Source organism: Pezoporus flaviventris, unplaced genomic scaffold, assembly GCF_033815535.1.
Source record: "Pezoporus flaviventris isolate CSIRO_AGI_PZ_B2104156 unplaced genomic scaffold, CSIRO_AGI_Pfla_v1 ptg000083l, whole genome shotgun sequence".
NCBI lineage: Eukaryota > Metazoa > Chordata > Aves > Psittaciformes > Psittacidae > Pezoporus > Pezoporus flaviventris.
The window spans coordinates 12,548,903-12,679,672 of record NW_026892631.1 but is presented as its reverse complement, the minus strand read 5'-3'; the positions used below and the strand labels follow the sequence as shown (position 1 = coordinate 12,679,672).

General features: G+C 40.3%; 1 protein-coding gene across 3 annotated transcripts; it reads left to right on the top strand.

Moving 5' to 3' along the window:
- Positions 1–23,696: 23,696 nt before the first annotated feature.
- KCNK2 (potassium two pore domain channel subfamily K member 2) lies at positions 23,697–128,057 on the top strand. 3 transcript variants are annotated; one of them, XM_061475441.1, is made up of 8 exons: positions 48,895–49,210; positions 49,857–49,914; positions 51,529–51,839; positions 65,081–65,198; positions 100,714–100,874; positions 104,152–104,338; positions 112,558–112,697; positions 126,838–128,057. In XM_061475441.1, coding segments are annotated over exons 2-8 (1,236 nt in total). In that variant the 5' UTR covers positions 48,895–49,210; positions 49,857–49,913; the 3' UTR covers positions 127,156–128,057. The 3 variants fall into 3 exon arrangements, with proteins under 3 accessions (XP_061331423.1, XP_061331425.1, XP_061331424.1); XM_061475439.1 differs by lacking the exons at positions 48,895–49,210; positions 49,857–49,914 and adding an exon at positions 23,697–24,197; XM_061475440.1 differs by lacking the exon at positions 48,895–49,210 and having other exon boundaries at positions 49,591–49,914.
- The last annotated feature ends 2,713 nt before the right edge of the window (positions 128,058–130,770 follow it).

Below are 130,770 nucleotides of genomic sequence, written 5' to 3'. Positions count from 1 at the left end.
TAGTTATTGTATACTCTTGTTCATTGTCTTAGCCATGCCAAAGGAACAACTTTGGTTTAGCTGGTGAGTTTCACCTGCTGTAGAGCAAGAGATGAGGAAGGGCATTCTGAGTAAAACACACTGATCATTGGTGCTCCTTGTGTGTAGTTAAAACAGATGTAAACATCAATGCCATGCGCTAGAAAATAATGTAAGTTGCAGAACACAATTTGTAGCACTGTCTTGCAGTGAGTTTTAAGTAGAGTGACATGGTTGTTCCAGAGTCATCCTAGTGACATCTCAAGTCCACCTTGAACCTATGTGGGCATATAGGGCAAGAATATACCTAGAATCAAGCAACACTTAGGAGGGAGATTAAACTTCCAGCTTTAGAAAATTGTGTTTAACATTTCCAACCACTTCAAAATAAAATGTCCCCAGGTGGCAAGTGGAAGACAAACTTTCTTCCCTTAAAACTCTTTAAGCTTAAAGCAGGCAACTAAGCATTTTAATCTTTTAGCTTCATGTCTTCTCGCAGATCACTACGGGTGACAAATGTTCTGAAGGGCAATCTGTGCTTTAAATTTCCTTTTAAAAAACCTAGGCAGTTCATTTGCATACAGATAACTGACTAGTCCTTTAATTTTCTCATAGTTCTGTTGATGATAGACAAGAGTTATAGCTCGTACTCCCTCAGTTATGTTGGTGTAGCAAGAATAACAAGTAACTTAAAAAAAAAAGGTGTTTTTGTTACTGAAGTCAGCACACCCATGTCTGAGTTCACACAGGGAACAGCTGTACCAAGTAAGAAGATACGTTTATACACAGTCACTATTTGGGGATGAACTGTGCTTCAGAGAAAGTTGCGTAGATCATAAGCCTGCAAGCAAGAAAAGTTGCTCTTAATGTGCTGATTCTTTTTAGAACCAAGGCAAGGCTTTTATCATCCTTTTAACAACCACTTTTCTCCTATCAGTCATTATTTTCGTTGAAGAGAAGGAACAACTAAACAAGCACCTTATTCAGAAGATGTAGAGCTGTTCTGAAGAGCTTCCTTTACAAATGCTCCTCTTGGAACCCAGTCTCTCATGTAGAAGTGGATCTCTTGTCTGAACCATCCTTCTCTGTGAACAGGTAAGTTCTGATGCTTTTATTGCCTTTTAATGTAGTGGGCAGGTTTCTAGCTTGTATTTAATCAACACATTTTATGCTGGCACTCTTGAAAGAAAAAAAAAGGTTTGTTGAAAGCAAACTGATAAATCCAGAATGATGAAGAATAAGCAAGAGATAAAGGAGATCAAGCAGAAAATAGCTGTTTTTTTTCATAACAACAGAAAACATTGTCTGCTGTTCTTTCTCCCCTTGCTTTCCTTACCCTTATCAGTTTCTTTTCATACTGGCCGTGATAGAGTTTTGCTTAGTCTTGTTTAACTCAATAGCAAAATGTTTTTTAAGACCTTATTCTGCAGGAATAAGGCAACATCAATCTTAATGCATATGCAGCTTCTGATTTGATACGTATTTGAGCAGTATTAGTCTCATACCTGAAGAGAGAAATAGAACTCTTTCAAAGTGATTTGATCCAAGTTGTTTGCAGTGTTTGGGTTTGCAAATGTTGTCCAAGATTAAGCAACTTTTTCATTTCAACTCGCAAGTGGGAATAAAGAGCTTTGAACTTTAAACTTGATTATTGTGTCATTCCAGTTATGTTGTTATTTTCACTTTTGCTTATACAACTTGGTCAGAAGACAACATGTGAAGAAGCAACAATAAATATCTGTTTCTGTAGCCTTTACTTTAGTGACTAATAGCACTGAGTTTATGGGGCTGCTACTTCTACAGGGACCACAGTGATGAGAAGTTATTTGGCTCTTAAAGATTTAGTTTGTTAGTAAAATACAGGGAAGATGTATAAAAATTCAGTGTTGTTGGACTTTTCAAGAGGCACAGCAACTAAACAAACAGCTGAATGATCTAGCAGCAGCAGGAGACCTGCTAATGCAAATACTTAGTGGAGTGACTCATGAAAAACAAGCTGAAAGAAAAACATTAACCAGCTTGCCCTTTCTTCCTCTCCTAACCCTTCTCCCTCCTTTCTCCTTCTCTTCTCCCTTACCTCTTTTCCTCCCTTTCTCCCTTCCTTCCCCTACTTCCCTTTCCACCCCTCCTTTATCCAGATCAACAGCAGGGAATTTTTCTCTACTTGCATATGGTACATCCAGAAGAATTGGTACAGGAGGCAAAAGTGAGATGCCATTCCATTTTAAAACCCAAACCAATCTATGACATTCTCCCTCTTGCTGGATCACTGAAAGGAAAGAGGTCTAAAGAGCTTCTCTAGCTGTCTTACTATATTTTTAGTCACCATCTTTCACAAGTATAAATATCAGAAATAAGTGAATACTCCCAGCCTTCAGCCATCTGCGTGTATGTGTGGGATTTTTGTACAGATACATATTACCCTTTGGCCCTCTGCTTTCTCTCTCTGGGTGTCTTTCCATGGATATTGTTATTGAATAGTGTACCATCATGTGTTTGGAGTTATCTCTGCAGTTTTAAGTGGCTTTGTTATTCTAAGTTTTCTTTCCAGGAAGCTTCAGTCTCATGAGTTTAACCAACATATCTCTTTCACTGTAACGTGGTTGCATTAGCAAAGGATCCCATTTGAATCAATGTGAGATTCAAAGTATTAGGTGAAGGCTACCATAATATAGGAATTGAAAAGTATTATTACGTGTGGTTCCCACATACAACTATCACTTAGGGAGGAAAACTGTCTCTTAAAGGGCTCTCTAAAGCACAGGTTTTACTTCTTTAGAGAACATACCAACTGCCAATGCTTATACTACCCTGCAAACATGAATGGAGATGGTGCACCTTGTGAGTTCCAGTACACCATAAAGACCGGAGAATTAAGCTGCTGCTGAGATTATTTCCATCATCTTCTTTTTCATATGCAATGTAAAAATCTGCATTCTCACTCATAACCAAGCTAAACTGATGTGTACTTCTAAATGTACTTGCATATGCTCATTTATCTCCAGAGTACATCTTAATGGCACAGTTATGAGTTACTCTTATTGTTGCTGAAATTTTGCAAGTAAAATCTATCCTTTCTCATCTAATATATAAATAGCCTAATTTGATTCTTGGAAACCTTTAATTTCTGGCTGTAATAAACTGGTAGAGGAACATGTTTCTAAAATACATGTTTCCAGCCACTGGAAGGAAGTGTATCTTACTAATATCTTTATCATTAATTTGCAGTAATGATCCAGAAACTCAAACCAGCAGGAAGGATAAAAATATAGAGGCAAGCCTTAAATAGCTTGTTGACAGAGAAGCATTAGAAATAAATTTAACCTCAAGCTCAGCTACAATGACCACTTGCCACTCAGTTTTTATACTGTTTTATCGTGCATCTTGTAGAACATTGCTCCTTGATCCTTTTTGAGAAACTGCATGACTGAATGCAACCCCTAGGGGAAGGCAAGCTTTGTGAGCTGGTGCAAGAAGTCTGTTCTGTAGCCATGTTTGAGGGTATACCACCAGTGCCTTTAGTCTTGACACAGACTTTGTCAGCAGTACTGGTTGATTCTGCAAGTCCTGACATCATGAAGCTAATTAGCCATTACAGTTACACAGCGCCTCAGCCTGGATGAACCCATTCACCAGTCATATGGAGCACTGATTTAGTCTCTGCAGTGGCACTCCAGACACATTTCAGTTTGATAAATGAGATTATCCTTAGGCCCTTTGTCAAGTTGGGTTTGAAGTGGAGGATTTGACACCACCTTTAACACCTGAGACCCTGCTGAGCGTCACTTTTCTTTCTGTGTTCATTGCAGATGACACATCTGCATGGCTAAAGGAAGAGTTAATATAGATTCAGTCTTTTTTAGAGAAAGGCAAGATGAAATGAGGGTTTGCAGATTGATCTTTGCCTTTCCAAAATTAAACCCATGACCTAGGGAATCCAAGCCCTTCACAGAGGTAGAGTGACTAGTGTAGATAGTGATGGACATCTGTGGGTTTTGATTCATAGTATTGAGAGCAATTCAGATTATTACTGTCATTGTCAGTAATGAAATTATTTCACTAACATGTTTAGAAAATAGTTAGCAGAATCTTTTTTATAATATTTTCAACAAATCTCAACCCAGATGCGGGTGGATGATTCCTCTTGAGGTATAGTACAGGGATATCTGTTGTAGTATTTGTGTTACAAGGGCACATTGCCTGGCATTGCCGATGTCATGTGTTACCTTGGCTGTAAAATTATGTTGCCTAAATCACTATGAAAGCCCTGTTCACTGTGTTGTGCAAGAGACCTGGTGATTGCTTCCCAGCAGTGATGAGAATGAGTTATGAGCCTCTCTGCCTCTTCCTAAAATAACGGAATGAATTTCATGTGGGCAAACACTTGACTCATTCTTCTTGGAACTGATAGCTTACCACAGAGGACTTGGAGGCTGCTCAGTGAACCAGCCCATGGTTCACAGGAAGAAGAAGCCTCCAGAGGAGCTCAGACACTCAAAGAACAACATTCTTGGCCAAAAATAACCCTGTACACTGAAAAAAAAAGAAGTTGGTTTACTTGTAAATCTGTTGCAGCAACATGTACCTCCAGACATATCCAAGAGATGAATCCATCCATCTTTGTCTCTTCACTCGTCTGATTCCAAGCAAAGCTTCTTCCCAACCAAACTACATATGATATACATGGTTTATGATTATGGGCCACATGAGCTATGTCAGCTGCTGGTGGTGAAGACCCTGGTGCAGGATGTGAAGGTAAGAATGGCTGCTCTAGGGCAACTGCAGTGATGTAGTGATATCTGCTGAGGGACTGAGAAAAGCAGGAGAGCTGTGACAATGGCAGTGTGAGAGAGGGATAGTATCACAGGTGATGCTGCACAAGGAGGATGGGTAGGTGTCATTCTTGTCATGTCCCATATGAATGTGTACAGGATGTAGTGCAGCATGTTGTGTTCTGGTTTTCAGCACTGGTTTGTATGTATGTGTGTGAGCACTGGTGTGGGGTGAGGTGCAGTGGTAGAAGTGATACATCTCTCCTACCTGTTCACACACATTGGTGAACTGGAGATCACCTTTTCTCCCATATCCTCTACAGATGCTCTGTGATTCTCCCTCAGTTCTGTAGCTGACTGTGGGGAATGCCATGGCCAAGTGTACACCACGGTTTTGAATCTGTGTGTTTTGTCTTGACTGACAGATCTTCTGCAGACTCTTTGGCACAGACTTTCTTTGAGTAGAAAATGGCTCACTGACAGCGGAAGGAATATGTCCTTCTTGGAGATATGAATTCTTCCTTGGATGAGAGAGCTGCTATGTACTGCCAGCTAAAATTCTGATTGTTAGGTTTCCAGATTAAAAAACTGTTTTACTCTACATATGTGAGGCAATATCTGCTGTGAGATGCTGCTGTGGCATGAATCTTTATGGACTCTTGCATAAATAGGAAACTGAAAACAAACCTACCCACACACCTTTTTCTTTCCTTTATGTTTCCTTCCCTACTGCCTGTGCAGCCACTCTTCCCCAGCAGCGATAAAACATTCTTTGCTTGCTCCACAATAGGAGGATAAAGAGAGGGATCAGCATGGCACGAGCGAGGGAAAGCGTCTGGAACTGCTTGGTGGCAGTGGGAAGTAAAGGAGAAGTATTGATCACTCCCCAAAGTCATTCCCTTGCTTCCGGAAATACGTAATTCCAGTACTGATACATCAGAAAAAATAGTCTTTCTCATCCCCTAGAAAATTTCAGGAATGCCTGCTCCAAGTAGTACACTTAGCATCCTTGTTTGTATGCTGACAAATCAGCCCTCATTCCAGAGATGACATGGGTCTCCAAGGAAAGAATAACATTTCTGTCCCAGAGTATTAGTGGCCTGAGGCTGATCTCCGTAAAACGCCTACAACTGAGGCTTCTCTGCTCTGGGAAATGACATTCATGTTGGAACAGGAATACAGGAATTAATGTGGTGATAAACACAGTGCTAAACACAACCGTCTGTATTTGGAGTTGGGCTCTCATTTGGGCTTACCTACACAGGAAGCTATCAAGGGATCTTGAAGTGGATAAAATTATTAGTCAGAGGATTTGAGCAAGACATGGAATACTCCAACCTGAAAGACACATCTTAATGAAATTCCCTGCTGTAAACAGAGTGGGAAACAAGTAATTTAAAGAAGCTGTTGTCATTCTCTTAATTGATCATGGTAGCTTCACACTGAAGTTGAGTTTGTATTTGATAACAGAAGCAAAATGAAAAACCCTCTGAGAATCTTATATAAAAATATGATCCTCATGTTAGTCTGTTAAAAGAAATACTCTTCACATGGATCTGTTTACCTGAAGACATTTGTATCAAAAACCTTGGAAACATCTAACACCATCTGCCCATTCCTGCAGAGGGGCAGGAGGGGCAGGTCCAACCTGACATGAAAATCCCATTGCTAAATGTCTTTCAGGAGCACACTGCCTCCGTTCTAACCAGCTTCTGGTTACACTAGGACCTGTACATCACCAGGAGTTCTTCCTCTTACAGTATGTTATCTCTGAATACAAATGGGTTTCCTTCTTTGAGAACTGGGATATGTAAGTGCCTGTAGTAGGTTTGAACAAATCATAAAAATGCTGGAAATATTAGAGAGTAATTGCTTAATCATGCAGTTATTTTACTAATTTTTCTTTGTTATTAAGGCAGTAAAAGTAATTGAAATGTTAATCTAGGGTATTTCCTACGGCATAATGTGTGCTCTATATTAAATTCATGTGCTGGTGCTGTGGGTTAAAGATGATTAGAAAAATATGAAATTCTTGGATCTCAGCAGGTTTGACTTAAGGGACTGAGTCGTGTTACTTGTCACCTGCTCACAGGGTGTAAAGAGACGATCCAAAGGTTGGAAAGCCTTATAGGACTTGGATATTGTTGCATGCTAACAGCAATAGATGTGCAGAAGCAGGCATTGCTCCAGAAGTGAGCTGATAGGGGAACTGTTTTAGCAGGCAGCGTAGTGCAGTTTTAATAAAGCTAGTGAGCTTGGGGAGTACTACACATGGTACTTTCTGATTCAGATCATAGGTGCTTTTTGTTGAGCTTGGGTAGAGTTACATGAAATATTTAAAATGAAGGGATATGCATAGTACAGGGTGGAAGATCCTGGTGTTATTTAAATTCTGTTTTCATGCAACATAGGAAGTGAGGTAGTGTTTTGGATGTTATCCTGAGAAGAGGAGCCAAGCAATTCTGGTTTTAAATCCTGATACTGACATTTACTCAGAGTCAGGAAGAACAAGGCAACCCATGAGCACAGCTACCCCACTTGTGCTAGACAGTGGCTAACTCACCCCTAGAAACAATGCTTATCTTATGAAGATAAACCAGGTAGTGCATGACAAAGCAAAGCGAAGAAACTGCGTACTTTTAAACAGGGCTCTCTGTTTGATAACTGACTGGGTAGCTGGCTCCTGCTCCCTCTGCCTTGCAACGGTCTTGCAGTTTGCTTTAATGACAGTAGGATGACCTCCAGAGTCTGTATAATTTTCTTCTACATTTGAAGACTGCAGTGACTGGTCTAAATGACTTTTTGTGTTATCACCAACCCCAGATCTAGGTAACATTAAAAGAAGACCTATGATAAGTCAGAAGACAAAAGAAGATTCTTAGACCTCATGATCCCTTAGCATTTTAGATATTTTATCCTGTATCTCAGTTCCAGCATTGTGTCAGAGGCACATTTCTCTACTGTCACAGCTCTTCATACACTGTTTAAAAAGAAAGGCAATTGTTCTGTCAGCTGAATACTTCAGCACATGGATTTGATCAAAGTGAAATCCCTACAAATAAATGGCATAGGAATAGCTTAATTGTACAATTGCACACAGTTTAGGAGAATAAAACATGTGCCCACTTACTGTATTTGGGCAGGAGAGAACCACTGTTTTGTAAGAATAATTTCCAAGCTATAGGAAAATGCATTTAAAATTGCTGGCATATTTCTTCATCTGAAAATTCAGAGGAATTCAGAGATGCATGAGAAATTTGTGGCTTACACCTGTCTCTGGGCAAAGTAGAACAGTAGATGGTGTAAGTCAGGGTGAAACAGTGACAAAGGTAATCGTATTGTGGTAGATCTGTGAGAGTCTGCTAAGAGAGATGACTTCTGCTTAGTCTGTTCTTGTGCTCTGTTCCATGAACATGCTTGTGTCTGTTCCCAAGGATAGGACTGAGCTGGCTAGACCTTTAGTCTGGGCAGATGTGGAAGTTTTCGAGAGCTGAACCCTTTCTCCTCTCAATATGGGAATAGGCTATACTATATGCCACTCTTTCACATTGCTGACCTGATACATTCACTGCAGGAGTGGCAGGACATTATGCCACCATATTCTTGCTGATGGGCACAGCACTGTGTATGACACTTCTCTCTTCCCTGGTGCTGAGGTACAGATTCATTCCAGTGGGAATTCCTCACTGTTGCTGCAGAAACTTCTAGGGCTACAGTCGTACTTAAAGTTCCAGGGTTACCCCTGGAACAGAATTTGGTCTGTGTGAAGTAAAGGGTATTGGATTTAGAATCTGTTGCTGTCTTTCACTTAAATCAACAAACATGAAGGAGGAACAATTAAACATATTGCTTGCTGACTACACACAAGGTGTATGTGTTCCATTACATCTCATTCTGTTATTTTTGTCCTTTGGTTAATAAATATAATAAACATGCCCAACTTAAATACATTACTGCAGGATGCTAATATACTGAGGATATTGAATATAATTGTTGTCCTGGAGAAATGGTCCAACAGAACAAATAAAAAACCCCATAAATAAGTTGCTATGCTGTGATGTGATTATTCTGTCTTAAATTTCTAGGGACAATAATTATCACTCTAATTTATTTCTCAGAAGTCCTACATGGCAACACAGAAGAACATCAGATGATGCTCACCAGAGTCATAGACCACTAACTGACTTAGACTGTATATCTATAGTTAATTTTGCTTTAGTTTGTTCTAAGAAGTTGATTGTTTAGCATATGGCAACTTAAGGGACCATTTCCTAAGAGAAGTAATAATATTAACAAGTAGTATGTGCTTTATAGAGTTATATATTCATGAACATAATTTATCTGACTTTGGTCAAGCTTTGGTCATCTGTAATTTGTCAATAGATTTATTTGATGAAAAATGTATTTTATAAGAAATAGAGTATTTAATTCAAAGCAAGCCTGCTACACTTTTCAGTAAACCAACCAAAAAACCCCACTGCAAATTCAGTGTGCTTTCCAGCATGCAAAAATGTTAAAGTAATCCCTCCGCGTTGTTTTGTGTTCTTTGACAAAGGTTTCCACGCTGCAATTTAGATCAGCAGGGTATCTGTTCAACACAATTTTCAGGGAGATTCCAGCTGAGCCCTCACCTGTGAAAGTATAGACTTTGAATAACTTCTTATTTTTGTAGTGTAAGTGCTCAATGAAAAAGTGAAATCCAGGTGTGCGTGCAGGTCTATTTTTAGGTTTGCATTTTGCATGGCCAAGTTGATTACAAATATGGTACATGAACTCTAAAGTAACAGTGGAAATGCAGACCACAACCAAGTATTTCTTTAATAGTTTAATAGTTACTGCTGCTTTCATTTCTGTGTGAGCAATGCTCTGTGGATTTCTTCAGTAAATAAAAAATCAGGATATCAATGATGCTCTGATCCTTTGGAGTCTTCATGCATCCTTGTAAGACCACTGTAAGAAATCCTCTTACTGTTTCTGTCATTTTTCTGTTATCAATTGTATAATTCATACCAAAGAAATTCACTTAGAGCCTCTTATGCGTATATACATACAGCAGATAGCTCTGAAATTAGCTGCCTTGAAATATAAAGATGTTCTTTGTAGGGAACGGCTCTAATCCTGTTTGTATTGATGATATACCCATATGAATAGTATTTCCTCAGTTTTCTAGTGGCTTTCCTTAAACTTGTTGGATTTGGGGTTTTAGGCTGTCATCAAGTTCTATCTCCAAAATATGACTGAAAGAGGCTTGTGCTTGAATCTCCATGTGACTGCTGGATTTGTATATTCCACGCATCCACCATCCTAACTGCAGTTCATCTAAAATATGATCTGTAGCTCTCCGGAAATTTACCCAGAAGTTCACAAATGTTAGTAATTTTGAGGGATGATGCTCATTTTAATCCCACTTCTGTGCCAGATAACTTTGTGTCTTCATACCTGTACACTTGCATTGATAAATACTACTTGTATCACGCATCATTACAAAGCAGCATAGATGAGTCCTTGTATACAGCCTCATGTCACTTTAAGCTTACTGCTTGAACGCTGTGCATCAAAGCATTTTGTGCATCATTAGCTTGTTCCTTGCCAGACAATGTGGTACCCACACAAATATTACCATCTGGTAACTTCTGTTTAAAGCAGCTGTTGTCAGAGTATTCCAGAATCTTAATGGGTATCTAGATTTCTAAATGCCAAAGGCAACATACCTTTGATCTCACTGCAAACAGAAGAGCTCCTTAGATTACAGAGCTGCACTACAGCATGCTTATCTTCTTCCTTCAACTGTATCCATGCACAAAAAGGCAACGTTCCAGATATAAGTTCCAAGATGATAATTGACTTGGTTTAGGATAACTTTCTCTGGGAACATCTGCAAGGTCATATGGAGGGAAACAAGGAGTGGAGAGAGCAAGAGAATGACAGTTGTCCACTAAGTAGTGGTGGTCTAGAAGGTGCTTGGGTTCTTGAGTCTTAAGGCAGGATGCAACCAAAGCATGCCAGCCATTTATTTTGGTGCCATGCTTCTTAGTGAGTACGTGTTGATAAAAGCAGCTACTTGCAGGTTTTGGGATATCTGGGTCAGATCACAATTAAACACTGGAAAAACTTGGGCTGAAAAGAAATTATTCAGATACACAGCTCTGCAGATTGTAAAATCTGAAAGAACCAGTAGACAATGTGGGTTGTTTCGCAGGGATTTATTCATCGTTTCAGAAGGACACAGTAGTGGAAAGATATCGATCAAAAAACTGGCATGAATGGATCTTCCATTGCGGATATGTACAGGTTTGAATGTTTTAACCTACAGGAATGATTTAGTGGGAATTCCTATGTGATATAGTAGCAAGTAGTAGTATTGCCTTAGCTACAGCCACTGGACTTAACAACACAAATGTGGATTTCTTTTCCAGGGAACTCGGTAGCAGTACCTTCCTTCCTAGTCAGAGGAATTCTGCCATTGATGCAACACATAATTATTCATGCCCCATAAGTTGTAACTGGAAAACAACCATGTGTTGCTGAAAATTAGCATTCATTCTAGGAGTTATTGGAGGAGAGAGCACTGAGGGACTTGTTGCTATAGCAGTGGGTAAAATGTAGCCCACTACAGATGAATAATACTGGCATGGGATTTCTATGAGACACAGCAGAGTGTGGGTAAGAAATCAGTAGGTACATGGACAGAAAGTTTAACACGAAAGAGTTCAAATATCAATTCTCCATCATCTGATTTTACTCTTTCCCAAAACAAACAAACAAACAAAAGCCCATTCCCCCCCCCCCCCCCCAATCCTATGTAATTCCCTAAATCTTAAAAACTTGCTGTTCTGTGCTATTGGTTTGCACATATCCTTCTTATACTGGGCAAAGTTTGATTTCATATTTGCAATGTAGCCCTTAAGAACACCAGTTGCACAGACTGGCATACTCTACTAGAAAGTGCAGATACTAATGCTGTTATTAGGGGATGCTCTTTGGGAGTTACTTGCTGTTATTTGGGATGCTCTTTGTTGTACTGTGAGTCCTGGCATGTACAGATACTAGAGAGACAGAAGTATTTTACTGTGAATCTTGTGTTCTGCAGATGCTCACAGCTTTCCTTTCCTGCTGAATTCTTATCATTAAGGTTTTTTTACCTTTGTGGCAGCTGAAAACCCACCTTTGTGCGGGTTTGATACCTGGTTGTCCCACAGAGACTAGGAAAAAGGTGGAGTACTTGCCTCTGCAGCTGAAGAAGGACTGTATGTCATTGTCGGTGTCTTCTACCACTGGGACTATGTGTTTTCTGCTACTGGTAGTGATCTCCCTGCTCATTTCTGCAAGGTTTCTGGATACTATTTCACCTGAAACTGTGCACTTCTCCACAAGTGACTAAGGGACTGGATCTCAGCCCTGCGTTTTCAGGCAGCTGCTGTCGCTGGTTTGGTTTAGATCAGAATACAAGTCAATAATGAGCCATGTTTGTCCTGTGCTAAATAGCTGCTTAGAAATAGAACAGGAGATTAGTTTGGATGAATTTGCTGAAACATAATATATATGAGGGCATATATTCTCTGCCTTCCCTGTACTTATGTTTAATGCATAGTATCTATTTTGTATGCTTATCAGTCCAAGCAAAAGAGCAGGTTTCTGTAAATCACTTTGTTTTCCCTTTTCTCTGACTTCACTGAAGGCAGAGACATACCGAAGGCACCCACACTCTTTTCTGCAAAGCTACTGCTGTTCATCAATCAGAGAGCCACAGTCAAGGCACTTTGCAGCCTTTATAATGTGCAGCTGCTGGTGATCTTTTTCCCTTTCCAGCATATAATTCCGAAGTCCCTACTTTATCGTGGATTTGATATTTTTCTCAAGCATTCAAGTGCTCTTTCTAAAGTGCAACTATAGCCATTATATTAAGGAAGGTTCTGAGCTGAAAAAAATAGACAAAGTCTTATTTGGAAATGAGGTAATATTAGCAATACAAATTACATGAAGGTTGGAATTTGACCAAGGTAAAACAAATTATTCTATTTTGGAAGACCAGGATGTTTTTTGAAAATCATCAAAGTGTTGAAAGAATTGGAAATACCACAACCATGTTGATTTGGAACAGACAGAGGAATCAGATTGTTTTATTTTCACACTTGGGTAAATCAAGAGTGATTCCATTCAAGCAAATATCATTCTGCTAATAGAAAAATGAATGTAAATAGGAGGAGAACCAAACTAGACAATCTTATCCTTTGGAACGTTTTATGCACAGGTCAAGCCTGTCATTTTCTATTTTCTGCATTGGAAAAAGGAAAACAAGTACACTTCCATTGGTTTAGTTTTGTGCCCCCAACAACACAGGAAAGCATGTGGCACTCTAAATGTCGTTTCAGCATGAATTGCATATATGCATACACTTCACTGGTACAGAAATCACAGCATTTTGCAGGGCATTCTGCTGCCTCTTACCTCCTCTGGTTTGACAGAATAGGCTTCAGGACAGTAATCAGAATAAAGGGAGCCTGCAAAGCCATGACATTTCCTCAGTACCTGGATTCTCTTAACAAAACTCTCAGCTGCCAGACCATAAACAACAAGCTGAATCTTTCAAGAACCTTTTGGTATGATTGAGTTTATGCTTGGTGCACCAGTAGCAGTCTGCCTTGTGCGTTAGAAAGAGACCAGGAGAGTAGCCTGATTTTATCAGGTCTACTTGTGTAACATTTATATTTCCGTGGGTTTTAGAGGAGATAGGGACATATGACATTCTGAATCACGTTAGACTATTGACTGATCAATCTTGCTTCTTACAATGGCCAGGACCTAATACGTCACAGTTGCAAATAGCAACTATAACATAGAATCATAGAATCATAGAATAGTTGGGGTTGGAAAGGACCTTAAGATCATCAAGTTCCACCCCCCTGCCATGGGCAGGGACACCTCACACTAAACCATATCACTCAAGGCCTCGTCCAACCTGGTCTTGAACACTGCCAGGGATGGATCATTCACAACCTCCCTGGGCAACCTATTCCAGTGCCTCAACACCCTAACAGGAAAGAATTTCCTCCTTATATCCAATCTAAACTCCCCCTGTTTAAGTTTTAACCCGTTACCCTTGTCCTATCACTACAGTCCCTAATGAAGAATCCCTTCCCAGCATCCCTATAGGCCCCCTACATACCTGCTCCTACCACAACATCATTGATTGTTAGTTAACCTTGTCTTAAAAACATAGCTCCAAATATTTCTTGAGTTCATAGACCTCTGTTACTACAATAAAATAAAATAAAATACAATTTTAGAAAAAATTCTCATTTTGTAAAAGCAGAAAGGCATCTCTTTGAACTGCAGGTCTGAAAAAAGTAAGTCCTCTTCTCCCCTTCCCTTCCATAAGCAAGATCATGACATATTAACTGTGTGTATCTCAAAAATGAGAGAAGGGGAAACTGCAGCCTGCTCTGCAAACACTACTGATGGAACTATTTCTGGTACTAAATTTTATTCAGTTGTAAATCTGTGTTGGCTTGAGCCCTCAGCCATAAGCTATGGATTTAATCAGTGTTTGAAGCTGGATGAATAATTCAATTTGATCTGTTCTCTTTTAGCTTGTGAAATCCATCTTCAGGTTTCAGCTGCCTCATGTACTTATCCAGATACTACCTGATTCCTTTCGAAGCTGTGCTTGTCTCCCTTCTGGATGTTGATTCCAATAACATGAGCAGACTCTCAGTTCTGAAAAGGGTTCTGCTTAAACAGAAACAAATCCAAAAGGCTTGCAAAGGCAAACCTGCAAAATTCAGCCCCAATATTTCAGTCTCTGGATTAAAAGGCTACATGGGTGACATTCTAACAAGGGTGAAGTGAATGACACAGTTCTCATGGACTTGGAAAAGAGTGTCGTTTCAGATTAGGTCCCAGTTCCTGCCTGTGAGAATGTAAAAGGCTTGCAAAAACAGTTTTGAAATGTGTTTTCCATGTTCAGCTCTATGAAATGTCTCTTGTCAGTTTAAAGAAAGAGAATGGAAGAATGGTGTGGTACTGATGCTGTGGCATTGTGAATACATGTATAGATGCTTTTTCAAACTTTTATATTGGTTTTATGCTATGTCTTTAGGTTTGTCTGGTCAAAATACAACTTCTTTACATTAAAAAGCTCAGATTAAGTCTTCTGTTTTGAATGACCTGGAATAAAATAATAACAGATGATTCATTCCTGCTTTGTAAAAACCTGAGATGCCTGCTTAGATGCAATAGGAACTTGGTGGAAAATGCTGTGATTTAGTGCTGGGGATGGTCATTTGTTTGCAAGTTTAGAACATCTTTGTTGGAGCAGCCCTTGATAGCAGCTCTGTCTCTGGACTAAATGACCATTCTGCATTTGATGGTCTTTGTATTTTGGGCTTACTTTTTCTGGTTCTTTTAGACCTTATGGGTCCAAGTTAATGTGCCTCATGCCTCTCATTCCCCACTAGGCATCAGTAAAAGCCAAGGGATCAATCCAATACAACCTATTTCTACAAGTTGAATAATGTTTCTTTTTTTATATGTTTTCTGTTGCTGTTTCTATGTACCTTCCATCCATATTCCACTCTTTCCAGTGAACACATTTAGCTACTGACATCAGGAAAGTAAAATCATACATTTTAAAAACAAGGTGTGACAGTAAGTGACGTTCTGATCAAAGAGGCATAATGTGGCTATATTGTGGGCAGCAGATTGATGTTCTTAATTATTCATTTTCCTGCTTTTAGGTGCTTGGATCTTTAATGTAATAGATACCACATTGTTACATTTGGTGCCTTCAAGTGGATTTAGGAACATGTTTGGTGATTTGGGGTTTTGGTCTGGCAACATTTGGGTGAAATGCAGAAACAACATAAAATGACAGGCTGGTGAGAACGAAGGTCAGGCACATCAGGGGAAAGTATAGGGTAAAAGAAGTTGGAGATTTGTTTTCTCTTGCTACTTGTGTTGTGACAGAGCTGCTGCAAAACTTTCCAGCAACATGGGAAATGATATTTATTTCTGTTGCAAGAGTTAGTGGTTGAGGCTATGGCTGAAATGGGGTTAACTGCTCCTGTCCTGATAATAGGTGGTGTCAAGATGATTTGGGTTGAGCTTGGGTACTTACGCTGCTCTCTCAACATATTCCCCCCCGCCCTTCCTGGGACAATTGCAGCCATCTTAGCTTACAAAGATGGCTTAGAAAGGCTCTGGTTTAGGCAAGAGGCATGAAAGCTCCTGCACTTCTCCTGCCCTGCCTTGAGCTTGCTTTTCCAAGTTACTGCAGTTCACGTAGTAGACATGGAGTCATCTCCTGCATTCACCCTTGACTATATTTCTCACTTCCTACCCAATCTGACTGTCCTTGAAACATGTTTCTATGGCACAGGAGTAGGAGGACACCTCTATATCCTCATAAGGTCTTTTATGGAATGTGGAACGAACATGACAGGAGGGAGCAGGAATAGGATTTAATTTTTGTACAACTCTAATTTGTGTACGGCTTTTCCCTCACCTGGTGAATTGGAGAAGAATACATTCTCTTCCCCAAGCACACCGATCAGCAGCATCTCACTGTCTCATTGTAGGAAGAAATCCATGCTACAGTTTACAGCAGCTTTGAAGCACCTCATCCTTCCTCTTTCAGTGGTGATTTTCCATACTTTGTACAAACTGGAAATATTTCTGCTTACGCCTTTTGCCTTCTGGGCAAAGATTATATCATGGTTTGGATTAAGATCTGAAAATATTTAATGTCCTCTGTTTAAGTGCAATGGAGAACATTCTGATTTCCATGAATGCTGAATGCTAGTATGGATTTAGTAGCTCAGTTCTTATTTATCTTTCAGAGCATCAAATCTGACATATGTACTCCATGGGAAACAAATCATTTTGTTCCTCATCGTTATGAAATCACTAGAAAGGCTGAGGTACATCTGTAATGGCAGTCCATTAATGTAATTGTTATATTTAATAATAGACAACTTGCAGACTTGCATTTTCTTAACCCTGTTACTGAGAGAGCTGCTAGTCTTGGCCTTTCCAAAGGACTATGGAGCTTTTGCCCTCTTTTAGATGAAGGCAGTCAGGGATGTTCACTGCACCCATAGCGTCTAGAATACTCTGCCCAGCAGTGCTGAAAGTGAAGTCTAACTATTCAAATAACTCTTGGTTTAATCCATTTATGTGTTGATGTTTCTTGGGTAAGATTTCTCATCTCTCCATAACACCAGTATCGATTCTGCCTTATGGCAGAAACGCTGAGTGGGTGGTGGGGCTGTGAGCTACTCTGGAGCAGCCTTGCTCCAGAGATGCAACCCGCATGGCAGTCAGACTCCTCAGAAAGGTTCATTATCATTTCCTAATGTCACGTTCCCATCCTCAAAACATCTTAACCAAGTGCGAGCGACATGTGCAAGATGTTTGAGTGTCTGCTGTCACCTACTTGATATATAAATGTTTGAATATTTATTGGTTTTCTAACATGCAGCTCTGTTTTTCTGAGGCACAGCAGCTATCCATCTGCTGCAAGTATACCAAAGCACCCATGTTTTCTAAAACTTAAGTGTGCTTTCACATAACTGAAGAAAAGTTCTAGTTGTTTTCTGAAAAGTGACATAAATATCTCCATTTTCACGCTAGGGATATTGAGTTATGCTGTCTCTTCCTAGAGATACAGTCTCTATCTTCAAATTAATCCTGTCTCTAAGACCTGTTGGGCACAGCAGGTGACTGCAGATATAGCTGCCAACAGTGTTCATCTGATTCTGCTCATCCAGGAGGAGCAGAATCCAGCTCTTTATATCTGTCCTTGCCTGGTCTGGAGTTGGCAGTTTGCAAGCATGTATGAAGAGATCAGCTGCTTAAGGAAAGGCTGTTTCTGTGTTCTTTGGAGGAGGATGATATTAGAAGAAGAAATGAATGCAATAAATAGCTGAAAGTTGCTGCACCAGATTAAACAGGGCGGAATGGGATTATTAGTGTCCCAGATTCCCCCCTTTTCATGCTCCATTCTCTCCTCCAAATTAGCAGCTGATTTCATGAATACTCATTCCTTCCTTTAACTGTTGGATTAGAGACCGTTTCGAAGACTGATTCAATATAACTGAAGATGAGAGTGCTTTTCTTTGAAACATGACTTGTTGTCATATTCCTATCCTTTCCCCTAAAAGCGAAATACATCCGTGTGCCACACCGTTCCCTGGAAAAAGGCCATTATGGTTCATCTCTCCTTCCCAGATCTTCTTGCTTGCACAGCATAAATGTGATTTTAACACCAACTTTGTGACTGCCAATATACTTCCTCACAGTTATGTAGATTTTCCAAGGAGACATGGAAAGCCTTATTCTTGGAGAGAGCTCCAGTTTAGCAAGGCAAGACTTAGTTAAAACTTAAACTGTTCGCTACATAGTCTGCCTTAGTACATTAGGCTTCAAACTTCTCTGAGTCATCTGCTTGCTTTTTCCTCTGTAAGTAAAGACTCTGCACTTTCCTTTGGTTTCCATTCAAGTATTAGTAGGATGATCAGGGGCTGGAGCACCTCCTGTATGAAGACAGTTTGGGAAAGTTGGGGCTGTTCAGCCTGGAGAAGAGAAGGGTGCGTGGAGACCTCAGAGCAGCTTCCAGTATCTGAAGGGGGCCTACAGGGATGCTGGGGAGGGACTCTTCATTAGGGACTGTAGTGATAGGACAAGGGGTACCTGGGTTAAAACTGAAACAGAGGAAGTTCAGGTTGGATATAAAGAAGTTCTTTGCTGTGAGGGTGATGAGGCAGTGGAACAGGTTGCCCAGAGAAGTGATGAATGCTCCATCCCTGGCATTGTTCAAGGCCAGGTTGGACAGAGCCTCGTGAGAAGAGTCCCTGCCATAACATGGGGTTAGAACTAAATAGTCTCAAGGTCCTTTCCAGCCCAATCCATTCTATGATTCTGTGATCTACTCTTGGTTCCTTCATTTTGCTTCTTATCCTTTCTGACTTTGTTATTGCCTTCTCACACTTGTAATGAGAGTTCTGATCTTAAATATTAGCAAAGAGAACTTTTATTAATTTCTATGAATTATTTTATTTGTTTAATATTTTTATAAGAAGTACATAATTCTGTATATGTCTATGTAAAAAATAGTTATGTAAGTGCCTAAGTTAATTTTGATCTTGCAAATGCTTGTCAAAAAAAAGGATTTTTCTCTCAGTTTTGAGTTCATCACGTTTTACTTTCACTGTGGTCGTGTGTCAGTGTGGTGTGATTTTCCTATTGTGTAACAATACTTTTTGTGTCAACATAGATATCTGTGCCTTCAAAAATATAATTTTGCATCTAAAATCCTTAGTTCAATTCCCATGTTTCCTGTTTCTTAGATGAAAACGAAATCATCTGAAATAGTTTAATTACACCTGAAATCAGTGGTGCTACTGTGTGGTGATGTTGAATGGTCTTATGTTCAAACTTTCACCTTCCAGCAGTGTTAGCATTTTGTAGGCATTGCATGCTTTTTCTGTAATTGCTGTAATTCAGGGACTGAGATATAGAGCAGGAGCAGTTTTATCCCTGGTTCTGGCACAGTACCTTATTTTGCCCAAGTGTTTGTAGAATAGACTAGAGTCAATATTACCTCAGTAAAATGACATGAGCTTGAATAGAGGGGTTTTATGGAACCTGTAAAGAATACAGAGAATGGGCTAGGTGGGATTCATATGTCTTCGAAAGGAGACAGATATTTATTTAGAAAAATAGTTTATATTTCTGATTCTGAAGAGTTGTCTGTGAGCATTTTCCAAAGTGCTGTTTCGCCATTGATTTCAAAAGGAATTGACCTGATGAGATTTTCATGGAATCATGAATCATGGAATGGTTTGGGTTGGAAAAGACCTTACGATCATCTAGCTCCAACTCCATGCTATGGGCAGGAACACCTCACACTAGGCCATGTAGCCCCAGGCCCTGAATACTTACTTTGCATATTTTGTAATGGCATAACAACCTTTCAGTTGTGCACTTCTCTCTTTTTCTCTATAAATGCCATATCTGGTATGGATGTATAAAACGTTACACTTTTAGGAAAGTTACATCTTCACAAGTTCATGTCTTTATCTAAATAAGGAAAACACTCAGTGTTTAAATAAAGACAGCCACAGATTCAGTGAAAGAGTGCATTGCTTTATTTACCCAAGCTTATTTGGGGCTTGCTTGCTGAAATGATGCATTTGCCTCTACATTTCATGGATTAACAGGTTTACAACCTAGTCATAGGACTATTGTCAGGCATTGCGCCTGATGGGAGAAATGATAGCTAGAAGATGTAAGGCTGCTGTAAGGCAGCGTGTGAGCAGTCCTCATTGTTTCAGGACAATGTCAGACAGTTCAGTTAAAATCAACTCCAACTATTCCTGCGACTCATCTGTCTGATTCTGTGTGGAAGGACATCATCTCTCTTCAGGTGTGAGTAGGAGAGGCTTTAGGAAGATGCTGACCACTGATTTTCTTGGTTTGTGTTGGGTTTTTTTTTGTTATGTTTTGTTTTGTCCCCTCTGGATGAACTAAGCATGTTAATGGGATGAAACTTTGAGTGAGAACTTCACCATGTGCCTGTGTGCTGAGCCCGCAGGAGCTTGTCAGCCTGCATGGGCAACCATCCCCTGCTCCTGGGGCACCTTCAGCCCTGGGCAGTGGCTTTGAACCTGGGCCACGTTTGAAGTTGGCCCATTTTCTCAGATACTGGGAATTGAAGCCAGTTACTCCACATAAGGAAGTGGATGTCTTTAGCCTATCATTTATAGTAACTGGCTGTTATTAATTGTCTTGCGACAAGCAAGCATTTCCTGCTTGTCTCTTTGGTATCTTTCCATGCCTTAGGTGTGAGACGAGCATCTGAACTCTGTTGAACCTTGTAAACAGGAAAGTCTTTTATTACCTCCTTCAGAGAACAGCAATTTGAGTAATTTATTTGTTACAAAATGTCAACAGGTTTCTATCTGATGGTAGAACACCAAAAAGGCATTTGAAACTTTGCATGTGTTCCTGTGCTGTCTTCTATCAGTGAGTATATCTAGCCAAGTAAAACTTTCTCTGGTACATTAGGGAAAGTGCTTCTGGGGTTTATTCCAAGGTTAGGCATATAATGCTACTGTGCTCAAAAGCATAGATTGCTATGCATATTCATTTCATGTGAGTGAGAGATGCATTTGTGGTGCATCAGTCAAAACTGACTATTTTCATGTCCTAAAATTCCATTAAGAAGAGAAACTTAAAATTGATTCCTGAAATTTTTGATGGAAATGGGGAAATAGGTAAAGTAATTTTGAGGGTTTAAGAATATTCCTGAACTCTGTTGAAATGAATAATTCATGCTTTTTTGAGAATATAGTCAGAACTGCAAACTGCAGTCAACACAGGAAGAAAACTACAGATAAATGGACAAAATATGGAATTAGAGCAACAAATATGCCCAAACAATTTCATAAAGCAGGTACACTTATCTTTTTTTTTTTAATCTAAAATTGCCCTGAGATGAAGATCTTCTGGGCCATCTGATGTAACAGTATTCTACAGCAGAGACTAATGGGATCCTAACAAAACATTTTTGAGTACAGGGTTGAAGAGAAAAGATTAAGAAGGTGACAAATGTCTCCAGGATATGCTGCACAAGATATCTCATAGAATCATAGAATAGTTAGGGTTGGAAAGGACCTTAAGATCATCCAGTTCCAACCTCCTGCCATGGACAGGAATACCTCACACTAGACCATGTCACCCAAGGCTCTGTCCAGTCTGGCCCTGAACACTGCCAAGGATGGAGCATTTAATTCTCAGGGGACAACTCAGCAGAGTTCCCATTCGCCTAAGAATTCCAAGAAAACCTGTGAAATAGAGTCTGATTCATAGAGTCAGACTCTTTCCCCACTCTGGATTTACACTCAAAGATTTTCATTAACGGGCTCCTATTAAGTGAACTGATTTCACACATTCCCAAATGTTGCCAGAACTCAAGCGCAGGCACACTAGATTTACGGAGAGTTGTGGCAATCGCTCACAGAAACGAGTTACACAACTTACAGAAATGAGAACAGGCAATTTGTGTGCTTCTGTAATGATCAAAAATGATCAAAAATGGCCTAAATAAAGAGAATTGATAATCTGAAAGCATTTCTGTAGAAATGCACACCAGGAAAATGTTTCGCCTGTAGAAAAAAAAAACAAGCAAGCAAAGCAGTGTGGAAAATCTCTCTTGATAACGTATGTTTTCAGCACACAGTGCCAGGCTGCTTTGACCATCTTTGATGCTTCTTTTAGTTCCTAGAACTTCTTACTTGGTTTTGACCTGAAACTCCTGGGGTTTGGTTTTCTTTGGGATTGATTTTTCTTGGTTCTTAGGCGGCAGCATTTACGTGTTTGTTTTCCCAGAGAGACAGAAAACTGGATCAAAGAGCTGGGTCACTTCAAGTTAAATGGGAACAGAGGAGCATTGTCCATCAGAACTGTTACTGTAAGCAGTTGCTTACTGAGTAGCTGGGGTCCTGTGCTTAAAATGCACAAAAAGATAAAACATTCTCTAATTTAAAGAACACCTTGCACTAGTGACTTACTAACAAATAATACATAACTAAGTCTTGCTGCAAGGCAGATTTTCCTCTAATTTACATCTGCATCTTCATCATAGCTGTTAGGCTATTGGTAAGTATAAAGTGAACAGAAAATACTACTATGATCTTATTTTATGTGCTGTTTGTCAACTACAACTCATATTTCCAGCTCTTCAATGCAAACAGCAACTCAAGAACTCAAAACCATGTGGTGCTCCAAAATATTTGCCCAAAATCAGAATCAGGGCTTTAAGAAAATATTGTCTTAGAGCTCTTGGTGGCAAGCTGTGAAAGTTAGGTGTGTGAATACTTAATATAACTGAATAGGAGTGGGAAGGAGTTTTCTGTAGCACAACCTTCAGAAACAGGTGTTTCAGATCATTTCCTCTTTGTGTAGAGGAGTTCATCTGTTGGCCATAAAAGAATTGGGGTTGTAAACAGTGGATTGGGAAGCAAGCACGCACAAGTGTTTGGCTACAAGTTAAAGTTTCAAGGGTAAAGCCAGACTTTCTTTTACTGGCAATAGTCATAGAATCACAGAACGGTTTGGCTTGGAGAGGATCTTAAGATCATCCCGTTCCAACCCCCTGCCACAGGCAGGGACACCTCACACTAGACCGCGTCACCCAAGACTCTGTCCAACCTAATATTCTTTTCTGGGGGGGATGCATATATTTACAAGTGGGTTACAGGATATTTAAGACAGAAAGAGAGAGTTGCATTCATTCTCTTAACCCCTTGCCATATCTTCAAATGTTTAAAATGATATCTCAGATATTTAGGGTTATATGATTGCCATACAAATAGTATTCTTTTTCTACTTTGTTAGGTACTGTTGCAACAATTACAACTAACAGGCCAGTTTTTCTGTGTAAAATTCCTACATGATTTTGTGGAATATGGAATAGCTATGGCATCTTATTTTTTAAGGAGTCAATAAAAATGCAGTTAATATGCCTCAAATTACTGACAGCTGAACTTGGCAAATCTGAGTGCAGCTGAAGGTAGGGAACTGAATAAATCAGGATCCTTTGTCAACATTTGGAACTGGGATAATCATAATGCTGCAGACCATGGGGAGGAAGAGTGGAAGTTACAGAAAATAAGATCAAACTCTAAAGAGTATTTTATTCCCTTCTTTTTTGTGCTGATCAGTAACTCTTGATACAGTTGAGAGAAGATGCTTAAAAGCCTGGATTGTGACTGCTGCTTGGGAAACTCACCAATTAAAAAAGGAATAGTTGCAATGTAAATCTTCCTCCTTTAAACGGTGGAGCAAATTTTATACTTTGAGGCACACCTGACTCTAAAGCGTATTGAGGATCTTTCAGCAGCAGTTAAACTACATGCTGCATGTGCATGTTTTACATGAATGATGTTTAAGAAAAGAAGAATTAGTGGAAACACTGATTTTTGTCTATTACTTTATAGTAAAGAGGCTCTGGTCTTTTAAAACCTTCTGGGACATTTGACATGCAATTATTCCATCTTTTAAGGGACTCGAGGCAATTTTGGTTCAAGTTTCTAAGTGCTTCTTAACCTGTTCAGTCAACTGCCCTTTGTAAAGTACTATGAAAATGTAAAACATTACATGAATGCCATGTATCATAAATAACTTACCAGTTTATTTTTATGTGTACATTGAGTATTTTGGGCAGGAAACACAGAGAGAAAACACACGTGTACTGCAGAAGAGAATATGTCATGCTGAAATGACTTGCTCGGAAGACTTCTTAAAAACAGCAGTAAAGGAAATGCTTGATCTTAGAACAAAAGCATGGTGACTTCTGACTATTGCATCACCAAATGAGGAACCCACAAGCAAGACATAATTTTTACTGTAAGTACCACTACTACAGACAAATACTTATTAACATCAAACTTTACATTTCTTATAAGTTTCGTAACTTGAGGTGGTAGATAAGAATGTAGAACTAGATTATTCGATTCATAATTAAATCAGAAAAAATGCCACAATGATGTACATATCCATTCTAGAGAAAGGTGTTTTATTTCAGTTAATGGTCTTTCCTTTGAAATCTTGATTTTGTAGTAAGGTCTGTTTAGACATGAAATGTGTGTATGCACGGAAGATTTGCTACATCCAAATGACATAATTACATCAGTTATCAAGTATGCTGTTTACTGAGAACGCTTATTTGGGAAGATGGAGCTATCCTTAATTTTGCTGTGATCACAAATATCACTTAAATACTGCACATAATTTATTTACATATAACAGTGTGATGACTGATTTGGAGTTTGGAGATTGAGAAACTATTGAATAGAGTGATTTTTACCCCCAAAAAGCCCACTTTAAATGTGTTTTCTCTGAAACATCTTAATGTGAGTAATCTACTGCAGTCAGATATTGGAGATCCTTGCGATTTTCTTTAGGAATTGTCAGCAGGTATGTAAGTTTTGGCAGGAAAGTTTTCTCAGGACCTGAGGAAAATCTTAGCCAAAATCTCAAGAAGAAAAGTTTAATGCTGTAGTGACTGCATGAAAGAGAAAATCTGCAGAGCTCTATCAGATTAGAGACTTGCACTGTAGGTTTCTGAATTAGAGATGAGTCTTTCAAGCCAGGAGTCTCTCAAGCCACCACAAAAGGAGGTTTTCTTTCAAAGTAGTATTTCCTTTGCTTTTGTCTATCTTTTTTTTCCTTGGTTGTTGGTTTTTTTTTTGTCTTCTTTACCCCCAGAATAACTTTAGAAAATGTCTGCTTCCTTCCAATGTGATGCATGTATGGTTTTTGTTTGTGAGCAGGAATTTTTCCCTTCTGCTTGGTTGTCTGCAGTCTTCATTGAACATAAGGGTAAACACAACCATAAGTACTTTGTCGGGCTGGGGATGAATAACTTATCACCTTCATAATGAACCTCTAGTGCCATGTAATAGAACTTAAGTCTTTGGTGCAGTTCTGTTGTTTGCAAAGTTTTGTGTCTTCTTTGGATCACTGTTTCAACATTTCCGAAAGTGAACTAAAATTTCTCATTCCTTTAAATGCTTGATTATGCTGAAATGATGCTTTCAAAAATGCATAGAACTTTTTATTTATTTTATTTTTCACTTTTCAGCTTTTTGGTGTCTATTGGGTGAAATTGCAGAAACACAATATTTATATGTGAAAAATACTTTTCAGAAGAACAGGGAAGGAAGTAGTAAGTCTGTTCTCTCTGAAACAAAAGAAAAACCAGAACAGAAACAAGCCAACAAGATCAGATGTGATTTGCTCTGAAGGTTGTGTCTAATAGCCATTTAATCTTTAGAGTTATTGATCTGAATATCTTTATGGTTATCGGTGCTATTTTGGTATTTGCAAGACATGTGTTGCAACAAAAGCCATGATCTAAAGTGAGAAAGGTGAATAAAGAGAGGTAAGGAAAAATCATGAACAGCCTATTATCACAACCAGCACATCAACTGCTTTCTCTGAGAGAACTGGAGAAGCTGAGGTGAAAGGTTGTGAAGAGAATGGAGGAGAAAATATTTCCCATTTTTCTAAATGCTTTAGAAACAGGTATTACATTTGAAAGCAGAGGAGAAAAGTAGAAGGCTGTCCCAGAACTGAAATTCACTGATTGACCAACCGCTTACCTTGCAAATATATTTGGTGCATCCTAGATCATGCTTCAGGCAAATAGATGATGTTTTATTCTTGTAGCCTCTGTTCTGTTATTCCATTAGTCTTCAAACTTCCTAGTTTTCTAGATTAGTTAAGGAGCTGCATCAATAAATATAGGCAGGCACTTTTCAGCCCACTACAGCTGTAAGGACTTAGTTTACAGACATATTCTAAATTTATGTATGCTTAGTATGTATGCTTTGTGTTTCTCCGGGCCCTTGATGAGAGATCTACTGTGATCTAGATTTTAAATTTCATGTGTACCAAGGGCAGGAATGGAGGAAAGCTGAAAAATGTCTTGGAGAAGATAATGGGACAGGGTTTGAAAACCCGATATAAGCAAAAATCTAGATGGTGATTAATTCCTAATACCTGTAAGCTTTATGAAGTCAAAAAGATAAGCAGTGCTGACAAAGCATATTTGAGAAGTTGAGAGGCATCATGTTGAGATTAACCTTTCATACTTCCTTTTAATGTGATGGGTTGATACAGATAAAATATATGGTGGTTTAATTTTCTTATACACATAACCACTTCCCATCTTAATCTGTAATTAAAAGAGAGCATTTACTTTCTTCATCCACTTCTGGAAAAGAAAGGAACCACTCTATGTTGGCAGGCAGATTCATATAACATTCAATGCTGTATAATGCAGAGATCTTCAGTATGATGCGGTAAGCCACAAAATAACACGAAGACAAATACCTTTTTGGCCTCCTTCCACTGTTTTATTTATTACATCCTTCTTTATTTTTGACTGGTGGAGAGGAAAAAAAATACTTGACTTGAAGTAGATGCAATTGCATCTTTTAAGACAACACTTACTGCATGAAACATTGCAGCAAATGCATAGAGTTGTCCATGCATGATATTTGAGTTACTCAAAGAGAGCACATCTTTCTAAAGGGAGATCAGAGTGGGCTGGGAGAGGGATGGTTTGATTACAGTGTTCCCTGTAAAGATAAAATGCAGGTTCACAGTGAAATGCAGTATACCATAGTATGGGATTCCACAGCAGTCTAGTACAACTTTCCTGGGTTTGGTTTGGTTGGTTGGTTGCTTTTTCCTACCTCAGTTTCACATCCTCAGGATTTTAGGCCAGCTCTAAGAATTTTTTTCTCACCTGTTCTGTCTGCATACTTTGACTGTTCAAGCTGCTCAGGTTCGGGTTCCTGTTGATACAAACAATCCAAAATGTTTGAGCAAAAGAGTCCAGTGGGATTTTTCTGAATAAGCACTGAGTTACAATAGCCATGACTTTGAGTTTTGGCCTCCTTGTTGGAATAGCATTTTGCAACAGTTGAAGCATTGTTGCAGTAGCACTTTACTAAGTCAATATCAGTGATGACTGTTGCAGAACATCAGTCTATCTTCAGTGCTCAGCTTCTGTTCCTAGTGCTTTGGAAGAAACTGGAGATCAGCTTGCTTTCATCACTGTTTAGTCCTTGAAATAGTAGGAACAGCACTTGATGGAGTAAATAGGTGCCATTGTAAATTGCTGTAGCTGTGATAGGTGTAATGCTGTTTTGCAGCTGTGCAAGGTTACAGCGTCAAAGCAAAGGGTTCTAGTGGTGGGACCAAGGGAAGGTGAGTGGCCAAGAGCCAGCAGTGACAAGGATGTGACTTTTAGTGCTCGCTGTATATGGACTTGGGAAGAAGAGAGAAGAACTGAGTAGTTAGTAATACAGGCATAAGAGATCCCATCGTCAGAAAAAGGATGCCTGGTGATAGAGCTTTCTACAGAGAGCTTTTTAACTCTCCCCTTTGTCAGGCTAGATCAAACTGACCTGAGTACAGCTCTGCAACTTTCCATCCCTGTGTGCTTCAAAGAATTAAAGTCCTTTCTCTGCTTAGACTAAACAATCCCACTTCCCTAAAATAAGAAACAATTGTGACAGGACTTTTACTTTAATCCTTTTGCTGAAACGCTGATGGTTAACAGAGCAGCACTAACACCAAGGTTTTATCTTTCTCAAACTTCAGCAAAATCAGCCCTTCAAGAGGAATACTATGACTATGTCTTTTAATTCTTGAAATAAATCCATTGCTTTGCAGGGACACTTAAATAATTAATCAGCATGCTTTATTTTATGTGTTTAAAAAGACTGTGTTCTGTTGTGACACCCTGAGAAAGATTTTAGGATTGCTCTTTAAAATATGCTTTGCACACATTCTGCAAGAGTCTGCACTCTCAGATCTATAAAGACAAGTCATTCTTAGGTGTAAAAGCAAAATTCCTTTGTTGGTTCGTAATGTTTTAAACACAAATCCATTTTAATTGGTGCATTTATTTCAGAAAAATACGAAACAAGAAACAAGACTCGAGATACACGAACCCACACGAAGCAGCAAAAACGTTCAATTGCTACCCAGTGAGCTTGGAGCAACGCATTTTGCAAAGTTCTGCTTAAAAAAAAAGTAGAGATCATTATGGGTTTCTTTTTAAATGAACAGTTTCTTTGATTTGCAATATCTAAAATGCTTCAACTAATGCCTAAGCTAACAGAAAGACATTTGCCCCCTGTTTAGGGCACATACTAAATATCAAGCTAGATGGAGTGTCTTTTTTCTTAAACTGAAACTAAAATTCCTTCTTTTCCTGGATGAATCGTCCTCTTGTAGCAGATAACTTTGCATGTTGCCAGGGGCCACAAAGTAGCACTTTTAGGCAGCTTTCTAGTTTTAACTTTGAGGCAGATCTTTGATTCTGGCTTATGAAGTGCATTTACAAACAAGCAATGACAACAAAAGTCTACCTTGAAGTTCTGATTCCAGCTGGCAAGAAACTGCATTCTAGAAATGCATTGTCTGTGTAGGGATCTGTACAAGTGTGAGGCCACAAGGCTGGTAGCACTGAGTGAACAAGGAAGGTTCAGCTGGTTCATGTCTCTGCCTGTTTTGGCTGAAAATGGAGATATTTTAAAGGCATGGGTTGGATTTTAAACAAAGATTTAATGCATTTGTGGATCCACAAACATCACTTTTTCAGAGAGAAAAAATCTATCTGAAAAATGTTAAAAAAACTATAATGAAGAATGAAAAACTGTTTTCACTGTGACGGATACGTTACTGGGATTAATAGGCAGAAGAATTGTGATTCCTGGAAACTAAACATTAATAAAGTGATAGTCATCAAAAGCTCCAGATCTGATCTTTGGGTCAAATTAAAGTCTACTACCATCATCTGGAGTGTCTTACTTCAGGGGATCTTCAGGGATATCCACATATCCCATATTAGTTTATATGACCTCTGTTAGATGAGGAATGCCTGTTGTGGTTTACGTGTAACACAAAAAAACCTGCCTCTTCTTGTGAATTCTGAGTCTGCATATGAAATAATTCAAATGTTCCAAATATATCCTACCATCTCTTTGGATCTCAGTTAATTTTTGTCTTAGTCTTGGACTCTTTACAACTTAAACCAGCCACTCATTTAAAAGCTTGATGGTGAAATCAAGTGATTCAAAATACATAAACTGAATTAGGAAACTATTTTATTTACTTTGGGATCAGGATTAAGATTATAATATAATGCTTTTTCCTGGTGATATGTGGTGGGAAGAGAAGCCCAGAGAAGAATAACTTTTTTTTTTCCACAAGTTTATTTAGCAATGTTAGGAGTTGTTGTACTGGAACAATACATTGGACACAGATAGATCAGCTGGAAGGCAACTTGATGGAGCTCATAGCCTCACTTTTTCCTACTCCTGATAAGTATGTAATTCTCAGTATATAAAATCAGTTGGATTCTGTACAGGCATAGCAATCCTTTCGGAATTGACTGACAAGTGAAAGAAACCCTGCCAATCCCGTGTTCTGAGCCAAAATATGTTGCTTATTTCTGTGTTTAACTGGGACCAAGCCTTGCATCAAAGCTGAAAAAAAATATTTTTATTTCATATCTTTGCACTAGAAATGTCAGGCATAGGTTATACAGGAGAAAAATGATTTTGGCTCGTTCTAAGATTTAGAATAATGTATTCTCCTATTATAAACTGAGTATCTGTTAATACCTGAAAAAAAATCTTTCTCAACAATCACTTGCATGATGGACTGGTGGTTGCTAAACTGCTCATTTGAAAACGCATTGAGTTGCACAGTAATCTCAGAGCCTCCAGTTTTATTATCCTTTAGGCCACTGAGAAATGCCTGCTGTTATGTTGCTCTGTTTTCATTTTCATCATGTTCCAAACCAGAAAGGTATCACTGTCTCAAAATGTGTTGGTAGGTAATAGAGAAAGGCTGGAGAAAGGTCGTATCTCTCGCAAGCTGATAAGACCATGTAACTTAAATTTAAATAGAAACCACATTATATGACCAGAGATAAACAACTTCTGGGTTGTAGTATAATTTATGAAATAAAAAACATTATCATTAAGGGCACCTGGGACTGTAGCACTGATGAATAAGGCAAAATTCCCATTAAGTTGCCTGTAGATATACGCTGGGTCCTTGCTTGGTTGAGGTGAGGTCATTTGTTTGGATTCTCTCTGCTGCATCTAAGCCTCTTACTTTTTCCCACTCTTCACAAAAACACGTGTACAAAACAAAAGCTCCTCAGTGGGAGACATGCCTACATAACAATTTTATCTTGCTAATACTGCCTTTATTCTCTCAAACAGATCTTCCAATTTTCCCTCCTACCATTTGCTTTATATTTGCTCACAAAACAACTTAGCGTATTGTGTGCACTTAAGTACACAGAGGACAGTTAGTAGAATGCTAAAGAAAGTGCTGACACCACGCTCTGTTTTCTCAGACTTGTAACTTTACCTCCAAAAGACTCTGGCAGAGCTGCTGCAGGATGCCTTCAAAGTCTCATTCTGCCCCATTCCTTGGTTGATGAGGATAGCTTCAGAGATGTTACCATACGGTGGGAGGGATGCAGAGGCCACACCAGAACTTGTGCAGGTGGTCTTTGTCATGTGAAGGACAGGACCTCAGCTCATATTCCCATCTATAAACACATGGCTTGAAGTTGTGCTGCCTCAGTAGCTCTGAGAGTTGAATCTTCACCCCCTTTTTGGAGTATTCTAACAGTTTAAGTCAATGATGCCATGCTGACTGTACATGCTAACTCACACATACACCAAAAGAGTTCTGGTAACTGACACATATACCAGAAGAGATCTGCCTTCAGCCCCACTGTTCCTATAACATGGAGAAATCAGAGCCTTGAACACCTGATTACACACCTGAAAAAGAGACTGTATTTGCCTGTTACAGTACCAGTGCTGCCCAGACTGCTTCTGTCCAACAGTGCTGTAGAAAAAGAGATAGATCACCAGGGTCCATCTGTAGTGTGCATGTTGCTGGCTGAGCCTCGTGTACATAGTCTGATCTTTCACATGAATAAGATTTGCTTCCAAAGAAATCTAGGCAGGCAGAAATCAAACATTGGAGCTGAGTGCAACATCTTGAAAATCACAATGAACTTGTATTTTATACCTTTTGTGAAGCTGTGCTACCTCCAGTGTAACCTTGGCTATTGCAAAGGACCAAATCAGATACTGAGATCATATCCACTACCAGTTCATCTAGGAGAAGGTTTCTAGTTTTCTTGAGGCCTTTTATAGAGTGTTGTAGTGCTTCAGATGAGATATTGACCACTTTTAAATGTTACTGTAATTATTTTAAGGAACTTTGAAAACCATTGGTCAAGAAGAGTATAAAAAACACAGTTGCAGAAATAATCTGGTCTGGGACTGAAGTGGAAAGACATATAGCCCTTGTTGCTGATGTATATGCAGATATAACACAATGGAAAGTGATAGGCATCATCGTACTTTTGCTTTGATTTGGAAAACCCATGTAAAGGATAAACTGCAGGAGACTGAGAGTAAAGTCCTATTAATGTGTGAGTCACTGCTGCCTTGATTTGATGACCACTAGAATACAGTGAACTATGAACTGGCCAATAAACTGAACAGTTGCAAGGAAGTGGCAAGGAAGGCCTCACCGAAGAGCTCTGGTGATGAAGCTCTGCCCTGCTGTCATCTCTGTTTCGGAATATGAGCTATACTCCACCATCTGTCTTCTGGGCTATGATCCTCTCTCTTCATACCATCAGCAAACACAGAGAGGCAAGACATTGAGGAGATGCTGCATGCTACTGCTCCCCTTGTTCTTTGTATCTACTGCTTGGGGTTAAGTCCTTTCTGAGGCTGAGGCAAGTACCACCTAATGTGAGTGCAGTGGCTTTATAGTCGTTCTGTGACTCATTGACCAGCTCTTAGCCTGTGCAATAAAAGCCACTGAAAGTAACAGTACTTGTTCTCTTCAAGATGGAACAGAATTCTTACTTTTAACAAAGTATGTGATACAAAAGGAAAATTAAGTGTAAAACTCCATTGAAACCAATACTGAAACTCAGTGAAATCAATATTTCATTACAGGTATTTAACTGGCCAGTTTTGATTCATCATTGCCTGTGTAGCAAGCATTCAGGGAAACTTTAGCTACTTAAAGCTACTGCAAGAATCTTGGTTTTCTTGCTACATAAATGCAGCCTTATAGTATAATGTCCAAAAGAAGCTGATATATAATCTATACCTTTAACCAAGGCAAAGAAAAGGTTAATTTAGCGAACAAGGAATTGATAGCAATGGTATACTTTTGGTATTCTTAAAAGATACACAATACATAAAAGTGCATCTGAAAAGCCTATCTTTTATGAATACAAGGAGAAGAAACTGTTTCAGCAAAAGTAAAATCCTCAGAGAGAAGAAACCATGTGTTACTGACCTTGCAAAATATACATTTCATTTATACACTTAATTCCATTGATCCTGTTTTCATACAGGCTGTAAGGAGGCTGGGATACTCATATTCAAGAATCTACTTTAAGTTTCTATTCAATAGAGAGAATTACCAGCAGAAGCTGATGCCACCACTGAGAAGAGCTCACCCAAACTGCTATTGTGTGGTAAAAACAAGGCACATAGGTGAGGAATGAAGTTCTCTGTAGAAGTTTTCTCTAAGTTACAGATCCTACTGCTTCCATAGAGAACTGAGCGCTTGTGCAAGCAACAGAATATCTTCACAATGCCAACATGCTTAACACAAGCGCAGAGCCATGGAGTAGGGTGACTAAAAAGATCAAATGGAAAACTGGTGGACATAAAATGTCTCTCAGCAGAAATGCAATGACAGGAAAGAAAAATGCAGTGATATCCAGGAAAAATGGGTTTTGGCTTTGCAGAAGTAGCTGGTATTTCTAGTAACAAACACTGCAGAAATTCTGAGTTTAGCTGTGGGCAGAGAACATCTTCTTCACATAAAATCAAGTATATTTAAAGCTGTGGGGGGACAGGACTGTAACAGGAGAGTGATAGCAGAACTGTGGATGTCTCCAGCTATCTGACTTGAGAAAGTGCTTTATGGCAGTCTCTGTGACAGATCTCTAGACAGAAAATCATCAAGTCTTAAGCAGAGGGTTGTTTCTGGCACAGGTTGGCAGTTCCCAGAGTTAAGAGTGGGGTGGATCTACTGTCATCTCTACTGAACTCCCCATTGCCCATTCGAAAAGGCTTTTCAAAACGTACTCACCGATCCATTGGATATTGTACACTTCTTATTTGCAACTAGCATTAAAGTGTGCATCAGAGCTCTGTTTCCCTTAATCGATGGGAAAAATTATGGGGTTGGAAGTGTGCTTTTACTGAGTTTATTCAACACTGCATAGTGCCTTAGCCATGCACAGCTTTTGTGCATGGTTGCGATTACACACTGTACTCTAGCTACAGGTGTCTATTTGCATCACTGTAGATAGCATATATAGCAATAGGGACGTAGAATGCTCATGAAAGACTAATGGCTTCATCCAGGTTGATGGCAGACAGAATAGGCAGCAGGAATGCACATAGGGCACAACAAGGACAAGGCTACCATGAAGTAGGGATGGTGAGAAATTTTTTTGAGGTCTAATAAAACGTCTTTCATGACAGAAGCCAGTTCTTCAGGAAAAACCCCTTTGCGCACAGGAAAGCGCCAGTCTATGAAACTGAAACTTCCCATGGGAACCTGCATTTCAGCTCCACCATGGACACAATAGTGCAACTGCTTGATACTGCCAGGCTAATTGAGGTGCTGGATTAGGCAGATTACTACTGTCTCTTGGTTCTTCCATATTCCAGGTGAGGGTCCTGACGTACAGTTTAGTTGCTTTTGCAGGAAGTGTGAGGGTCTTTCTCTTAGTTCTTAATCAAAACCCCCCAAAGCAAGCAAGCAACCAGAGCATTCATTCTCACAGTATATGGAAGATGGCATGTGAAGAGAAGCATGCGTGGGAAGATCCAGCTTCTGACTACCTGTGCAGTCAGTGCACATGCTGCCTTCTTAGTTTAGCTTCAGCAATTACTTGGCTTCTTAGATCCTCCTCAGCAGCAAATAATATCAGGCTATGACACACTTTAGACGAAACAAGGAAAGGCTTTTATTTACCCAAACTAAGAAGAAGAACTCTTAACAGCACAGAAAATGGAGGTGGAAATATCCTGAAAGGAAAACATTTAGATAACCAAACAACCCACAGTCAGCCCATGCCCACTGCTCTGATTTGCTTTCCTAGCTCTATCCATAAACACGTATTTTGCTCCCTGTGACTGCTGCAGAAAGGGGTGTCCTCCTATTCACCAGCATATTTTTTTCTATTTCACATGGAAACAAGCAAAGACTCTTCTGCGATTTCCACACATGTGTTATAAGCAGCAGTATATTGTAGGGGAGAGTAACCTTGCTAACCTATGCAAGTAGCAGAGAAGAACATGAGGATTATTTTAGAAAGGGTAAAAAAGGGTCAGTAATATGAAGAAGCAGAAAAAGCAGACAAGGGGCGTTCCCACTGCTTTTTAAATCTCTCTTTAAGTTATTTACTTGGCACTTTGCTCACAAATTAGTTTTTTTCATTCATCTTACTATTTAATCACAATTTTTAATTATCCTAGTAACTTGAGGCTACTTCTTAACTCAGCAATAGCTTCATCTTCTGTTAATAAGTGGCATATATCCTTGGCTTTGACGCTTACTTGCTGTGTTTTGGCTTTGGAAGAGCATGCAGTGCAGGGCACCGCTATTGCCTCTGAAATCTCCAACCTTCTCAAGTTATCAGTACAATGTTTCACCCTGATGATGCTAATGTAGCATAAAAATGTTCAGCTTTCACTGTGGTTCTTAGTGCTACTGTTGCTAAAAATAGAGATCAGAGAACAAGTTCTTAAAAAAACAGGGTCTATTCTTAAAGACATTCTTCCAGCTGAATTTTTTCTCCTTAGTGTGGAAAAGGGACAGCCTTGTAGGTTGGAAGACAGAGCTGTAGGTTGGAAGAGAGTTACATCTCAGTCAGTGTGTGTGATTGAGACATTTTGGGATTAAAGTCTTGGGCTTTTTTGAGCCGCATGCCAAATGAACTCCCATGCTGGGGTTACAGAGCTCATGTGGGAGTGGCTGCACTGGTTTGGAGGCTGCTGGGGGACATGAGCCAGTGGGCATGACTTCGTCTGGGATGCAGAGGCCATCCAGCCCAAATCCACAAGGGAACAGTAAAAGATCTGGGCCTTGCTGAGCTATCCACTCTCCCCACAGCTCTCTGAAGTCTGTGTGGCTCTGTGAAGTCTGGAGAATGTGGCTTATGGGTTCAGGAAGGTTGACCATCTCTCCACTGCACCGAGCCCCTGAGACAAACCTCCTTGTTTTTGCAGGCAGCTTGTCAGAAAACTCTTCTTCATAAATTGACCAAGCCTCTGTTTTACAATGTTAGGTTTTTGTTCTCATCCTCTCTGGTGAAAGAAGCTGGCTCCTCTCGTGCTTTTTGTGATTTCCAGCCAAAATTTATTCACAGTATGGTTTTGGGTTTGTGCCAGCATGGTCCATTAGCAAAAAAAGTTCTTTTTCACTGAGCTACACATTGCAATCAGATGTCTTCCTAGCCTCCATTTTGCCAGAATAAGTGATCGGAGCTCTCCCGGTTTCCTCTAACACAATCCATCTAGAAGTCTTTTCTGCCTCTTTGGGTTAATTTTTCTGGAGCATCAATGACTACAGCTAAGTGCCCTTTTCCCCCTGATGTTTGACTGGGGCCAGTGAGTTATCATGCAGCACTCTGATAGTACTAGCTGGCCAAACGCCACCTCCTATGTGTTGTTAATACTAGCAAAACTAATCAGTAGAAAGAAGATGGTGGGCTTAACCACCGAATTTAAGGACTTCTAATAGATTTGGTTAAAACAGGCTGTAAGGGCCCAGCTTATTGTGTGGCACTTCTTTGTATTCATTCAGTGATAACACCAGGATCAGGAACCAGAACACACTGGACCCCATGGGTAGTTATTAGGTGCCCATATGCAGTTTGTAGATGGGTCTGAAAGAATCGATACCCCTAAATGTGTGATGTTTGGTGGCTTTCTGCAGGGGCTGGCCACACTGGGTTCCTTTCAGAAAGTGCAAACTCTCACCATTCACTTATAGGAGATCTACTGTTCAGAAGAGACTCCTTCCTATGGCCACAAAGCTTATTTTTGACTCAGGTTGAAGCAGGGGTTTAAGCATCATTAGACCCTGCATAACCTTAGGCAGAAGTGTAATATTCCGTATGCAATGTGTTCCTTTGAACCAGAACAGATCAACTGCAAAAGGAAGAGGAACAGCATCAGCTTCCCTCCTTCACAGGCTCCAGAATTACATAGATGTGATGTTTGTCAGTTTGCCCATTGCAATTAGAAAGATTTATCACAGTTACAAGATCCAGCCTGGCCACTTGCATTAATTACCACCAAGAGCACCCTATGGTATCTGGAGAAGATACAGAAAAAAGATGCATGCATTCTGTGTCAGGAAAGTAGAATAAAATGGGAGGTTTGAAGGACCTGGAATAGCAGCTGAGGACTACAGCTATTGCTTCTCAAGAAATGCACCAGGCAGAGGGATTAAAGGAGAAGTTTGCCTCTTCAAAAGGGAAAGTTTCTAAAGGGAAAGATGGGCACAAGCTAGCTACTCTTTTTTTTTCCAGTTACCTCAGGCCAGAGGCAGTGGATATTATTTAACAAACTGCAATTAAAGTAGAGCAGTCTAATTACCAGGTTGCACTAAAAAAGTCAAGTCACGCTCTTTGAAAGAATGAAAATCTGAGAGGATTAATTGCCTGTGAAGTGCCTACAAGAGAAAAACATGTAATATTTGTAAAAAACCCCAAACCCCAGAGCATTTGTTTTTCCCTGTTTGTGGGATCCTAATTTTGAGATCGTATTGCAGGAGATAGCCCAAAACTGAGAGAAAAACATGAGAATCTGCCTTATGTTTGGAAGGAGCTGTATTAGTTTGCCAGGCTGCAGAGCACTTCTGGATAAGAATGCAAGTTGCAGAAAGAAAAGAGGTGATAGCACTGTAGACTGGGCTGACAACCAAGTCTTACTTAAAGACAAAATGGATTCACAAAGTAAAACAGTAGCTTCAACAGCTCAGTTCTCATGTGGAGTGAATTTGCAAGAAGCAAGGTGGAAGTTTTCACTTGAAGGAAAAGATGGGGAACTAAACAAAGCCTGGTCTTTGATAGAGCTACTACTCTGGCAAGAAACAAAACTGTCTGTGGGAAGCTGTACCTACAAGGAAATTAAAGGTAAGTATTCTGCACAACAAAGCAGATTGTTCCGTGGAAATTGCTCACACAGAGTGCTATTTCAGATGACTGAAATGCCCCCTTGAACAAGAATGGAATTGTTGTTGCTTGTAAATTGACTATTGATACCCAGTTCAATATGAAATCTTAAGTCAATTTGAATACAAACGAAAAAGCCAGGTTGTGCAGTGACAAACTCAGTTCAGTAATAGCTGTGAACTAACTAAATAAAATTGCGAAGCAGTCTCTTGAAAACATAGAGTTTAATTTATTGTTGAGGGAGACAGGAGCTGGAAATGCATGTGGTACTTCATCTCACGGGGAGAATGTATAAACTAGAAGGCCAGAAGCACTTGGAGGTAGAAAGCAAAACAGCTTTTAAGAAACCCAAACTATAGCCAAGATATAGGCAGCAAAGAAAAAAATAGAAGGCGAATTTCACAAAGAAAATGAGATTAAAACAGTCACTAAGTTGTAAGAGAACAGTAAGGAAAAGGTAGCAGAAAGATCAGAAGTTGTTAAGTGTACATTCATGAGGAAAGAACCCTTCTATCCATGATCATGATATCCATTATATATTTTGGAAATCTGAGAAACACGTGTCCATTGCAAAGGAGGAAAATGTCCCAGTTCCCTCAGTGCGCATTTCCAGTTGAGCACGCAGAGAGCTGAACCACAGCCTGTTAAAAACTCCTTGTCCACAGAGATCGCGCTATGCAGTGTTGTCAAGTCACTGTTTTCTAGGCCCCTTTGATAAAAATGGACAGGACAGCACTTTTCCACTTCAAAGAATTAATGAACTAAAGAACACTTCATAATGTTTAGCATATATATATATACTATTGTAATGAGGCCAATACACATGGCTTACCTAGCTACACATAGAAGTCTAGTACTGGAGAGAAAATTCATAGTAAGGACTAAAGAAATAAGTCCCTTTAAACAATTGGCATGCCCTCCATCCTAAATTAACGGTGGACTGTGTTTTGGCTTGGGTCATATGTTGATTTTGATTATGATGGGTAAGTGGGTTCCTGCTGTAGTTCCACTTTACCCAAACCCAAGCTGTGTACACTTTTTTTTTCAGGTACACTTCTTTTAGTGTTTGTCTTTTGAGCTTTCCTGCACTTGGTGTTTTCTGAGAGCTGTGCTCTGCTGAACACCCACAGAGACTTCTTAAGCAGGTCGACTACTTCTGGTCATGCTATGTCTGAGTCCTTCCCACTCCGAAGCAGATGCAGGCTGAATGCCACTGCTGTACTGGGGCAAGACCCAGGCATGTGCTGATCCCTTGTCCCCTCACCTCTCAGACCCAGTTCCCATGCCAAGGAAAGCTGAAGCCCCGCACCTGAGCATGAGCCAGGGCATGTTGTAGCCGGGCGTTGGTCTGAACGCTCTGTGGAGCAGGACCCTGGGGCATGCTAAGCCATGCATGGGAACATAAATACAGACATAGCCATAGATAATGTGGGAACTGAGTGCCTGTAAGTTTTCAGGCTTCCTTTGAAGTCGATGGGAATTTTCCTGAGTAACGTATGCATAAAACCGGAATAAAAGTGTTCAGTTTTTGGCCTGTTAGGACACGGGTGCCAATAGTAAATGCTTTATTGCTGAAATCATAAGAAGCTAAATACTTGGGGAATTAAGAATACACTACCCAATGGCTTGCTGGTTAAAGCATTCTTAGGGAGGTAGAAAATGTGGGACCAGATCTCCTCTCCTGTCTCCTGAGCGGATGCTTCAGCTACTGAATTCAACTGAGTACTGCCTTTTGCCTCTTTCCTCTCTCCCTTTCCTCCATCCCTTCTCCCTTTTTATTCCATCCTTGTCAAGTACTTGAAGAAGCTCACCAAACAACATCTGGAATCTGAGGTGCAGTTGGATCCTTCCTCAAGAGACTTAAATCCCAGTGCTTGACAGGGTTTAGTACTCTTCCTGTAGTGTTGCCCTGAGGCTGGTTGATAGCAACTCCTGGAAGACCGCTGTGAGTTCCTCTCATGGGTGGCTGACTTTCCCCATATGTTATACAAGGAGCTCAGGCTCTAACCATATGTTATAACTCAGGCTCTAACTTTGGTGTACATCTGTTGTGGTTAACCAAAGCTAGATGCGTCACAGCAGAGCATAGTGACTCTTAAAACTCTGTGTTGCCTAAGCCCAAAGCCCATAACAGCCAAGGCAAAATCACAAGAGATAATGACCAAAGCTGGGCTGACTTTATTTACAGTGGTGTAATCTAAGTCAGCAAGATCACATCAATACATAGTAACTGACAAGATGTCAATCTGGAGTGGAAGAAACACCAAGTCACCTGCCCTTGTCCTCTCTTACTGCAGGCAGCTAGACCATGTAATTCCTTCCATAAACTGGTGACCCTCCAGCCTCCAGCTTGACATTTTACATTCAGTAGCATTAAATTGATAGGAGTCTAAGGAAAGTACAGTTCCAGACTTTACTACTGCAACATCTTGTAGGACAGTATGTCTGTAGTAAGGGGTCCAGAGTATGATTGCAGTAAGATAGGGAGTCCATGCTGCAGGTCAGAAAGTCACGCATCTCAGTGCCAGTAGTCTGTTCAGTGAGTGATAGCTCTAGCTTTGTTGCATTATACGAGTGTATAAACAAGTTAATTAAGCTACTAATATTTATTTTAGTATTATAAACTCCTTATGATATATCGATATGTTTTTAGTATTATAGTAATAATTAGAACTTACAGCTAGTGTACAAATGCGGTATGCGTGGACAATACAGATGTGTGCCTATGTAAAATGGGGTATGTTGAAGGATGCATTGCTGTTGGTTTATCAGTAATACATATCCCTTTAATGTTATTTACTTTAAGAGAAAGATGGGTTTGATACTTTAAATATAAGTTGTGTTTTTCCATATATAGCTTTCTGTTGAATATTCTAGACAGCATCTACTGTGCATATACTCTTCCCTAAGTGGTCATTTTGAGTGGCTAATAGGTCAGCAGTTATTGACAGGTTGCTTTCTTGTCTAAATATAGAGGAATGTGTGTATCCTTGTACACAGCGGGTGTTCGAGTAATAATGAAAGTGATTGATGATAAAAAGCTTTCTTTCTACTCTTCTGTCATCAACAACCAATTGGGATCAAGAGAACACTAGGACAGAAATTAATCTTCCTTCAGTTATTCTAAACAGTCAACTGATGGGAGATTTCTTTGATCTCATTCAGTTCAAATTGATTAATTCTGTTAATTGCTCTGTTTGAAGTGAGTTAGCAGGAATTTGCTGCGTGTTGCAGCATCCTTGATGGTTTGTCTTCTTGCGTGCCAAACAATTGAACTTGGGAAAGAATTTGAAGGGAGGTGTTGTCAGTGTACTGTTTTCTGACTAAGACTGATGATGACTATTAATGATAAATATCTGTAGAGTGATCAGATGTAATTTGTTTCTATACTTGGAATTTCCATTGAAGCTGTCATTGGTTAAAATGCATAAACAGTCCTTGGAGCAGGAACTTGTGTCTTCCTCCTCCAAGGGAATACATAAGCACAAAAATAGGAATGTTTTCTCTCTCTGTCTCCCTCAGTCCTTTACCCACCTCATGAATCCTGAATTCTACAGGAAAAACTGGATTACATTAGAGCTCTTTAATACCTCCTGGATTATGGGATTGTCATAAATTTAGGGAGGTATGTCAGCTGAGTAGGTTCTGATTAACATTGATAGTGGAGGACTAATCTCCTACCTGGAGTCTGTTTTTTCAGTAAGCAGGCTAAATTTTACAAGATGGATGAGACACTTGGGCTGCTTGGGGCTGTAAGAATCCACTGACATACACTGAAGGATTTGCCGCACACTGAGGAGATGGCTGCTTGAGGTTCATCAGTCATACCAAAGTCCATCTTTGCTCTAACTAGCTTTCAGTCAGAAGTGAAATTATTATACTAAGAAGTTAAGATTCAACCATAATAATAAAAGAAATATATCTTGAGAGAGGTATGAGAAATGAAACAACAAAACATGTTGTAGATATGTCTCATTCTAGTTAGGCTTCAGGATGATTTGTCTTTCTCATGGAGCTAGTAGGCACTTAAACCAAAGTAACTTCCAAAGTAATTGCCACTGCCCTCTGAGGCTGGGATCCAGTTTTCTGCTGCATCCTGCCTGCCACAGGTTGGTCTTTGCAATATAAAGATGCCTTTGGAGTACCCTTCTGTGATAGTGTGGGCTCAGCTGGAAGTCAGCAGCTAACTGACTCTGAAGAAACCTTTTATATAATAGGGAGGAAAAACAAGCTCAGTACTTGCTCTGGGCATAAACAGATCATTTACCTGTTCCTGGTAAAGCTCTTTCTGCTGGTGGCAAGGGAGGTTAAACTTTCTAAGCACCCCTCTAAGTATATTACTATTTATAACACTGAAGAGTAAACCTTATTTTACACAATATGTGAGAGCAAAAAATACAGCTCAGTAGTATTTGCTAGGGACCAGGCTCAGACACAGGACAGAGCACTTGAGCTCAGTAATGTGTTAGGATCAGGGATTTCTATGCGTGGCTTGCTGGAACTGGGGAAGTCTGAGTGACAGGCTTTCTCCAGGAAGCTGAAATGTGGAGTTAAATTCCTTTATGCAGAAGAAACAGAGTCCTTTTTCTCTTCGTCCTGAGAGAGTATTCTAATCATTGCACTATTGCATAAAATCTAGTGGAGACTTCTATTTGTTTTAAAAGCAAGTGGTAATCATCTCTACATTTTGCATGAAGTTTATTGTGCTGGACTTCCAGAAAAGCCAAATAAACTCCCCTGAGGAGATAAGTAAGAAAGGCTTATTTTCTGGATCAACTGGGTATAAGAAAGCCATTAGTGCTGAGCAGCATGGTAGGAAGTGTATTTGTGTCCGGAAGCAGAAAACTTGCTGAAACCCACCAGTGGTGAAAACTGAGCCAAGCAGAAATGTAAAGAAATAGTGGTCTGGGAATCCCAATTTTGCATATAGGTGCCTGTGTCCAAGTCTAATACCACCTCTGTCCCCTGCATTATAATATAGGAAAATCCGAAGTAGCTGACATAGAGGTAACTCCAGAACTGGAGGCAACATGTACATGCCATGGATGTGCTTAGCATATTTGATTCTAATTCCCAAAGGGCTCCTTTTGTGGGGTTCTGCTGTGGCATACAGGTATATCCCAAATCCACCACACCTGGATTTTCTGTATATTTGCTAGCAAGATGCAGGACCTACTCCCTGGGACCCTGTAACTTAGGGATATTTTCTCCACAAGTCTACTTTATTAGTATTGTGATTATAGCTGACTTTCCCAAATATTGGGGACCATTTCTTATGAGTGAGAAAAACCATCAGATCTTCCCTCTAAAATAAAGAAAGGAATATGCAATGGGCCCCCCCCAGAATCTGATATAAATGTTTAGCCTGAGGCTTCCTTACTCACTGCTTTTGTTGCATTTCTTCTATTGACATGCTCTTCCTGGATAAAGCCTGAAGTAATCCCCTTAATATGTGAAGTTGTTAGGAGAGAGAACATGAAAAGCTCAGAAAGCAATAATTTCAGGAATTGGTTTCCTTATGGCTTTTCTATTAACTTTTCTTGGCAATCCTGCTTCTTAAATGGGTATCCTCCCATTTTTAACAAAAAAAACCCAACTGAAAGTTGACATAAATCGTTTCAGGGATTATGCTATATGTGTTGCCAATAGAAGTAATTCAGAAAAATAATCATTTTTATTGAAGAATACCTTTTATACTGGCATAATAACTTTTTATAAGCTCACTTTGCACATTTATGCGCTAGAGCAAGTGATCTTTTTTGGCAAGTGATTATAAAAATGTGAAGTTGTGGAGGATTTTAGGAATAGGAAAACCTTCATGTCTAGGCTGCTAAAATGCCATGGAAATTTCCCCCTAATGATTTTAGCTGGTTTATGTAAAGGGGCTGTATAAAGTAGCTTTCTCGTCAGTCGCTGTCCTAAGAGTGTCTGGTTCTATTTAGTGCCTGGGGTATTTACATCTGGGATATGTTTTTATTTGCTATACGAAGAGGGAAAGTGTGGGCCAATCTTCCCCTACATTTTGTAGCTCCATTGTCCTTGGAGCCAGAGACCAGATTTTAATGTTCCCTCTAACAACTGAAAATATACCAGGAAACGGCCAAACAGTGGCTCTATTTCCTTGCATGCTTAGCATCAGTGGCACGACACAACTGAAAGACTTTATTTCTAGCAAAAATGTGAAGATAGATTAGCAGATACATTAAGGCTGCAAAGATGAGTATGAACCTGTAGCCTGTTCTCCTGCCAGCACCATCCATAGGTGCCAGCCCAAGATTAAGCCACCAAGCCCAGAACTTCAAGGTCTACTACACTTCAAAGAAAACACAGGGGAGAGTGTTCAAAGATGGAAGTGTTGAGCGATGCCAATGCACCATGCATCTGAATGGTAGCAGTTTATGCTTCTTGCTGTCCAAGCACCTTGTGAAAACTGGGCTCTGGTCACCAAGCTTTCTGCCTGCATAGCGCTAGTGGTTTCTTTATCACAGCAGAAAGCTTTAGAACAAGCTACATAATAATAACAATAATAATAATAGACTACCAAATGGTGTCTTTCTGTACAAACTCTGTAGCATCTTTTCCAGATGTAGCTGAATATGCAAAGACTGCCAGAAAATGGAGAAATGGAGTCTTCTGTGCACATTTGAAAAGAATTCATTGATTTCGTTGCATTTTCTTTTATGGCTACTGCCATGTAAAGCAAGCCTGGTGGTTTTAAACCAGAGATGATACTTAATGTTCTCCTTTTTCATGTCCTCATTGTATACTTTATTTCTGCTAGCAAGTTCTTTCATTATCCCTGCATGATACTGATTTAGGGCTATTTTCTCTTGTCTTTATCTGGTTTGTTTAGTTACTTCCAAATTGTATTTGTGGATTACTCTCCAGGAATAGCACAAATGCTATTTTAGGTGTTTTCCAGGGTCCTCTGTAGTTTATTTTATTTACAGATTGTTGTGCCATACGTCTGTTTCACTATTTCCAGAGTTCCCTCAAATGTGGATGTAGTACTTTCCAAATATAAAAATCAAATCCTCAGCTCCTCAAGACATAGTTTAAAAGCAAGCACTTGCTTACTTACTCAAGGAAAACTCCCTTTAGCATCAGCATGAACTCTGGCCGTTCTCTTGTCAGCCCTGGTGTGTGCAGTCTCGTACACAATCTTTTTCTTTCCAAATACACCACGCTTTTTTCCAGCCTGCAAAGACAATACTGAGATCAGGTTTCCACCCCGTAAGTCATCCAGCAGCACCATGAAAATCTATGAGGACAGTTGCATGCTTGGTCCTAACGGGTGTGTGGACAGCCAGATATAGAATCTAGATATTTCCATTGTCTGTCTCCTGTTTGGAAGGGACCACAACCAGCAATAATGAAACACAAATTACAAACCAACAGTTTTGAAGAACATTTTGATGATGACAGAAAACCATTTTGTAATCATCCCACAGCACCACTAGTTTTCCCTCGAGGAGATCAGCAATTCATAGTAGTAGTGCATTTTTCCTATGCATGAATAATCCATAATAAAGGTGACATATGGCAATTCACATTTAGCATTGATGAGAAAGGCATTGAAAAGTTGGTTATAATTGCTGCCTCCGAAGCTGGCCAAGCATAACACATTTGTGAGAAGCAAATATGAAAAAACAGTGGCAGAACATGTAACAGATAAATCCCATTAGGTCCAGTAACATGACACAGGCAGGGAGGAAACCCACGGGGAGATATGCAATCCAGTAAAGAAAAATACACATTCACGATATTAGTTACAGCACCAAATACTTTATGGGTTCTAAAACAACTTCCCACTTCGCTGCACATGGATAAATAGATAAGAATTCCTAGCAATGGAAAGAATTAGAACCTAATTAAATCTGGCAGCTGAGCTGTATGAAAATAGATGGGCACATGTAAACGTTTTTTCTGGTAATTGATGAGGTGAGAAACAATGGCTTTTCTGAGGAGCAAATAATTCGTCACACTGGAAGGCAGACACTCATGGTAGATGTAATAGCTTGCTGGTGAGGTAAAACTCATTAATACATATTCTAGCTGCAGCACATATGCTTAACTCATTTGAAAACATGAACTAGAATTGATCACATCGTTTTAAATTGGACTGCTTGAAGGCTTTACTACTTTCAGAGGCAGATGAGGGCTGTGTATCACTTTTCTGTGTCTCCTGCCTCCTGCCTTCTTGATGCTGGTGGTGGGCTGGGTGGGCGCAGTGTCAGCATGGTCACGGTGAGCAGCCCTGTGTCCTTACTGCCTGCAAAGCACATGGTCTGTCTTCTCAAAGGAGAAGCAGAGTGTATGCCATTTCTCGCTTAGTGTAAATTTCCATAGCAGGACATGACTAATGGTTTAATGGCAGAATAGAGTAACATGGCATGGCCTTAATGTCATAATTATCCATAAAGAACTGACAGAGATCTTTTAATGTCTCCAAAGAAGTCAAGAGACAAGTACTTTGTAAGTCCCATTGAATAAGTAAAATGAGCCTTAAAATTAACTTACTGAATAAGTCTGGTAGTATTTCTGCTTAGCTCTGTTGTAATAGAACTTAGCTGTAGTAAAGAATTATCCTTGGCTGTAACTGGGTGTATGGTTTGGCCCATTCTGAAAAGAGGCAGAGGTTTCTCACTCACGTCATGAGGAAGTGTTGTTTGCTCTAGAGGGGAAGGTGCTGTGTCCACTGCAAGACCTGAAGCCTGTAGTGATGCACTGTTTGATCAAAGGTGCAGATCCCCTGTGGCAAATTAAATAGGTGCCTGCATGAATACCTTCACTGGAAGCCTTCGTAACAGTCCTTTGGGAATGTAGAAATCCTTGACAGCTAAATAAGAGTGAAGAAGGCTGGAACCTGTGGCACCTCCTATTGTGCAGCCAGTTAAAGAGGAAGAGCATTTACTGCACCTAGAAGTGAGGGTTTAGCAGGAGCCCTTTGCGCCAGCACAAAGCAAGTGCTCTTTGTGGCCTTCGAAGGAACTGCTCCTGCAGTTGGAAAAAGGAAAAGAAAGCGATAGCATCAAGGGCACTTTGTGGACTCTTTTTAAGTTGGTCTTTCAAGGGTGCTATTTTCTGGAATAACTGTTTCCTTACAAGTGTGCTCCTGTCCTATTGAAGCTATATTTAGATCATCTACAGCTGTTATTTGTATGAATATGTGATTGCTATGTTTATCATGCAACTCTGACTTCCTCTGCATGCTGCATGCCTGACTCTCTCAGTGGAGACTACTTTTAACATTTCAAAGAGTTGAGCAGCTTCCAGCACCCACCGTCTGTGAGTAATGTGGCCATCCCAAACTCATGCCAATACAGTTTTAGACAGCATTTGACAGTCTTCTGCTTCGTAAGTCTTACTCATATTAGCATGAAATGCACAAACCTGCATGTACTTAATCTTACAGGCCTTTTTTCTTTCCTCTTTAATCTGTTCAGATAAATCTCTTTGGCTCAGCAGCAAGCCCATTTGCTTGCAAGGTTGGAGCTCTGTGTTGCAGCCTCTTTTACTGCTTAATCTCATCCGTGTTGGTTGGTGGTATGTTTTGCCAGTGACACACTGCATTTGAGTGTGTTTGTTTAGTAAAGCTCAGGCCTGATGCATCAAACTGGTCTGTTCCAAATCTGAGGGCAAAATGGTTACACACACTATTGCGTGGTGTACATTGCAATGAACATACTGGAGGGCATGACTTCATAGAACAAATGCTGGGGCTATAGAAGGTCTCCAGAAAACAGGAGCTGCTATCCACGGTCACTTTTGTTGTACAGCACTGGCTTTCCTGCTGGATTTGAAGATGTCTGTCATTAAAGGTGACTGCCGTGTGTGGAAGTGTGTATCTCTCTGATAGAAGTGAGAAAGCACAGCTCAAGTCCAATTTATGTAAGCTCCAGCTGAGGATTGTATCTAGTGTGACAATAGGTGGAAAATATCAGCCCAGTGAAAGTAGACATTGGAGATATTTACTAGATAGTGAATGGAAATAATTACTTTCACAGAGACAGCTCTTCAGCTGTTAAAGGGAAGGCACCAATGCAGTCGTTCCTGGAGTGCATCTCAACATGCTTTCTGCCCTTTGGGGTGGAATACCTACATTTAAGGGCTGGTCCAAACCCTCCTGAAGCTCTTGGGAAGCTTCCCACTGATTTAAAATTATAGGCAGTAAGTCTGACCCTTTTTCAGCTTTTAATAATAATTCCTACACTCAAGTAAAAACAAAAACCTTGTTCCAAATATTTAGATTGCTAAAGAAAGGCATGTAGTACAATTTTCCACAATATTTTATACAGACACAGGTCAGCATGGAGGAAAATGTTCATGCCTGTTTTCCCATAGGGTAACAGTTAAGAAATATTTTCAGGAGAAAGGGGGAAAGATGATGTTTTTTTTTTTTTTTAATTGGAATAAAAAAGAAAGAGGCATTAAAATTTCTCACCTTTGGGAATCCTGTGTGCAGGGGAATATCAATAGGCAGGAGCGGGCATTCCACCCTTGTGTTGTTTGAGGATTGGGACTACATTGGTGAAGTGGACTGTATGACTGAAGGTCTGCTTGCAAAGGTTTAGTTGGATTGGGCCCAACAGCTCTTCTAACTCGACGACTTCTTTGTTGGTTGGTGGTGATGGGGAGCAGTGAGCTCAACCTGAAATAGCAAAGGCAGCTTCCTGACCTCTGCTGCACCCCTGGAGATACGTGAACACTCTGGGGAATACTGGCCTGATTGCTGCTGCTGAAATTGGAGTCCTAAGGAAGTCAGAATTGCACTCATTTGTATTATGTCACACTGATATGGAGAAGCGTTAAAATAAGTGACTTCTAAAGTGTTTGCTGATGGTGTTGCTGGTTTAAGCATGATTATAGCCCATTAAGCACCCCATGTATGACTAACTTTGGCCATTTTGCAGTTACATCCTCAGCTTTAAATGCTTGTGCCCTGCACCCGTTTGTTATAGGCAGTAATTTTGTAACGTGTTTGCAGAGACTTTTTACGGAGTGGCTGTGGGACCAGGCTTGGGATTCTCTTGGCAGATCCCCTTCTGTCTTTTAAGTGAGTGTAGATGTTCATCACCTCGGTGTGAACAACCGATAGTGTCGCAAGTGACAGATGACCGGGAAATCGGGGAGCTAGCCCGTGGCAGAGGTAGCAAGAGCAATTTCAGGCTTTTTAGTGTCAGAAACCACAGCTGGAGCAGCATTTCTGATGTATCTATCAGACTAAAATGGAAGGAGGCGGGACGCCGGCGGTGCGTGCGATAGGAGAGCAGCTACCATCCCTGACTTCCAGCTCCCACCTAGTTAACTCCTTGTGTTAAAGCACCGCGCTGCTGCTGATCACACGGGTTAAAAATCAGGCCAGGCCGGCAAGGAGGGAGCCAGGGGCCGCTCGTCCCCCCGCTGCCGCCGCCGTGACATTTCCTCCCGTCCCAAAGTTCACGGGAAGCCTGGCGAGGCGCCCGCCTGGGGAGTACCGCAGGCAGGTCCTGCCTCGCCGGAGGGGCGGCCGGTGCCTTCTCCTCCCTCCCGCCTCTCTCCTCGCTCGTTTCCAGGGGCGAGACCCGGGTCTCCGCAGGTACCGCACTGCCTCCCCCCCGCCTCCCGCCTCCATCTTTTTCCCCGCGCCCCTGCAGCATCTGCCCGCTGCCCGGCCGGGGCACGGAACTGCCCCCGCTGCCGAGGAGGGGGGGGGGGGGGGCGGACGGGCGGAGGGGTTCGGGGAGGTGTGTGTGGGGGGGGGAGCCCGGCTGCCCGGCACCCCACAAAAGGCATCGCCGGGCTTGGGGTGCTCCGTGCGCTCCGAGCGCCGGAGCACGCAGGGACACATTGCCTCACGTTTACACACTGCCTCGTACGGACACACCGCCTGCACAGATACACTGCCTGCACAGACACACTGCCTGCACAGAGGCACTGCCTCGCATACACTGCCTCACACACGCTGCCTCACACTCACTGCCTCACGCTCGCACACACACACACTCCGCACACGATGTGCGATGCGCGATGCGCGCCGTGAGGCACCTCGCACGCCCCGGGGCCGTGGGGAGCCGGCTGGATCCGCGCTGCCAGCGAGCCCGCCCTGCCGCTCCCTCTCCTCCAGACCCATCCGTCAGCCTCTTCCCCTCGGTCAGCTCCTTCCTGCCTTTTCTTCCTTTCTTATTTTTTTATGGGTTTTATATATATTTTTTTTTAATTTGCTCTAACTGTATCTACCCAAGCCCTGAAAAAATGCCTGCCCGTGGAGCGAGGAGAGGGCACCGGGTCGGTAAATAAGAAGTGAGTACGAGCACAATGGCGTGCTTCCCCGCTCCCAGTCCTGCGGATGCTGCATGCGCCCCTGCGCGGGGAGGGGGGACCCCGGGATGCTCCCCGCACCGCCGCGGCGGCCCGGGCCCCTTTGTACCTCGCCCGGCTGCTTTCCCTTCCCTTCCCGGCTCCGCACCGCGCCCCGACGCGGAGCATCCCTGCCGGCCGCGGCTCCGGGCATCACCCGGCGCGGTGGAGCGGCCGCTGCTCGGGGGCGGTGGAGCGGCGGTGCCCGGTGCCCGCTCCTTTGTTCGCCGCCGGGCGGGTCGGCGCTGCTCCGGGCGGGCGGGCGGCGAGATCGGCGGCCCCGGTCGAGTGGGAAGCGGGGAGCGGCCGCGGCAGGGAAGCGTCGCGTCCCCCGGCACCGTGTGTGTCGGCTCGGAGGGGCAGAGAGAGGGGAACCGGGTCCTCCGCTAAGGTGTGGGGCGCCGGGAGGGGGGGGCACCGTGCCCATCCTCTGGCTGCCCGTGGGGCAGCGGGAGGCGTGACCGTGGGTTGTGCGGGGTTCCCCATCAGCCCGGGCTGGAGGCCTGAGCCCGCGGGTGTTCAGGAGCCACGCACCGCCGCCACCCGTGCTGGGGCCGTGTCCCACTTCGCTGGCCTGAGGGAGTCTTCCCTCAATTTAGATGTGGGCTTTTCCCACCGGCAGCTGGGAGCGTAGTGGCGGCCGTTCAACATGTACTTGTGTTTCAAAGCACTTCAAATATAGCCTGTGCGGTCAGCTGCTGGGGCCATCTTCCCACAGGAGACCTTTACCTGCGCTTGATGTGGTGGGTTTGTTTTTAGTGCCCAGAGAGTTGCTGGTAGTCACATGGATTACTGAGGTACTTGACAACGCGCTCAGCTGCTCTTTTCCTAACCCGGTGGGGTTAGGAAATTATTTTATGTCAATAACATACTTTTTTAATGTATAAATGCTTAAATAAATGTATAAATGTTTGACTAAAACATTATTTTAAGTAAATAAAAATGCACACTCTAAAATATGGGTGACTTTTCCAGTAAGTACACATATGGTTTACTGTTCCGTTCTGAGAGGTGTAACTGATACGCAATTAACACTTCAAGGCTGGTATGATGGGCAATGTATTGTTTTTATGGTCGTGTCTGGGGAGTTTGGATGTGATTGTGTTCTCAGAGAGCATTTGTCTGCACGCAGGACAAAATAGAAGAGGGAAAGAAGGATTTGTATGCTTCTGCTACTTCTGTAACGCCAAAGTAGAGCACAGCTGGAAAGCTGCTTAGCAGTGCTTAAGAGAGCAGCGAGTGTAAAGAATCTCTGCAGCAAAATACCACCTTACAGTAGTGTAATGAAATGCAAGAGTGTCGGGGAAATCTGCAGTTTGGAAATGGTTGAATATCATGAGGGAGCAGATGCATGTAGAAAACGTTGCAGATGTGTGTGTGCGCTTGTAAAATGGATCACACTAGTCAGAACAGCAGGTTTGTTGTGAGGAGCCATGCGATTTAAGGGAAAGATTCAACAGTTCAAGAATTCCAGTTAGAAGCGACCTTGGCAAGAAGTTCAGTTGCTGATACCCAAGTGGGGCTGTAAAAATTAACTTCCCTTTTCTGTTTTGCCAGTGGCGGCACCTGACTTGCTGGATCCGAAATCGGCCACTCAGAACTCCAAGCCCAGACTATCCTTTTCCACCAAGCCTACCGTGCTCTCTTCACGGGAGGAAAGTGATTCGGCCATTAATGTTATGAAATGGAAGACGGTCTCAACAATTTTCCTGGTGGTAGTGGTGTATTTAATAATTGGAGCAACAGTATTTAAAGCCCTGGAGCAGCCTTATGAGACCTCCCAGAGAACCACCATCGTGATTCAGAAGCAGACGTTTGTATCCCAGCATTCCTGCGTGAATGCAACCGAGCTTGATGAACTGATCCAGGTAATCCCTACCGAACCCTTGTCGCCATGGCTTAGAGGAACTAATTATGTATGGCAGCACTGCTGTGGTAAAGGGGAAAAGCTTCATTAGCAAAGCTCTGGGTTGGCCGAGCGATGTGACAAGTGTTAAGGCCAGAAGTTGAGCAATAGCATTTTCATGCAAAGCCTCACGGTTGAAAGACTATTGCTATTTTTAGGTCCAGTACACTCGGTAGACAGGCTTTTCACCGAGGCCTCCCATTATGCTAATTAAATGATTATTCATCAGCGATATATATAATTAATAGTTCACAAAGGAATTGATCTATCGATTGTGCCTTGCTAGGTCTGTCAATGTTTGAAATGCCTGATTCTGAGGAAGAAAATACACCATCCGTTGCCTTAAAAGACTTCTAATTTACTGTGATTATATCAAGCTAGCTTTCCTTCCAGCTGTATGTCTCTTCTCATTGATTTTGTTTTAAGTACAGGAAAGTACCACGGCCTTGATATTTTGATCTTAGATCTCATTTTTTCTCCGCTTCTTAAAGGCGCATCCACAACTGATGGACATTGGTGTGTTCCTACTAACATGACTTTACCCTTGCAGATCACCTGCCTTGGAACCATATGAAATATTTACAAGAACTAGATCTAGAGCATTCTGAGACCCCCTCTAACTTAAATCCCATGTTCTTATGAATATCTGGTTGTACTGCAGGGGGCTGTCAAATAAATGTCAGTTCTGGGGATAAGACAATGAAACATGAGGCTGGAGTGACCAGTCAAGAGCTGGAGAGGACTGATCCTTCATGAACAACAGCCATGGGGCCATCTGGGTTTGCAGAGCTTGAGATGGGACAGGGGGGAGCTGGAGAGGGGTGGTGGGCATCCAGATCCTGGCTACTGTGGACATGGAGAGCAAAGCTTCCTGGAAGTGGCTTTTGATTGCAGATATGGCTGAGAGTTTAGAAGTTGATTTTACCTCTCTAGACCAATCTGCCTTGAGCATCAGCAGGGACACCTGAGTTTGTTCAGTTTTAAACCCAAAGCACCCGATCACTTTTATGGTGCACTACTTCTGAACTTTAAAAGCAAACTGGGGAGATACCTTGTGTTTTGTGATTTCTCCCCTGCCTTGTTGCTAAAATGCGTTCCAAAGCTGCTACCCTTTAAATCACTGGCAGGCAGCTCCTACCTCCCTGTGTCCTGACTAGGCATGCCTGAGGAGGTGGTGTTGATACTGATTTCTATACTGTGTAATAACTGTGTTTCAGTGGGTCTACCAGCAGAATGTGAGATAATCTTTCAAACACATTCTGATTAAAACAATCTCTTGTAGCTAGTATAAATATCCCCATGTGAAATTTTTAGGTCAGATTCTATACTTCTGAAGATAAAAATAGAAGTTTCAAAGCAGTATTATCTCGCATCATCTATGAGATGGTCCTTAAGGCAAAAAACTGTTGAAATTTGCTCTGGAGTGCTTAGATATTTTAGCAGTTATGATTCCCTACCCAGAAGCACAGACTGGTAATAAAACCCCTCACTTTATCAGCATTCAGTGCCCATTTGATGTTCTGTATAAACTAAATGACAGTTTCAGTACAACCATCAGAGCACAGGTACCTGTATCAGCATTACCTCCCATCTTCACTAGCGATCTTGGTATGACCAGAAGGGCACAGGCTTGTGAAGCAGAGTGGGGGGGGGTGATGCAGCCTCCCACAGCACATGGATGTGAGAGAGCTGTGGGAAGAGTTTGCTCCGCTTGTTGTTGGGTTAAATGAAAAACTTCATTTCCTCTTGTTCCCATCTGCTCCTCTGTGAAGATGAGCACCACTACTCTCCTTTTATGGGAGGAGAGCTGAGGCATAGAGAGTTCATTTGGGTGCCTTCCTTCATGCAGGAAAAGTGATAACGCATTACATCAAGTTGTTTAAGGGTTGAGAATGAAGTGACTCGCCTAAAGTAAAATCAGAAAGCAGTGGTAAAAGAGAGTCTCAAATCCATTTTTCCAAGTCTAGGCTGCTGTCTTCACCATGAGGCTATATTTCTTCCCTACTTACTTTGTCACAGAAGCTAAATTACTGGAATACATTTTGTCGCCCTGGGTTTATGTCTGAATGCCGTTACAAGATAATGCAGTGTTTCTGCAGTTTTTGTTGGATGTCTCGACAAATAAAAATAAACAGTGCGTGTGAGGAAAAAGTAAATGATATTTAAGAATTCACTGAAAGCTATAAAACTGAAAATTAATATGTACTAGTGTAGTGGGAAGCTGGAATGATTAGTGTGTGCAAGGAAAATTACAGAGCTTACAGACAGTAATGTCTTCTTTAATCAAGAATTTACCTTGAGTCAAGCTATAATAAAATCCATTATATACTTTTCCTTTTGAATTTAATGTTCTGGGAAGCCAGAAACTGGTTTGGCTCTGGTTTGGGCTAGTCATTGCACAAAGTACTTATCATGCTAGGCTTTTTCAATCTTCCCAACTTCTGATAGGCCATTTCATCCTTACTCTGACTATCCCAAGGTTGCTAACCAACAAGACAATATGTGGTGGCTTAGTCAATGTGCAGCTTAGGGAGACTAGTTTGAGAGCACAAATTCAGCTAAAAAAGATTGTCCAAGAGGAATGAAAGTCCAGTTCACTACCACCCAGGGGCCATCCAGTTTCCAGCACCGTTGTTAAAATCTCCCCTTTGCCACAGAGATGATTACAACACGGAGTTGTGTGTATCTATAAACGCACAAAGGATAGGGAATTTTCCCTTCCTGCCTTTTCTATCCTTATTTTATCTCACTAATCACCAAAAGCCTTCCTGGCACAAGGATATATATGCCGTTGCCAACTTTTCGGCACACATGGCTTTATTCCCTGGGTTTTGAATTCCTGAAGTTAGGTATTTTCACACCGACTGTGTAGCTCCTCTGGGTGTACTCAGTGAAAGTTATACTCTTACAGACTTTATATGCTTGGTATCCATGTGAAACATGGGGCTATGGAGAGCTGCTATGCAGCATAGCAAATGTGCAAAGTTAATGAGTTCTCTGATGATGACAGCCTCAGCTGCCTCAGAAAAATGACCTGAGTTTTGCTCATCAGTTTTCAGCCCAGTCCAGCAGCATTGTTTGTGCATTGACAAAGAGATGGTCTTCACGACCTTCTCCATCTCTGACTTTCATGGCCCAGTGTTGCAAATCAATTTCAGCCTAAACCACTTCAGTTACTTGTTGCCTCACTGCAATAAAATACACCTGCAATGGGCAACATCAGTGTATGACCCCGAGACCTGCTTCCAGCTACATCATTCTTTCCATGTCTCTTGAGCACTTCTATTTAGTACCATACTTAAAATGTGCAAAAGTCACACAGAGAATATCTGTACGGCTAAGAGGCCATTTTTTTCCCAGGCAATTTCAACTCCTTTTGCTTGTAGCCTGAAGCCAGTATCAACAATATTAAGTGAGTCACTGCATGCTGTACACAACAGTGCAGAGGTGGGCAGGGCACAGCAATCAGTGGTAGTACATCGAAATCTACAACTAGAGAAATGTCCTAGGAGGGAAGCTTGTGAACGTGCAAACATTACTTTGGTAAGTGTAATGAGACCCACAAGCTGTGCATGGTCTGATGTTAAACATCATATTTTAGTTTCAGTTGGAAGGTCTTGAAAGGATCTCAGTTATTAACAGATGAGAAAACGTGGATTTGCTGAAGGTTACATATAATATCCAATACGTTATAAAGCTGTAGAAAGGGGTATGCCCATATACTTTGCTACTATTCCTTCTTTTGAAAGAGGAAGATCTCTTTACAATTAATCATGGATGGTGTTTTGTTTTCTCTATCCATGCCTGCTCTCAACTTGCCCCTGCCAGGTGGCAGAATGAAAGACTCAATGTAGTTCAGAGTGTGTGGATTTTATGTATATGTGATAAAGTGCATAAACCTGATCTTCATTTACACGAAGGATATTTTACATCTTGCATGTTACAGGTTTTTTCCCACTGCTGAGGTTTGTATCTGCAGAAGCTAACAGGAACCTGCGAGTAATCCAGCTGTCCACATGCAAATGATAATAAGCATTAAAGAATTCAAAAATTCCCTAATTAGGGAACGTGTATCAAATTATTTCAATCCAGTTCTAGCTCTCTTTTAGTATGTTGACTTCCCTATAGCAAGCTTGCTGCTTAACCATTGGAAATGTTGGAGGCAGTTTCCAAACTCAGATGCACAAAGTGTATTGCCAAGTACCCAGAAAAATCTGCTCTGTTTATGGGATCCTTATGCATTTATGGAATGCTCCATCCCTGGCGGTGTTCAAGGCCAGGTTGGACAAAGCATTGGGTGACATGGTTTAGTGTGAGTTGTCCCTGCTCATGGCAGGGGGGTTGGAACTGGATGATGTTAAGGTCCTTTCCAACCCTAACTATTCTAGGATTCTATGATTCTATTATGCATTTATGTGTAAGAGACCTTGGGTTACAGTGCTGATGTTCAGGTTGCACGCCTGTCCTCCTGCACACATGAAATCCACGCATGTACCTTCATGTCATCTTCTGGGGTTGTTTGTCTCTGGGAATGGGTGAGGCTAACTGAATGTAATACCCAGCAGCTTTGTAGAGTTGTCCTTGTTGCTGCTTCATGCACTTCATTCTCTCTATAGGGGATTCTATAGAGGGAGTGGGTGTATGAGATAACAATGAACCTGCTTTCTCCCTACCCAGAACTCATGTTGTTCCTAGGAGGTAGGGCTGTGTTCAGCATTGTGCATTGTGGGATGTCTTGGCAATGAGAGACAAGTATTTGTCCTCCTGCCAAAGAGAAAGCTGATTAAAACAAAGATAAGAGTTTTTTGTGTAAATATCACCAATTACATATGGCTCAGCAGTTATTTGTTTTAAAGTTGACCTTTATAAACTGCAATGGAAAAAAAAAATCCTTTTAATCCCCAAGCATCAAGTTGTTTAATGTATTATTTTTGCATATAAAATTTGGAAATAAGAGACATTTCAGATCTGTTCTTTTAAATATCTAGAGTGTCCAAATAAGCTGGTGTGAATTATTTTAGTTATCTTGGTGAGCTAATTCTGAAACTTCAATGAGTTTTCAGGTAAAGAGGCACTGGAACCGAAGTTAAGAACAGAAAACACCTCATTTCTGGTTCCTTCAGTGGAAATATCCTTCAAATGCTGAAAGCCCTAACCAGTGGAAATAATAATATCACCCTAAACAGTATTTTAATGTGTTCCAAGTGCTGTTTGTGATCAGTTTTGTCTTTTAAAGCCTTCGTTTTGAAATCTGAGCAAGTTTCAGGGTGCTGCCCCAAGCTGTCTCAGCACTGAGGGGCTCCTGTAGAGTTTTAAGTCCAGCCCCTTTTTAAGGGATGCGGCATCTTCTGACAACTGAATGGCCACAAAAATGTGCTTGCCTTTAAAACAAGCAAGCAAACAAAGATTGAATGAACTGCCAGGGTTAGCTGAACTGACCTTGATCCCACAAGTTGATCTCCTTGAGTTCAGTGTGAGCTTGCGGTTAGCACGAGGAGAAGAGCTCCCCATGCTGGGGCCCACTGTCATGTCCCGTGCCTGTTTTCATCTTACGTTTGCATCATCTGCATTCTCCCTTTTCTTTCCATTAATCTCTTAGACTGTGAATGAGACCAAAATGTGTTTTCTTTTTATCTCCCTTGAGGAAAAATGTGGGGTTTTTTTCCTTTATCTCTCTTGGGGGAAGCCTGACACAGTTGTGAATGACATGGGAGCAGTGTATCTTTCATCAAACCGGCATCACCGGAATGTCGTTGTGATTTCTTATGGGATTAATTTAATGTAAAACTTTTTTACTTTAAAATACGTGTTTTCTGTAGCTTCATTTTTATAGTTCCAGGTAACAAGTTACATTAAGTTGCACTTCCATCAGGAGCTTACTTTGTGTCTTCTCATGGTGTTTTTACAACTTGCACTGTAGCCCCAAGAAACTAATTTTGCGCATCCTCAGGAATATGCTTTTTATTTCAGCCAAATAAGCTCCTTGAGCTTAAGTGTCCTCTAAGCAGGAACTTTGTGAGGGAGTTGGAACGGACCAGTTTAAACTCTAAATAGCTTCTTAGCTTCTCCCTTTTGCAGTTTCTTCCAGCCTCTCCCAAAGGAAGCAAGAAGCATCCCAAATCTGGCTCCTGACCTGCAAGCAGCAGGTGTTTATGCTTAAAGCCTTGAAAAGATTGATAGACCAGCATAAATGGATGCTGCAGCCTATTTTATTTATTTATCTGGGGATTCCAAATACCATTCCATCATTTTTCCTTAGGTACCTTCTGCATTTCAGATGTGAAGCTTATGACAAACTGCAAATACCAGTAGCAGAGCTGCCCACTGGTGTATTCAAAGCAACATGAAATGAATGACCTTTAAAGCAGTTAGAACATGAAGCGCAGGAACTGTGGTTTGTGCTGTTACCCTATGCATGTGTCTGTCCTCAGTAAAGTGTCTGCCTGTCGAAGTACTTGAGCTCATGTGTGCTTAACTTTAAGTGTATAGGGTTCCTAACTGGTGCAGTAAGAGCCTGTTTCTCTCTTCCTCTCCCTGAGTCTGTAAGTCTAGTGTTCCTTTCTGCTTCACTCTTGTGTAAAATAAATGTTCAGATGCTATTGTCTCTTTCTACAGTAACCCCCCCCCCCCCAAGTTCTATGTATCCCTGGATCAGAGGGATATTTAATACTATAAATAAATATAAACATTAATATAAATATTACTATAAATGTTATTATAAATACTTATAGGTCTCACATAACCTTACCCACACCAAATACCCACATGCTGTGGTCAAGTCTGGCTGTGCTGCAGAAGCCTTTGGGTTATGTGCACTCCTTGCTTAGGGTTGTTCCAGTCCTACCGTCTTCTTACAGGGAGATCCCCTCTTCTGGCTCTGCACTTATCTCCTGGAAGGAGGGAATTTCTGTTGCCTGGGAGCATTCCCTCCAGTGACAGGACAGCTCCCCTCTTCACTTTCCTGTGGTTCTTTTCTATGTGACTAAACCAAAAGGGATTCATTTAGGCACAGTCTTTATCCTTCACAAGCTCAAGGGCAATGCAGACTTTGGGAAGAATACTAAATCAATTCTAACTGCCCTTGTCACTCCTTTGTCCAGACAGGTTGGTTTCTAACTTTTGGGGATGCTTCTGGTGTTGGGGCTCTTAAATGATACATGCACTTCAGATGAAAAGTTTTACAGGACCTAGAACCTAGCTAGCTTGAATGCATCTGAATGACAGCTTTTGTCTTAAAAAGGGTGGCAGATATGACTCATGAGTCAGTCAGTTTTGCTGAGCAGCTGTCTGCATAATTCTTCCAGTCTTTAATCTCAAGAAGCAAAGAAAAGCCCTCTTCCCTGAATGTGCATGTATACATACATATATATGTATGCACATGCAAAAAACTAATATATATAGAGACTTTTTAATGCGTAGCTAGAAATAGAAATGTGTTTCAATATGTTTCAACATATTTTTAGTTCAAGTGGATTGTGAACATAGGGTGAAAAGAGTTACTGAATTCGTCAATGTGTTGGGTGCTAGTCGCCAGTGCAGATTACAGTCATGTTATGCAAACTAGAAATCAAAACACAGAGTCACAGAATTATAATGCAAACATCACTGCAAGCTCTTCCCACAGCAAGGCTTGAAACCATGTGCTTTTGGAGGCTGTCGAGTTGTCTGCTAAGTGTTAAAGGCATCCTAGTTTGCCTCTGAACAAAGAACTAGGATTTCCATTCTTTGTAGGCCAAAGCTGGAATGAAACACAAGTCTCATGCGGTAGCCAGGCCATATGAGAGGTATCTATACTGGAAAGTGAGAGGGTTCTCTTTTTAAATGGACAGTGAAGAAGGATATCCAGGCTGAGAAATGAGTTTCCAGAAACGTTGAGGCATATCTGACTTTTTGACATCGCTTGTTAAATGATTGCCAGGCAGCACAAGCTAACTCCTGACAAGGTGGGTAATGAAAGACTGCACACTCTGTTTTTTATCAGAAGCATTATTTAAGATGCTTCTATTTTTATCTTTGGATAGAAAAGCTGAGAGTAATGAAGTGTTGTTTTACATCATCTCATAAAAGCCAAGGGACTGGAAGATGGTACAAAAGCATGTATTCAGAGCCTGGTGTGAAACAAGGAGATGAGCATCAGGGTGACTGCTTTGACATATACTTGTTTCTGCCTGACCTCTGTATGAGACAGCAGTTGACTACCAGAGGCTAGCCCTCTCAGTTTGTAACCTCTCCATATATTTCCCCTTGCTTAGTGGATGTAGCTCTATGGCTTTTGTCAAGTTCTCTCCATTGACTCCTTGCAGGATCAGAGGACCAGAGGCTGCAATCTCTGACCAAGGAGGATTGTCATCTGTTTTCACAAAACGACTGTGCTGAGTGGCTGGTTTGTAGCTCATTTTAACATAAAAAAAAAGCCACAAAATTCCATGTCTTCATCTGCAAGGGTAGCTTGGTGTGGCCTCAATGGACAGACATCTATGTGAATGCAGGGATGTGATAACACAAAACTGTGCAATGCACCTGATCTTGTTGAAGATCCCTGATCATTGCAAGAGGGTTGGACTAGATGACCTTTGAAGGTCCCTTCCAACCCAAACGATTCTCTCTGTGTGATTTGCCATAAGGGATTCTAAATTATATAGGAAATGAAAACCTGACATTCCATTCAAATGAGATTTTCTATTTTCATTGTCCTTTTCCCAGTGTTCTGGTTTCAAGCAAAAAGAACTACAGTGTAAACACAATGCTTATGTGGTTTTGGAGCTCAGGTCCTGTTTTGGAAAGCAAGGCAGGTCATGACTGGCCTATCCACTCTGGGCTCAAACGTCCCTGCTCTTTGATGCTCTACTAAAGCTAATTCCTGAATATGGATATAAAACTGTGTAGTCTGGATGTAGTAGAAGTGAGGACTTGTACTCAGACACAGACACAACTCATGCCTATCCTAAGATATAGTACAGAGCTAACCTAAAAATCCATGTAACTTAAAAAATGGGACTGAACTTCAAAAATATTTAAATATTTGAACATTTTATCTCAGTTCTTTTCACTATCAAAAAAAAACTCCAAATTTTCACCATTCTAAAGACAATTATAGAAGAAAAACATTACTTTTACTGTAACCGTATATTATTATGCTTAAAACCATTGCACATAGAGACCTTGATTGTGTGCCATGTGCTGGGTGACCCCTCCTCTGCTCAGTCCTCAGCCTTCTTGTATGAAAAAACTAGTAGACAAAGGCTCTGGAAGGGGGTAAGGCAAGTGGAATAATCTATGTAGTTTAAGAACTGAAACCATCCACATCCCTATTCTAATGCTGACTGGTTCTGCAGTGCTGAAGTGAAACTGATTTTTAAGTCAGAATTTAGTTTGTGTATGGAATAAAAAGAAAAACAAGAAATATTGCCACTAGGGCAGTCAGTTAACATTAATACTGTAAAGTAATTCTCTAAAAGTCAAGAAATTCCCATGTTGAGATCACACAAAGTGTTTACAGGATGCAACATATGATAAAAGTAGAGATTGTACAGTGCTTTCATGATTCTAATTGTTTCAAGGCTCAAAATGCACAGTTACTATAGCTGTTGTATGAGTTAGCATAAGCTGAAGGGCTGATGTGAAGTTATGAAGTTCTGAAGGAAGGAAAGAGCAGCATCCAAACTGGTGACAAATGAAGTGGTTGTGTTTGCTCTAGTAGTAAAGCATCAGTTAAGTAGAAAGGCTGAAGACCAAGAATGAAGTGGTAGGGAATATTGAATCCAACAGCACTGACAATGACTGCTGTGCTATTTGAACACTGAGATCCTGGCTTTTAGTAAAGTTAGTGGAAACCAGCTGCATGAGCCTGGGGGTTTATTCTGTACTAAGGAAATATTAATATCCAGTATTCCAGATAAGTTTGTGCAGTGGATGTAGTCAGAAAGAAGATGCTACCCTGAAATCAGAGCCCTGAAATGTACACATTTTAGAAGTTATGTTATATATTATTTTCTTTTTAAATGATGCTAAGGAATAGTCTTAGATGAAGATCTGCTCATAGGCACTGACCAAACTAAGAAGAAAAGATTGTCCTGTGATCCAAAGAACTGAATATGCAATTACCTCTTCCAAAAACCCTGTAGGCAACATTTAAAGATGTTATGAGATAGTAGCATTGATCTCAGGAAACCAGCAACCTTACCTAACTGTCATCCTTCTTAGTAAGGGACTAAGTACAGAAGACTCTAAAGGAATGTAATGCAGCAGCTTTGATAGTACTTAAGGCTATACCTCTTCCCAAACATGGTAACAACACACACCATAATAATGTGCGTTCGGAAACTTCCTAACCTGCTGATGAAGAAGGCATCATCTGGCCCTTTATGACTAAAACTACGTTTGAAACGATAAGGTGAAACAGTCAAAGATACAAAGAAAGTCAATGAAAAATACTGGCAATAAAAAACTACTTATATACATATTCAACAGATCTATTTAAATAGGTAAATATATTATTTAATAAGAAAGAGTCTTTAATTCAGAAGAAAGAGGCAGCTGATGGGTGTATAAGAGCATTAATTTCTTGAAGGAGACAAATAAGAAATTGCTATTCAAGTGTTTCTCATAACATGAGAACTCACAAAATTACTTTGAAACACACAAAAATCTCAAAAGGGAAATGCTTTTTAAATGATCCACAAGTAAATTGCAGAACCTGCTGCTACAGAATGACTTGGCTCCCAAAATACAAGTGAGCTCCAGAAGCAGTTAGATAAATTCATGGTAAAATGATCCACCCAAAGCAATCTGAACACCATGATGCAGATGCAGCCTCCCACTCAGAAAGTCCCTAAAGCTGTGCTTAGTCAGAAGTTAGGATGTATGAAGAGAAAACATCCCTTGCCTACTTGCCTGATTCTTTTCCTAATTAGCTGTTGGCTAAAATCAGAGACATGACAACAGCAGCTAATTGTCTTTTATAGCCATCTGTTGTGTTTCGTTCAGGCTGACCCAGCAGAGCAGTTTGGGATTAAGTTGTACCTTTTTATTTTCCCTGGAAGGCTGTAGGTACAGTGCACTGCAGTTAGGAAATGCAGAGCTCTGATGGATCTTTGAGCAGTTTAGCTAGGCACCCCTTTCAAATAAAAGATGCTGAGGTAGTATGGCTTCCAAAATGTGTAGTGATGATATAAAGCTCTGAAAACATTTTGCATATGGACCTGTATAAATCTTGGTCTTTCTAGGCTGCCTAAACACATACATTGCTCTGGGTACTGCATTTGTCTGCTACAATAAACTGTAATAAAACATGAAGAGTCTCATAAAATTATATCGATCCAGTGCTTCACCATATGATGTCCTCACTGGAAAGGACTATTTGCAGGTGCAAGGACTTATGATGAAAGTTCTTAGTTCACTGAAACGAAACAGTACTCAAAATGAAGTCAGCAGGCTTTATACTGTAGCTTTAAACTAGGGTTTGAAAGTCAAAGGAATATCTGAATTGTGTAAATTATACAAACAATACAAGGGATGGTTTTCATACGCTGCTTGGTCTGATGTGTCCCATCCTAGGCTAAGGTAAATACCTGTCAGTATGAGGGCTTCTGTACTTACTGTTGCCAGGTTATGCATGATGTACATAGAAGAAACTTTATTCTTACAACCCAAAGGAAAATGAAACTCTTCCCCTTCCCTGTCTGCATCCTTTCTCCTTCCTCAGTGGGGTTGAAAATTCCACATCTTTGATGTTTGCCTTTGTGGTATTAAAAAAAAAAAAAGTTAAGATGGAAACAGTTGAAGGTATAGGAAGATAAATCGCAGGAAGATAAAACATAGGAAGATAAAACAGTGTAAAGTCTATGTAGAGATCCCCCAGCTGGCTTTCTGCTGACAGCCCTGGATGTTGAAAATGACCTAGGTGGCTGTGGGGATGCAGCTGTGGACTTCAAACTGGCTACTTTGTGCATCTGAGCTTGGAAAACGGCAAACTGGAAATGGTGGATTTAAGTGGAGGTCCCATCACAAAACACCAATGACCTGGTTAATCCAGCATTGGCATTTTGTCGTTTCTGTCCCGATCGACTGACTTCCATGGGCACTGTTTAGAAACAAAAACATTTTCATTTGCAAATCACCAGTGTTTTTGGGGATTGGAAAAAATATCGCTACTGTGCGACACTGTTCTGCAACTACTGCCCACACGGAAAACCATCCTAGCCTGCTCTTTTGCTGAATAGCTTTATGTGCATAATCAGTGTTGGACAACTCCTCAAGCTGAAACTGTCAGTTAAAACATTCATTTTAGTTTTGCAGCATTGCCCTGTTGTTCTTTGGTTAGACATCAATATTATAATAAGGATCATGATTCTGAAATATGAGTTTCAGAATTAAATGATAACCTATATTCCTTAAAATATTCCAAGTTAAACAGTGCACATCAAGAAAAGAGTATTTTTAAACTCAAACACTGGTGTCTCTCTGCAATAGATACAAAACTAACCAGGAATACTTTATGTGATAAGAATGAAATAGGAAATTATTCATATTCCTTGAGACTGAAAATGTCACTAGTGTCAAGTTTGTGCATTGTAGCTGCTAGAACTGAGTTTTTCAAGAGCAGCATTTCTGAACTAAACAGTTGTATAAACTTCGAGGTGCGTGTTTGATATTTGACCCTGATTTTTTTTTCTTAATATAGTGAAATTTCTAGAACTGTAATTATTAATCTTCAGTTATTGAATTATCTGTTCTACAGAAGTGTTTTAATTCATTTGAGTTCTTTTGATCCAAAGCAATGAATGGGCATTTTTTCATGGTGTTTTAAAATGAGTGTTTTACAGAGTGTATTTCCTTGCCTAACTCAATAGAATGAATGTTTTGGGAAGCTCACATTGTAAATCTTTATATAATGCATATTTTTCTTCACCAGATGGTTGCAACAGTAAAACTAATTGTGTTTGCCATCTACCTAAGGTGATGCGTATTACATTCTCCTTCATGGTCTGGAATTTACAGCTCTGCTGCATGCTGAAGTGCTTGGGGATGTCTGCTGAAGATTAAATTTTAGCCTGACTCAATGATAAAACTCGAGCAGGACAACGCTGATCCTTTTTCTGGTTTATTGCTTGGATACAATGGTTGATTTAATCAATTTACTGTGTAATGTATATTGATATCATTGTTTCATGAATATTGACACAAATCTCTTTCAACTTGCAGCAAGTAGTGGCAGCAATAAATGCAGGAATCATACCTTTAGGAAACACATCTACTCAAATCAGTCACTGGGACTTGGGAAGTTCCTTCTTCTTTGCTGGCACTGTTATTACCACCATAGGTAGGACACAGCTTATTATCTTTTTACAGTAAATGAGCTGAAACCCTTTTGCTTTTCAGTGTGTGCATATATTTGTTAATTGTAAATCGTTCAAATCTTCTGGTTTAAAGTAGAGAGTTACTTTTCTAGCTGCAGGGGCAGAAGATAGCTGTTGGTAAAGAGCCCTACCCGAGTATTGTGCTTTTCTCTAGAAGAAAAACGTTGCTGTATATTTCTGCAAGGGGACTAAAAGAGGTTGTGGAAATGTTTTCTGGGGGGGAATTTGGTCAGCTGTGTAGTCACAAGTGTTAAATAGGGCATGCTTTAAAGCACGTGTGCACTAAACCTTCACTGAGCTGTAGGGAATGACAACTGTGTATAAGCCTATTCTATATTGTTGTTTTCTCTGAATTCTGAAAGAGATGAGGAAATGGTAAAGATTCGGTTCAGTTTAATTTAATCACTTATGATTGTATTGATGGGCAAATTTACATTCTAAGGCTCACTTTGAGGCTTGCGTTGCCTTCAGTGAGGTCCAAAGCTGTCAGGTGATTTCTCTATGCTCACAAGCCTGGGGAGTTTTAAGATCCCTTTTGCATTTAAGAGCCTCTGTCCCTCAGAGCAGGTATGGATAGGAGCAGTGTTTGATCTATCTTCACTGACTATAATATAGCGGACGTGATACACCGTTCAAAGGTGTGCTCACAGATCACAGAAGGGGCAGCCACAAAGGTGGATGGAAATTTGAAGAAGAAATCAAAGGAGAACAATTTAAAACCTCCATTATGAGAGTAATGTATAAAGAATTGTAGCATTCCTACAAGAATTGCCTCTATATATGCATATTGTGATGGAAGAGGATGCTTTCTAAGTGTGGTATATATCTGTGCTCTTTCTTTTTGCAGAAGTGTGTCTATATGTCTTGTGTTTGAGTAGATGCGTGTCTATATGTATGTGTAAGTACTGTCTATGTGTAACGTTTTTCCATATCTAGAGCAACTGAAACACAGTGAAAACAGAGTGAAACTCTTACTTCCTTGAGGTTAGTAACTGATTTTATAGTAGTAGGTGCACAAGGTAGTAAAAACCCCAAGTACTGAAATGTGTAATTTTAGCAGATTATAGCAAAAAACGCAAGAACCTTGAAAGGATATCTTTATGGTTAGTCTTATATTATCCTCTTCTGGCAGCATGAAGCTTTATGTTGTAAGTATCCATGGTCCTGTAGAAAGTGTGTAGTATTTGCTTCAGTTCCCACTAAAAGTTGATGGATCAAAAGTGTTCAAGGAATTTAAGTGATTGAAAAATTATTTGCAAGCAGTGGAACATTTTGTTTCACCATCTTATTTCCAAGTAGAACTAGGGCGTTTCTAAATCCAGATGTTTCCTGATTTATTGACCTGAGTCCAGCAAAACATACGTGAGTCCTGCTTAGAGGGGAGAGGGGGATTTGCAGAGGCATCCAGGCCTCTGATCCACTGCCCCCAAGAGGCAAGACAACCCAATAGGAAATACATTGGAATGTGAGTATTTCAGGTCATTTCTGCAAACCAGCGCAGTCAGAATCAGGTAACATTAGGCAACTGTACATATTTATTTCAGGATTTGTGATAGAAACCTGAGAAAACGTGTGTGGGGAAAGCCTTCCATAAAAAATGTTGGCTTTGGAGTAACTGGTTTTCATCAGAGACCCTTTTTGACAGGAAGCTCCCAGTTAGTTGCAGGTTTGAGCTTTGGTTCTCAGGACCTGAGGAGAAAGCTGTAGTGTGGTTGGTGTTGTCTTCCTGCTGTAAGCCACCTCCCCGCTGGCTCACAGGGCTTGTGGTGTGTAAGCAGATGGAACTGTCGTGAAAAGCCCTTGGAATTGTGGTTTTCCCAGGAAAATGGTGACAAGCAAAACAATTGGGTGTCCTTTGCCCTATTCTTTATATTGTTATGTACCATCAAGTGATTTTGTGTTCAGAAAAGTATCTTCTCATGCATAATAACCTATTGAAAAAGAAGGCAATCCTTCCGATAAAGCGGCATGATTTTATCATATAACTTGATATTTTAACTTCTCAAGGGACTAAAAATGCAGTTTATGAGCAACTCCAGAGAGTTGCCATAGCTTTCAACCAAACACTACAGGTATTCTTTGTGGACAAAGACATTTATAAGTTCCTAAAACAACTTTACATAAATATTTTAATAATAATAACAATAAAAGTGATTTGAAGTGATTGAATAAATTGTGTAAATATTACATCCTTTAGACAGCATAGCTTCAGAAGGATTTGGATAGAAGGAAAAAGGATCACTACCATTTAGAGAAAACGATAGCTTTCCAGTGTTGCAGCAGATTTCGTAGCTTCTCAAACCTCTTATTACTATAATTTTACCTTATTGTTTAGCCCACACTCTCTCTGGTAATATCCTAGAATCTAAGAAATTCAAAGGGCAGCCAACAGTTTTTTTTATGGATAGTATTTCCCAAACCCTTCTTTAATGAAAATAAAGCCTTTCTTTATTGACAGTTACACTTACATCCCCCAAACATTTGGTTCCTGGGAAGAGGGGTAATAAATAAAGCCTTTAGGCTTTGCCTAAGCAATAAGTTATTGGTTTATATTTAATGCTATTGTATCACAGTAGTGATGAACATTGAAGTGAAAAATATTGACTGTATTTTGGTGGCTGTTGGCAGCAGTCCCAAACTAGCTGTAATTTCTTGCTCTTCTGGGTTGCCTGTAGGCTGTGGAAAGGCTCTCTGAAGGTGATGTTTGTACCTATTGAGTTTCAAAGCCAGCTCACAAAACCAGAGGTTACACTAGAGGAAGCATGGCTTGATACTGATTTCACAGTTTTGTTATTCTCTTCATGTTATCCAATAAGCTTTACACTGCATATTAAAAATTAATAAACTCCGCTTGAATAGAATATAATCTGTTGTACTACCCCTAGATCTTTCCTAAGAAGTGGATTTAGTTGAGAGGTCAGGATCAAACAATTTCATAAGATCCTCTGTAGCTTTTTTCCCTATGTCTGAGTAGGTTGGCTTTATCCTTGCATTTGCTACTGGGCAACAGCATGAAACTTGTTTCGGGAAGGGCCCTCACTGATTATGGCTTTGGCTTGCTTAGTTAGGTGTTCTCACTTGTGGATATGTTTCTATAACAAATATGCCTTCTCTCAACAAAGAAATATGAAACTTTGTGATTACTCTGTGTGTGTGGAATGGTTTCTGACAGTCTCTAAAAGGGAAAAGGGTAATGGAGGGAAATAGAAATGCTGAAATTGGCTATGAAAAATATTGTTGCATTGTTCCCTGGGACATTGTGCATGCTGCAAAGCACAAAAGAGTCCTTTTGTCTACCTGAAAATGTCATTATCTAGTCAGTCCTGTTCTAAAACCACATGTCCAAAGAAAAGGAAAAAGAGGGCTGAGAAGAAAAGAAAGAAAATAATGGTAGCTCCATCACAAAGCTGGAGATAGTGCTGAGGAGGATGGGAAAATAATCTTTATGTCAGCTCTTTTTGAGAGCTTATTGTTGCCACTGCACATGTTTTTTTACCCTCTAGATCATATTCTTCAATAGGTAGCTTCACTCAGAAATGGGCATACCTCTTTTAGGGCCTGAGAAAATCTTAACCTGGCAGCAGATAGGAAAGGACCCCTCTCTTACTGCAAGCTTGGGACCTGCATCTAGAGAAATTAAAACAAAGTGGACATGCCAAGGCCTTAACCTGAGCAGTTGTTTTCCCAAAGGGCTTCTGTCTCACCACGTAAAAAATGTAATGTCAGCTGTAATACCAGAAACCATATCATAAAAACCTCTACCAGACTCCTGTGGATCTTCGTCGAAAATAGCTGCATTATTTCTGCTGTAATTCCAGCCGGTCTATAATGACTTTTTCAAGCACTGCAAGTAGACATGTAGTGGAAAGGATACTTATTCAGACTCCTGGAAGATGGAGTATCATGGATAGCAGCTGTGATCATGTCAGGAGTGCCAGCAGCCTTGCTGGTGCCTGTGGTTTGCCAGAGCTGTGTCTACACAGGGGTGAGCTCACAGAGCTCCATTAATACCTTAGCACTCAAGGATAATTTAGAGCCATACTGATGTCCAAATCCAATAGTTGATAGTAATTGCATCTACAAATGAAAAAAAAAAGGAAGAAGACATCATTTCTTTTTGTCCTTTTCCACTGTTTTTCACCAGCTCTTGGTTTTTGAACCCAAGCTTCTCATATGCACTGGAAACAACCTCTTGAGAAATTCACTGATGAATGAAGTCTTTACTTTAGCTTCATGCACCTAGCTGGGGTAATATGGTTATGTTGCTTGGGTCCAAAAGCCAAGAGTGCAGAGGAATGTGAGTATTTCTTATAGAAACAGAATCAAATCGATTGTAAATCTTTCTGTTGTAGGAACGGTTGTGAATAACAAGCAGCCAAGATTCTAAAAAAAAGAAAAGATTTGTGTTTTTGCCTAGAAATCTGAGCTTAATTTGTCGTATTTAGAGTTGCAGTTAGTTATGTAGCTTCAAATGCGATTTCACTGTAAGGAATAGTTCTTTGGTATTCCCCCACTGCCTGCACACAAGATTTTCTTGTGAAGGCAGGGTGTTCGAAAAAGTCTTATTCCATTGCTTGTTGACTTGAAACAACAATAAAGTCCTGCTGCTAAATCTGTCCCTTCTGGCACCGTTTCACTGCATTTTTGAAATACAAAGTAGCAGAGTAATGTGTTGATAACTAAAATACACCAGATATGTTTGATGTTATAAAAAGACAAATATTATGTTACCTATTATGTCATTTAATGATAAAGGTAAAAAAAATTGCAAATGATGTTGAAAACTTCATTCCTTCAGTTTGGAAAAGGAAGAAGCATCCTTATGTTAGAACGGGTTTCTTTCTGCCTGTTTGTGCCATTGAAGCAGAGCTCCTGAGGATGAGCACAAAAATTTTACTGGAAAAGATTGCTCCAATTTGCTTATCAGAATACAAATTCTGGGATTTCTTTTTTGTGTATTTGAAAGGGAAGAGAGAAGAAGCAAGTAAAAGAGAGTGAAGTGTAAATGCTAAGGTGATTGAGAAGGGGCTTGGTGAAAAACTCCTAAAAGTAAAAAGCATAAAATACATCTGCCTGAAAAACATTCTGGTTTGGGATTTTCTCCATCATATCATTATTCAAATCTGCATTTGCGACTAGGACTTTTAAATGAGCTAGACTATACGGTAGACATTAGAGTCTATGGCTTCTGAGGACCTGTTTCTTTCAAAGCTCCTCAGCTTGAAATCTTCTTTGATTCCCTTTCCAAAGCAGCCAGTACAGTTTCATTAAGGGAAGCTCATGGATCTTACCCTCCACTAATACTCTGGATGCATGTGTCCAGATTTCATATAGTTCCTAGCAAGAGTGTGGGTGAGGCAAAGCTGAGTGTAGCCGGTTGATAAGACGAGCTGCAGAGCAATGCAGAAAACAGTGGCTAAGTTTTATGGTCTGTGAAGAGATGATAGTGAGAGACATGCTAAAGAGGTCACTGCGGAATGAGGTGGAAATGCTCCTTCAATCTCTTACTCTGCAGAGGACTCCACCAAAACCTCCTACTTCCTTATCATGAGCTCCTGTTGACTCTCAAAGTATGTTAAACATGCACATCCCATCTGATTAAATGTCAATAGAAAGAACTCCTTTGTTTAAAAACCAAACCTCCTGAGGTCTCTTCAGAATTCAGTCTTTCCTCTAGGTCAGCATTGCCCTTACCTTCCCATTCCCATGCTGCTGTTCTTAATAGATGTTAGAGCTACAACAGCACTGTGGTCTCTATTTGTTCCATTCTGATTTATCTCCTTTGCTTCTCTTTTGTTGCTCCTGTGAAGAATTGTCTGAATCAGAGCCGGTTACTGGCTGTTGACAAGTAGTGGTTCAGCCACGCGCTGGAGAGACCTGTTAGGACTTTTGCAATGAAATTCTCCAAATCATAGAATCATAGAATAGTTAGGGTTGGAAAGGACCTTAAAATCATCTAGTTCCAATCCCCCTGCCATGGGCAGGAACACCTCACACTAAACCATGTCACCCAAGGCCTCATCCAACCTGGTCTTGAACACTGCCAGGGATGGAGCATTCACAACCTCCCTGGGCAACCCATTCCAGTGCCTCACCGCCCTAACAGGAAATAATTTCCTCCTTAGATCCAATCTAAACTTCCCCTGTTTAAGTTTTAACCCCCTTGTCCTATCAGTACAGTCCCTAATGAAGAGTCCCTCCCCAGCATCCCTATAGGCCCCCTAAATAGTTCATCTAAACTGAGCATATTCTCTCCCAGGACATTAGCTACTAAACAAGATGTTGGCTGTAACTATTTCCCCCAGGAATAGTGAGGGGAGAGTGTACTACCACTATGCCCTTCATTTTCTCCTGCATTTGTTCAGGCAGCAAGAAAGCAGGCTTCTTTGACTGAAACGCTGAGGAAATAGCACTTGGACTGCACAAGGTTCAGAAGTAATAGTTAGGATAAGACTGCCAGGATCTAAAAACCTGGACCAGTGGTGGAAGAATGACCATGGTGAAGATCTGAAATGAAAGTCTATTAGATGATAGAGCTCAGTTAGAGACATTAAGGGATTGTATATCAGAAAAATTGAATTTAATTGAATGAGCAAATCAGAGACTAGAAATCTAGTCTCACTGACCAAAATGACTGAGGTTAGGAGAACACCACTTTTCTTCCTGCATATGCCAGAATACTCAACAATGGTAAGGGTGGCTCTGAATTGAAGAAGTGCAAATTTATAGGATGACACATAAATTTGTGTCATTTAATTAGACCATTATACTGGTTTTTATACCAGCCCCATTTTAATACACAAGTATCCAATGTGCATGTATATGGTAAATTGCAAGCACTTGCATGTTCTGTGGGCCATATTCACAACAGAAAGGATCCAATACTTCTGGTGATGCTGTTACTTTAAATTACTAGCTAGATTAGAAAAGTTTGGGGTGGCGTAGCCTCTTAGTAGTGTGAATATACAAGGGAGTTTTTGTTGACCTGGTTAGCTCTGAATTCTGGACCAGAGACTTGGCAATGGATATATTGGTATAAAAGGAAGCTGTCTCTTAAGGGAAAGTGTGGCATTAGTGGCATTTCACATCACTTTTCACATCTTTTTTTTGCAGTGATCTTTTTTTGACACACTTTTAATCTGGATTCAGAGCACTGCCAACTCCTTACTTTTCTTGTAACACCGAGTTTCCAGTGAAATGTTTTTCTGACCACCTGGAATGTATTTCAACATTGATGTGATCCCATTAAAACCTGTTTTTGTCAAAAAAACCTTTTAGATTTTATTAATAAGCTTCTTGCTAAGCAGCAGTGATGGGTTTGTATTTGGTGGGGTGTCTCTTTATTGCTGGATCTTGCGAAGTACGGAGGAAGACATATCATTTTTGCAGTTTGATGTGCTTGCACGATCTGATGGTTTAATCTTCCTTTCCTCAAAACCAGTAGAATTTGTGTTAAAACAAATGGCCAGGTATGTAGCTTTCCACCACTCTTTTGTACCTTCTGTAATTTCCTAAACAAACTGTGCTTAGTGCAGCTCCTGCTGAGGTCTTGCTGTGGAATGAAAATGCCAATTCATCACTTGGGACACAGTCCCGAATTTACACTGCAAATGAGCATGGGAGGGTTCAGAGCTTCCTCTGTTCATGCTAGCGTGCTAATGGACCTGGATTTTGGGGTCTGTATTCAGATTTCTCATCACCAGCTGACCAGGGTAGGGTTTCTGAGCCTCTCAGTCACGTCTATTTTAACTCCCAGGTTACAAAGCCTTGTTGTTATCAATAAAGGCTGCCAGGAAGAACTGCTGAATATCGTTGCACTGTTTGCAGAATGCCAGGATGAACGCAGTGATTTCCTGCTTCCCTTTTTGTTTATTTCTGTAATTGCACCAGGAGTGGTGCAACTAACCATGGGAACCTCAAATCCTACAAGCAAACAGAGGCATGGGATTCTGGTAAACAGGAAAAAATGAATGCTTTGTGCTTCGTTTCTATCAAACAAAAGTAACAAAACCGGAGTCACTAACTGTGTAGAGTCTAGAGGTCAAAATAAAACCACCTGTATGTAGTGTATATATCCAGTCAGGATGACCTGTTGATACTTTCCCCACATTAAGCTGTTTACCTCTATGTGCTGCTCTATTCACAGCTGTTTGCACTTACTGTTTAGTTGAGCTTCTAAGCAGGACCAGCTTTTAAAAGGGGAACAGCAGCTGTAATCAATGACAGCAATACCAGATTTTTAGGTCTGGGGGATCGTTTTGGCTAGCAATATAAAGACTAATGTGGGAGGTTTTAACCTTTATCTCAGCTGGAGTTCCTGGCTTCTGATTATTATGGAACATAAGGCTCTTCTTAGGTGCCTTTAGCACAAGCTCTGGGTTCTGAAGCCTTGCTCTCTTGTTGAGCAGTTTTGCAGATCTGGCTGAATAGCATCTTGTTATATACCAAGTAAGAACCTGCTTAATGTAAGTCCTACTCTGTCTGCTTATCATATTGACCTGAATGTAGGATGAGGTTAGTTTTCTTCCTGGAAACTTAGATCTGAAGATTGCTTGTATTACATTGAGTTTCTGCTTGACCTACACATCAACTGTAAAACTTCTCGCAAGTCCCAGCAATGCCTCTTGGCACCCTGGCCGCTTGGAGCAGCGGGGGGACTAGCTGTACTTTGATAGCCCAGTGTTGTACTGGAGATTTGCTAAAGAAAAGGCTCAGTTGGTCAGGGTAGACTTCTTGTTTCGTATTTTTTTATAAAGACTATAGAAAGGAAGTGATATTGATAATCTGGAAAAGCTTTAAAGAGTTCCTGAATGGCTAGCAGCATAAAATCCAGTGTGTTGTGTCACCAGCATTATGGAGTAAAAAAGCATTAAAGTATCACTCCAGCACACAAGAACATCCATTAGCACTTTATAAAAGTGTTTCTTTTTTATGCACTCTCTATTTTCTATATTTCTCATTAGTGCCAGCAGCTTAATTTCATTAAAAACTGCAAAACTGGAAGGGAAGCTGGATAGGAATACAGACAAAGGGAAAATTAACAAAATCCATTAGCTTTTTTCAGTGAGTGTTTTTCTGTGTTGAATCCTCTGGTGCTTTGGAAAATCTCATCCTCTGGGGTCATCTTTTTTACAAGAGCTGCATCAGTTAGTTTGACTTGCAAGTGAAATTCTAGTTCATCTCTCAGTGTGGGTTAGAAATCTGTGTTTTTTCAGGAGTACAAGGTTATTTCTACAGTAATGTGCATATAATCTGTACATGCAATGCTTAAGATGGAGGATGAAACACGCTAAAACCCAATTTGAACTGCTAATGCAAGTTTAATTGTTGAGTAGGGAAGTTATGTTCTGATTACCTCAGTTTTTCATTTGGGAGGAGAAGACATTTACAAAAGACACCTGTTACTTGCAGGTTAATACTAAGATAGGTGGTAAAAAGGACTTGCAGGATGCCAAGCAAACAGATATGTGCAATAGTACCACTAGGAGCCTGTAAAACATGAGTTATTCTTTTTCTTGAGGTGGTCTTATATTGAGTACCAGTGATGAAAAGTTTAGTCTGGACTTGCACAGCAGGATCAGGAAGAATAACCCCTTTTTCCTTGTAGTTAATTTACTTTCTGAAAGTCACCCTATTCTACAGAGATCTCTTTTAAGAGAAGCAATTAGAAATACTTGATATTAAAGGGTTAGCAGGTAAGATTTTTTTGCTTTTTGTTCTGCGGGGAAAAAACTGCAGGGAATTTTATTGTTGTGGCTTCATTAGAGATGTACTTTTCTCTCTTTTCTGCCCTTGTGTGGGATTCTGATGTGTTTTGCTGGGCTGGTAACCAGAGCGTAGAGGAAACAAAATATAATTAAAGAGAAGATGTGACTTCCTTCAGACATCTTTGCTGTGGATGTTTCGCAGCAACGGTGCAAATTCAAGCCTTGCTTGTTGAACAGGAATTTGGTGGTAGGCATGGTCTCAGTTCGTCTCCCTAACTGCAAAGAGATCCTTTACCTGCAGAAATCCTTATTCAAAGGCAGCTGTCCATCTGAAATCAGTAATTCAGTATTCCCATATACTGTGGGTATGGCAGTGTTAATTTAATATTTAGATGAATAGGTGGAAAGTATGAAGCAGTCCGGGTAGGGAGAATTCAGACACTAAATACATGAAGGTTAAGGTGGTTTTATAATGCTTTGAATGTAACTACATTTTTTCATTCCACAGAACTTGTTACTCTTTCTGTAAAATGTGTATTTAAGTTGCAGTATCCAGGAGCCAGATATAGCTAAAACCAGAACTGCTTAAGGGTGAAGTGGTTTGAAAATGGTGGTGGTGTTTCTTATGTGCCCGAACATGGTGAGGGTGTCTGAAGTTGTAACCAAATGCAAGTATTTGGTGTGTTGCTCTTAGGTCCTTTCTTGTTTCTGATAGCCAGGCTCCAACTCTGACTTCTGAATAATTGCTTCCTTGCTGCCATGACCTTTTGCTATGTAGGCCTTCCATCTCATTTTCTTTCTTGAGACACATAGTCTGGATTAAATACTTCCCAAGAATGGATTGATGACGCTTGCTACTTGTGGGACTGACAAACTCTTTTCTGTCACTGGGGTTAGTTGTACAATTTAGTGCAGGGAAGTTTTTCTTTTTGGTAAAGATAAATACTTGAAGCATCGGGTCAATTTTATTACATGCTAGTATTTTGTTAACCTGTGAAAACTTCCACCACCTGAAGAGACTGCATAGGAAGGACATTCCCTCCTCTTGTCTATAGCTGCTGTTTCTCGTTCTCTAAATTCAGCCTATTTTAGTTTCCAATCTCCTGGATTAGCCACAGTGAGGATTATTCACATCTAATCTTTGCAGACTTTCATTCTGACATTAGATATCATTAGATCACGTATTAGTACTGACTTGCTAATTTTACCTGTGTTCTTTGGGTAGTGTGGCACAAAATAGTTACCAGGGAAAACATGGATGGATGGATTACCTTGGTTCACAGGTCTCTGATGCTTTTTGCTGTGTGATGCATCACAGCAAACAAGTTATTGTGGAACCAGCATGGTGCTTGCCATCTGCTGTTCTGACCTCCTTGCTGCTGTGTTGTTTTGTCCGTGGTGTTTATTTAGATCACAAACTCTTTGAAGCAAGTATTTTGGGTCATAATGGCAAGGACATGGGCAAAGATCACAAGTGTCTGTATTGCTCAGCTTAACTGATGACAAGTTAGAGAGATCTTACAGCTAAAATTGCTTATTTATATCTCTGCAATAAAGACTCTGCAATTTAGATCTGCAATAAAGATTCCTGCTGCAAAGTTCCCTTAGATTAAGGATTTGTACTACTTCTAATTTACATAATCTAATTTTATGTGATATTTGAATGCTACTTAAAATAAAACTAAAACCCAAAACACGAGAGTAGCTTAAAAAGACAGAGATTTTTTTTTTCAATGTAGTGGTGGATCTTTAATCATACTTTATAAGTTTTTAGTCAAATAAGGTAATGTCAGAGGCTATTGGAGTCTCTCAGCTTTTACGTAGGTAACATAGAAATAAACTGCAGTAATTTTAATGGCTTGAAAAGGTCTTTGATTATATATTGTTGGCACCCACTCCAAAGTCATGTTGGCAGCTTGAATGTAGCCTTAGACTTGGACACAAATATGCTGAAACACATTTGATAGCACCAAATGCTTTTAGATATTTGCCAGTATTCATGCTGGGTTAAACCTTTTCTCCTCTTCAAACTGACAAGGAGATAGCAGTTTGTGCTCTTATGGCACCATGGATTGATACAGTTCACTCTGATCAGAAAAGCAGAGATAAGCAGTATTCAGGCTTGATAAACAGGCACAATTGCTGCTTGGAGAAATGGATGCATGGACATACATTTGCTCGAATTCAGGAAGTGTTAGGGCACCAGCAGCCAAGGCAGTGCTCTCGGTGAAGGCAAAGAAACTTCTGCTGTCTGGCTTGCTCTGTTATTTCCCTGCTATTAAAAAGGATGGTAGATGTGAAAGAAGATTTTAGGGGCTTTAAACTTTGCTCCACGGTTTGGACAGCGTAATTGCAAAGCTGTATTTCAACAGCCTGAGAAAGGAAAGCTTCTCTGGCTATATGTCTATCTACTGTCTGGTTAAGAACCAGCCAAAGAAAATGTGCTTACCATAACAAGAAGCCATAACCTGATTCACTGCCCCATGATAGATCAAGACTGAGAAAGTTCTAATTTTTGTGTGTCTCATTATGGGATTTATTGAGCTTCAGCTGAGCCCTGAATTGGTATTTTAGGCTACATAAAGATGTCATTTCGGTTTGCATTCGCCTGAAATAACTTATTTTATCGTGAGCTGGTTCGTAGGTCATCTGTGTGAAGAGACATCCATAAATCTGTCACAACTTATGATGGATTCTTATTAATGTGTTTTTTGAACCAAATAAATAGCTTTTAAATCTGTTCTTGGAAGCATTGCATGCTCTTGTCTGAACTTTTGACTGCTAATTAGTCATTACTGTTAAATTGCTTAGGATTTTCAGGTTTCCAGACAAATATGAAATATGGATTTGGTTGTTCAACTAAACTGATAGTCCCTTTTGCCCGCTACAGGTCAGTGAAGACTGGGAGAAGTCATTATTCTGTACTCTTTGCTCTTGGTTTTTATCTTGCACTCTCCAAGCTGTGCTTTCCTTATGACTGGGTAAAAGGAATGGTAACCAGTGTGATTTTTGCAGCAATGATTAGAAGAAATGAGTCAGTGCCTTCAGAAATGCACACATGTTGTAACTGAGAAACTGAGAAATTGCTACTACTCCCCAAATAGTGTTAGATAAGAGTGAAGATGCTGAAATGCAAGAATGAAAGATTTCATTGCTAGATGTCTGCTAAATATATAGATTCACAGATGCCTCTGAAGTGGCACTATTACCAATAGAGTGGGTTTTGGTAGATATGGCATAAAAATGAAAAAACTATCCTTCCACGAACCAGTTGCCTTTGGGTAGTGTACAGGGTAAGATACCAAACTGTTCTATTCTATTTCCTTCTTCCTTTTTATTTTCATTAACTTATTTGCGGGAGACACAAATGTTTGCACAGAATGCTTTACTGGTGGGGTGAGAAACCAGAGCTGCATGTTCAGGTGTGCAGCATCAGTTTATCTAGGACCGTGCAGTAGATTCTTTTTGGTATGAGAACACGAGTATGTTGCAGAGACCAAGGATCATGCTTCATTTTGAAGAGTGGAGTTGCAGGAACTGTAGATGGCAGATACCCGGTCTTGGAGCATGATGTATTAGAGCTTACAACAGAAATGATCACTTAAGAGAAGGCTGCATGAGACCTCTGTGCCTACAAAGGATCCTACAAGGATGCTGGGGAGGGACTCTTCATCAGGCACTGCAGTGATAGGACAAGGGGTGATGGGTTCAAACTTAAACGGGGAGATTCAGGTTGGAGATAAGGAAGAAGTTCTTTACTGTGAGGGTGCTGAGGCACTGGCACAGGTTGTTCGGAGAAGCTGTGGCTGCCCCATGACTGGCAGTGTTCAGAGCCAGGTTGCACAGAGCCTTGGGTGACATGGTGTAGTGTGAGGCAGCCCTGCCCATGGCAAGGGGTCTGAACTGGTTGATCTTAAGGTCCTTTCCAACCCAAACCAGTCTGTGATTCTGTGATCCTAAGATAGTCGGCATTTTTGTTTCCTTGAAGTAGTGATACATGGAGAAGGCAGGAGGAGTGTAGTTTATTCATGCACTGTAGGTGAGGTGTGTTATGTTACGCCATGCTCTGCCACCCATTGAACTAGCCTTAGCAACTGCCCCCAGATGTAGTGAGCTGGGTGAGCCTACAGGATAAGTATGGATAGTATTCAATCCTGCACGCTAGAATGATTTACGGAGTTAAACATCCTTGGTGACCAGTAACAAAGAAGGAGACATAAGAAATCGGTAATTTTTAAAAAATCATTTAAAACTGAATTTTAAATTCTCTTTGAAATTCAAACAAATCTCAGTTTAGTCTAGTGAAGGTGGCTCATATGGGAGTGGGTTTATGAGAAGTAGACTGTAGGAGGGTACTAGATCACTATTTCTTGGCGATCTCTTAGAAGTTTGTAAAAATGCATTTTGTAGAGATTTGTTCTTTTCTGAGAGTCTTGCTATATATTGATAAAACCACAGCAAATTATGATGCAGAAAGATTACTATAATTCAATAATGGGTGATTTTTTTTTCTTTGTAAAAGGGTATGATTTGTAGGGAAAGGAACTAGCTATTATGAGAGCCACCGAAATAGCTGGAAAAACAGATAAGCTTTTTGGGCATAGCTGAGGAAGGCCTCATTTACCCAAAACGCTGTTGGTTTGGGGTTTTTTTTGGTTGTATCCAATACTCTACTCAAAGGCATTTTGCTTTCCTATGATTTTATCCCTATTTTGATGTTCTACTATTCTAAATATAAAAGAATATATGTATGATTATATTAGGCCTCTCTGAAATGTTTGAACCATCTTGCAGATACTGAGACTCGTGTCTCCGTTCTCATAAAAAAGCATTTTAAAGTCTTTATTGTTCTTTCTTAACTTTTAAAATGAGATTATCCATAATGATATGCTGCTGGATCAGCATATAATATCTAGAATATCAGAACTGACAGAGGAAATGTAAAAGACCTGTCTGTGCTACTTCTCCCCCCTTTTTGTTTTATAAGTGATATTTAGAGCACCTCAGCCTTAGTGGTTGTCTAAGGTTTCTGAGTGGCAACTTGGAGACTAATCAGAAATAATCATTCTTTCCATAATATAATGAAGATACCAAATTTAGAATAAATGCTTTTAGAAATATGATTCATAAAAAGGTAATAAAGCAGTCAAGATTCTTTGATGAGCAAGAAAATAATTTGTAATACATTGGTTTCCACGATAGAAACATTCCTTCTCCACTCTCTGGTTGGTTGAAGAAGTCCTGTCCGGTGTTCTGCAGCCATCAAAGGGCTGTAAAGGTGGGAATCAAAGAAACGTGAGGACTTTCCCCTAGAACTAGCATTAAAACAGAGAATGACAATATGATGGGACCCATATTCAGTCTCATTAGCATCAAGAAGCTCTGTGTTTGACCTTGAGAGAAACCAGCCCATCATGTTTGAGTGGGTAGCTTTGTGCTGCAGTGCTTCGTGAGCCCTGTGTTTTACAGATGTGCAAATGCACGAGCATATATGGATATATAATGTTAACCATCATGATAGCACCTACCTCTGATGATGGGATAGAGTAATGAAGTATTGCAAGCTGTTGGAAGACGTGAAAGATTACCAGATGCTTGTTAGAACAGCATGTTTCATCCTCTCATGCAGAGAGAGGATGGGAACTTCAACTGCAGTCGTCTGTGAAAATGCTCCCACAGAGATCTGCTTATTAACTAACACCAAAAAAGATCATAGCAGGAGAAACTGAGAAAGCAGCTGGAATGGTGAATGCTTTATTGATGAGGGACCACTGGACACAGAATAGTGCCAAGTGTGCTCAGGCTCTGGTGATGTTATCAGTCTCCCTGGCATATGGCCTTTGGAGGAATTGTATAGAAGAGACACCTACCACAAGCGTTAAAGCTGGGATGTTCCTCTGAGTTTTCTGGCAGCCCAAGTGGGTGTTTTTCATCCTGTGCTGGCTGCTTTCTCCAGCACTCTTTCCTTCTTGCCCCATCTTTTTATAACATCCCTTTTATCTCAGGTTCATCTACACCCGCCTTTCTTGTCTCCTTTTCCGCCTGTCCTCTCTCTGAACTCACCTGGAAAAATAACTACAGAACTAACAGAACATCTTGCCAGGGAAGGCTACAGCCTGCATCTCTTTGAGGAAGGGGCTTTGAGACAGCAAGTGGCACCATTTGGAGCTGCTGCTTCGTATCACAAAGTGTTTTAAAAACTTTGGGTTTGGGCCAGTCCAATTATGAGCCCTCAGTAATGTATCTGTCACATAATATATTCAATATGGCATTGTCATTAGCACTATAGCTATGTTGTGGTTTAAACCCAGCTGGCAACTCAGAACCACACAGCTGCTTGCTCACTGCCCTCCTTCCTTCTTCCTCTGATCCCGGAAGCATGGGGAGGAGAATCAAAAGAATGTAACTCCCATAGGTTGAGATAAGAGCAGTCCAGTAACTAAGGTGTAACACAAACCACTGCTGCTACCACCAATAATAACGATAAGGGAAATAACAAGGGAAGAGAATACAACCGCTCACCACCCGCCGACCGGTAGCCAGCCCAACCTGAGCAGTGATCTAGCCCTTGAGAGTAACTCCCCCCAGTTTATATACTGGGTATGATGTGCTGTGGTATGGAATACCCCTCTGGCCAGTCTGGGTCAGGTGTCCTCTCTCTGCTTTCTCCTGTCTTCCCCTCCTCCCTGGCAGAGCATGAGGTTCAGGAAGTCCTTGGTCAGAGTAAACATTACTGAGCAACAACCAAAAACATTGGTGTTATCAGTGCTGTTCCCAGGCTGAAAGTCAAAAACACAGCACTGCACCAGCTACTAAGAAGAAGAAAAATGACTGTTACTGCTGAACCTGGGGCAAGCTAAATACTAAATAACAAAGAAATTTCTAGAGAAATTAAAATCTGTAGGTTCCCCAGAGAAAAGCAGACTTGACAGTAGTGATGCATAGAGCTACTAAATCTAAGCATGAGCCAGATAGGATCGTATCCAACCATGAAACTTTAAACAGAATGCATGTGGGATATGGGGTAGCTGAAATGCTAGGTCCTGAGCTTACAGACACCTTGTGTATGCCTCACTTCTGGGGAGCATGAGGAGGTTCTCTGTGGGTCACACCTTGGAGAACTCATGTGGAAAGGGATGATTAGGTGGCTGGGAGAAGACAAGACATGCCTGGTGTTACAGCTGGACTCGGTATTTGTGAGTTCAGTGAGGTCTAACCCCAGAATTTTCCACTCTTCTGGTTTGGGTCTGTGGTAGAGGCGCATGTCTGCAGTCGTGACATTTTGTGTGTCCTGTGAAGCACTCTTTGGTAATACTAATGCAAATTAATTTAAATACACTGGGAACAAACAGTATTAAGAGTTTTCCTTCAATCTGGGGAATACCACCGGGTTCTAGTGTAGAGCTAGTTAACCTCTGGGTTACTTGGTGATATATTCTTTAATATTTCTTCAAATCTGTGCCATTCTAGTTTTATCTTTTACAAATTAGACTCTGATGAGTTTATTTGGTTGCTGCTCAAGTCCTCTCTGCCAATCTTTGTCCTTTTATATGCACATCAAAATGTTATTTTTCATAGAAATTGTATTTTTCTATCGACTCACTGGCTTTCAACCTCATTAAAGCGTGTAAGTTCAGCAAGCTTGTACTTCACCAGTGGCTCAGTTGCTACCACACTCACTGTATTTTGGACACTTTCCACTGCAGTCAAGGGAGGTGATTCTGCTCCTCTCCTCTGCTCTGGTGACACCCCAGCTGTGGTCCTGCATCCCACTCTGGAGTCCTCAGTGGGAGAAGGACACAGACCTGTTGGAGAGGGTACAGAGGAGGGACATAAAAATGACCAGAGGGTTGGAGCACCTCTGCTATGAGGAACGGCTGAGAGAGTTGGGGTTGCTCAGCCTGGAGAAGAGAAGGCTCTGGGGAGACCTTGTCGTGGCCTTTCAGCTCTTAAGAGGGACCTATAAGAAAGATGGGAAGAGACTCTTTAGCAGGGCCTGAAGAGACGGGATGAGGGGTGATGAGATTTTAAACTAAAAGAGGGGAGATTCAGGCTGGATGTGAGTCCAACCTAGTAAGGTACTTCTGCACTGAGTTTTAGGGGTTTTCTTTTACCTGTTCTAACAGTGGAACAATTTAGTTCCTGGTACCTGTATTGTAGGGCAGCTGCAGGTGTTCCCATAACTTACCTCAGCTTGCTCAGAGCTAATAGGATTAAACTAACTTAATTGGAAGGATATGTCTTGTATTAAAGGATATAAAGATTTCCTGGGATTTGGCTACAATACCATGGCTCAGCCATGTGGTAGGAAGAACAGAATCTGCATACAGTAAATTTCTTTATAACTGCAGGAGTAACGTATGATTAAAGTATAATGTATGTTTGAGCATACATTCACATGTATGTATTTGCATCAAGGTATTTTAAATATATATGTGTTAGTATCTCTACAAGCAGTGTATGGCTTTCCCTTTTAATAGTCATTTATTATTCCCACCTCTAGAGTATGTAAACTTTCTATTCATGCAGAAATTTCTCTTCAAATCAATGCAGAGGAGATGTGTGGAATCATTCATATATATATATATATATATATATATGTATATATATATATATATGTACTGTGTGCCTAAGATCTCCTTCTGGGTGTTGAGTGTTACTTCACATGTAGCTTGTATACCTTGGTAATTGCTGTATAATATCCAATGAACATCTTTGTCTCTGGGATGCAAAGATACAAATGATCCCCTGAACCAGCATAGAAGTAGACACTGGTTTAAAACCTCTGGTGTCTGCAGTTCTGCTCTAAACTGGGGTAAAAGATGTTTTCAGAGCCAAATGGCTGCACCAAGGCTGTGACCCACTAGCTTGTGGCATTGTGGTGACACCTTTGGTCATCTCCTCTCTGCCCTGCTACTTCCCTACCTGGTGGGAAGGGGCCTGCAGCACTTGGTGCTCTTTGTGAAACTCTTAACTGACAGGTAACCTTGACCTGTCTGGAGACTTTTGGTTTGAGAGGTAGCAAGAGTGATCTTGGATGAGTATCATCAGTCCCTTTGAGAATAGTGCAGTTTTATGTAACATCTCTAAGGGATTTTGCAGGGATTTTTGGAGCCCTGAGCAGTGTTCTAGCTCATGCGGCTGTAATCTCTGGTAGAAAAACTAAATAGTAGTATCTTTTGTTAAGATACTGTCTTAGGAACTTTGGTGCTGTGGTCAGAGCCTCTGGCTCACTTCTGGATCCTGGTCCCATTTCTGGTCAGAGACATTTTAATGGAGGTAAATTCTGAAGGGTTTAGGATTTTGTCAACCTTCTCTGAAGGGGGGATTGTGAAAGGAGTGTGGGAGCAAATAAAAGAAAGATAATTCAGGAACTGGGTGAAAAAAAAACCTGCCTTTTCTTGTTGTTTTTTTTTCCTGCTGTTCTCTTTTGTTTCCAGCCTCCTCAGCCATGACATCTCGTGTCACTTCGCTAAAAGATGCGATTCCCTTCGTGTTAGGAGATAAAGCAGCACAGGGGTAGTGGTAGCTGAAGCCAGAAACAGTTATGTGGGTAGTAAAATCCAGGGACAAGGTGACCTGTCCTTTGTGCCTCCTTAGCAATACAGCAGGGGGGAAAAAGGACACCCTCATGTAGCTTCCCTAAAGAAAAGGAGTTAGCAGTGCGTCTGGTTTTCTGTTTGTGCATAAGCAGCATAAAGGTGGTGTAAATAGATGATTTAGTTCAGCAGAGAGCTTTTACAGGAAGACGTTGCATTATCATCTATAGTTTTAAATTCATTACACAACTGCCCAAAGGACAGGGTGTATAACTAATGTTCATATATATTGCAAGGAGGTGTTTGTTCTCAAGTCAGCTTGAGAGGGCTAGGGGTTGAAAGGAGTCAGATAGTAAAACGAAAGCAGTAACCCCTTTGAGAAATGTACAACATCTTTGTCCACTCTTTAAAATTTGATTTGAACCTCCTTCCTTCTTATATCACTCACCCAATTTCTCCCAGCCTTCCACTGTTTTTACAGGCAGGCCTGCATCTGACAGTACTGATGCTAAATAAGAAATAGATGCTGCCCTGTGTAAAGGTAATACAATGACTGGAGAATCTTCTGGTTTGGAGGATATTTTTCTGTGGAATCCTCTATTTTCCTAGCTTAAGTTGTTCAATTGAGTGTTAAGTTTGTGTGGTAGTTTCTAGATTCTCAGTTCATCAAAATCAGTGCTGTAGGAAAGACTGGTTGGGCACCAGATATTTATTAGTACAGGGCTGTGTGACACAGCTGTAGTACACAGTGCAGTTTTCAGCTGAAGAGGGCTTCTCTGCAAGCTCTATGCCAGCTTCTGTGCCAGCTTTTGTTGAACACAGATTGTGTTTCTCCACTGCAGACATTGGATTTATAATTTCTCCTTTTCCCCAGTTCTACTGATATATGAAAATTAACATCTGGAGGCTGTTTTTCAGGATAGAAAAGGCAGCATCAAGAGGCTTACTCCTATGCAGTAGGATGTTTTTTAAATGGGGAAAGAATTGTGGTATTAGAGCCAGTTACTCTCTGTAGCAGTGAATAAATTTATTTCCAGTTCACAGTATGTTCTTTTCCTGAGGAAGAATTGGGAGGGGCATTACCTGTTTTGAGAGAGAACCATTTGAACTATATCTTTAACTAACTTTAGTTTGCAATCTACAGCTGAAAGTAGATGAGGACTAAATCGAACGTAGATTATTTGTCTAGAGATCTGTGGAGATTTTTTTATACCATTCTTCCATCTGGTTTCCATTTTTAATTGGCAAAAATCTTCTCCAGATAAGGAAGGTGATTCATGTGTTTCATGATCAGCATTTTATGATGTCCAAGTGCTTAAGCATGTCATCGGATTCAATAACCTGAAATCTGACTTCTGGAACTCGGAGTACATGTTTTCTTGATGGTTGCTATGGACCCATGTTGAGAATTCTATTCTGATTTTTAAGCTTTGATTCCTCTTTTTTTCACTTCAAGAGATGTAAGACTGGCTCTTTGTATACAAGCTAATGATTTGCTCTCTTTTCCTTATTGTCTGCATGTACTTCTAAGCTGTATGTGTGGATCCTGAAAGCAAAAGTGTTCGAAGTTCTTTATATCCTTTTTGGAAGGGCATTTCTTCTTTACTGAAACACACTAATATGCATTCATTAAAATAACTTGCTGTATTTCTGGAACACTTTGATTTAGTATGAGCTAATGTCTGGAGCAATTTTCTTGAAGTGAGTAACAAGAGGAAAGGAATAGGGTACTATTATGTGGAGTTTTAGTATATTCCCCATGTTTTCTGGGTATGGCTGCATGGGAGTCCTATGTCTACTTAGTTTCATTATGGCTATTCCAGTTAGACACAGCTTTGGATCATTCAGCTCTGCTTCTGTGAATTCCTCCAGAAGTCATTAAAAAAACATTTGAATCTATTAGAAAAATGCATTTGGGAACAGTATTTCTTTTGAGAATAAGTTTAATCTGTAGGCATTTACATAAGTTTTGAACAGAAATAAATGCTTAGTATCTATCTTGGGTGATATGGTTTAGTGTGAGGTGTCCCTGCCCATGGCAGGGGGGTTGGAAGTTGATGATCTTAAGGTCCTTTCCAACCCAAACTATTCTATGATTCTATGATTTCGACCCTTCTGAATTTCAGAACTAAGTATAAATTAAATAGAAAGTCTTGTTAGAAAAAACATTTCTGGTCTGATTGTTTGTAGTTTTAATGTAAGTAATTCTGTAGTGTTTAGCTTCCTAGTAACCTAAATTGCCAACAGTTCCATTTGGAATTAGTTTATTCACATATACTTCTTGCAACATGGGATGTTCCCCTTTTTTGTTTGGAGGCAATACACTTCTGTTCTGCTCTGAATACTGAAGTACGACTTTAGATTGATGTCACGAACTATAGTATGGAAAGCCCTTATGTCCTGGAGTTTCATGCTTTTGCTTGGAGCTAATACATGATGAAGTACAAAACCACGTGCAGTTAATTCTGAGGTCTTATTTGGGGAGAGGAGAAATGTGGTGTGTAAGTTCTTTTGACTTCAACTTTAAGACCTGGACTGCAGTAGGGATTTCATTAATGTCTTAGTAGGCATTGGAGTGCCTAAGGATACTTTTCTGGTGTGCACAGTTTTTAAAATGCCAGATAATGTAATGCTCAAGGCCAGGTTGGAAGGAGTCATGGGTGACGTGGTCTAGTGTGGGGCATCCCTGCCCACGGGGAGGGCTTTGGAACTGGATGATCTTAAGATCTTTTCCAACCCAAACCATTCTGTGATTCTATGACAAATATTGTAACATTTGTACATGATTATTTGAAAGGAATCAAAAGACACTAATGAATCCCACTGAGTCTTTGAGAATGTGAATAGGCATATGTTAGCTTTCATCTGCTTGTGTGTAAACATAAAGAAATCATTCAATGGTTTGTTTTCTACCGAGAGTCAGAGCTACCTTGAAAAAACCCAAATGGCAACAAACAATTTGTTTCCTGGTTTTGTGCTGACAAATGAAGCTGTGACAATGCCAAACTGACGTAGATTGCTCTTACAAATGTTTCTGGTCCCAGAAAAGAAGTCCTGGTTAAAGCAAGCTGAAAAATGCTAGGCTTCAGTTTGATAGATCAATTACTTGTTGCAAAATCAGTTGTTATAATCAGAGGATTATGGTGTTCTCTTGAATGAATGGTGTCCAGTAGAAGCAGAACCAAAGCCAAACCGAATGAATTTAAGCTTTGAGTTTTTAAGCCATTCACTGCTTTTCCGGTTATTGTCCTCATTAGCTTCCATTCTAGGAACCTGAGGAAAATGAGATCCTGTTGCAGCTGGAGTTACAAAATGTTTTCAATAGCAATCTTTCCCTAATTCCATGTAAAGTGAGTATGGTATAACTGTTATGCAGCCTTCTGCCAAATTAGCTGTTATTTGCCCCCCAAAACTGAGGAAACTGTTTTGTAGCATTTGTCTTCTAACAGGCAGTTTTATATTCTTAGATATAAATGGAAATCTGGCGGGATTGTAGAGAGGTGTCATGAATGATACGCTTATGTTAACCTAGACTCAAAGATATCACATTGTCCTATCAGGACGGTATGGGGAATAAGCACAAATACCTGTTCAGAATGGCAAGGCTTATAAACAACAACTTAGTAAACATTTGTGTGAACAAAAGCCATGTATGTAAATGTCAGACGTGTTTTAGAAGCCCAGAGGAACAGAAACCTGCTTCAACTCAACACCAGTTCAGGTCTTCAAAGACAGTTTTTGAACGCTGCTGCAGATTACTTGTAAAAAAACCCAAATATATAAAGGCAATTATTTTCTGTGTGAAAGAGCAAAGTACAGTTAAAGGAAATGAGCGCAGATTTCGTTCTCTATACAGGACTTTTTTTCCTGACGTGTAGCTTAGGGAATATTAATTTCCATGCGTATTTATCATTTCAAACTGGGTTGACTAACAGAATTCACAACAGCTAATACACTGGTTAAACTTTCCCTATAATCAAGGATGAGTCTGAGCTACAATGTGCTTATTTCTGGTAGTAATGAAGTAGTAATGACCTTTAGTGAGGCTAAGTAGTGCATGTTCTTTTCTGCAATGCATTTCAGGCTCCTGTAATAACAATAGGAAAATTAATATCAGTATGTGCTATCTGCTAAAATACTATTAAAAGTATTCTCACCTCCACATAACTCTTAGTTTTTAAAGTTGAATGAGGGCATGGGGTATACTTTAATGTAACTGTCCTTCTCATACAAGAATATTCCTATTTAAAAGTCACTAAGATTTAGTGGCCTTAGCTTGCGTAACTGCTGTGCTGTGCATACCTTTATATGCTTTCATTTTTTAAGGGAAGAGAAACTATTTTATTGAGGATCCAGTTTTCCTCACCTTTCAGTTCAAGCAGACCCCGTGCTTTTGTTGAAAAGGGAGCTGTTGCTTTTGCAAGATGCACTGACACTAAGGAGAGACAGAGTCAAAACACAAATTGATGTTTCAGTGTTTTAAAACTGACATACGAGTGAAGATGCTTGTTCCAAGTAGGAGCTAGATCAAACCTACATCCATTAAGCCTAAAGCATTGATATTGAAAGACACCAATAAGCACTCCCTAAAGTATGTATTCTCTTCCCTTTTCTGTCTCCCATTTTTCTGTTTGGCAGTGGTAATGCAACCTGAACTTTTGTTTCTAATATCTTTCTGAGTCATCATTTGTTTTCATGTGGGCTGTTAGATCAAAGGATGGGGAAACCAAAGGGCTTGACCCTGTGGGTGTGAAATGCTTTCTGGTAGTTTAGATTGAAATGGGACAGCAGGATGATAGCCTCCAGGAGGATGTAAGGTTGGGGAATATCTGGAGGCCTTTTGGGAAGGCCAGGTAAGAGACGGGTTGTGCATAATGCCGCACAGCCATGAGGGAGAGGAGCATTAAATGTGTGAGCCTATGACCCGGGCTTTTTAGATGTCAAATTCTCAAGTTATTTTCCTTCTGAAATTTCACTTTGCTTAATAAATGGGGTTTCTACTCTTAGTTGTGTGCTTGGTCTGAGACTGTACTCTTGATTTCAGGAGACTGTACGTATTCCATAGTCCAGTCAAGACTCAGGGATGTGTTTGTGGTCAGCTGGCTTAGTCTACACTGATATAGCTCTTTGTATACCAGCTCGGGACCACGAAGGGTAGGGCAAGAAGTGAAATAATGTTTGAGAAGTATGTATACATGTGGCTGAATTTTATACATTTTTTACTGTTTCCTTTCCCCCTGTGAACTGAAGTGCAAGATTACATAAATTCAAGACCGTTAACAGAAAGCTGTCCTCTGTTTCATGAAGTATTGCGGCATTTTTAATTTCTTTCTAAAAGATTCCTTTTACTTTGTGGCAGAAAAAGAAATCATAGTCCATGTTTTTCAGAGAGGCATGAAGGAAATGCTTGCTCATGATTTTGCTACTTGCTGAAACTCCTGCCTACTGTAAATCACATTGGCTTCTTTCAAAAGCAAACTGGGGAGGTCAACCCAAAAGCACAAAGTTTGGAATTAGTTTTGCACTGCCTGACAATTATTTTTTTAATGGCTTTAAAATACATACAGAGACGGTTTTATATCCCATTACTGCTCAGTTAGAAACCTTTGGTGAGAATCACAAACTTATCTTTATAAAATACTTGACTCTATGCTTTTATAGAGGTCTTTAGACTGTTCTCTTTGCCAAAGAATCAGGTGAGAATCTCCAGAGTGATAGCTCGGAGTGGCTTGGGTGAAGACATAGAGCTGAGGGTTAGTAGGATGCTCTTGAGCCAGAGTGCTCATCTTCCTCTGCCTCCTACTCAAGCACTCACTGCAGAGGAAAAACCTGCACACCTGCATAGGTTTAAGTCCCTAAAGATTGAAAACTGTGGAAGTAAAAATGAATTCTTGCACCTCTGAAGGATTTTAAATATTTATTTTTTTTTTCAGTTTTGTAATTCCACTTTCTTCAATTGCTTTGGATAATGACATCATAACAAGAGATTTATTGATACATAATGTGAGATTCTGGGAAATTAAAGAGCTGGTGACAGCCTGATTTCCAGGCTTGATTTCTGCCACATCACAACCGTGCTGAAAATCAACTGAAAAACCTGTTAAGACTTTCATTTTTAGAAGTGTACATGCTTGTTCATCTTTGCAGGTGTATATGCTGGCAGAATGAGTGTGCTTTCAGATATTTAAATGTTACCTGAATAGAGATAAATCGAAATGTTTTTCCAAGTTAAGCATGTTACTTGCTTTGCTGAATCAGGAATATAGCACATAAGAAGCTAGAAGCTAAAATGTGAAGTCAGGAGTTATTTGTGCATAGTGGTTCATTTTTTGTCATTATAAGATTCTGTGTTAGCCCTAATTGTAAAGGTTGCTCCAGGGAGGAAGAAAAGAGAAATAGGGGAATGACCTCACACTTTCAGATACTTGATGGTGAATCCCACAGGCAAAACCATCTCCTTTTCTTTTTAAGGAAAATAATGCTATGAATGAAAATCTTCAGAGCTGTTTCTTGTAGGAGCTTGGTAGCGTTCTAATCTTAACTCTTTTGGTGAAATTGTCTTTCTTAACCTTCTGGTAGAGATTAGGACTCACTGCATCAAGAGGCATTTTTATTAGTAATAAAATACTCGGCTATTTCACATCGTGTGCAAAATAATGTTTGTGTGTATACATATCTTCTCTTGAAGAGCTTCCTTCCTACCAGTCTTACTAAGATTAAGAGTTGTGCGCTTATATGCGCAAAGGAGGAGTTTCTCTTTCACAGCAGTCTCCGTGCCTCCCATTTCTCCTGGATTGCTGTCTCTTCTGAAGAATTCCTCTGCCTATTTCTGATTCAGGGTAAACGATCTGAATATATGGGATATGTGTGTGGCTTATAATCTAGAATAGATACTGAACACAGGCAAAACTGAGGCAAAATATTTGTGTTTTTGAACACTGACCTGGTGAAAGGTCTCTTCAAGTGGAATAGGGTGCATGTAGAAAAGCTTAAAGCCACAGAGAGAGCTCTGGCTTACCTAATGTGTCATGGTACAATCACAGAATGATTTGGGTTGAAAGGGACCTTAAAGCTCATCCACCTTTAACTCCCTGCCACAGGCAGGGACACCTTCCACTCGAGCAGGTTGCTCCAAACCCCTGTGTCCAACCTGGCCTTGAACACTGCCAGGGATGGGGCAGCCACAGCTTCTCTGGGCACCCTGTGCCAGCGCCTCAGCACCCTCACAGGGAAGAGCCTCTGCCTAAGAGCTCATCTCAGTCTCCCCTCCGGCAGGTTAAAGCCATTCCCCCTTGCCCTGCCCTTACAGGCTCTTGTCCAAAGCCCCTCTCCAGCTTTCCTGTAGCCCCTTTAGGAACTGGAGCTGCTCTAAGGTCTCCCCAAAGGCTTCCCTTCTCCAGGCTGAACAAGCCCAGCTCTCTCAGGCTGGCTCCAGAGCAGAGGTGCTCCATCATACCTGCGTTCATTTTGGTCAGTTGCATCAGCTTAACATGATGTGATTCTGCTGATTGTAGGATTATGGGATTTTTAGGTTTTGTTTTGAATCTGTAACTTCACTGAAACCAGGGTGAATTTACAGAATACCTGTGCTGGCATAGTACATGTTTCATGAGAAACTGGATGTCCTCACCTCTGGGAATAACATTGCTCCTCAGGAGAAAAGGCAAATGCTGGTGACTTGAAATTTCAGCTGTTCACCAATCAGTTGTTGCTGTAAATCCACTGTAGTTTTAATTTGCTAACGCTTTTGTTTTGCTAACACAGAAGCATGTTCAGGCAGGGTAGTTTTTAACTCTGCTGGAAAGCATATGGGCTGCTTTGTATTGGGGGTGGAGAGGCCAGGAAGAGCTTGCTTTACCCAACACCAAGAATTGCTTTACTTGTAAATAAAAAATGAAACCTGTTTCTTCAATTACCTATAGGGAACAAGAAGGAAAGGTAATAAAAGAAAGCCTCCAATCTCGGAGGGAAGTGAACAGGAATCTGATGTCCACTGAAGCTGCAGCATCAGAAAAAAATTGTTCATAGAGTGTTTTTGTCAGTACACCTAAAATTGACATTTCTCATTTTTCTGTGGATCATTTGGATCTTAGAATAGCTTGGGTCAGAAGGGACTTTCAAAGCTCATCTAGTCTAAGCCCCTGCAACGAGTAGGGACATCAACTAGGTCAGGTTGCCCAGAACCACATCCAGCTTGTCCTTGAATGTCTCTAGGGATGATGCATCCACCACCTCTCTGTGCAACCTGTGCCAGTGTTTTACCAGCCTCATCTTGGAGAATTTTTACTTGCATCCAGCCTGAACTTCCCCTCTTTTAGTTTAAAATCATCACCTCTCATCCTATTGCAACAGGCCCTGCCAATGAGTCTCTCCCCATCTTTTAAGAAAGGCACCTTTCAAGAACTGAGACTGCAGTAAGATCCTCCTGGAGTCTTCTCTTCTCCAGGCTGAAGAACCCCAGCTCTTTCAGCTGTTCCTCATAGCAGGGATGCTCCACCCATCTGATCATTTCTGTAGCCTTCTCTGTACCCTCTCCAACAGGTCCATGTCCTTCCTGTACTGAGCACTCCAGAGCCAGATGCAGGACTGCAGGTGGGATCTCCTAAGAGCAGAGTAGAGGGGCAGGATCCCCCCCTTGATCTTCTGGCCATGATCCTTTGGATGCAGCCCAAGATACGACTGGCCTTCTGGGCTGCAAGAAGACACTGGTGGTTTATGTCCAATCTTTCATCCACCAGTACCCCCAAGCCCTTCTCTTTAGGACTACTCTCAATCCCTTCATCCCCCAGCCTGGATTGATACTGAAGGCTGCCTCAACCCAGGTACAGGACTTTGCGCTTGACCTTGTAAATTATTCATTACTTTTGATGCAGAACGAGTGTCAGTTTGTCACATTTGTTAAGTATTTACATGTGGTAAGAGTACATAGGTAGTATGAGTTTCACTATATTGTGGACTATTCTCTTTTTACTTTAACGTACATTATGTTTTTGCTGGCTGTGTTAGCCAGGCATCTTGCTCCCATGGAGCAATCTCACTTAAAGGAAGAAAGCAAGTGGGAGTTTTGGGGTTTTGGTGCTGATTCAATTTTGCTAGAATAAGAATTAGAGGTAAAATGGATATAAGCAATAACAACAGAAAGAAGTAATTGAAAAAGGGGCATAAGTCCTACTGCTGATGAGAAGTAGATACCTGTCACTGAGCAAAGTGACAGCTGAATGAAATGAGGAACCTGTACTGGGAGGCAGAGCTATCTGAATTCATGTTTAAACTTTAAAAGTCTTTTAACAGCTGTTACCCAGTTTCTTGAGAAATTGCCTTAGCAACTGAATGTGAGTTACTGAATATTGCGACAGCTTCTATATCCAGACAGAGACTTTCCTTCTAATGCTCCTTCACCTCTCCAGCACAGCACTTTGACTTGAAGAAAACTTACTTTTTATGAATATTTATAGCCTGTTCTTTTAAAAGAAGTTTTATTGATTTGTGACTACTGCTCCCACAGAACTTGGATGAAAAGAAACCACTGAAAAGAGATCAGCCTTTGTCTCGTCAATTCTTGAATATTCCACGTTTAATTAATGTCAGCCTAGGTTTTCTTGTTATTATTCATAGTTGGAAAAAGAAAATTATTGGAAATCCAGAGGGTTTTTTAATATAGCATTTTTCAGGCTTGAGCCAGAACATTATAACCTTCAAAATAATATATGGACATTGCTGTGACACCGAATTAAGAGTTAGTGCTGAAAATCAGAATTCCGTATGTTAGATTCCAGATAATACCAAAGGGAGTGCTGTGCTAAGCAATGATATTAAGTAAACAGCAGTAGAATCATAGAATAGTTAGGGTTGGAAAGCACTTCAAGATCATTTAGCTCCTGCCGTGGGCATGAACACCTCACACTACACCATGTCACTCAAGACTCCATCCAGCCTGGCTTTGAACACTGCCAGGGATGGAGCACTTACCACTTGCTTGGGCAACCTGTTCCAGTGCCTCACCAACTTCTTTCCTTATATTCAACCTAAAGTTCCCCTGTTTAAGTTTGAACCCATCACCCCTTTTCCTATCACTACACTCTCTAGTGAAGAGTCCCAGATGAAGTCATTAAGAACCTTAGCCTTCTCTAAATCCAGGGTAGCCAGTTCTCCTAATAGCTTTCGGAGAGGGCCCACATTGTCCCTAGTCTCTTTTATTTGCTATGTACCCGTAGAAACCCTTCCTGTTATCTTTCACATTCCTTGCCAGATTTAATTCTAACTGGGCCTTTGCTTCCCAGACAATATCCCTGTATTCTTCCCAGGCTGCCTGTCCTTGTTTTCACCATTTCTAAGCTTCTTTTATTCCCTCTAAGTTTCCTCAGCAGCTCTTTATCCATTCATGGAGGTCTCCTACCCCTCCTGCTGCATTTCCTTCTAGTCAGGATGCAACACTCCTGAGTTGTAGCAGGTGATCCTTGAATACCAACCAACAACCTTGAGTCCCCCTGCCCTCTAGGGCTGTATCCCATGGAACCTTACTAAGCAGGTTCCTGAAGAGGCCAAAGTCTGCTCTTTTGAAGTCCAGGGCAGTGAGCTTGCTGCACGCTCTTCTCACTGGCCTGAGGATCTCAAACTTGACCATCTCGTGATCGCTGCATCCAAGGCTGCCCTGGAGCATCACATTTCCAACGAGCCCTTCCCTGTTGGTGAGCACGAGGTCAGGTATGGCACCTCTCCTTGTCAGCTCCTCTTTTACTTTCAAGAGGAAGTTGTCTTCCCCACAATCGAGGAACCTCCTGGATTGCTTGTACTGGGCTGTACCATCCCTCCAACAGATATCAGGAATCAGGATGGTTGAAATCCCCCCTGCGAGTGTGAGGCTGCTCCTATCTGTCTATAGAGGATGAACACAAACATGCATGTTTTAGCATTTCTGCAGTGCATGCAGAGATTTCCCATAGCCAGTATGGGTATATATACTGCCTTTTTGTTCAATAATTTTATGCAGACCATTATTTATGCTAAAAGGGGTGTTTGTCTATGAATAAGTACATATTTTTTGCCTTGGCACTTATGGGCAGACATGTATATAAATGCTGACCTCCTGACCCAAAGTGGCAATCCAAAGGGAAAAACCATCTTAACAACTAGAAATTCAGCAAGGTACCTTTCATAAAGATTCCATCAGATAGTTCCACAAGGCCTGGAAAAAACATATTTTGATATTTTAAAAGTCCATTTCACATTCAGTATCAAAATTCATGTATTCCCTTTGAAAGGGTAGTCACGGTAATTGAGCTGCCTAATCCGGGTGGATGCGAACCTGCGGCAGTGCTGCCACCAGTTGCACACAGCATCTGGTGGCTGAAGCCAGGGGCATGGAGCTGTTTCACCCGGCTCTGGCCTCATGGGATTCAGCAGCCAGGAGCTGAGCCTTTCCTCTGAGCCTCTACAATCTGCTTAGTATCAAGTTTCTCTAATCCATTTTCATGTAATTAAGGGTGTGCTTGTTCACCAAATTATTCATCTTTCAGTATTGATCTGCTCCATCAATTGACCACATATCCAACCCTACAGCCAGGAGCAGTTTCTCATCTCTCAAAACATGACATTGTTTTGCTATAATTTTCACGTTGTTTGCTGTCTGATGAATGATGTCTTGTGTAATCTGCAGCATGTCAAAAACAATGGGAAAACATTTACTGGTATTTGAATTTACATCTTCTTGTTTGGAAAGAAAATGCTTCAAACCTTCCCCAGACCTTTCAATCCCACTCAAGCTATTTGATATAAATGAATCATAAGTGGTGACACTCTTTTCCAGTCAATTTTGCAAGTAAAATTTAGTCTTGGAACTCTCAAAAGCACCTATAATCTCTCACATGAGAAATACTTAATTGTAGCCAGCTTGTTTCAGCAGATGCCCTGCTTCGTCTAGGAATTCTCTGTGAAAAACATTGATTTGGAGTCTTTATTCTTCAAACTCCACTTTGAAAGCATGGATCTAAAAGACCTTTCTGAAAGACTGAGATACTGGTTAACTAAAAAGCAAAGGGATCTTTTTCTCTGCTTAAACCAGAGATTTCCTTAATTATTAAGCTTCCTTTTTATGAAGGTTTGAATGCAAAGAACCTCATCTGAACAGGAATGTCTTATCAATTGCAGGAAAAATTCTAGCATTTCAAACTTTTCCACATTTGCAATCGGAACTATTGTTTGCCATGGACACCCCCCTCCCCAAAACTTCAAACATATGTTGTTTTGCTCAAAAGCAGTACTATATATGTAGTTATAAAAGTTACTAATTTCTGCTTGATAGCAAATCCACTTCAAATAAGTAAGTTACACTTTCATCCTCAAATCTGTCAGAAAACAGGACATGAAAATAAGACAAAATAATCCTCTACAGTGTTATTTTCTGGGTTATGTGTGTGGTTTTGTTTGTTTTCATTTAGCATATCCTTTCTTCTGTCTATGGCCGACCAAAGGGAATGAGCTTCTCTTTGTATCCAGTTTTCATCTCAAAGGCTCTAAGGGTTCTGGACACAAAACCATGCAATATGTTATTTTGTCGAATGGAACAATTAGTTACAACCTGCCTAAAATCTGCCTTTTGTTCTTAATTCACTCAGGGGTTACTGCAAATTCCTTCCAAAACGTATTTCTTGTTCACAGCTGCTGTCAAAGGCAATGTATTTTGAATGCACAAAGTCCTTCGGGCAGTACTGGCGTGCTAAGCATTTAGCAGGACATGAAAGGGATTTGGTGGCACTAGGAGGTAAATCATGCTCCTGGTAATGAAAGTGAAACGGGGAAGGCACTTTGGAGAAGTAGAGGCAGAAAGTGGCCTTGGGTGAAACTGATCTCATTGTGCAAATTAGGTTTTTATGCTTCATGCTTTTCATTGCAGGTAGCACTGGTTTAAAAGTCTTTCAGGGAAATTTGCTGAGAAATTTTGCAAGTTTAAACCTAGTGCTTCATGTCCATGTTCAGAACCAGGTGTATTGGTTGCAATGAAGAACCAACTGATTCTATCCCTTTAGCAGAAGTAGAGGAAGAGAAAAACTGCATGGGACTAGAAGGTGTGAAGAGCACTGGAGGTACTGACGCTGCTTGTACAATTAGCGTGCACCATCCCCTCTAGGCAAGCAGCTCAGAGGGAGGGAAGTGCAATAGAGAGCATGGTGTGATGGAGCTGATGCCTCCAGGGCTTCTCAGTGAGCAAGGCTGTCATAGCCAGACTTTATGCCAGCCTCTGGAGCGGAAGTGGGAACTCTGAAGTGAGCATGCCATGCCACTGAGCTGCTGCAGTGGTGCCAGGGATTCCTGCCCTGCAGGTGGAAAGGAGCCGTGTGGTTTGCAGGGATAGGTGGTGGTATTCCTGTGGCCATGTGCTACTCTCCAAACACGGTGCCTGAAACAAAGTTTTCCTTGGGTTAAAATTAGAATTCCTCTATTTTTCCCCCTATTTTAGAAAAAGAAAGCAATAATACTGTTCTGAGATAAACCCCTCAGCAATTACATCAACCCTATGAAATATAAATGTTTCCTCTCCCATTGCATACATGATGGATGAGCTTTTCACTGGAGAAACCAAGATTAGGATGTAAGGACAATCTGTGTAACTTGGGAAGTAGGCTGTGGTGTATAGCAGCAGACTGTTATAAAACATGACACTGTAGGAAGCATGACTAATGTGTGATGGAAAGCCCTTGGTAGATACAGTTCACTTAAGTACATGTCCTGTTATGAGAGTGCCTTGGTTTGTTATGTGCAGTGAGGATCTGGACAGAGAGAAGCTACTACCTGCTGGAGAAGGGTTATTTTATCCAGTGATGTGTGAGATCTTTTTGTAAAGTACAATTAATAATACAAAACCTTTGCTGCTTATGGAAGAGAATTCTTCATTTTTCAGGCTGGAAAGCAAGAATTTGTGAGTGTAGAAGTAAGGTACTATCCTTTTCCTGAGCCAAGATGCGACTGATTCAGGGAGGAGAATATATAGAGCTGAACATGAACTTCATGTCCTCATAGCAATCAGCAGCAGATGAGAAGTATGCTGCAGCAGCAGTTGTCTCTGTAATAGCTGTGGGATGCATGGAGAATGCCAATTTGCTTTATGAAGCTAACTGGGCAAAACTGCCTGCTTGGCGTGGGCTTAATGTGTTTCGTCACCATTAAGAGGCACTACTTTGAAGTGAATACAGTTCTTAACAAAAAGAAAAGGGGGGGGGGAGCAATTCCCAAATCCCCTAGTATGAGTTTTATAAACCTGGTGTATCCAGACCCCTGATTCTGAGCTGCATTAGGACCCCTCAGGAATTACACCCTGGAACTATTCAAGCTCCTGCTGATGCATAAACAGGCATGTTTATGTAAACAGAGGAGCTTGTATCTGTTTGTCCCTTTTTGGTTGGTGATGAGCTACTTTTATTTGAAAACTCAAGGGTCTTTTCTGCTTGGTGCATAAAGGGACAGAGAAAACTCAGTGGAGCTGAAATTCCTGAATCGTAATGGTCAGTAATTTCAGGCCTGGGTTACAGAAGGATGTTGGGTTGGGCTGAAGGCACTGTGACATTTTTCCAGTTGCCAGAGTCAGGCTTTCTTTTTGTTGTATTAGGGCAGGGGAAACTTAAATTTGGAGGACTCCGCGACCTGTAACTGATGATATTTCCTCCACTTTTGTTCTTTTTGTTTAATTTGTCAGTGTTCATTAGTCATTATTTGGGAAAAATTCATACCAACTTCTTTAATTTCTGTAATCTAACTGAACTCTATCAACGTTGCATTTCTTGTTTAAACAGCTGTTGAAGCAAAAGATACAGGAGTAAAATATATACTCAATGTGATTCATTTTTATTTTAACACAGTTGAGTGAGGAGAAGCTTCTGTCTCCTCTGTACTGAAAGGAAGAAGGAGTTTTGAAAACAAGGCTTTGATGTAGTTTACCTACAGGACAGCAGAACCAAAACCTGAGATTAGAAATTTCAGAAAGAAAGTCGATGTTAAACCAACATGTTCAAAACAGTTTAATACAAATACTTAAATACCTAAGAGCTTCATTAAATGTGCTTTATGTTGTAGAAGGTTACAGTCACATTGTGCAAAAATACTAAGGTATTTTGGAAAGAAAACGACGTTGCAAGCTCTCAATAGAGATGATAAAATTTGTCTATTGGCTTTTTCACAAGGAAACTTGTTTTTTGTTGAATGATTTTTTGTGTAAATGAGAAGCACCTCATGCAAAATTCAAGACACTAAACCAAATTTCTCCATTACTTGCTGAAATATTTTGCTTTTCATTTGCACTTATTTTTCTACCCAAAAAGCTTTTGTTTAATTTCTCCATGGCAAATAAACCTTTTCCTGACAAGTTCTTCATCTGACTGCCAGAAAAGTGAAACAGTGTCAAAAACGCTGGTGGGTTACTACTACTGCTCCCTCAAAGTACGAGTGATCCTTCGCAGGAGGAAAACTTTGGAATCAAAATGGAGCAGTGATGCTCATGAAATTTGTAGGGTTTTGCCTATGTGACCTTGGTAAAATCATTACTATAGCCATCCTGGATGATGTGTTTCACAGATGCTGGGGCCTGTGCTCTTTGTATATCAATTTCTCCATCTTAAATGGACCAGCAGCAATTGAGGTATCACAGGCATATCAAGCCAATGAATGTAAAATGATTTTACACTTTCAAATGGACAGGGCTGTAAACTGTTTCTCTAAGCTTTGTTTGGGACACTGAAAGAACCAAAGCCTTTAAGAATGAAGACTCTGAGCAGTCCTGCTTAGCCTAGAAATCCCTGTTATGAGGGGGTTGTTTTTTTCAGGCTACTTTTCTTTGAAACAGAGCACTTCTGAAGGAAAAGTATATCTTGTTTACCAGTGCTGAAGCGTTCCAATTACAAGCCCAGCAATAGGCATCTCCAGGTAGCAGGGGCTAAGGCATAGCTTAACCAATTGGTATTAACTGCATGTAGTAGATGAGAAAAGCTGTTATTTATGAAACAAAACTCCCTGAGTTCTCCACAGTACACAACATACAAGTTGGTGAGTTGTGCAGCAGTTTAATTTGAGCTCAGAGAGGACTGTATGACCTACACTTTCATTTCATTTTTCACAATGTTTGCTGTGCCATATGGTTAACCTAATAGGACCTATTTCTTAACACTTACGTTCCTACAGAACATTTAATATGTGTAATGTAATATATGTAACTCCTTAAACATCTCAAGTTGTTTGTAATTTAGGCTTTGGAAACATCTCCCCATGCACGCAAGGTGGAAAGATATTCTGTATCATCTATGCCTTACTGGGAATTCCTCTGTTTGGGTTTCTGTTGGCTGGTGTTGGAGATCAACTAGGGACAATCTTTGGAAAAGGAATTGCCAAAGTAGAAGACACCTTTGTTGTGAGTATGCTGCCTGCCTCATTTGTTCTGCATGCTGCTGCTTGTTGTTCTGAAGTTAACAAATGAAAGTAAAAGTATGAAAACCAGGGTTATAGCTCCTCATTGTGACCAGATGCATAGCAAAAGGTAGGAAGAACTTTGCAAAGTCTGAACATGCTATTGAACATCTCAGAGTTGGATGAAGCCAAATATTTTCTACAAGAAGTGTGGTAGGGAAGAGGAAGAAGATCCAAAATACTTTGGTTTGCCTTTATAGTACTCCTAAGCTTGGTGTAGTTCTTGCCTTTAAAGGTTTTCATGTAAGTCAATAGGAAATTGCTGACTCGGGGAGATGGAATACAGGAACTGCAGGGGTAATGTGGAAATTGCCTCTTTAATTCACAGAGGACATTTGGTGTTTGAGTCTAAAATCACAATTCTTAAAATCTCCGGTGCCATCACACTTAAGGAAAGCAGGCACCTACGTTTTGAGACTTACAGGTTGTAGGTGACTAAAGCTTTGGGCATTCACAGAAGCAGGACAGCCAGAGAGGAACAGAGCATGTTGGTGCCTCTCTGTATGGTCTCCTCACTAGGCTGTAGGATGCCCTACAGTTTAAGGTGTTTTCAGCCTCTGCTACTAAATGGCTTAACACAGCCTGGAGCTTCATGCTAATCTTTAATTATTCATGCAAAATGGCACAGCCTCAGTAGAGGCAGAGGCCTGTCAAACAGACCAGAAGCTTGTGCAGATATTGATAAATCTCAGCCATAGCCTGTCCCTAACGATCTTAAATGCCTTGAATTCTAGCAGAGGAACTTCATTTACTCAGTCTGTTTCACACAGAGTAAAGTTTATTAAGGTTGTATTTCACTAATGCAGTTATTAAAAATGTATTTACTGGAATTTTTGAAGCATAGAATAAATGGCATAATGAAACTTAATAAAATTAGTTATTCAGGTGGTTTATTACCTTCAATAAAATGTTTTAGGTTTAACTGTTACCTAATGTTCAAAAGGCATATGAAATACTATTTGTCTTTTGATATGTAGACCATGTCATACCCAGTTAATACTTAAGAAGCAGCCAGACTTTGTAGCAGTTTGCATCAGCATTGCAAGTGTTAGAAGGGTTGGTTTTCTGCAGCAAGCCCTAATCTTGCATGCAGGACACCTTTACTATATGGAAAATGTCTGCCGTAGCTTTATTTTTGAAACAAATAAACTGCGGCTGTGCTGGGTAGATTTATGCAATAGGTAAATAAAAGCTTGAAAGGTTTTTAAGAAAAGGGAGGTATTTTTAACTTTGAAACATCAATTCAAGTCCAGACATGGTGCTGGTGAATAATACCCATTTCTATTGAGATTTGTCTGAAAAAAAGGCAAGAACATTCCATAAGCACACTTTATTTTTGTCCTTTCTGGTTTTTATAACTAAATTTTATTCTTTTGCTGAGAAGTACCAAAGATTTGAGGCCGATTTGTGTCTCTTTGCCTGTTTCTCATAGGGATAATTGTTTTCCTTGTTTTCATAATGGATGTATCCCTACAACAAGAATGCCTCAAGATAAAAAACAGCATCTTGCACACCTCTTGGCAATATCTGAATGAGAACACTGATCTATATGTTGCAGTCAGGAACTCTGCCTTATTCTCTTTACTAGTTCCCCAAAAGAACTAATAGGAGATGCTAATGGGTCAGAGCAGAGAATTTCATGTTGCCATAACCCAAACTACCACTGTGATTTGGGTTACAAGACCTGGACCTTGGTCATGGTGACTGTAAAAAAAATCAGTTTCCACTGACACTAAAATACAAGAAAATATATATTGTGAACAGTCTGATTTCATTCTTGGTCTCCTTTTGTGGAAGTTTCCAGTGTTCCTTTGCTTCTTTTAAATTGAATCAACGTGCTTTGGGTGGATGGAAAACTCTTTGGGAATTATGTCACTTTGGCCAGGGCTGTCAAATGGGACTCTACAGTGGTCTGTTCTAGCTTTTGTACAGTTTAGAAGAGAAGTCATTAATAGCTTACACAACAGACAAAGGATTTGGCTTATTAAATCTCCAGGTAATCTGTAGGTGGGGACAGAACTAAAAGTTGAAAGGCAAAATCAGGATTCAAAATGATCTTGACAAGTTTAAAGAGCAGTCTGAATGTACAGGATTCGATTCAAGGAGGACAAATTCAGGGGAAGGAATAATAAAACATGCAGTTGTGTTTCAGGGAACAGTTGAAATGACCTGCTCTAGGTGGCCCTGCCTTGCCAGGGGGTTGGACTGGATGTTCTCCAGAGGTCCCTCCCAACGCTAATGATTCTGGGCTTCTGTGAAATGTTCTGAGGACCGGGGGCTCATATGCTAACAAGGGTTAATGTTGTACTGCTGTGAAATGATGATGCTTCATAGCTAGAAGTAGAAATATGAGTGTAAATAAATAAATAGGCAAAGGGAAGGGGGTTATATCTAGCTTTGAGTACAACACATAATGAAACATGGATTATTTTGCTGGAGTCAACAAGAGTAGATGGGTGATGAAAGACTGAAATAAATGCATGCAATTGGGCTATAGAACATCTGATTGAAAGAAAACACCTGTAAAAGTTTGCTGGAAAGAATAAAGTAGCAATTGCTGTGTTTGCCTTGGATAAGACCATAAATAGTAGGCTTAAAATGAAGGAGATGAGATGCAGTGCAAGCGTTAAGAAAACAGTTGAGCATGATCACATGTTGCCTGGCCACTAGTGTGTCTACAGTGGCTTAGGTGGGTTTGGTTTTGTCTTGGGGCGAGTTTGGAAAAGGTGATCTCTTCACATCCCTTCCCACTCTATTTTCTGTGATTCTGTTTAGCCAATTACTAGATTAGAGAGAACTGTGCAGTTACAAATTGCTGGGTTTATTCTGTTATTTGTGGATGCCCAAAGGTAGAGAGATTGCAGGTGCAAGCACTACTTGGAGCTCACTCAAATATCTGTCCCCTCTCAAAGCTTCCACATGATCTGCTGCTAACGTTAGTGAATGCTACACATGTAACTTGGCCAGATCACAAATGTGGCCACAATAGAGTCCAGCCCTGCTCCGCATTTCCCAGTGCGATTGATTCCTAGGATAGTCATATTTGCTTTGAAAACCCTGTCAAAATAAACCCCTACTTGATTTCCTTATTTGTTTGAGAGCTATAATGTGCTGTGCTCTTGAGCAGCCAGTGCTCATTGTGGGTGATTGATTGGTGCTGATGTACTGTAGTTCAGTTTTACTAACGATGGGTTTCTTCTCTTTTCCCCTTCCCTTTCCAGAAATGGAATGTGAGTCAGACAAAGATTCGCATAATTTCAACAATAATATTCATACTGTTTGGCTGTGTGCTGTTTGTTGCTCTTCCTGCAGTTATATTCAAGCACATAGAAGGCTGGAGCACGCTAGATGCAATTTACTTTGTGGTTATCACTTTAACTACCATTGGATTTGGTGACTATGTTGCAGGTAAGATTTCCTTGTAACTCTTTATAATATTTTGCAGTTATGTTCTGCTTTGCCATATTATTTTGGGACAGATGCATCTCCCAGTTTTACCCTTTATCATTCCTGTGTCAGGGCACCTTAGAAGATATGGCAGGATAGAGACAGGAGATGCCTGTTTCTGCATAATCTTTTCTCTTTTATTGTACTGTTAAAAGCTGGTGTACTTGATTTTTAGGTAGAGTTTTTTGTTCTTACAAGTTGAGTGCAAGGGTTAATAAAGTATTTTAGTCTGCTAATTTTTTTCCTGCTGGAGTTGCTTAAAATACGTTGCCCTGTGAAGTTATGTGACATCAGTTTGATGTGCATCTCTTAGTTTCAAAGTGCTCTCCCAGCGCTCTCTTTCTGCCATTGAGAAGTCTCTATTGCTGTTGCATCCTGCTTCTGTGTTTTCTTTCTTTTGTTTTTTATGTACATGCTTGACCATGTGTGTTTTGTAATCTAAGGTTTAGCATAACCCATAGATAATGCGTCCAGCTTCCATGGTTCTATTAACCTGGGTTGGATTGGTTGCAAATAACTTTAACAAACTGAGTTGAAAATGCTTGGGTCAGTTCTCTGCATCAACTTGTTTCATGGAAAGGTGTTTAGAGGTGTTAGAATAAGAGCTCCTCAGAATAGGATGAAGTACGTTGTGTGTGTTAATCCAAGTCATTGATGTGTTGAGGCGAGGATTAGGAATTCGGAGCATTATGCTTCGAGTGTGAGACTTGCTTTCTTCAGTCTGATTTCACGCATCTCCTGATGCAGCACCATCATCTCTCTCTCATGAGATTTCACTCTCCCATCTCTGAACACTGTGCAAGGCAGAAGTAGCTGAGAAAAACAGCAGTGCTGGGCTGCTGTTAGTGAGCTATTCTGCTGGAGGAAGTGTTCCTAGTAGACAGACATCCTCATGGTGTTGGCTCCTCCCATGTCCCACCTCAGCTGTAGCTGTCCAAGTCCAAGTGCACCAAGGTGAGGGTCTCATGCTGTGAAGCTCCTCCTAGTGATTTGGGGGCCTGCCTGAAGTTTGCCTTGATGGCAGGAATGTGGCTGGTGAAGTCCACAGAGACCTCTGAAGGGTCTGAACTGTTTGGCATATTCATTACTGACCTGGGTAAAACGAGGGGAAACAAAGTTAGTGTTGAAGTTATGCAACCTGTTTAAAAATGAAAGGTGACATGAGAAGTTGCCAAAGTCTGACGAATCACGGAACTGGGCTGTAAAATGGCAAATTAAATGTGTTTGGACTTTTACATAGGGTTTTTATTATGCTTTTGTATTTTGAATGCGTCTCACTGATTTCTTCCTTCTCCTTTCCCATTATTTTTTGTATTTTTTCGTGTTTTTCTTTTGTCAGGAATTTGTGATTCTGGTAAGATTCGCACTAGCACGGAATAAAAAATTTATGCTGTTTCCAAGTCAAGAGTCTGGGTGGTTTAGGGTTTCATTCCTGAGGGGTGCATGTATGTCAGGGAATAAAAATAATAGTGTATAAAGGTTATACTTACTGTAAAGCATTATGTGAAATGGCCCACTTCGCTCTAACTAGAACACTGAGTACATTGATCATTACTCTCATTATACATTTCCTCAGAATTTTCTATTTGTAGAGCACTTGATATCATAATTTGTTCCTGCATCATGTCTGGGTTGTTGTGGTTTTTAACTTTATTAGGAAATACTGTCTCTTTCTACAGAATATTCTGTATATTATTTATATTTTATTTATATTATTTATTTGTTTTAATCAAAGTTCCACTGTAAATGCATGATGTTGAAATGTGATTCATGTTTTCTATTTTCTGTTCGAGTAACATGCACACGATGTATATTTGTACTGTAATGTTATTGGTTTGAAGTTTCTGGTGGGGGAATGAGACCTGTACTTGCAGAGCTGATACTGAAGAGAACAGGGTTAGCTGACTGTTTATCTCCATCATAACTGGGAGGTTAACATTGCCACCGGCCTGTGTTTCCTCAGAGATGAAGTTGACAATATTATAAGTGTGTGGACTAACACAATTGTTTCATGGCAGACGACTTAGGATTTTCCAAAAGGTTTATTTGTTTTCTTGTCATTCCAGTAATAATTGTCTAGTTAAATAAAAGTTACAAAAAATGGGTATTCATTCAAAGTGCTTTGACTGTCAGCTTCCACAGTGCATCAATGTACATAAATACTAAGGTGTCTGAGAAAAACTGGTGTTGCAAGTTCCCAATAGAGCTGATGAAATCTGTTTTAAGGGCTAGGCATCCTTCTTACTCTTGAGGAAGTATGCATAATCTTTTGCACACTAACAAAGTAGTAAGTTATCTTTACAATTTTTGTGCTTCCTTGTTTTTCTCTTGGGCAAGACATAACTTGGTCTAGACACATAACTTGGGCATAGACACTAAGGTCTAGTGTGAGGAGTCCCTGCCCATGGCAGGGGGGTTGGAACTGGATAATCTTAATGTCCTTTCCAAGCCAAACCATTCTATGATTCCATGATGATTCTATAATATTTTTGTGGTAGACTCCATCTAGTACTCTTTCCTTGAAGTTTAGGAAAGCTGAATGCCGTAAACAGAGATGGAAACAAGCATGTAGAGTTAAGCCATGTAACGTTGTAGGGGAGGTTGTCATGATAGAATATGGTATTGCATCTGAAGCTGCGGCTCTAAAGTGTTGTGTTCTTGGTTTTGGTTTGTCGCAATGAGCCAGGCAGCAGACAGAATGATGCTTCAGTCTGCTTTGTTCCTAGATGGCAATGCAGCTAGAGAAAAAACTCACACTGGCATTGATTTATACCTTTTTCAGATTCTTCCTCGACAGAAAGGCATATTTCTTCAATAATTGAGTGAAAATTGCCTTCTTACACTGAGGATTGGTCAAACCTAAAGCAGAGTGGTGTGCAGTGCTAATACTCCAATTTACAATTACAGCAAGTGAACTCTCTTAGCAACAAAAATAAAATTGGCAATTCTTGTAGCATATTGATCCCCATGGGATAGTTCATGATTATGTGCCAGTTTTGGCTCAACGTTCCCTCAAAAAATCCAAAATCCCTAAATATTTGAAGACTTCCATGTATTCTGGTTATTTTTTTTTTCCTGGGAACTGTCATCCCAGAGGAAAGAACAAGTTTGCAAGCCCTATGTACAACTGTCACGGTTGTGATAACGTATTTGTTCTTTTAACCCCAGTACACTTCATCTGAAGAGGAGCTCTGAGAACTTTTAGGAGGTGAAGGGGAGAGTGCTTCTGAATAGCTGTACCAAAAGGGAGCTTCCAGAAGAACTTGGGATTCAGGAATGTAATGGTGCTCATGGCTGCAGTGCAGGTTGTCGTGTTAGAAATTCTTGTAGAGTTCCCCAGAAGTTTTCTGCAGGTTTCCTCTCATTTGCACTGGAGACCAAGTACTCTGTTCCCAGAAACTGGAGTACCAAAACATCCCTTTTTGTGCTCAAAATCTGTCTGCAGACTAAGGAAACTTCACCTGCAGTTTCCACCAGCAAGAGAAGCCTTAAGGCAAACATAAGACTGATTACTCAAGGGGCTTGCAGGGAGTGAAAAGATGAAGAGGCCTTGTAGTGTGCGTTCAAGAAAGTATAGGAACAGTATCCCAAAAAGCAAATTTAACATTTCTCTGTCTTATGAAATAGTTTGATTTTTCTCTAATATTTGGAGGTGTTGATTTTTATATTTGTAGGGGTATAAGTAATTTTTTGTGATTGGAGAAAGCTTATTCTTGTAGCTTTTTACAAATAAGGGAAGTAAACTGTACTACAGCCTGCAGTGTCTTATGAAAACCAGGACATAGTCAAATGTCCCTTTTCTTGTTTTAAAGAGAAACCACCGACTTTAATATGACAGCAGGAAATCCAGCCAATATTATCAATATTCTGTGACAGGGAAAACAGATCTTTTTTGATCAAAAGTGTCATTTTTTTGAGTATAAGGAAAGGTTTTATTGGGTACTGAAGTTAGCACTGAAGTACGTGTATGTATATATATATATGTATAACATGAAGCTATACTGTTCATACATGCAGATAAATCCTGTAACTGAAGTACAGATGAGAAGGTATAGTCAAATATTTCTAAGTGATTAAATCTAACAGGTTTGATATCTAAATTTGGTGAGCTGTCCAAAACTTGACTGAATGTAGTACAGTCCAACATATAAATAGCACATCAGAGGTCTGTTTCACAGTGCAGCGTAATGATGATAAACTGACCCTGCAATCAGTGCCATTCAGCAGCTCACAGAAGTTTTCAAGTCTCGCTTAAAGAATATATTCTAATGCTTCACCTGATGGTTGTAGCAGTCCAGCTGATCTGCTCTCAATACATGATATTGCTATGTGATATTACTTACCAGGGAGAAAGACCTCTACAGGAAGAAATTGCTATCGTGCCAAGCCAGAGGCATGTGCTGAGCATCCCATGAAAACTGTGTGCTTTCCCACAGGTTTTGTGTCCCTTTTTGGCATTTGGAAGTGCTTTTTGCCTCCTCAGGACTTCATGTCTGTAACTGGGACTGTCTGGTGTGAGCCACGTAGCCAGATTTAAGCCTAAGTCAGCATGCTGCGTCTTGCTTGATTTCTGTACAGGACAGCATGTAAGGGGTGTTTTATAGCTGTGGTTTGTATTCTGAAGCAGCTCTCCCTTTTCCACTGGGTGGCATCAAGTAACTCATATGGCCCACCTGAGTTTTCTCTCACAGACAGTGCAATGTTATCTTGTCCCAGGCACGTTGCTTTTATGGGTCTGCATGAGCCAGCCTCTCTCTGCTTTTTTTACAGTCCTCAGAGGTAATTCATTTCAGGCTTCAGGGCTGGGACTAATGATGTTTCTGGACTAAGCCCGTTGGCCAGGTTTGCCACAGTGCGGATGATGGACAGCTACTATTTTTTTTGCAATTAAAACAGTGTTTGGATTTTAGCCTATTCCCATACTCAGGATCGTTTGTACTGCTGATAAATAACAATGACATTTGATGGTTTGAAGGACCAGTTTCTGAATAACTCAGAAATTTGTGCTGGTATGGAATTAAGGTAGTCGATGCCAACAGCACTTTCTAGTCTCTGCTTATACTTTTGAAGCAACAATGCAAGCAGAACCAGACAATTTTGCACAAATAATTGCATGTTTGCCTTTTGAGTCAGCTGTAGAAAGAATGGGAAAGAGAGTGTCAACAAGAAAGAACTGTTTACTTTCAATATACTTGATTTATGTAAATAAATATATGCATTTATTTATTTATAAAAGCCATAGCCCTTACATGAGGTCCATAATCTGTCCTAGTGCACCCCCAAAATCTCCTCTAATGCAACTCATCACTAAAACAGGGCTTTTCACCTCCTTAAGGAATATGTTTAGGCCATAGAACAGCCCATGCCTTCCAAAATGTTGACAATCCCAAATAATAAGTTGTTTTGCAGATGTAAGAAGGGGGTAGCAGCAGTATTTACAGTGCCCTGTGATGAAGATGGATGGAAAACCTCTTTGATTTCTCATACATTTTAAGTGCCTTTGGATCAAATTTTGACCACAAACCATGTTGGTGATAAATTGTGGCTGCTCTTACCCTATCAGATTCTTCATAATCTCCATGGAAGATTAAGGCCATGAGAATTCTAATTCAAGAGTAAGAGCACTCCATTTGTGAGGTATTTCCTCTTTATTGTGGTTGCAAACTATTTTAGGTAGAGGTCAAACAAAGCTGGAAAAAGTTTTGTCCCTTAGCCCACAAAATTGGTTTTGACCAACAACAAAATGCAACTTCTGCCTTCTCAGCATTTTACCTCCTAAAGGGCTATGTGAAATGATGTTTTGCAAAAGAAAAATGATAGCACTGTTAAGTAAAAAGTTATGCTATGAAAAATCTGTGCAAATGTATCGTGTTGATATACTTTTTACAGTGTTACCAGTAAAATTGAGATGAATCCTCATACGCTTCAGTGCACATACATTTATCTATACGTACTCGTACCCAAATACATTCATACCCTTTTATGTGAATTGTAAATCAGTAGTTAATGAGTTCCATTTCCTTTAAATTCACTGCACTGACTTTTGTTCATGTTTTCCTGCCAGTGAAATACTATTTAATGACACGGTTTAGTGTTGAGGTGTCCCTGCCCATGGCAGGAGGGTTGGAACTAGATGATCTTAAGGTCCTTTCAAACCCTTACTATTCTATGATTCTATGATTTCCAGGTAACTGTGTTACAGCACTCCATGATGATTAAGTGTCACAGAAGACAGTAGTTACCTCAGGGCAAACACCTTTAGATACGTCCTCTCTCTTCCTGGTAGTCTATTAAATTGAGATCTCACCTGAGGAGTCCTTGAAATTCAGAATCCCAACAGCTCATAAGGCTGTTAAGCCTTTTCCTAGAGGGTTGTTGGCTGTCCCTTTCTAACTAGGAAAGCAAAGCTCCTTTGGGCATGGCTAGATAGAGCCCTCTCCTGGCCAGACGGTCCGGAAAACTCTTGAGTGGGAGCGTGTCCTAACTCCTGCCCGGGTGATTAACCTTGCTGTAAACAAATTAGGTGGAAACTCTGAAGGAAATGCTTCCTGCAGACTGGCAGGGTTAGCTTCCACTTTCCGTTTATTAACTTCACAAACAATCAATTTAAAACCAGCTGAGCAGATGTTTTACATGACGCTTCCTTGTGCGTTGTAAGAGCAGTTGGAGAGGGTGAACCTCCAAGCATGGGTTGTTATTAGCTGCTGATAGAGCAAGGGCATGGTGGTAATCAACCGTTCTTTCAGATGATGATCATCCCTAAAATCCTGTTTTACTGGATTGACATGAGCTGGATGATGTCGAGAAACAGCTTCATTTCTGATGCTTTGTTTGTCATGGGCTGTGACAAACTCAACCTTTTGGTGTTTGACTGTCTTCTGCCTTATATGTGACTGTACAGGTGTCAAAGTATTTCCATTTTTGCAGTGTGGATTCATCTCTTGGGTAATTGAATAAACTGTTGCAGCTCAATGGATTTTATTGGTGAAAAGGCTTATTGATATGACAATGACAAAGTTTCCATCTGAGGGCTTCCATACAAAGCTAACCAGCAATAAAACGCTGTGTTATTTGAATGTAATCTCTGATTAGATAACAAAAGCCAGGAAAAACATTACTGTTCATGAGAGTTAACCTTGTTACTGTAACAAAGTGATTGAAAATTTGCCCCACAGCATCCTTGGACTCTTTCAGTACAGGATGCAGAAACATAAAGCAATGTATTAGGTAGCTGTACAGACTACTTTAGTGTGCCTGAAAAGGTTTTGCTGTACTTGTACTGTGGGCAGACATGCACATCAAACTTCTACTCGTAGCAACCTAAGCTAGGAGCCTGATTTTATTTGTCATAACACAGTTGAATTGCAAGTTTAAGGCTTCTGCTTCATTGAACTGCAAGTTGTGAAATGTGAGCTATTGTGTTGTCAAGAGCTTCGGATGAACATAACTCTCTTGTGTGAAAATAAGGCATCTGTTCCCTGTAGCTGTATTGTACCTGAAAGCTCCATTACAGGGATCTCAGAATTGCTTTTTAGTTTAACACTGGAAGGAAGTGACTGGTGCTTATGGCAGTGGCATTCAAAAGAGCTGCCTTCAGCTGACATTTAATTTATCTACCTTTTCTTGAGTATGGATCAGTTCAGCTTAAATCCCTCCATCCTGCTTTCCCTCTCTGCAAAACAGAGAATGTTTGCCTACCCAATAGGAGCACTTAGTAGTGCAGGTACTAATCTTTACTAGGGCTAAAGGATTTGTGTAAGTATTAAGATGTTTCAAAGTCCTTGCAAAATCTGATTTATCAGGATAGGAACTCACTACATATTCCAGAGCAATACTTTGGTATTTGGTACAGGGTTGTTACTTGGAGCAGGTGGAAAGTGCTTTCATTCAAGTTGTCCTCAAGGACCTCTACCTTAAATAACGATGTCTCAGAACTTGAATTGGTTTGTCTGTGCTCATTTTTAATTATTAGGAATGATTAGCAATCATTATCTAAAATTTGCATACTCCAAACTCTGTTTTCAAGAGTGTATGAATTTAGATCATCATTTATTCCAATTCAGCAGAATTTCTATGAATTATTGCATGGGTAAGAAAATAGGAGAAGCATTAAGACATATAGCCGGGTTTGCTCCTATGAGTATTAATTCTGCTTTAATTTTAACCGTATTGTTTTGCAGGGGGATCGGATATTGAGTACCTAGATTTTTATAAACCAGTGGTGTGGTTCTGGATCCTTGTTGGCCTTGCCTACTTTGCAGCTGTCCTCAGCATGATCGGAGACTGGCTAAGAGTCATATCAAAAAAGACAAAGGAAGAGGTAAGAATGTGTTGAAAGGGGAAGAAATACTACTGTTAAAAAACTTTGACTGGAATTCAGGTGAGCTTACAGCTGCTGTTGCTCTTAGAGGATAGGTCAAAGCTGTTTATGTATAAAGCATAAGCTGCAGCAAGCTTTGTAGGAGTCTAATCAGACATAGTGATTTTTACATGGCTGCATGTAACTAATTTTATATTTATTATTAAGTGTATATGCACAATTGCACCTGACTTACAGGGAAAAAAAGTCTCTAAAAGGATTGTTCTGGGCTGAGAATGTAGCCCTGAATTTCTGAGCTGAAAGTCGTTCTTTTTTGTTTCTATATGGCATGCAGGTATGTAAAGGAGAAATGCTAAATCACTAAATACATACCTTTCATTATTTTATAGTGGTAAGAGAATAGATGTTTTATATCATGAAAGGTATTGGGATGAGTTATTTAAATGTGCCTGGGTGTGTTTTTCCATATCTTCAGTGGCGTGCCTAGTTACTTGTAGTCAGGTGCATTGCTTGTGGTTCAAATACATTTTTACTTGCAAATGTGTATTTAATATTCTGCCAATGCTACAATATCTTACTTTAAATTTTGTCATTTAAGAAAATGTCCCAGTTCTGAAAATGTTAGAGGATAAATAAAGTTTTCTTTGATTGTAGCTGGCACGGTTCAGTTTTTCCTGAAAGTCTGAGAAATAAATGATTTGTGGTTTTAGCAACATAGTATTTCCTTCTAATATACAAAAATACCTTGTTCAGGCTTAGCTTTGCTCCATTTCCTCAGACACCGGTGGTAAGGTTTAGCTCTTCACACTGCTTCCTAGAGCTAATCTGGTCTTTAATCTCACTTTTCTCCTACTCTTATCCACACAACGTCTTATCCAGAGATCTTACAGTCTTGACTATAGAACCGCACATGGCACGCTGAAGGTTCATTCTTTAGTGTTTCATTATCCATGTTATTATAATAATAATACATTAAGAATGTTTGAAATTTATATCTTGCCTTTATTTTATAGTGCAGCTGTTTCAATGTAGACTAACTTTAGAAAATATTTAGAAAAACATTAATTGAACAAATGCATGGATGCCTATAATGCATTGAATACATTCCTATTTTATCAAGTAAAATGTCATTTGCTGGGTTATGCAGCACAGTGCTATGCCAAACTTTATTTTCTCAGGCACCAGGAATGTGTGCCCTCTTTCATCTTTCCGTTCTTTCTCACCTTTGTAGCCTAAACAAGCATATTCATTTTGTCTGCAGAAAGGAAAACATCATTCTTCAGATATATCCAAATCATCTTGGCTGATGCAGGTATTCGTGATTTTGCTGTATACACGTCTTGTGTGCTAGGTTAGATTAAAGACAGACATAATCGGTACCTTTTGTCCAAATAATCATATTACTGATGTCCAGAAATCACCCCCAATTCTTAGACCATTGTTCAGGCATGTCTAAGAATCCATACCAGAAAGAAAATGTTTTAGCAGCTTCAAAATGCTACAGGTCTGAAAATTGAGACCAGCTTGAGAACTGAATTATGGCATAGCACAAGTTGTGTTCTAGTTAGAAAATAGGAACAATTGTTTCTGCATTCTATCCTAATGATGCTTTGTTGGGGAAAAAAAAGAAGTTCTATAAATATATTGCATTTTGTTACACGATTGGCTGTGTATGAACAAAAGTGCTGTACAAATGTTCACTTTACAGGTAGTATTTTGTGATACAAACTGACTGCTGCTTGTAGCTCATCCTTACTATCTGCCTTGGAAAAACTGAGTGAAGAAGCTGGGCGAGCTTAGTGGAAATGTAGTCATTAGGTCTCTTGTATGCCAGCAGAAGCCAGAGGAGACTCTGAATTTCTTGTATTGTCTGCTTTTTCAGTTACAGCTGAATTTATGATCTGTTCCAGCTTCTATGGATAAAGATTATGGCAGAGAAACCAAAGTTCAAAGAGTAGGAATGAGTGCAATGGAAAAATCATAGTTCTAAATGTTTTTTTTTAACTGTCTTAAGGAAACATTCTGTCAGCCTTTGGGGAAATAGCTCATTACATCTAAAAATGAAATCAGAAACAATATCATATATTGAAATCTACAGAGACGCAGGGGCTGTGATGAAATCTATAGGACTCTGCAAATGAAAATGATGTACTAAATTTCCTAGGAAATATAAGGCACTGAAAGCCTTCCTTCATGAACCTTGCTCATTGTGGATATCAACACCTGCAAGTAAAGATTTTGTGGAGGATTTGTATCATGAAAAAATGAAATAATAGCCTACCATGTTTTAGATGCAGGAGGGAACAGATCGTTCAATACCCACTGGTTGTATTGGCTTCAGTGGCTCAAGACTTGAGAGCTGGTATCAGCCAAATCTAGTGAACTGTACCAGAGTGCAGGATGAAGACAGGGGGGTTACAAGTGTTGAAAAGCCCCTCTCTCTACTTCCCTATGATAACAAAAACTGTGTATCAGTATCTCTTTTAATAGGCAGCTGTAAAAAATCTTCTTTTTGCCGTTTACTATAGTCTGAAGTAAAAAATGGTCTCTCATAGCATATTTAGGATGTATATTGTGAAAGGAAACTTCTGTATTCCAGAAAGTGGGCATGCTGATAATCAATATCACATAATATCTATAGTCCTGTTTACGTTTTTCTTAAGGTTGTTGCATTGTTCTGAAAAGCAGTTTACATAAGACTAGGAATAATGTATTTCACTGTTTCAACAAAATAAAGCATCTATTGTTTTCAGGATATTACCAAAGTTTGCCATATGCAAGTGGAACAAAAAGAAAACAATCTGATCAGACATACACTGATCCACAATAATGCTATATTTGGATATTAAAAATCCAGATAACTGGATTGACTGTCAGTTGCTCAGGTGGCTTTTGTCTCCTGAGAGTTTTGATGCCTCAAATAGGGAGGGAAGTGAAAGACAAGTGGAGTCAGAAGTGGGAGTTTTAGGAGGCTATGTCTGCTGCTGAAAGCAGTTCATACAGTAGGATAGATGAAGTGTCACAAAGTCACTGGAACATGCTGTGTGCTGTAATCCTAAGTAGGTGATCTGCCTCTGAAGTTCAATTTCAGCTGTACTAGCTTGCCTTAAACTCTCTCCTCTTCATTATTCCTTAGACTCTGATTAGTCAGAGCACTTTTAAAGTCTTTTGATTTTAGTCTTTTTGGAAGGTAAAATTTCAGCAGGATTTTTTTCCTTCTCATACTTTTCTTCAGCACACAGCAGTTTCTGTGCTTCTGTGTTTCAGTGTTTGTGTTTCGGGCACAAATGCCTGTCCAACCAAGAATCCTAATCATGTGGGCTGTAAACTTCAAATTTGCTTTGAAAATTAAATGCTTCTGTCCCTCAGCCTCACAATAGTCTCCTTAAGCTCTAGTCCAGACCCCATTCAAGTCAATGGAGGTGGGATTCATCTCCAGTGTAGATATCAACATCTGACCTACTCATCTGCATTCCCATTATAGTTAGTGGAAGGAAACAAGTGTTTCTAGCATGAATCATTTGAATTTTTAAGGCATCTACCATATGAATTGCGTCCAGGAAGAGCCTGTTCTTTTTGCTGTGTACCAAGAATCCAGGTGACTTATGTTAGACCTTGGCTGGGTTTGGACAAGTGATTTTTTCATGCTGGGTGTCTGTCTTTTGAAATGAACGATATGAATCCAGCTTTAAAGACCAAACCTAAAACTTTATGAGAAAAAGCACATTCACTTCTTGAGGAAATTCAAGAGGCATTTGTCATCTTTTATGTTTTATAAACAAATAAAAGTTCTTTATAAAATATAATTTGTATAAACAAATTGATTTTGGTTCTAAGCAATTTGTTTAAGTTTTTACAAACAAATTTGACTCATCTGAATCATCATTTAGTTTCATCTTCTTGGCATCAGTGGCAGAGGTGTCACTTATGTCTATCAAAATAGGATATGCTTGACATAACGATGCCATGGAGATTATCTCACCCTCCGTGATATTTGTTGTGTTTCCATTTTACTAGATTCAGGTTGAAGGTAATCACTCAGCATAAGGTCCCAACCTAAAAAGAGCTTGAATACATCTCTAATCCCCTAAGGAGGGACCCTAAATGTAGGCTGTATGCATGAAAAGCAAAAAGGAGTGGACTCAATTGAGAGAGTTTTACAAAGTTTTAGTGAGTTGAATTGGCAAGTAGGGAGTGTGACCAAGGAGGAGAAAGGATAAGTTTTTTCAGTGATGGTGAGCTCTTAACCTGGCTTTTGCTGTTTTAAGAAACAAAGTCTTTTTACTTAGAAAAGAAGTTGGTAAGAATAACTCTTCATCCTGATGATCAGCTTATTACAAAGGTGTGAGACAACTGCTGATACATTATGTGTTGAGATGGATTGGCCTCTGTTGAAGCAAACTATTGCTTGGGCTTTTCCTTTTCTTACAATAAATCAAAACCAACTGTTGTGGTTCTAAGAATTATCTATCCCCAAGTTCAATGGGTAGGTCAGACTGACTTGATGGATGCCTGTTCCTAGAAAGCATGAAAATATTTGTGGGAGACAGTCATGATGTGAAAGCAACTGTGTGTAAAGTCCTTTTGCAAGGCAGCAGTTGATAGGGGTGGCACAATTCTAGGAGATGCGAGCAGGGGATAATTGCATTTCTGTAGGAATACTACAGATGTTATTTAAAGTACATTACAGGAAAACAGACCCTAGATCTGTGGTCTGAACTTTGGAAAGAGTGCAAAGAGGTACAAAAATGGCACAACAGCTATCTGAAGAGAAATTCACCATGGAGGCTTTAAGCATTAAGGAGGCTTTTTTCAGTGCATCCAAGAAGTACAGAAAAGTGTATTTGAGAAAGAATAGCCACATTCAGAAAGTAAACACAGCCGTAGGTCTAACTAGTCAAATTTGACTAGTGAAAAAGCAAAACAAACAAAAAGAACCACCTCACACCTGCAAAAAAAAAACCAAATCCCCAAACAAACCCAAGAAACAAAAGATGGGAGAAGTCCCTCCATAACATCTTTGAGTCCAAGATGTATAAAGAGTGGTATTGGTGTAAGGAGAAGGTGGAAATGGCTGACCTGGCTTTGAAGTCAGTTTGATCCCTTCCCTTCTCAAGAGCATAAGTCACTCTGGTGGTATTCTCAGTCTTCCCCTAGCAACAGTCTATAATACTGAGTTTCTGTACTGATCATTTTCTTACAAATACACTGTTTTACTATGTGCAATAATGAATATGAAAGAACGTGTTCTGTGAGTCCCAGGGAAACTGATCTACTGATGGCTTTTGACACTTTGTTTTGAGGTGTCTTTCCTCATAGCTTTGTGTACTTTGAACATGTGGTGGCTGCTCAACTTCAGATTCAGTATGCACACGCAGACAGGTAACATCTGCACTATTATCATTTTGGGGTGGTTTATATTTATATGGCTTATATTTAGATAATGCCTCTTAGCTAGGCATATTGAAGCTCTTTAGAGATGGCTGTTTTGTTATTAAATATTGAGTACCAGGTCCTAAAGTGATGCTGATGTGGTGCTGATTACAATAGAGCCATGTTGCCTAAATGCACTTCCCTGAGCAGCATGCACACTGTGCTGACTGAGGGCAAAGGGGCACTGTCAGTACCTCACCTGCCAGCCCCTATCCCTGGCCCTGCTTTCCCACCAGGGTTCCCCTTGCCTCACTGTGCAACTGGATGATTCAGGGGAGATGGAAATGCATCTACTGAGGGCTGATTGCAACCAGGTAGTGATGGTGAGAGCTATTGAATTTGCAAAAATAAAACTGGAGCAAGTGACTTACACTTCATAGTAAGATAAATTGATTAAAGAGAGCTCAGTTATAGCAATGGCATTTCTTGGAGTTGATTATCCATGAGGATTCCCTGAGTGTACATTATCAGGGTTTATATCAGGAAGTCTTGATTTTTGGAGACAAGATGTTAATCAACTCTTTAGGTTACTGTGACAAAGACATCTAATTTAACTCTATTGACAGTGATATTGAATCTGGAATCTGTTAATCTTCAGGATTAACATGCTGATTTTCCTGAAAACTTTATTTTAAGCTATGCTCAGTTCTTGGTTACTGTTAGGAAAAGATGCCCAGTGCGTGTTAGTATGCACTGAGTGTGTATGCATTTGATTAACAGCTGTCTTGTGGCCGAGTCCCTTGACAAAGCCAGCTCAGCAGAATACCCTTACATCTTTAACAAGTTCTGTAGACAGTGAGGAAACTGCTTTGCAGTCATGGATAAAATGGGCTGGAGAAACAGAGGAATGCTTTCCTTTACAAGGGATGACTGCAGTAGTAAAATAAGTGTTGAACCACAAGTGGAGTTTTGATGTTTCCTACAAACATTATTCCAGTTATTCCATTAGAAAGTTAAGAAATAGTTTTTACTGGGACTTGACCATGTAGTTATAGTAGCCATTCTTTACTAGGTACCGAGTTGTTTTCTTTAGCATATCTTTATAAGCTCAAAAAGTCCAATGACTTGATGAAATAGTCATTGTCTCTTTGCTGTGGGAGAAAGTTGAGGCAGTCTTTCAACTGCTTGTGGCTTGGGTTTCATTATGCTTCTAGTACAACTCTTAATGTTTGCTCTTTCTGGCTGCAGCAAAGTCATTGGCTGGATAGTGCAGACAGAATACAGGCTGTTCTCCTGAATCGCCTTAGGTTCAGCTTTCAGGGAACTTGAATAGTTTCTTGTGGTCAATACAGGTGGATGTCATTCACACTCATCTAGTTGAAAGAGGCGTTGCGTGGCTCTCTGAGGTAGAAGCAACAACTAAATAGAACAGCTGATTTTGATAGGAAATTTGCCAGCATCTTTCCTCTTGCCTTTGGAAGTTATTAACAAGGCAGAATATTAGAGACTGAGATAATGAGGCTAATAACTTGTGTACAGTATTGAGATACAGACATGCAGCTTTATGCAAAGAGGTGTCTGATGGGCCATATTCAGTAATAGTTCTGAGGAGGTACCTAACATAGGAGTGTTCATATTTGTGGGGCACAATAAAATGAATGTGGCAACTGTTAGTATATCTGGTTCTGGGTTTGTAGACAAGGTAAGATTGCTTTTATTATTATTGTTTTTATTTTATAGGCTTCCTGGGTTTATTTTGCTGAATCAGGCCATGATAAAGCAGAAGGGCCATTTCCTCATCTGCCATCTGTCACATCTCCACAAAACATATTCTCACATCTGCCACTGTAGATGTTCCTCCACAAAAAAACAATCACAATTCATGGACTCTCAGCATTGCCATTGGAGTATATGGTTTGTTTCATCCCAGGCATCAGGTGTGCTTACGGAAGTTATGTGGGTGAAACCAAATGATCGTTGCTCACCGGAATGAACCCACAAACATTACTTATTACAGGACTGAATAATCCAATTTCCAGCGGGGGAGCATTGTTCCAAAAACATTTCTGACCACCGTGGTTACAAAAACACAACTGTATATGTAATTGTAATGTTACAATTTCACAAAATAGCATCTTTTCCCTTCTAATATTTGCCTGAAACAGAGGGATGTCAGGGGAGCAAAAAATAAGAGGTTGCTTACTGCTTCATTTGTGCCATTTACTTTGAAATTAAGTCTGGTAGCTTAAAGACCTGGTGTAGATGAGTTCTCTGCTACCGTCCTGAGGTCTTGATAGATGGAGTAAAAAGCAGTGGTTAAACTCCTGGGAAAGCTCGGCAGAGGTATCTCATTAGTGCATGTGGTGTTTCTATGTTGCATGTTGTTACTATTTTCCTTTACCTTTAAAGACAGATCGCAGTCTTCTGTCTGAGGATTACAGCACTGTGTGCTTTGGATACTTACTAATAATGCTATAATTACAAAAATCATAGAATGATAGAATGGGTTGGGTTGGAAAGAACCTTAAGAGCATCCAGTTCCAACCCCCTGCCATGGGAGATACCCCTCACTAGATCACGTTGCCCAAGACTCTGTCCAACCTGGCCTTGAACACCGCCAGAGGCATTTACCACTTCTCTGGGCAACCTGTGGCAGTGCAGCAGCACCCTCACAGTAAAGAACGTCACCCCTTGTCTTATTGCTACAGTCTCTGATGAAGAGTCCCTCTTCAGCATCCTTGTAGCCCCCTGCAGATATTGGAAGCTGCTCTGAGGTGTCCACATAACTTCTCTTCTCCAGGCTGAACAGCCTGAAATACTTAAAAGCAGATAAAGGGCATAGGAATTTATTTAGTTGGGTTATAAGTGAAATCTCCTTAATGTACAGGGAATGCCCAGGCTTCAGTAAGAGATTTGTGAAACTTTCCTACATTCCTATCTTCTCTACCCTGTGGAGCACTGTTGTAGTGAACATAAATTTGTGGCCAGCAGTAGCTCAGGTGGGACGAGGTGCTGTATGCTTACCTGGAGCAGCAGGTAATGGCAGATAGAAAAACCTACCCACGCAGGGAATCAGCCCACTCAGAGCTGCATTGTTAAACCCATCAAGCCTCTCCCTAGCTGCATTTTTTATTGCGATTTTTAAGTAGGACTTGGAGAACAATTCCTCCCTGAATGCTGGATGAGTTTCTTGAAAGCTGAGACATAATGTTATGTACTCTGCTCTGCTGCCTGGGTAACTTGACATGTTCATGTTCTTTCTAGTTTTCTCTCCGAGTAGCGTATCATGGAGAAGTTAATTGGATGTATTATTTTTAAGTATCAGAAAAAGTACATTGGAGTGGAAAAATGAAGCTGTGAAACTTCGGAGAATGCATTAGAGATAAATGCTAGAAATGATATACTGAGGAACATGTAGAACATTAAGAGTATCTGTAAGGAAGGTCACTTTTTTCTTCCTAAAATGCGGTCAGATGGATATTTCCAGCTCATCCACTTACTTTTTGGCTTGCACTGATTTGGCCATCATAAAATGTATGAGCCCCATATGCCAAAGGGAAACAGCGTAAAGTACAGTTATGAAAGAAAGGTAGACATTAATTAGAGATGCTTTCATTTTCTTGCATAGTGTATGTAATGCTACTTTTTTTTTTACCTGATTTGATACTTAGGGTTTGCTCCTCCCCAGTATACCATAACATTCATATCATGTATTTGAGTTCCCTCCAAGCAGGATATGTCTCTTCCCACTCTGTAAGTAGATTAACCAGTTATACTGTAATATTGGGGTTTTTCAGGAATCTCCTTAAAGAAGAGAGTGAAACTAAGGGAAAGTTAGACAAGTGTATCTTCATTTTGGTCTATCTAAGGATAACCTTCATTAGACTTGTGGATGTTTTCTGTTTGATCCCAGATGTGGCTTAATTCAAAGCCTACATTACTCTTGTAAAGGTTGTGGCTACATGGCTTGTGCTGTCCAGACCACGCTTAATAGGATGAGTGATCTTCCTGCATGGGGGGCAGTTTGATTTGTATAATTACTTGGATATTTGTGTGGAGTCTCCAGAAAGGTCCTCGAACTCCAGACAAGGATAAGGAATTAGAGTAAATGTACTGACCAATGGAGCAGGTGATTCAGTATCTTCAAATGTGGCTTTTGGCTGGTGTTTCTTTGTTTGTTCATTTTTAATAGTAGCATCCTTTTAGACATATTCTGGGTTATGCTGCTGGCCTCTATCCAAGCACAGAGCTGAGCTAGAGTGAGAAAGCTAAAACATGATGTTGATGAAAATGAGTAGAGAGTTTTTGTCTGATCGGTGATATTGGTTGAGAGCTGGTTTTAGGTTATTATTAATTTAGATGGGTTGCTTATGTTTTTTCCTAGTTCTGTCAAATTCAGTATGTCTGACTTTAAATGATACTGGTGATAACGTGTGCACAGCCTGCGAGAAGTGACTTTAATAGAAATAAGTAGATATGCTTCAAAATTGTTCAGAGGCTATTCTTCATTATATCCTAGTAGAGTAAATGTGAGATTTCTGCTACAGGTAGACAGAAACACCTTAACATAGACATTTAGAGATGCTACTGGAGATGACTTGGGGTATTTCAGACACCCCCTGGAGCTGTCAGGTATGATGCAGTGTATGGGATATCCAGGCCCATCTGCAATGGTAGCTGGAGGCCAGGCTGCCTGTGCTGGGCAAGGAACTGACTCAATATTTTTAGGGAAGTATCTTATTTTGTGGTGAAGTGTGCTGTGTGGGATATTTTATTGTGTTACCATTACTGTATTTCTTGAATTTGTCATTGAGACCTATCTTCCCTAGCTCTGTAAGGGTATTGCTGCTTAAATGCCTAATAAAATTACTAGTTCTTGATGTTCAAAGTACAATGGTAATAGGTTAAAGTTGATACTCCTTGTGAACTATGTCTAACAACTTTCAGTCTAATCTGGATTTTGATGAGGAGGAAGCCAATCTGGGAACTAGGCTAGGGACTGCATCCCCATTACTGGTGGCATTTCTATTCCCCCAAAGGTTAGGCATGAGCATCATCACCAGAGCAGTGCTGCTTATTGTGTAGATGCACCAAGTGCTATCACTGTGAGGTGTTTTTCCGGTTACTTTTGAAATGCTTTGTGTCATTCAGCCTTATGTAAAGTACTAAGTTATCAATAATTTCTGTGACTAAGGCCTCATCCTCGTGCCTCATTGCCCAAAATATGGCAGCTGCAGAGTCTACAGAGCTGTGTGCTGTAATGAGGAAGGACAATTGGAGAACTGTAATCAGTTGTTGCAATAGGCAGGTATGTTAAGATTATTCCCTTTATTTGAGTAGCATGGGCAACTGGCATTTCGATCGCTTTGAATAAGACTTTTCATGGCTGTCAGCTCCCAGATGAAGAGGGGCTGAAATGCATTATGATAAAATGTCATACCCTAAGGACAGAAAGAACCTGAACGTATACAGAAATGCCCCTATGGAGAAAGGAGAGAGCAAATTATAAGAGCATGTTGCTTATGTATACTGGCTGTTAAAAACTGCACATTTCTTTTCCTGTAACCTTTTGTGCTTGAGCCCGTAAGTGCTATGGAATTAGGAGTTTTATTCTGAAGAGATAACATTTTTGAGTGCATTTCGGTTCACACAAAAGCTAGGGGCGGAAAGCAGTAATCTGGGGCAGGCATAGTTCATGCAGCACTCAAATTCTAGTTTCTCATGCTGTGCCAATTACCTCTGTTTTACTACTAATGCATTTTCATTTCTGCTTAGAAATAGCCTACCTTTTTTAGCACCATAGCTCTGGTCTACAGGTAAATACAATTGAATCCACCATATTCATGTTCCACATCACCTTTAACTGGAACGTGAGCCCCTCTCCAAAGCATATCTAATAATGTTCTTTAGCTGGCTGCATAAACTTGCTTCCCAAAAGAAATCTAACTGGAATTTAGTCACCACGTATCCTAACAACTAGCAGGTTTAAAGTTCTTCTGAATAACTTATGCGTGCAAGAGTTAAAATACAGCAGCTTGCCCTGTACAAGATGGGTACATCACCAGCACTGAGGTGAGCTGAAGGGGGAATTCTGAGCTTATCCTAAGGGTTACATAGACTAGCTTTGATCAGGAGCATGGCCAACTGTTTTTCTTTTGCTGAGAAAACATGAGGGAAGTGTGAATTGAAACTACAAGTGAAAACAAGTTTTAAAAGCATATGGGGAGACAGTTCAAGATGCTTGTAGCTTCCAGTAAGTTGCTAAGACACAATTTTAAACTTGCCAGCCTGGTAACATCACTTGAATGTGAAAATATGCAATGCCAGAGATGTGTGCCAGAGCAAATTAACTGGTCTAGCAAATGCTTACACAGCTGGTGAGGGGTAAAAATGTGTAGGATGAAATAGGAAATCGTATACTGGCTCTTTGCTCCCTTGGACAGAAGCATGCTTCATACAGGGGAAGTCCAGGTTAGATATAAGGGAGAAAATCTTTATTGTGAGGGTGCTGAGGCACTGGCACAGGGTGCCCAGGGAAGTTGTGAATGCTCCACCCCTGGCAATGTTCAAGGCCAGGTTGCACAGAGCCTTGGGCAACGTGGTTTAGTGTGAGGTGTCCCTGCCCATGCCAGGGGGTTGGAACTGGATGATCTTAAGGTCCTGTCCAACTCTGACTGTTCTATGAGTCTATGACCCTGAGCAGCCTGCCTTTAGCAAAGCTTTGGAGAAGGACAAACCTGCCCAAGGGGGTACGCTGATACAGCTTATCGTATTTTTATTACTTGTTTACTGCAAATAAAAATATTGGAGCAGATGAAATGTTCCAGCGTTTACAGGTTTCATTATTTTCGGATCAGAAGTGCAGTGTGTCTGACCCTAATTGCACAATTTAAATACTAATAATCCTTCAGTTGGGCGAGTGTGTGTGTTATGGATAATATCCTTGTTTTAGACAATATACGGAATGGGTCTGTATTAATCACCTGTGTAATTCACTGAAGCTGAGACAAATGGAATAAAAGGAGCCCTGGGTAAAGGGGTTTTGTTTTGTTTCTGAAAGGGGAAATTTTTCCTGAAACCCTGTCACCTCTGGGTAGGCTGCTTATCCTTTACCATCACTATATTCCTGGTTTTCACTGCACTGCAAAGCATAAATAAGCCCATTGACCACTTTTCTCTGATGGTTTATCCCCATATTTCCCTGTTTCGTTTTTGTGGGTGTTGGTTAGTATTAATTGCTGTGCTCGCCAAGTCTAAGCTTGCCTGCTAATGATTGAAATTCTGGACTGAGCAGTGCCAATTAGACTAATTTGTGTAAGAGGGTTAATTCATCTGAAATGCTTTGCTTTGGAACAGTCTATCCTTCCTGTACTGTAACTTCCAGCTATTAACTGCCTACAAAGCAGAGATTTAAAGAGAATCAATCTCTTGCTTTGCAGTTATAACGAGAGAACCTTCTTAAATGGTGCTTCCTTTAGTTACGTAGTTAATATTGTAACAGGAGTTTGGTTGAAATATGAGCAAGAAAAGAATTGTAGAACCACAGAATGGTTTGGGATGAAAAGGACCTTATGACCATCCAGTTTCAACCCCCTGGCATGGGCAGGGACTCCTCACATTAGACCAGGTTGTCCAAGTCTCCATCCAACCTGACCTCAAACACTGCCAGGGATGGAGCATTTACAAATTCCTTGGGCAGCCTGTTCCAGTTTCTCAACAAAATACAAATAGTATATGAATTACAAGGCCACAGTTCACCTCGGATGATTATATCGGTGAGTTGCCCAGTCTGCCTCATACTGTAGCTGAATTAAAGATAACCTGGGATTCCATGCCAGCAGCTGCCTTTCTCCCCCTCCTCAACCCTACCTTCAGAGTCTGGGCTCATGGGATGCTCCAGCTTTCCTAGTACTAAAACATTGAAATGCTGGGAAGAAATCTCACAGAGTAAAGATGATGGCAAAGTGAAAGTAGGTCAGCCTTTCTGTAAAGTCAGTCAGTAGAAGGATGTGGAGAGCTGAGTAGGCAGCAAGGATCTACATACATATATGAAATTCTAGTGAAGGCACAAAACTGGTAACTTGCAGCCAATCTGACTGGAAATCTGCACAAAGCAGGGGAAATGCCCACCTCCAGGGTGCAATTGGTACTACTCTGCAATTGTCTTCAAGCTGCTGTTTAGTAGGTCATTGCAGTGGCGAAAGCAGACATGTTGCTGACATGACTGGAGCTGTTGCTGTATTGGTGCCATGTTTGAGCAAGCACAGAAAAGAAGGAACACAAGCAGCTGATGTTTTCCTTTAAAAAAGCTTTTCTGTCCAGCTTTAGAAATATCTTTGCCAGGTCTGTCTGGATCATTCCAGATACACTAAAAGTGCTCTTAAATAACCCTGCACCCTAGTAACAATACATAACACAACCCAGACTGCTGGGATTTCAGCATCCCCTGACCAGCTGGGTACTGTGCAGATGTCAGGGCTCTGTAGCTTTCCTGTATTGCTGACTGCCTGTAATTAAAAGGAAGAAATATTAGCAGACGAGACTTTTATTGTGGTTTTGAGTTGCTGTTAACTCCTACCAGTGTGACATTTCTCTTTCAGTTGCTATCAATAAACGAATGAGTTTGTGACATGAGAAATCTGTACTAGCAGCAGCAGCTCTTTGCCAGCCTAAAGTCACATTGTGCTTTCACTGGGCTCTTGAGACTAAACAATGTCTGAAGTCCTTGTAATGCTTCCTTTCTTTTTTCCCCTCACTTTTACCACAGGTAGGGGAATTCAGAGCCCACGCTGCAGAGTGGACAGCCAACGTCACTGCAGAGTTCAAAGAAACCCGAAGACGCCTGAGCGTGGAGATCTACGACAAGTTCCAGCGGGCTACCTCTATCAAGAGGAAGCTCTCTGCAGAACTCGCCGTCAACCACAACCAAGACCTGACTCCCTGCAAGAGAACCCTGTCAGTCAACCACCTCACCAGTGAGAAAGACATCCTGCCAGCTCTAACAAAGACAGACAACATTTACATGAATGGTTTGACGCCGCACTGTGCAGCAGAAGAAATAGCTGTAATTGAAAACATTAAGTAGCCATGACTTTGAATCCCAGCCCTTGAGGAGCTCTTGGCTGAGACTAGCCATATACCTTTTCTCTTTTCCCACCCTGTCAATGATCAATGCTAATAGCATTTTATATGTGTGCATGAGTTTCACAGAAACTGCAGTCCAGAGTTACCATCGCATCTCTTCAAAGACACAAAGAATGGCACTTCTGTTATCGAAAGATGCTGGAACAAACAACATCTTCTGCCTTTATCTGCCCAGACTGTTTATCACGTCTCTTAACGTGCCATACGGCCTCAAGAATGAATCACATTTGTTTATGGTAACAATGTAGCTTTGAGGGATCAGTCCTTAAAATTTCAGGGTCTACCTTACTGAGCCTAGGAATGGACCATTTCTGGACTACAACACATTTGTAAATGGCAAGAAATGCTTATGCAGCCTTTTACCTAAGAAATTTTTGTCAGTGCCTTATCTTTTGAAGAACCAGAACCTCTACAGTTCCTGTATGGTTTTTGTTTGTTAGTTTTTTTTCATGAGAAACGTGTTTCATTTGAGCTTTCATTCTTCTTGAAATGATGGTGTTTTAAAAGGTGTCTGTTGTGAAGATACCAACCAGCATGAACGAATGCCAAAAGCAGCAATCATCAAATGATGATCTTAGCTCTAAATTTAAAGGCACTGCAGTTTCAGAAATTGAAAACATGCCCCCCAGAAGCATTTTATTTTACTCAGGTCCAGCTGATACTTGTTCACACTGACTTGTAGAATTCGCAGGCCCTCTTTGGGTCTTGTCTATTTCAAGCAGTGTTCAGCAGTTGTCTTTGCGTCAGGTGTACCAAAAAAACCTGCATCTTATCTGTCTGTCATCTAATTGCTTGATAGATGACATGAATAAATGAAAATTACTACTTAGAGGACAGGCTATTTAATTGTTTGCTGGATGTGGTTATTGGAATACAGCAATGCAGAAAAATACAGTGATTTTTCTAATAGGCATAAACCTGTCTGCCAGATATTCGCTCCTTGAAAAGGATTCTTAACTTCAAGTCAAGTCACACCAGATGCCATATGATATTTTACCAAGGAATCCTGCTGGAAGTGCTTTCCTGAATGTCGCACTGTACAGTGGCTGCCTGTGATGGAGCTGTGACTGACGTGGTATCACTGTGACTTTCTACATTTCAAATAGAGATGGCTCTGGATAGAAGTGCAGGCGTGAAAAAGAGCTGATAAATAGCACAATCCGAATACTGATGATTGTTCAGACAGGATAGGCTGACAAGAACCAGATCTAAACCAGACTATGGGGGGTTTTTATTGGTTTTAAGAAAACACTTTAATTTTGTACCTTCTGTTTTGCTTATAGGTGTACATGAGATTCAGAAGAAATGCAGGATGGAATGGATAATTTTGCATTTTTTTTTCTTATGTTAATCTATTGTAACCTGGCTGTACATAAAATGAATAGAACAGGCCTTAAGAGAACAATTAAGGTTCTGTGTAAATTAAAGAATGGGACTTTGCTGATTGGGCATGATTCAAGTGGCAAATATTACAGCATCTCTGACCATTAGATAACATGCAAGATATGAATGTTAATGTTTTTTGGATGCTTAGCTTGTTTTCTAATAAAATATAAGTTAATATGTAAATTCAGTCCATTAAGTGTAAATATCAGTCAATTAACATTTACAAAGAGTACGCTTTTAAAACAAAGGAGATTCCATGACACAGCTTATAACAAAGATCCTTGTCTCCCCAGCACAGTGTTCTGAATGTCCACATGGCAAGGGTTTGTTTTGCCGTGTATAAACTGTGAATTGTAATGAAAAATAAAGTTTTTCATTAAAATAAGCTTTTCTGAATCTCCTGCTTGCTGCAACTGGAATGCTAAGAAATGATTTGTGAAACTGATTTTTGTGCTTTCATTGGTTACTGAGCATAGTAGTTTTCCACCTGCTTTAATTTAAGCTGGTTTAGCAATAAAGTCTTGACTCACCCAGCACAAATTATTCTTTTCCTTGATATTAAAAAGGATGCTCTTTGGTTGCTCTCCCTGAAGTTGTGTTTCTTGCTGTTTTGTCTCAAAAGCTTGGCAGGCTGCAGTTTCTCCTGTCGTGCTCCAGAGCTGACGGCACTTGTTCCTTCTTTGCACTGAGGGAGATGCGGGGAACTCTGACCTCCTGTCCTTCCAGGTGTCCTGGGGCTGCTTCTGCGCAAGTATGTGAACAAGCAGCTATAAGGGCAAAGCCTTTCATGGCAGAGCAGTGACTATTTTATGATGGCTTCTTTAATTGTGTCTGGGTGGTGGTAAGAGGACTGATTTCTTGCATTGCCCCAAATATGTCTCGGTGCCTTTTGGATCTGACTTTCAGAAACGGACTGGTAATGCTTCATGTTTATTGTCTTTGACACTCAGAGATGGGATACTTAGGTTAAATACTCAGATTGTTCTAGCCAGTTTGTTTCCAGTTAGAAATCTATAGGAGCGAGTGTCTATGTGGTTGCTTCAAAGAAGCTTTCGGGCATCTCAGGACCTGCTAGAAATGGGTATGTTGGTTTGAAATCCTGTGACAGTGTCTGAGACATTAGTATGGACATTTGTTAAATCCATTCACTTATTTACCTTAACTTTGTATATGATCTTTCAGAAAAGAAGCCCTGTTGATTCATATAAAAAAAGTTACTGGGGTTTTCCACATTTGTAACATACGTAAATTAATCCTACTTTATCAAACTAGATTTGCCTGTTTGGAACAAAGCATTAACAAATAAAGTCCTTTATTTGTAAGTTTAGTAAGTGAAGACTAAGAAAAAAATGGTACAGGCCAGATGGTATAAGTAAGAGGAGTTATGGTGATCCAACTGTGACTAGTACCATTACGCTAGTGGAAAATCTTTCCCTCTTCACATACACTGATATCACAATTGGTGACATGAATTTATAAACCGTGATGAACTCTATAAGACTCTATAAAAGATTTTGCTCCTGTATAAGAAGGCTTTTATATTAAAACCGTGTCTTTCTAGCTCATTTATCCCTTCCCAATATGGAGCTACAAAATCATGAATTACCACTCAATGAAAATCCATTTGTAACCTGCTTTCTCTCAAATAGATATGGGGACATCTCCAGACTGTCAGGCTGAAAGCAGGTTTCTGAAAATGGTATTTCATTTTGGTAGCGGTTTCTTTGCTTTTATACTGCCAATCAAGCACCATTTCAAAAGACACTGGCAGAACATGAAGCACAAGTTGTAGCACGTAAGAGACTGTAGAGGCACTTTTGCCACTTGACAAAACAATTTAGTACTCAGTGTTACAGGAAACACTGCATTAATAAAACCTGTTAGAGAAGTAATTAGAGAGAACCTGTATTGTTTAATGTTGCCTATTATAACCATGCGTTTTCTTGCAGTTTCTGTTATATCTGGCAAAGTGTCTATTGGTCAAGTCTTTGATTATTTATTTTTTTGATAGCACTGCATGGGAGGTAAGGAAAGAACTTGGGAGTTGCGAAGGATTTGTTCCATGCTCCGTTCTTCCTTGAGTACCAGGCCAAACGCTGACTGTGGCATCCTCAGTTCTGTAGGTCCTCTTTTCTGATGTTGAGGTGCTGCTCTTTGAGCTGTAAACAGC

Excerpts from the sequence above, each read along its gene's own strand:
- KCNK2 (XM_061475439.1), top strand. The coding sequence starts at position 24,164 with ATGAGGAACCCACAAGCAAGACATAATTTTTACT. Across the intron at positions 51,840-65,080 it reads AGCTTGATGAACTGATCCAG|CAAGTAGTGGCAGCAATAAA; the intron begins GTAATCCCTACC and ends TTCAACTTGCAG. Across the intron at positions 112,698-126,837 it reads CAAAAAAGACAAAGGAAGAG|GTAGGGGAATTCAGAGCCCA; the intron begins GTAAGAATGTGT and ends CTTTTACCACAG.